A 125,454-nucleotide genomic window follows, 5' to 3' on the forward strand; every position below is an offset into this window, starting at 1 on the left:
TCAGTACTCTTTAGGATTGATGCATCGAATAGTCACGACTCACATTCATTGAAGACTTCATTTTTGCATGTATAATTCTCAATGGCATCAAAGCATGCCCTGAATCCAAGCGGCGTGCTCAACTGGGTGACAACCGCTGCACCGAAGTCTACTTTGATTGATTTATTACCCTCGTGTGCGAATAAAATGTCCAGAGCAGATGTTTTAAAAAGGAATAGTAATTCATTCCTATATCCATAAATTGGTTACACAGTAAAATATGACTTGTTTTATTGAATAGTTTATACAAGTTTCGATATTCTAGACCTACAACTTAGAGCCTCAGCACAGCGGAGGCCTTTGAAATAATCAACATTGATGGCTTGGAAGCAAACGCTCTAGTCATCGGTTAAGTCCGGTCAGCTTCTCGCTGATATTCCACAACCACTCGGCCATTGCATCATCCTTCGCATGGGGCTCCGGTTCTTTGAGTTTGCAATCGCTGTAATACTTCCCGGTGTCTCCTGCAATCGTTGGCTCCATTGCACAGTACAGCGTGGTCTGGGCGCCTGACTTGGCCGATTTGAAGAACACCCACAAGAGCGGTTTCGCTGCAATCCTGCAATATGAGTTAAGGTTTCATGAGTGATTTATGAGTTCGAAATCATGGGAATTTACATCATGCAGCGATTCTGGTATCTCGTCAGTTCTGTGTTGACCGTTCCTGGATGTAGGCAATACGTGTGAATTCCAGTTCCTCGCAACCGCTTGGCTAAATGCCGAGAGAAAAGAATGTTGCACAACTTGCTCTGCATGTAGGCTCCCCATTCGCGATAGTCCTTCTCGCTGTTGATGTCATCCTTATCGATTCGGCCCCACTTGTGACCCAAGCTGGACACCGTCACAATCCGACTGGGCGCTGTCCGCTTCAGTACATCCACCAATAAATTGGTCAGGTAGAAGTGCCCCAGATGGTTTACCCCAAAGTGCATTTCGAACCCATCTTTGGTGTACTCCTTCGGACAGGCCATCACACCGGCATTGTTGATCAGCACGTGCAACCGTCGCTCCATGCTCAGGAATCTACAATTCAAATGGAGACGCATTACTTAACACGCGCTTTTCCCTCTTTAGCAATCAACTTACGTTCGCACAAAGTTCCGGATCGAATCGAACGATGCCAGATCCAGCTCCAAGCCGAACACATTCTGGCTGCCGGATTTGTCCAGAATTTCCTGGCGGGCCTTTTCCATCCGATTTGCATCCCGGCAGCCCATGTATACGCGGGCTCCGCGTTTCGCACATTCCTGTGGATAACGAGGAAAAAGGTGAGTTTTACGACGGATGTAGATGTAACGGTGAAAACACTTACTATAGCAGTCTCTTTCCCTATGCCGGAGTTGGCTCCGGTTATGATGACGACTTTTGCGTCCAGTCGTATGTCTTTGTTTTTGAACTGTCCGCCTTGGAAGAATTTCCTGTAAATAGAAAAGGACGGAAAAAGTAAGTTAGATGATGATTGAAGTTAATTGTGTATTTCAATTTCTTATAAATTGGCGTTGATCCAGAAATAAAATGATTTTTTTTTTTTAAAATGACCTAGTATCTTGTACATTTTGATATAAGCAGATAAGCAGAAAAGTAACCTTCTGTCCTCATATTTCAACCTTAATTTTTTAATAATTTCGTCTAAGATATCCACTGAAAAGACTATAAGAATCTTCCCAGCAATATAAAAAAATACCTCATGTAAATGCAATATCTTATTCAAAGCTATATCATTTGATTCCAAGTAGAATTTGCATTCTTTGGAAGATACGTTTATTTCGACTGTAATGTCGTCTTCAGTGTCGTGTAGTAGACTTCACTGGAGATTGATTCAAGAGGTCGAAATACGCATATAGAAAATGATACAAAATCAAGTTAGAAATATATGATATAGAGCTTAATTCGATGTTCTTCTAATTCTATTTGCTTACAGGTATTTCATTAAAAAGATCTAATATTATTTCATGATAAATTCCCCAAGAAATTGTAACGAATTTCAAATAGTTAGAAAGTTTTGAAAGCTGACATAGAATCCTAAAGCATAACCATGAGATCCTAAATCGTTTCCAAGATATTATCTGGGTTTCGTAGTTTTCAAAGAGTCCAAGATAGTGTGATGGGTTCTCTAGCGATAATTAGAGGATGAACCCAAAGAGTTTCTCAGCAATACCTAAAATTTTTTAAGACATTTTTGAGTTTTCAGAGATACCCATCGATTTATTTGATTTTTGGAGCATACCCACATGATTTTAAAATATCCGAGATTTCCAGATAGTCGTTTTTTCACTGAGAGCTACTTATGAACTCTTTCAAACCACTACGGATTTTCAAAATCTGATCAGATACCCTGCGAATTATTTTGTCTACGGTTGGATAATCCTGTCACGAATATGTTCCATTTTCTTTTGAAAATATACAACTTTTAATGAATAAACAATAAATTACGCTTGTTGACCATAAGTACTACAATCAAATTTCCTTGAGTCGATATCTAAAGGGACCATCGACTCATGGATATATCGAATAATAAAACAGAAATGCTTTTGATAGTTGTTTGAGTGAATAATCAAAGTAACAATGAAATTTTGTTTTTTTTTCCATTGTTTTTGTATAAAAAACTTGTTTTATTGAACTTAAAGCATACATTACATCACAAACTTATACTATATCTATAATGGTCCAAACTTCGAATTTCTTCATTTGTTTCAAATTCATATTGTACATAATTTGAGATTTGTGTGCTTCTATTCTCTCTGTCCTATTGAGGAAAACTAATGAAGGATATTTCATGGTTTTTGTATAGAAATTTTTGTCTATTGATTCTTTTTTAACGTGTACTGCCATAATGGTCTGATTTTCGAATATTCAAAAAATGTGTGTACTAAAGTCTCATTTACAACATTACAAGCTAGACAATACGGAGATGAGACGTTTTTGCCGACAAAGTATTATGCGTTGCAAGAAAAGTTTTGATTCCTGGAAAATTCAGAGCTGTTGATCACCAAAATTTTCCACCAAAATGATCATAGTCACCGATGACTGTGAAGCTGTTTATGTTGTTTCTGCTGTCACCGTGAAATGTATGATTTCAATGGATTTCGTTGAATTCCTCGGTATTCACATGAACCTTTCCTAAAAAGCCATGGAGATCTCGCTAATTTAGAACTCTTAAATCAAATGCAGTACTGCTCGATTTGCTTAATGTAGCCAAGTCAAATATTTAGCTCGCATTTTTTGTCAGTATTCGATTAACAGTGTTTGAATCATAAATACAACTAGGGTAAGTGTTCCCTTAGTTGTGGGTGTTCCTATAGTTGCGGTAGAGCCGTTTTCACTGATTTTATTATATTAGCCACCGAACCGACACTGCCAATCGACGTATTGACTTGTTGATACGCGGAATAGTTGAAAAGAGCGTTCGAATCGCTTCAAAACTGATGAAATATCACTAAAATTGCTAAAACTTTTCTATTTTGTACCAATAGTTGCGGTGAAATGTTCCTATAGTTGAGGGTCCCATAAGAAAACAACGGATACTGCAACTATAGGAACACAAATTAAAAATTTACCACAACTAAAGGAACAGTGTACCAATAGTGGAGGTATTATTTTTCACTGACATGCCGTGGATTACTGTGATGAAATAATTTTTCTCATCAAGCCAATGGTTGTTACTTCCCGTTACAACATTAACATGTACATTAATTGTGCTTTTTGAATTAAGGCCGTTAAATGAAGTTCAATCGTGCTTAGTACCTCCACTATTGGTACATCTACCCTACATGTGTGGCGCTAATTGATACAGCGTATCTACATGGAAATCATGTACAATGTACATTGAACGTGGAGGGACCATTGGGAACTGTTCTGATAAAGTGAACACAATTACTCATGTAAAGTGCGGTTTTTAACTAAGTTGGTCTCGAACGTTGTTACCCATGGTTAAACCGTATACATATCGGACCGTAATCTATAGGATTCGAGCATGTACAAAGCATGGTTCTCATCCATCATAAGTTAATTTTGTAGAATCTCTTATTACGGTTGTTAAGAAAATTTTCCATTTTGCGGTAGCCGCAGAGTTATACCGCAGCTGTCAAAGTTCTACCGCAGGCTTCGAAATCATTCCATCATTGAAGCAAAAATTCAATCATAGTATGCTTGAAAGAGAAAACGCTATGAAAAAACAACCATCATCAAGACGGTATCCAAGGTATCATATAAGACTACTGATGATTTACCAGTGCAAATCAGTGATGTGACAGCTGCGGTAGCTTTTCGTTGAACCGCAATAAATATTGCTTCATTATCATTCCGTACTTCACATACCGTTTGGTGCAAATTGTCAATGAGTTGAATTTTGCTTAAAACCGCAATGCTTACTACGGTTCATTTACTCTATGCGGGGATTGCTCACTGCGCGTTATTTCCGCGAAGCAATCCAAATTTTCAAATTTCCCCGCAATAATTCTCTCGTAGCAATCTTTTCATGGACAAAAAGATACCAGACTGACTTTTGGCCAGAGCTTAGGTTTCTGTCACTGATATTCTTGGAAATATTTAACCAACATTGATTTGGATGCTCTCGAATTACTTTAGCTATTGGAAGAAAATCAAGCATTTTCTTATAAATTTCAGACGACATTAGTGAATTTCGATCGTTAGATCTTATTCTCCGAAGTTTTAAAATGGCCTTATTAAGATATGAAAAGATAGTAGGGATTTCATTCATTGGAGTGTCGTTGATGAAACTATTCAGTTCTGTTAAATTGCTGTCCCTGGTAAAATGTATTTTATTAATGAAAAGTGATCTGCATTTCAACTCAGGATGAAGAAGATTCATTCCACCGTTCGTTTTTGTTAGCGTTATTTCATTATAAGTAATAATTATTGGATGTCCTTGCCATATATACTGACGAATCAATTGTATTATTCTTTTGCAGGTATTTGCCTGCATTGGAATAATTGATCCAATATACCAAATTTTGGAACGAGCAAACATATTTAGGAATAATGTTTTGTGGAATAAATTCAATTGTCTAGTTCTATTCAGCCATAGAAATCGGGAAAATTTTGTTAAGACTATTTTCCAATTTCGTTCGATTATCATTTTAATTGAGTCATAAAAGAGCACTCCAAGCATTTTTAATTCTTCGAAAATATTTAACCATGTTGGAATAGCTTTGAGTCGTAATCGAGCCATGAAACATTGGCTCAGATCATGCGTTGGTTTGATAGGATAACGTGTACACGTACAAAGAATAACCCGTCCAGTGTTGTGAAAAACACAATCTCTCGTCGGACTACATGCGATTATATGTGTGTCATATCGGTGTTATCGGCTGTGCTTTTTTGTTGGTGATAGATTTTGATTACAAACAACAGCAGAACAACCAAGTTTGTTCTTAAACGAAAACATCGAAGCTGTAAGTAATATCATATGTTTATGTTTATACTAAGGTACCCAAGTCACACCGAAAACATAAATCCAAATTTAAAAACATGCAATTTGTTTTACACCAGCTAGAATGTTTCTGAAACATGTAATGTCTCAATTAAGTCGTCGTTTTGCACTGTTAAACATTTCAAAATTGAACTTGAATGAAGATGTTCTACTAAGGCTTGTAATTTGTTTTGCAATACAAATCAACCATTTTTCTGGAAATGTTCTAATAATTTTCTCGGGGATACGACTATGATGATTATGTTCTAGTATTACTAACTTTATTATTTGGGGCTCAATAATAAATGATTTTCCCACCAAGTGCTCAACTCGCATAAGTCAACTCATGTTCACGGTCCAACACAATTGGGTGATTGAGATTTGTAACATTTGAAAGTCCCTGCCCGGCTATGGCGCTCTTAAAGGATTTGAAATTCTCGCTCAGCCAATAGGTGGCTATAAACAATAAAGTAAACAAGCATAAGCATATTCATTCTCAGCATCACAATCTATTTGTGCTCAATAGGTCTTATATACTGTCCTACCTTATATATCAGGTACTACACCTGTGCCTTTCTCACATGCTGACGATGCTGCACCGATACTGTTGATGATGATGCACCTGCCGGGGCCCCGCATCGATGCGATGATGATGATATTCTTCTTCTCTCTTCTCAACTGCTTTTCAGAACGCGCTTTTCTCGAGCGCTCACTATTCGAGCAGATTCAACTGCACATGCACTCACACACTGCCACTAACTGCAAGCCGACCTCACTATGCGATGCATTCACCTGATACCACTTGCAACCGGGGATGCACGCCGACACACCAACGGTCCTGTCGGTCTTCACTACGCTGATCGCTCTCCGGCCACTTGTACGGTTCGACGCACACTCAAACGTTTTTCTCGCTATTCAACACCGATCACTCCCTTCACTTGCTTGTGATCACACTGATGTTCTAAACACAGTCACACCCTGTTGCTTCTCCCGCTCCCGTAGCTGTGTCGTTATCTTGCGGCTCGAGATTGCACGCTCGTTGAGAGCTTTGACATGGATGTTCGTGTGTGTGTGACTCGGTGACCGTCGTGCGATTCGATAGCGCTAATGGTGTTGGAGTGTGCTTCTTGCTCTCGCACACTCTTCGTAGCCGATGGCGATCACGCTTGAGGATTCCGAACAAAAGGCCCTGTTTGACAAAGCAGGAATTATAATCACATTCCAATTGGAATTTTTGGTTGAAATTACCTCCGTAGAGAGCCTTTCGATTTTCTCGTCTCCGTGATGCGCGGCCAGGTAATTTCCAACCGGTTTGCCGATCTGTCCAAGTTATTTCGGCAATTGTTTCTGCTGGCTGAATTTAAACGCTATAGTTAGAAGTCCTATATGAGGAAATATGCTGCCATTACCTTAGATGAACGTCGTTCGGTTGCAAATCGAAGTGTTGGCTAGCACTACAACGAGTGCGTGTGGACGGGTTCTGTTGGTGAAAGGACATTATCGTCTAGGTTTCTTTGTAATATGACGCCATTTTACCTTTTGGAATACTGGTGAGCGTCGTTTCACCGTTTTCCATGCGGGTTGAGCGTGTCTTTCCGATTGATGGTCGAATCGGAGTCGTTGGACACCTGCTAGCATAAATGGTGATTTTAGCACTACGTCCGATTCTGGACTACGTCGTGACGAATTACCTGATGATTTTTCTTTGAGCCGAGATTTGATTTTTCCACACTCAATCTGTGCACTAGCTTCGCTAGTCATGCACCTCCCGTACGTCCACTTTTTAAGCCAGCAGAAAACGAATGATCAGCAACGTACAAGTTCGTGAGCTTAGTTGTCGTAAATGTTCGATTCTCTTTTTCGAGAGCATGAGAGTGCGAGAGTTTTCGTGCAGTTTTGGCATGTGTAGAGTTGCTCTGACGGCAACAATCTTAATGATTTTCATGATGATGTGGCAGTGTTGCGTGCTGCAGTGATTTTATTATATTTCGTTTCAAACAATTTGTAACACTAGGTTATGGCTTTGAGTCTATTATGCTCAAAATCGAATTTTTCGTTTTCATGACTTTCTTTATTTCATTAATTTTACTTTGAATATTTACTAGAACCACGGTTTACTATATTAAGAAGGTGATATATTCCGAAAACTGACAGCTACTTGACGACGTCATTCCTATCCACCTCTAACAAATTTGCGAAAAAAATGATCTAGTTGTCTGGAAGATATATGGTACAATGGACCGATGCACGAGTTCACTAATTTGACGTTTGAGGGGTGCCAAATTCACTGGTTACCATGGCCACTTAAATAAAACGGCACCGCTCAAACGTCAAATAATGAACTCGTGCATTGGTCCATAGGAGTGACGTCACATATTTACAATCAAAGCGACCCACAGGCAAGTGACATACTGAATTTCTCACCGACAGAAGCTACCGCACTCCCTCTCTCTCCCACAACAGTCCCGCCGATCCGAAGAACATCAACCTCGTCATCTACTGATAGTCACTTCGGTGGTTGCTTCGCCCTCCAGTGGAATATCCGTGATCTTAGGGCTAACATTAGCGAGCTAAAGCTGTTCATCTCCGACCTCGAACCGTGCGTCGTTGCTTTGTAGTAGACCAAGGTGAACCAACCTGTTGATCCGCCAGACTTCGTTGGCAGAAACTACACGTTGCTACTACAGTCGAGGAACGTCAACTACTGGCAACACGGTATAGGCCTTGCCATCCGGGAAGGCATACCTTTCGAACGCATCCAAGTCGATACCTTTTTACATCTCGTTGCTGCTTCGCCGATCCGGGCAACCGTTGTGTCGATCTACGTTCCGCCGAGTTCAGCTCAGTGCCAGACCACACTGGATGAATTGTTCGACCAGTTGGAAGGTCCCATTTTGCTCCTAAAAGACTTCAACGCGCATCACATCGCATGGGGATCGCACCAATCAAGCGCGCTTGGGCGATTCATAGCTGAAACAACCCTGACGAAGCAAATGGTGATCCTGAATGATGGCTCAGCTACCCGCATAGACCCAACATCGGGCAACACTTCGGCGATCGATGTGTCCATCTGCTCAGAGAGTCTGGCTCGCAGGTTCACCTGGCGAACCTTATCAGACACGCACAACAGTGATGATCACTTCCCAATTGCGGTGTCCATCCAAACAACGCGACGAAAATGGCTGTACGATCGGGCTGATTGGGAGTTATACGAACGGCTTGCAGCAGAAACCATCCGCCCAGAGGTTGAGTGGAATGTAGGAAGCTTTACTAAAAAACTAATTGCAGCAGCGTCTAAGTCCATCTCGCGAACTAGTGGCCGAATCGGACGAAAGTGTCTTCGGTTGCTCCGACGTCTTACAGCAGGCAACTCAGATCAACCCGAAGCGTTGGCGGAATTCCAAGTAGCAAGAGCTGCGGCGCGAAGGCAATTAAAGAAGCGAAGGAGCAATCGTGGGAAAGCTTCGTTGGGAAGATCTCCCGGCAGAGCACGACGTCTGAACTGTGGCGCACGGTTAACACACTGCGTGGAAATCGGCAGAGACGCCCAGTTGTTCTCAAACGGCCAAGCGGATTCACGGATACTACAGCGAAAGATCGGCGACGACTAGCTACCCTCCATCGTTTCAGCTGGCGAAAATGGCAGCTGAGAGAGTGTCCATAGATGTTTCGCCTAATACCGGCGACGTGTATAACACTTCGACAGGTACCGATATGATAAAGTATCCGCTTCTTCAACGACTTCTTATATCCGTGAAAATGATTCTGCTAGAGCTCCTCACCAAAATCTGGCACAGTGGTGAATTTCCTTGCAGCTGGCGAAACGCTCTGATCATTCCTATCCCGAGTTCGGTTTGTCAAGATTCTGGGCCTGCTGCCTTTCGTCCAATCTCGCTTACTTGCTGCATGGCAAAGCTTCTGGAGCGAATCGTCAATCGTCGCCTCATAAGTGAACTAGAATCGAGTGGGCGCCTCGACAAGCGTCAACACGCTTTCCGTGCGGGGCATGGCACCGCACGCCGAAATAGAGAGATCACTACCAACAGTCGATGAGCACTGCTTGGTAGCATCCCTGGACCTATCGAAAGCGTACGATACAACCTGGCGATATGGTATCCTACGTACAATCAAGTCGTGGCGTATTCGAGGTCGCATGATGAACATGTTGCAGAGCTTCCTCTTGGATCGAACGTTTCAAGTCTCAGTAGGTGAACATATGTCTGATGAACACGAGCTGGAAAACGGAGTGCCACAAGGTTCTGTGCTCTCAGTGACTTTGTCCCTCGTTCCAATGCAGCCCATCTTCCGGGTATTGCCGAAAGGAGTCGATGTTCTCTTATACGCCTTATTGTGCGTGGAAAGAAAAATTTAAAACTAGACCGAAAATTACAGGGCGCCGTGAAGACTGTAGATAACTGGGCGAAGAGTGTCGGTTTTGCCATATCTGCGGTGAAATCGCACATCTTTAACTGCAGTCCAGATGTGCGCCGAGAGCCGGCACGCGATATCACACCCGTACCGAAAACCAACCGTCTAAGGATTCTTGGTATCACCCTAGATCGAACGTTGTCGTTCAAGCCTCTCTGACAATCAGTGAAAAAAGCATGTGAATCTCGGTTACGAATCCTCCAAATGATTGGATCTAAACGAGGGAGTGCAACCGATAAACCCTCCTACAAGTTGGGTCGGCCCTTGTCACCGCGAAATTGACCTATGGCATAGGACTGTTGAGTCGAAGAGGACCAGTAACTTTGCAGATCCTTGCCCCGGCGTATAACAAGATAGTCCGGTTTGCTTCCGGAGCGTTTGTGACCAGTCCGGTAAACGAGGTCATGACTGTATCTGGTACACTCCCTTTCGAACTATTGGCAGCACAATCTACAGCCCGAATGGCCATTCGTATAGCGTCGAAAAGCCGAAACAACAGCAATCTACCGCTAATCCAGCGAACATCAATTCGTATACTCGGCCTCACTGGAACAGCAGCTATTCCTGCCATTGATCAACTTCTGAGACAAAGCGATCGGGTGTGGTACGCACAAAAACCATCAATCGTATGGGAAGTGAAAAGAAACGTTATAGCCGAAGATCCACCGGAAAGAGTTCGGCCTGTTGTACAACAACTATTATCGACCCGTTTTGATCAATCAACCGTTGTACACACCGACGGCTCTAAGTTCAAAAACACAGTTGGTACTGCTTTTCACACCGCAGGTCTGACTGGCACCTAAGCCTACCTGAACAATGCAGTGTCTTTTCTGCGGAGGCGTACACTTTTAAAATAGCACTTTCAATCCCTAATATAGGCAGAGAAATGGTGATTCTAACGGATTCTGCGAGCTGTCTACAAGCCCTGGAGACAGGTAAATCTAGGCACCCGTGGATCCAAGAAATAGAAAGAGTAGCGAGTACCAAACCGGTCCGATTCTGCTGGATCCCTGGACATTCAGGCATCAGTGGAAATAGCGAAGCCGACCGCCTAGCGAACGACGCTAGAAGACAGCTGGCCATCGACATTCCTCTTCCAAGTGAGGACGCACTACGAGCCGTTAAGGCCTTTTGGTGCGTCATCACAAAATGGCTTCTTCCAAAATCATTAACGTATTGTTATGATAGTATTGGTATTTGCAGCATCGATGAAATATAACTGCTTATCACCTGATTTAATGGATAATTTATGCGAAGAAAAATGCTTCAGGTGGTATTTCAATATATAAACAACACTTTCAGATACAGCATTATCAATTTAGCGACAATATACATGAGATTTATATTCTCGAAAAAAATCTCCGATTTTATGCCGCATTTCATTGCCTCACACAACTACACTTGTAAATAGAAGGTGCTTACCTTTTCCATTGTAATTCTGCAGCAAACATTTGTATTTTGGATTTTATATTGCGTTCACTACACTTCCACTAAACAAATCTTTCATTCACTTTCCTTAAAGGAGCACATTTCAAACGGGAATCAAATATTTTTAAAGTTTTATCAACCGCAACACTCAAAACTATTATGGCGGTTGTTTTCACTTGCTGCGAATCGACGCCGCCACCGCACACTGAGGCATGCCTGTGTTTATAGTCTAAAATATCCAACTTTTTTCCTGTTGTATTAATTTTCAGTACGGAAAGGTTGGGCAAAGCATAGAAACTTGAAACTCATACGTTGTTTGTTTTTCGATTCTCTCAATTTACGAAAACCATCTCTACGAAGCATAAAATCATACCAAGTGTTTATCAATTTGGACCACCCAAAATAATAGAAATGCTCCACAGTGCGATGCGTCGGAATGCGTCGGGACGCGTCTATCGTGTGTGCACAATCATCGCGATCGTTGAGCGCAGTGATGTCAGAGTTGCTATCTGTAAAATCATAGCATTTAATGTGAATTGATCACAAAAATCATTGAAATTTTATTAAATCAGTGATCTTGTGATGGAAAACTATTTGCAAAATGATAAGTTTTTATAATATGCGTCAAATGTTCCGAAAACAAGCATATAACAATTGCTAGAAAAATCTGTCACCAATCACCTGGCAACACCGTCATCCCTTGCAAACATAAGCCGTACCGATGCATAACAAAAATATGCGATAAATTCAATTAAAAACAGAGAAATTCCGTTGTCCTTCATTAAATTGTAATGTTTTCTTTTGATATGTACGATTGAAGAGTTGATTTTGATTTCCAATACTCGGCAATCTACTAAATTTACCATGTGTTTACATAAAAATATGCTAAGCACAAATGTTATATTTTTTGTTTGTTTGTTTTGAAAATATACATGGAAGGGCGACACTACTACTATTACATCAATGATGATTCTAATGATTCTTTGAGTTACACGCCGCTTCACCTTAAACAGACAAATTGACAACTGAGGTTGTCAATCACAGAAAACTGAAGAAAACATCAGCAGCTTCGTAGTCGCGAATCAAAGGATGATGTTTTTGTGTCAAGTCAAAAGTGAATTGATTTGAAAAGGGTCTATTCTAATTTTCTCATGCACTGAGAATAATATGACCGCAAATAAATTTCACTGGCGAAGTTTGGATTTAGATCCGAATAAGCCGATTACACAATATTCGGAGAGTGCTTATCATAAACCAACAAAAAATCGTGAAACATCGCAATCGGGGGTGAAATTTGGCCAAAAATGTGTAAGTCCTCATTTATTTTTAAATAACTTTCCCAATTTGCATGATATGTTCAGCTAAATATGAGAATACTTTGCAAATGCTAAACAAATGATTGAAAATTGATTATTTTCCTTTAAATAGGAAACGTATGAAAATTGGCCCAAACTCACCCCTTTGAGGGGGTGACATTAGGCCAAACAAACTACACTCAGGAAAGTGAACTATCGATTAACATAGGAATTCCTTATGAAAATTCGCCAAAAGAAATCGGATTCAAATTCATAAATTTGCGTTACAAACCGAAATTTGAAAACAAAAATAGTTTTCGCGGCATCCTAGAATTGAACCAAGAATCTTGCGATCGATAGGCTCGTGTGCACTCCCCTTGTCTATCGACGCCTTAATGTGGGGTGATGCCAGAACAATACATACAGCTTTCGTACTGCAATACTCGTTCCATCATTCTTAAGGCAAAATGTATGGATTTCTATAGTCCAGTTCGCTAAGTGTAGAATTGATACGCAATAAGAACAAATCAAGAGAATCGTATTCCTTTCACTATTCTAGAGCTTCCCAATATGATGGATGACATGATGGACAGGAATGTTAGATTTCAAAATAGTATTCGTCCACCCAAAAGCGAGATTATCTGTGAAATCTCAAAAATGACAATTCAAAAAGGCCTTTTTCAAGCTTTTTTCAATGGTTTATTAAAAATAATGTACTAGTTCCATGAATCTAATATTTTGATGGTACAGTCAACTTTCGTTCTTTGCGCTAAACCTGTAGCCCACTTAGTGCAAGACTTTGACTGAGGCTGAGTTTCGAGCTGTCAAAAATATTAAACAAAACAAAAACGAAGCTACCAACATTGATAAATTGTGTCTTTTGTCAGAAAATGAAGTTTGCCAATTAAAACGTAACCCACTTAAAGATAGTGCAACGAACGAAATTTGAATGTAGTTGTGGATAATTTCAAGGATTACCACGGTTACTATATTGAGAAGGTGATATATTCCCAAAACTGACTGCTACTTGATGATGTCATTCATATCCATCTCGAACAAATTTGTGAAAAAAATGATCTAGTGGTCCTGATGATATTAGTGTGTTCGTTTGAAATGCAAATATCAAATGCGGGAACACCAAACGCGGTAAGATTTTTACAAGGAAGGCGAAGTCAAAGATACCTTTTCTTTGCTAGGGTGGCGGTGATATGGATCACAGTTGCTAGGTGTCCTTTGATTAGTTTGTGTTACCGCATTTGGAACGCATTTGAACAAGATTTGCTCATCAAACGCAAACAGCAATATATAGTACGATAGAAGTGACGTAACATGTCTACAATCAAATTCGAATTTAAACCAGTAAAGAGCCTGCCTTGTTAATTATTATGCCGTGAGGAATACTTTTTTTTTATTTTCCCTATGCTGGCTGAGATATTTTAGATTATAATTTGGCCTAATGTCACCCTCGACGACAGTAGCTGTAAACTTTGACAGGCACTGGCACCGTTGTTTTCAGTTCTTTCAAAGGAGAGGAAACCAGTGTGTAACAAGTGGTGAGTTACAGCCGTCGGCAGTAACCAGAGGACGGTGTGTCCATCTTTTACTTTTTTGTGATTTCTTCCTTTCGTGACGACAAAAGTCATGCGTGTTGTTTAAATGCGGATGGATGGTGTGGATCAGGAGCGAATAAAAATGATAACAATGTGGCGCTCATTTTAAATCAACATTCAGCGGTGACAGTAACGCAATATTATGTGCAATTCAAACGTAATTCTGAAATTCAAATACAGTCATCTCTCCCTTACTCGATATTTCGTATCTCGATATCGAGTTAGAGAACCATAGTAAAAGTTGGTTTTCATGGCTACCTCGATGGTCCCTTGGATCGCAGTTGCATTGATTTTGTGTTCTGTAACTCGATACCTCCCTAACTCGATGGTCCCTTCAATATCGAGTAAGGGAGAGATGACTGTAATTCGATAATCGCTTTTCGTGGATTTTTCTCGCAGAGTGCAATATTATGAACCAATTGACAATGAGGTCACGCTGCAACTTCTTGGTTGGTTGGTTGATTCTTGGTTATAATCGCACCTGCTGCAAGTTTATAACCATGGCATGTCAATTTTCACAGCCGAAATGCTGCCACAGTGCACTATGGTCCAGGAATCAGTTTTACGCGGAAAGATGCATTTTGAGCTTTAGAATGAAACATTAGACAAAAACGGTCTTCTACAAAGTTGTTTGTATTAGTAAGGTCCTTTGTTTGGTGTTATTGAACATTAGGGTGGACCACATTTTCATAGAAATTGTGTAACTAACTTTCTTATTTGTAGAAATTATACTATACATGCTTCGGCAAAGTTGTAGACCATTAAATTTCAAGCAACTTTGCCAAAAAAAGTTTTTTTATATCTCTTAAATTGACCGATTTAGAGCTATTTTACTACAGTGACATAGGGTGGTCCGAACAAAATTGGTTTTCTGGCTCTAGAGTTTTCAATTCAAATTTCTCATCAAAGTAGTCTATGAAACACTTTTAGAGCTTTGAAAAATGCGTAGTTTGGTGAGTGAAGAAACTCGCTATCTCTTTCCGATTGGGAGTTATTATTGTTTTTCTCTCAAAAACATGCCTACTTCGATTGTGAATATTTCTGATTGGGGCAAACATAAAAAATATCTTTTGACGGCATTCAAAAGACAAAATAAAATTGTATATTATATCAAAAAATTACAAATGTGTTATTTTTGTAACTCTAATAAAATGCCCTTAAAAACAAATGCTTTTAAGCAGAAAAACTTTAATAACTTTTGAACTAAAAAAGATATCATCAATCTTTTTGCATGAAAATTTGCGTTTTGTTAAGTTCTAAAAGTCGTTCATAGACGACTTTGACGAGAAACTAATATTAAAAACACTAGAATTGAAAAACTGATTTTTGTTGGACCACCCTTTGATGATTAGGAAAAAATGCTCTAGATTGGTCAAATTTTGAGCTACAGAAAAACTTTTTTTTGGCAAAGTTGGTCAAAATTCCAAGTTCTACCGCTTTGCCTAAGAGTATATACCAGTATTTTTGCAAATAAAAAAGTTGATTATATGACTTGTGTGAAATTGTGGACCACCCTAGTTTTGAATGACTCAGTATGAAAGCCTACATTTTTATAAACAATTTTGTAGAAGATCATTTTTGTCTAAAATTTTATTTTCATGCTCAAAATGCAAAATAATAAAGAAATACATACTATGAAAATCTTCAAAATAGTTTTAAAGCCCTATCTTTCTTATTTCAGATTTCTCGTCAAAGCGGTCTATGAACGACTTTTAGAACTTAACAAAACGCAAATTTTCATGCAAAAAGATTGATGATATCTTTTTTAGTTCAAAAGTTATTGAAGTTTTTCTGCTTAAAATCATTTGTTTTTAAGGGCCTTTTATTAGAGTTACAAAAATAACACATTTGTAATTTTTTGATATAATATACAATTTTATTTTGTCTTTTGAATGCCGTCAAAAGATATTTTTTATGTTTGCCCCAATCAAAAATATTTACGATCAAAGTAGGCATGTTTTTGAGAGAAAAACAACAATAACTCCCAAACGGAAAGAGATAACGAGTTTCTTCACTCACCAAACTACGCATTTTTCAAAGTTCTAAAAGTGTTTCATAGACTACTTTGATGAGAAATTTGAATTGAAAACTCTAGAGTCAGAAAACCAATTTTGTTCGGACCACCCTATGTCACCGTAGGAAAATAGCTCTAAATCGGTCAATTTAAGAGATATAAAAAAACTTTTTTTGGCAAAGTTGCTTAAAATTTAATGGTCTACAACTTTGCTGAAGCATGTATAGTATAATTTCTACAAATAAGAAAGTTAGTTACACAATTTCTATGAAAATGTGGTCCACCCTAATGTTCAATAACACCAAACTAAGGACCTTACTAATACAAACAACTTTGTAGAAGACCGTTTTTGTCTAATGTTTCATTCTAAAGCTCAAAATTCATCTTTCCGCGTAAAACTGATTCCTGGACCACTGTGCAGTGAGACTTAATACAAAACATATTCAATGGAATAAATGAAAACGAAATTGGGTCCTAAAATGTTTGATGAAATCTTGTTTTTTTTTAGCATGTTATTGCAACTATTTTAGCAATTTTTCCCGCTCATATAACGGCTACATCATATTTAAACTTCAATTTAAAAATTGGGTGCATAAATGCACCTTGACACTTTTGATCATGTTTGACGTTCGCTTAATCGACAAAACCACCACAGGGCTTTTAGTTTTAACACTGGGGTTGTTCCTATCTGACATCTCGGAAGGGACACGGAAAGCAAAATACACCCAAAATTTGTGTTTAAGCCAAGGAGTGTGACAAAATCTAAAAAAAAATGTTTTTTGAAAAACATTAAAAAATTAAGTAAACATGTGTTTTTGGCATAAACTTAAGCGTTTGGCACTAAAATTGGGGCAGGCCTTGAGGACCCTATTAGGCAGCGTTCACACTGACGTAACGCTAAACTGTACAATTTTCGACCCCCTCCCCCTCCGTAACGATCTTTGTATGAAAAATATAAGTGTATGAGTCCCCGAGGAGGAAAGAATAACTCGCAATAACTTATGCATACCATATTTTGGTATCATACCACAATTAGGTATTGTTTAGTTATCAATACCTCATTTTGGTATTCAAATGATAATTGAAAAAAAGTTTAAAACAATTCAAAATACTTCATTTTGGTATTCGATAGCTATTGAGGACTGCTGGAGGTTTTGAACTACTATTGAAAAATTTCACTTTTATATGGAAATCCATCAAACATTATTTAGTTATTACAATACCTGATCTAGTTATCAGCTTGGTATTTGTAGAATATGCAGAAGGTGTTAGTTGAGGTATTTTACCTCTTATGCAGGGCTCATTCATACCTTATTCAAGTTGTAAGTATTGGAAATTATCTGGTACGGAATACCTCAATTTGGTATTCAGTAGTTATTTTCTTCTGCTCGGGTTGCAACATTTGAGCTTACTTCCCATCCTCTTAGAGCGTTACGTGTGGACGGCACCTTAGTCTGCACAAATGAAGTGGCGTTGTGCATTCAATTTGATTCTCTGTTACTGTATGTAACGCTGTTTTCAGTGTAGTCTGTATTTTTCTACATTTGCCCTTTCAATGAGTAGAACATAATGAGTGACGTTTAATTTCAGTCATCGTCAACACATGCGAAAAGTAACCAATACATAAGCTAGTATTTGCACAGTTTTGGATTGCCGAAAAGAACATTTTAGTTGCCGATAAAAGAACAAGTGCCTCGTGACTTTGGCAAAGATAAACAGATGTTTTAGAGAACGAAATAGTGTTTTGTGTATAATAACCAATAAATAAAGAGTGCTCAAGTGTATTTCAGGTGTCTCCTGCTAATTCTTTTGCTTAATTGTTGTGTATAATTGCCTTTTTAAAAGTCCAGGTGCTTAGATTGCCGAGAATACGTAAGTTCCCCTACTTCGAATTTTAAATTTCAACTTGATAGATCGCCAAAATAAATTAATCCTCAATATTATTTGCATGTGAAGCATGATTTGGTGATCCCTTATCGTATGTTCCGAAAAGTGCTATATGAATATTCAATGAATATTATTCATGCATGCTGTGTCAAAGAATTATAATTTATATTTTTATAACAAGCACTGGCATTTCAGCTATCGATTGCGGTTGATAGATTGCCAAATGATTAATTTTGAATGGATATAAAATTTTTCATATTATCAAAAGTCGGTTTTCTGTTTTGAGGTTACTTTGATAATGGAGTATAAATTGATCAAAATTTAATGAACTAACAACGTAACATTTATAGGGCGTTAAATACCTCTAGACGTTTAACGTTATATGGATGTTTCTGACTTATATTACTAAAATGGTTCCAGTTTGAGACCATATGCAAGTTCTGTTATAACTACGCTGTCAAATATAAGTGACGAACTATTCAAAACTACATCAAAGAGTGATTGTAGAACAGATTGTTCGTAAACGTTTCGAAATAGCTAAAGTTGCATCAATATTTAATATTCGTATGTTAAGTCTCAAATGCTCTCGATTCAAATGAAAAAATTTCTGACATGAATTGTCATACTAATATTTTTTACTTTTGCATCTGTTTTGCCTGACTGATTTACAAATACATCTTATTTTTTTATTTGTTTTTTACATGTAAATATTAAAATCGTGTAAGTCTCTAATGAATTTCATCTTGTATTACGAAACGGAGTGTTTTCAACCACGACAATGAAAACGAACAACTCAAGTGAAATCTACATTTATAACATTGAACGCAAATTTACAGATAGGGGGATTAGGGGCATAATGAACACCCGGGCGAAATGGACAGCCCGTCAATCTCTGAGAAAATGCATACTTCATCAAAAGTTATGTGGGCTTCGTAGCCGTGCGGTTAGTGTAACCAGGCATTTAGCCGCATCGTGCTAGGGAGTGTGGGTTCGATTCCCACCTCAGGCTGGTAAACTTTTCGTGAGAAATGTTTCCCGACTGTGCCACGTTGCATGCTAGTCCGTTGTCTATAGTGTGGTGCTTCCTTCAAAGGGCATAAATGCCCACTGGAAGCATTAACGTATCAGTGTCAAAAAGTTCATACACTGCATGAAATCTGTATTGCATTTGAGATGTTTGACGGTAAAAAAAGTATATGTTTTGCTTCAATTGTCCTTTGAAATTTGACTTTTAGTTTTTCTCTGCTTCAAATTGGCATATAAGCAAGCCGGTGGGAGAATCTATTTTTGAGCAAAATATCGAACCCAGAAAGGTTCTTTTTAGCTCTTATGATAGAGATAGAGCCCTTTTACACATCGGAACGACTGATAGACATTAAATGTTTTGGAATCATTAAATTTCATGCAAGTGTTCATTTTGCCCGATATTTTTTTACTATCCTCGTTTTGGACCTAATTTACTGTCTCACTTTTCTGGCATATGATATGACTTTTATTACCACGGATGAATGTAGCACGTCGTACTGATATCAAACTTGAAAACTGGCCGGGAGTAATTTGAAAAAATGTAATTGTATGGTCATAAAACAAGAAGTTGCTTGATGTGCCCAGTATGCCCTGGATTCCCTTATATGAAAACAAATAAGTCTCATGAGATGATTTAAAATGTTTGACCGTTAGTGTATATTACTCTCTATTGTTCAAAATTTCTATAGGTTTGTTGGCTGATAAATGCTATTGAGGTGATTATAAAACTCAGCCTTTGAATGTTCAGGTGCACAAGAATGGAGAATCTGACAACAGTTCGCGTTGGAAATCAATCAAATTACTTGCTTGCTGGTGGTGACCGATGGGATAAATTTTCAACGCGGAGCGCTGTTTGGTTCTCAAGTCTTGTGCTCTTGAAAATTTGTGGTGTGGTTTCGTTCTATAATCACCTTAAGCTATATGTAACGATAATAAGAATAAGTGAATATCCAAAATGTTGTGACTCAGACTCCAGTATCCAAAACTGTGACTTGAGTTCTGCTTCACTCATTTCTGACTGTCGTCTAAATTTAGACTCAATTTGCGTTTCGATACGACAGGCAGTCACGTTTTCATATTATTACGAAGCTACATCATCATCATGTCGAAACAACTAAAAAGTCATGTTCACATTCTCCTCCCGTTCCGTTCTCAATCATCTGTGCACTGTCAAAATTATTATCACGCGATTGTTTGACTTGTACTCATTTGAGGTAAAGTTAGCAGTAATTTCCATTTTATGAGTGTTATGTTCCCCTCAGTTTTCAATAATTTCGACAATCATTTTGATCCTCTACTGGTGGGATTTTAACACATGACTCTCACCAAACTATTGTTATAATATGTCAATCTAAAGTAGGAATATTTAATCTACCTTAAACGAAATTTTAGAGTGCAGAAAGTAAACACATCATTCACTATAGCACAACACACCAAACAATCACGATCGTAACGCATCACTTATTCGTCATCTGCTGCAACCCTTCGAAACCACATTCAGTCGTCATCCTCATCGTCATCATCATTATAATAGTCACCGTCATCATCGAATCCAAACCGCAACCATCATGTTAGCTTTCAATGGAAAACAATAGGTTCAAACTCTGTTAGTTGCCACCTGTTCAAACGCACGACAATTGCGGCTTTGGCTATACGGAGTGTTGCGGGGGTGATGCACAGTATCGGACATGGAGAATGCGCAAAAGTCGTTTTCCTAAACAAAATTGTTGAATTCAGAGAACTATATTCCCGCGATTCTGCTAAATTTTCTGTGACGAATTCAATATTATATAAACTATTGATAACTATTGAAGAAAAATATTGCAGATAGATTGAATTTTGACAAAATATTTATGTAGAAAAACAATCCATTGAATCATCTAGGTCAGCGCTGTTAAATGTCATGAATGTCACCGGACTTTCACAATTGAAAATTGAATTGAAAATGTTTTCTTTTGTGACCATTTCTGAATGATTATCAGTTAGAAATATTTTCTTCTTAAATTATTTCTTATCGAAGTGTACCACAAACATTTGAATTCAACCAAAATATTGACATTTAAAAATACTGATCTACAGGTCTTCAGTGCATTTATAATTTATTACTCGTTGATCGAACTTGCTTGAGACGCCCAGATGATTTGACATTGAGATGCATTTTTTTTTGTCAAAATTCAACCTGTCTGTAATGTTTGAAACTTTAGTTTAACACATAACTTTTTCAATAGTTATGAACTATTGAGGTAGGCCTTTCGAAAACGCTATATTGAGTTTCAATTAGACGTTCAAGCACAGAGATATGGATCAAGCACTTTTGTATATTTATGAAGGGGTGAACTCATACTTTTACACTTTTGTAGCTCGCTGTCCCTTTTGTATGGGAAAACAGCTTTGGTGTATTTTTTATGTCCAATACTGTATGCAGTTCAATTATAACAACACAGAATCTCCGTCCAAAGCACGACAAGCGATGATTGTATATTTATTTAGTTGAGATCAACAGCCGGAACGTGCTTCAGTTCAGAATGACCGACAAAAGCTGACCGTACACAAACTAGGCAGCGAGAAATTTATGTGGGTAAAAAGCTCGCCGAACGACTGAAAGTGAATCCGTATTAACACGCTCGTCGGACAAATGATTCGAATTTTTCATGGAAAATTCATGAATTTTCTCGGCAGCTACGCAGCATGAGAATTCCGCCGGCAGCACGCGATCAAACGATCGTCATCGAGATGGGCCCCGATAATTTGACACACCGTAAAATGTGATAACTTTGCTAGTGTGAATAGCTAACTCACCAAACTCGGTGTAATAACTACAATTTCCTGCTTGTCGAAGAAGCCAAAAGAATACATGGAAGAATGGAATTAATTTGATGTTTGATATTTTGCTCCACACCATTCATTCGATTTTAGAACAAAATATGATTGTCCTCCCAAAATTTGAGCTCATTTGGATGAAAACTGAGACTGTACAAGCCGTACAAAGTGTGTATGGGAATTACTATGGGAAATGCAATCAATTCATTCAATCGGTAATAGTGTTCGTCCATGTACTCTTGATGGTGAGAGCTACACTGAAACTGTTAGGTAAATTTGTCAGCTACAACTTTGTCGAAGATCGTACTGGTCTATCGACTGGTTGTTTCGAAATATAATATGTAAAACTTTGTAGGTAATGGGAATAGAAAAACTAATGTTTTCCACTGAAAAACTAACAAAGTTAGCACGTTTTACGGTACTCGATCAAACAAGCGTGTGCAAGTGCACACAAGCAACACAATGCTTTCTAGAGTTTAAACACTATCTACCGATCTATCTAGCTCTATGTCGAATCCCTCCCGAGAACTTGTGTTTTTATTTCCATTCGGCATGCCTCGTCAATTTATATGCAAACGCTCACTGGACTTATTTAGCTTCGAAAGCCATCGTTTATATGCCCGCTTTAATTGTCAATCGCTTCTGGAAGGAATAATTAGTGCCGATTTGGAGGAAGTTGATTGCCAGCCAAATGGTAAACCAAACCATATCAAGGCGTGACATCCCAAGGGGATATAACTGCCAGTCACCGAGGTTGGTGCACGATCGTGATCGATGGAATCGAACGCATCGACAACCTTGGCGCTTCCTGTGACAACGATCGATCGGCGCGAGTCGGCCTGCATTGCAATTCACTTGCTGTTCCACTTACATGGTGAGTTTAATCGCTTCTACTTTGTTTGTAAGCCAAGAAATAATTTATTTTCGTCTAAATTTAGTATCCAGCTTTAAAGATTCCAACAACTGAATCAACACTGCGCTCTTTATATCTCGCGTATGGTTCACACGACACTGACGCGAGGTGGTACCTATTTTCGTGAGATAAATTTGGTACTGTTCAAAACGGTCTTATCTAATCACAACATGATTGTGGAGTAGGGAGATGATGTGCGAAAATGTATTAAAATTGACTGTTAACTTCTTCTTTCTGGCGTTATATCGGTATTGTAGCATTGTCAGCCATTTTACCTGTGACTTCCTGTATAAATTCTTGATCCTAAAAATTTTCCACTCCTTGATCCCCATTTATTCAATTATTCAGAATACAGGTATTAGTTCATGATATGTTATAATTACGGCACCGATACTGCTACCAGTTTGATAATGATTTCCATACAACCTGGAGGTTAGCCTAATCAAACAGGTGAGGTACTGCTACCGTAGCCACATAACGCCACATTAGCGACAGAGATTGAAACGATCAATGAAATGGTCGATCACGGTGATAGTTCACCGGTGTGTAACGATAATTATACCGCTTGTGCGGCTTCCTGCTTTGATTGCCTCGCTGATCGACTTTCTACAATGATCAGAACAATGTTGTCACATTGCACGGTGCCAGATTTTATCGTGCGATCAACCGTGAACTTGGGTGGTGCAAAAACTTCGCCGTACTGAGACGCATTAGCTCGACAAATCGAATAGGTTGTTCTCCTTTCTACGGAATCAAGTTCATGAGTTCGCGCGTGCTATCGCAGAACCAAATCAAACACGTAAGGATTGCAAATGACTAGATATACTAGGTATACTGGAACTTCAATTTACTAATAAGAGCCGGAGTTAGTTCGTAGAATAAGGGAGTTCGGTTTTTATAACGAGGTTTTTGAGTCTACTTGTAAGAAATTCAACTTTCATCAAGATCCCCGTTTTTGTTAGTGAGTAGAAAAGGTATTCTATTTCATCAAAAACTTCCTTGAATAAATACCTTCAATCTACTTAACTGCCCATAAAGGCATAACTGTTCTATATGGAATTATTAGGCATTGAGAAAACAGCGCTCAAAGTTTGAAGTTTGCATGTTCATACAAATGTACTTATATAATTTTCTAGTAAATTTTCGAATGCAATATTCATTTAGCTCCACCCCATAGAATACTCATTTTGCTAATATTGATCAGTAAAAAATATTAAGTTGAACATAATTCCAGTTTTGCAGTTGCTATTGGGGTTCAATGTCCATATAGAGACTGTTATGCCTTTATTTTTCAATATGGGACTGCACCAACTTCATATTTTTCCACAACACAAATTTTCATATGCCTAGTGAAGTGCATATTAAAACATGAATGTTGCGATTGAAAAATGTGTTGGTTCGAAAATCAAAATGGGACAGTTATGCTTTTATGGCGCTTTTGCTTTTATTACGGAAACGGAGTATTTCATTGATTTGTACGGATGTTCTTGGTCCTCTAAGGACTCCATTGAATATATAGGAGGATATCCCCCAGTACCGGACAGCAGCCAATACCGGACAAAGTCGAAAAATTGAGAAATCATGATCCAATCAAGAGGTTGTATTAAAAGAAAAGAAAGCTATTAAGGAGAGTAATGTTTGCGTAGAATAACACATCCTTGAAATATGCACGCCTTTTTAAGAAAGTTGAGATATTTAAAAATTGTTGAAACGTTGTCGTATCGTCCTAAATTTCAACGTAATAAGTAATTATTTTGCATACGGTAGAATAGTTTGGATCACGCATGCATAATCGAATATAATTAAAATTTGGATGAATGAATGTATTTTGTACCATATTTTAACTAAACGAGATTTAACTACCATTTTGGGCAAGCACTCCTTGTCCCCCAGATTCAAACAGCTTGATTTTTTTTATAATATCCTTGTAATTTTTTCACCGATGTCTCAAAAAAAAAAAAATATATTTCATGGATTCCGTCGGTCATGGTATCAAACATGCAATAAAAATAAGAATAAAGAGCATTCAACACTATTTTCGTCATTTGTGAACGAGGTTTTGTATGGGCATCTGGCAAACTAAGTAAAACTGTTGCAAATGCACTAAATTGACTATGAAATACATTCTTGGAGTAATAACATTAAATGATGTACAAATTATCAGAAATCGAGCCATTTCCAGATTGTGTCCGGTATTGGGAGTCACCTCAATTTGGTACTAGAATACATCGTCAAAATGTAATATCAAAATTCATATTTATATTTTAAAATTTGTTTTTGGATCACATAAAACCATTTTTTTTATTATGATTTAAAGTCCAATACTGGGGGATCTCTCCCTACTTTAGGATCTACAAGCATAACCAGTGGTCCAATGATAGTTTTCAGTGTTGATGCAAAACTCTATGGAATGTTTATCGTACAAACTACAAGCGAAAGCAGTTGTATATAAATCGGCTTTTAATTATTATACAGATTTTTAAACCTTTTTATATGTAAAATTAGTATTACTTCAAAGAACTTCGTACTCCAAGTTATAATTAGTGATTTATTGATAGTTTCTAGTTATGGTACAGCTCTTACCCATTCATACAAGTAAAATGAAATATTAAGTTGGGTTTCACTGATATTCTTAATAGAAGAACTCCATGAAATCTAAGGCATAGACAAGCATAATAAATTCTCGCGTTCAGTATCATAAGGGCGTAACTGCAGTGATCGATTTTCTATTTAGGTAATTACTTGACCGGGCGACTGTATTCGAATGCTATTTTTCACTTAGTAGAAAGTAAAGACAAATTTTTCTAATTTTTTTCATTTTCCTTTTTTATATTTTTTTAAATACGAACTTAAAGTTGAGCGAAGATAGAAATTAAATTTAAAATACATCATGAGAGCGATTACTTTTATATTTTTATTGAACTTTATTTGCTATTTCTACCAAATTCAGTAGTTGCGGAAAACAATTCCATCCCATTCCCCCCCGGTTTTCCGCCATGCATAACAATGATAACAGAACATATTCAAAAATTCGTCAATTATTGGAAGTTTACTTACTCACACACCAGCAAATATGTTGCCAAAGTGTGACCGTGTTGTTGGAATTGCAAAATATTGACATTTGAAAATTATTCTGAACAATTTGTTTGAACTATCGGTTTTTTAGGTCCCAGTTGTCCCAGGGTACCTTATGACATCGTCTATAAATCCTTTATATAGTACTTTTTTTTGATATGTACGGGAGTTCTATATCGATCAAAGATCAAACAATCAACTGAAAGAACATAAACTTTGTAGTTGCTACTCCGTGATCAATCAGAATTAGTGATGTTGCACGGTGAACCTGGGTATTAGCTTGGGTGAGCTTGGGTATTAGCTGTTTACCATCTTCAATGTACAATCATACTACCCTTAATATTTCTAGATTGATAACGGCACCAGCCACTGTAAGGACTGTGTACTAGACACGACACTGAAGACGGCCTTACAGTTGAGGTCGAAATACGCGTATCTGTCAAAGGATACAAACTCTAGTGGAATTAAATGGTATAGTACTACATTCGGTTTTTTAATCTACTTGTTCGAAGTTTGATTTTTGACCAACTTCGCCATGTCGCAACTCGATTCTCAATAGTGCGCATAATGCATACGACGGAGGGCATGGATGCGCACTATAGCGAAGCGACTCGCGACGAAGTTGGTCAAAAATCGAAAGTTGGTTCACCCATTTGTAGTCGTGAAGTATACAGTATACTAGGAAACAGGAGAATCCCCTGCATTTGCCACAGCTACCTTGGAAGTAGGAGTGTTTTGTCAGTGATGGATGAGATATTCGACCGTATGAATACAACTGGTTAGATGTTAAGTCGATTTATTCAATTCTAGCGATAGATAGAACTGATGTTGTTTGCGTCATAATGACGCAGAGATATAGAGAAAGATTGCTGTTAAGAAGAATGTTACTTATCTGAGAAAGGGACGGGCCTGAGATTGAACCCACGACCACTTGCTCGAGAAGCAGAAACGATAGCCATTAGACTACCAACCTTGTACGGGTATTTTTCTTCCTCCAAGAACTTCATCGAATGATTCTCAGGCGTAACCAGTGATATAGTGATAGTTTCAATACATTACTAAAGCCCTTAATTATTTACAGTTCGTGACAAAAGTTAGTAATTACATGTTGTTTTCTCATACAAAATGCCCAAATGAGCCACTCCATCCCTCAGCTTCTGGTAAAATTGGCAGAATTTTGAATGACAAACTACATATAACATGAAGTTTGACTGTACAGTACATTGCAGTCATTTTTCAAAAAAAAAACTTTAATTAAGTGCTCAGAAACAAAAGTATGTAGAGTAAAGTGGGGCAAAAGTTCGAGTGGGGCAAGAGTTTCTTTTTAAGATTTCTAGCTCAATTCAAAACAAAACTTAGAAATGCCATGGTGGTTCGAATGCTATTCAAGTAAGAGACTTGTATTCCAAATATCATAAAAATCGATTGAGATTTGGAAAAGTTATGGCTATTTGTTGTTTTTCGACGAGAATATTGAAATATTTGGTCAAACTTTCTATGAATGGAACCAAATGAAGATTATATATTTTTCAATATTTTTTGTAAGGGCGTTCCTAGGTCTATCACAAGGATGCTTTGACGTGTATTAGTTTTTGCATAAATTCTTGGAAACAATTTTTGGCCCATAGCGGGGCAAAAGTTCAAATCTTAGGGGTAAAAGTTCGACCTATGTATAAACACACAAAAAAAAATTAAATTGCCTGAAATCCACAAATTATCTTCAAATCTAGCAAAATTTGCCTGATCATGCGAAAAATGTCACAAAAAATTTACATTTTCACCAAGTTTTGTGAAAAATTGCTATTTTTGGGCATTTTTTTAATGAAAATTTAGTGTGTATTTTTCGGCAAACATAAGTTTACGGCTGGTATAAAGTATGCCTGTCATAAAAGTATTGATATTTTGTGTTTTAGCCAACGAACTTTTGCCCCACACTAATTTCGAACTCTTGCAAAAGTTCGTTAAAAACAATCAATTTTAAAACTGTTATAACTAAAAATGAGTAAATATTTTGACACAAGTTTGTTCAGAAAAAACTATAGCCATTATGTTGAAGGCTCACTGTATGGTATTTGTTTTGTTTCATCTGCTATTGTTTTCCTGGAAACTTAGATTATACCACTAAGGTCGAACTTTTGCCCCACCTTATTCTAACCGCAATATTTCTTTTTATTCTATTCAAAAAAAGGGCAGTTGTTGGAGTTTAGTTTGTTTGGCATAGTTGTTTGTTTCAAAAAGCTACGTTAACCGCCAAATCTGGCTATCATTAGCTACGATATAGAGCCTCAAATTTGGAAACTTTATATTACAGGAAAACCGCATTTGATCACTCACTTTCGTCACTAACTGTATTTAAGTAAACAGAGGATTGCACTTATTTGTACCGTCGATCTTGATCATACAAGAACTCCATTGAATATAAGCCATAGGGGAGGGTCCGTGGAGGAGAATACTCTTGATATTGGAAGATTACTTTACGTCGTATCATTTCTAAAGTTCACTAAATAATTTCCAAAAGCGATCTCGCCGAAAACCAATCAAAATTTTATAGGCCTTGTTCTTGGGAAGATTCCAACATCAGATCTTGTCAAACATTTATCAGACATCTCCGGGACTTTGTTGTCAGTCGCCTCAGAAATGTCCGCAAAAGGTCTTCGAAAGACTTAAAATATTGTAATAGTTCCTCAGGATTTCTACTAAAGATATTATTAGAAAACTACAAAACCCTCGTTAGACATTCTATAAATATTTTGACTGAAGTATATAAGGTATTTTCTCTAAAATGAGCTATAATCGCATTAAGGAATAAGAATGAAATTATTAGAAGCTAGTAAAAGGTCTTAGGAAGGAACCGTTGAAACATTCTACTGGAATTTTACGCGGACTTTGTGGAAATATCGTCCAAAATTATCTTGAAAATATAACCAGAATCACTGCTACAGATATGGAAAGCTTGGTTAAGAAAATCTGCAAAGAACCTATGAAATGGCTTCTGTTGATAACTTTAAAAAAATCCGCCATGCCAGTAGAATCAGTCAAGAATTTAGAAAATAAATTATCTAGAGTTCCACTAATGGTAAGGGAATGATCCTCCCTAGATTTTTTTTTTCAATTATTGAACCAAAAACTATGTTAGGGAAATTCAGTGGATACCTTCAGAAACGATCTTAGCAATTACTTTTAATTGAGAATCACAATAATAATCTCAACAAAGACCTTCGACAGACCATGATAATTCATGAAAGTTTGCGAGGGCAGGCTATGGTCATCGAAAATCCGCTTATGTTCTCATAATCTATGAATAGTTGTTGTTGAATCTCAGCGGAGATCTGTGACCCCGAAATCAATTTCCTCGAATGTACCATTACCCTGAATTCCATAAACCCGAGTGAAACAATAAACCTCTATGAGATGACTCCAGTTTAGTAGAATTCGGGGTAGAATTATGTGAAGAATAACGAAGGTTCACGATAGTCCGCGAAGGACCCTATAAGTGTGGGTTTCGTGTCCGTGCGGTTATTGTCGTCAGGCAGTTAAAGCACCATATAGGTTGGATTCGGCTCTACCCCATTTGGCAAAGAGCCATTTGGCCTAATAGCCAGAAATAGTTATTTATGCAACAAGGTGCAAAATAATGGTTTTTTCAGCACGAGTTGTACATTTATCCAACGAGACTTGCAACATGTTTTGCAACTACGAAAAATGCCGTTACGATTGGATTAATTCATGAGCATCAATGCGTAGTAACAACAAAATATTCTTCTATGTGAAATGACTGTCACAATTTTTTACATTTCCGTTGCTGACTCTAGTTTCAAGCTGATCAGGTAAGACGCTGCATATAATTTTCGAATAATATGAAAGCTATTCTTCATGTGCTGGATTGCCTACACGAAGCGCCGCATAAATCTCCCGACTTTCTTGAGAATGAACCAACAAGCTCTACTGCCGCCTCTATTTCCGCAAGACGATCGTGCTCCAACAAGGAATACCACCCAGTCAACTGGCTTTCGATTCCGTTTCACTATCCAAACCCGGCTCAATTCGGATCGTCGGAGAATCAGGACCTAGTTGACTAAGTTATTGATAATTCCAGAGCAATTCGATAAAAGACATATAGAGGCAGATGATAATTTGTGTACTCCAAAACCAGTGCTGAAAAGTGCTACTTTTCGATGCCATTATCAGTGCTGGAAGGTAGCACTTTTCAGCACTGTTTTTCTTGGTAGGAAAAGTTGGCCGTTATGTTGTCCATTCTCTTTATAAAAAGTGGCTTAGTATGGAACGGAAACACAAAAATATTTTTTACAATTCTATCTATAACATTTCAAAACGTTTAGCCATTGAAATTTTAGTGCCTGAAATTAGAATAATGTTTGTTTAATATTCTCAAAATATTTTAGGATAAAACAGGCAAAGCTCTAAGAGAGACACTATTTTTTTTTCTGAGGTATATTACGGAACACATTTTAGGTTGAGAATATCGCTGGAGACTTGCTATTTATGTCTTTCGACGATTTACAATACTATTAATACAGCTGTGCTTTCATGCCCTCAACTAATTTCAAAACAGCATCATAAGCAAGTTTTCCGGTATAAGTGTGGGTAAACACAAACACCAAGCCGAATCGTTGTGCACTATTTGACTAAAAGAAAGAATAGGCTAAAATCCTACGTCTTTTGAGACAAACGTATACGTTAAGGTTGTGCTACTTTTCCTCGAATGAAGATTCCCTGAATGTCGTTTTTCCGAACGCCAGTTCCCCGAAACCCCCGTTCCCCAGAATACAGTCGACTCTCCACATCTCGATGTTCTACATCTCGATATCTCTCCCTATGTCGATGATTGCTTCGGTCCCTTCATTCTGCATACGATTTCTCTCTCCATATCTCGATATCCTCCTTATTTCGATATCTCCATATCTCGATGTGTTCCTGTTGATTTCATGTTCCCAATTTTCTCTCCATATGGCGATATGAACATAATCAAAGGTTACTAGACCAGATTTAAGAGGTTCAGAATAATTTGAAAACTTGTTTGTTTGTTTATTATTTTCCTAGTAACGGAATGATTTTCAATCTAGTGTTCATTAAATTAATCTTCTTTGTCTCGATCTCTCCCTATATTGATGGTCCCTTCGATATCGAGATGTGGAGAGGCGACTGTAGTACATTTTCCCGAAATGTTGTTGGTATTCATAATTGTCATAACTTCATCCATTTCTAGGTGGTGAACGAACCGGTTATGTGATACCGGTTATCAATTTCTTTAATTGATTGGCGGTTCTTTTGAGTTGTACAGTGCTTGCCATTTTTGGTAATGTGTGTTTAGTGGAGAATGACCGAATATCTCCTTTATTTGATTTCTATTTCGATTCTATTTTTCACCACCCCTCCACTAAAGAGTATTCTGACACCTTGTTGATCTGCATCACTTTTCGGGGAAATGGGTGATTCGGGGAATTGGCATTCGAAGAGAAGGGTCATTCGATGAACAAGCGTGCGGGGAATTGACATTCGGGTCAAAGTAGCATGATTGTGTTACTACGTTATACATCTATTAAAGAAGTTGACGTTTCAGAAGTATGTCTCCTATCTTTGTTCAAAAGAAGGTAGAATTTCTAATATTGAATTGCTCACCGTGCATCAACTGATTTTTGTAGGGGAAGGGGTGGTAAAATGAACACCTTATGGATATCATCTTGTTTCTAATGGTAAAACGAAGAATTTATATAGTTCTATCTAGCGTTGGGCGATTTTGAATCGATGTTCTGAAAATCGATGTTTACTTTCCGATTAATCGATTTTTTTGAATCGATGTTTGGAGCACCTAAAATCGGATGAATCGATACTCTTCATTCGATTTTTTGATTCGATTCAATTTGTTGAAATCGTTAAATATTTCTTAATGAGTTTGTGGAAAAGAAACCATATTTTGAACTTATCTTGAAGTAGTAAATCTGTTCGATTGATTTTTGAAACTGTTTTGATTGAAAGATGTCGAAATTGAATGCTAATGCATTTGGTCTCATTCCAAGCTTCATAAATGTCAATTTTCATCCGATTCGAATCGATTCAAAAACATCGATTCAAATGATTCGATTTAATCGGTGAATCGATTCGGAAGTTCAAATGTGAATCGAATCAGTAACATCGATGTTCTGGACAAATTTGCCCAACGCTAGTTCTATCGCATAACATCAAAGGTAGGGATGTTATCTAAGGCAGCGACACGAATTCAGACTAAAATTTCTAAATTTTCACACATTTTTAACGTTAGCAAAAAATGATGCAAATGTTCATTTTACTTGCACTATGTGGGTAAAATGAACAGCAGTTGGTAATAAAATGAACATCAAACAAAAAACGTGAGCAAAACAAATATGTTTGAAAATTTTAATTGCATTTCCGAAAATATAGCCATTAAGGATTGTAACCCATTCATACAGAAATTAAAATATATCAGAAATTACATCATATCATAACGATATTCAACTCACTGAAAAACCTCAAGAACTTCAAATTACGTCAGTTCCAAATTTCAAACGTGATTTTTTATTTTTTTATTTTTTCATAATATTTTCACTTCAATTGACCTCCGTATCAACCCGAACCAACCGATTTATGCTCTATATTCTCCGGGCATGATAGAAATTTAGTGAAATTTGATTTTTCTCGGAAAAAGGCACGATGTCCACTTCCCCTACCACCTTTCTTTGAATGTCCCTTCCTTCGAAAATTGATTGATTTCTGCTAGTTTAAGAATTAGGAAAAAAAACTTACATTTTAAGTGAATATTGCAGCTAGGCTAAATGATTTTCTAAAATTGTGTTTGCTACATGATGAAAATATCGTTGCACCCAAGCCATGGCCAATAATCGAGCTTATGCATGATCACAAATACAGACAGACTTGCAGAGAGCAACATAACATTGCTTTGAGTGAGCTCTATCAAATTTTATACTCCTCATTTTACTCTTTTTAATGAAGCAATACGAATGAGTACAAACAGGTACATGCGTAACTTGAATAGCGCCGGTTGAGACTAGGTAATGATTCAATTCTACTGTCCATAGTCGAATATGACATACACCTGATTGAGGCAAATCATTAACAAGTTCAAAGAAGAAAAAAATAATATATGAAATGTTTTCTTAAAATCATGTTAAATATCCGTTATGCCAAACGAGCATTAAGGTACACCGGGGCAAGTTGAAACAGCTGGGGTAAGATGAAATGGCAAGGTATCGTAGTTAAATTTCATGATATTCTTCTTCTTCTTCTTCTTGGCATTAACATCCTCATTGGGGACAGAGACTGCTTCTCAGACTAGTGTTCCAAGGCCCCAATTTCATAATATTAAGAAATTAAATTACAGATACATTAAAATAATAGATGGATCAAACTTGTAGGGGAAAATATCTGCTCACATTAATTGGTATCCTGCTGGAAACTTTGCATTTTATATCGCCCCACCCGTTCCAACTTTCCCCGGTGTACCTTATACCAAAAGGCGGTATGCCAAAAGGCATTATGCCAAATAGCATTATGCCAAAATGGGGTAGATCCGTTCGATTCCCGCTGCATTCATTAAAACTTTTCGTCAGGAATGTTTCTCGGCTTGGAATGTTACAGTTTGTGCAGATAAATAACTGAAGACAGTATACGTGTCTTCATCAAAGTTCAAGAAGAACATTTTTCCATCAATTTATATCAAAGTTTGTTTAAGTAAATTGATTTACTGTGAATGCATGAATAACGTATGAAAAATATATCAATATGTCACTTATTGCATATGTAGATTTTATGGCCAATGCACAGTGGTCCAGGAATCAGTTTTACGCGGAAAGATGCATTTTGAGCTTTAGAATGAAACATTAGACAAAAACGGTCTTCTACAAAGTTGTTTGTATTAGTTAAGCCCTTTGTTTGGTGTTATTGAAAATTAGGGTGGACCACATTTTCATAGAAATTGTGTAACTAACTTTCTTATTTGTAGAAATTATATTATACATGCTTCAGCAAAGTTATAGACCATTCAATTTCAAGCAAGTTTGCCAAAAAAAGTATTTTTGTATCTCTTAAATTGACCGATTAAGAGCTTTTTTCCAGCAGTGACATAGGGTGGTCCGAACAAAACTGGTTTTCTGGCTCTAGAGTTTTCAATTCAAATTTCTCATCAAAGTAGTCTATGAAACACTTTAGAGCTTTGAAAAGTGCGTAATTTGGTGAGTGAAGAAACTCGCTATCTCCTTCCGTTTAGGAGTTATTGTTGTGTTTCTCTCAAAAACAAGCCTACTTTGATTGTGAATATCCCTGATTGGGGCAAATATAAAAAATATCTTTTGACGGCATTCAAAAGACAAAATAAAATTATATATTATATCAAAAAATTACAGATGTGTTATTTTTGTAACTCTGATAAAATGCCTTGAAAAACAAAGGATTTTAAGCAGAAAAACTTTAATAACTTTTGAACTAAAATAGATATCAAAGTCGTTTATGAACGACTTTTAGAACTTAACAAAACGCAAATTTTCATGCAAAAAGATTGTTGATATCTATTTTTGTTCAAAAGTTATTAAAGTTTTTGTGATAAAAAATATTTGATTTTCAAGACGTTTTATTAGAGTTACAAAAATAACACATCTCTAAATTTTTGATATAATATACAATTTTATTTTGTCTTTTGAATGCCGTCAAAAGATATTTTTTATATTTGCCCCAATCAGAGAAATTCACAATCAAAGTAGGCATGTTTTTGAGAGAAACACAACAATAACTCCTAAACGGAAGGAGATAGCGAGTTTCTTCACTCACCAAATTACGCACTTTTCAAAGCTCTAAAAGTGTTTCATAGACTACTTTGATGAGAAATTTGAATTGAAAACTCTAGAGCCAGAAAACCAGTTTTGTTCGGACCACCCTATGTCACTGCTGGAAAAAAGCTCTTAATCGGTCAATTTAAGAGATACAAAAAAACTTTTTTTGGCAAAGTTGCTTGAAATTGAATGGTCTACAACTTTGCTGAAGCGTGTATAATATAATTTCTACAAATAAGAAAGTTAGTTACCGTAAAACGGGGTAACTTTGATAGTTTTTTCGAAGAAAACTTGAATATTTCTGCATGCTGTTTCAAAGAATTACAATATATATTTTTAAAACAAGTACTGACATCCTAACTATCGATTGCACTTGATAGATTGCCAAAAGATTTATTCTGAATGGATATATAATTTTTCACATAATCGAAAGTCGGTTTTCTGTTTTGGGGTAACTTTGATAATGGAGTATAAATCGAACAAGATTTAAGGTGAAGCGGCGTGTAACTCAAAGAATCATTAGAATCATCATTGATGTAACAGTAGTAGTGTCGCCTTTCCATGTATATTTTCAAAACAAACAAACAAAAAATATAACATTTGTGTTAAGCATATTTTTATGTAAACACATGGGAAATTTAGTAAATTGACGAGTATTGGAAATCAAAATCAACTGTTCAGTCGTACATATCAAAAGAAAACATTACAATTTAATGAAGGGCAACGGAATTTATCTGTTTTTTATTGGATTTATCGCATATTTTTGTTATGCATCGGTACGGTTTATGTTTGCAAGAGATGACGGTGTTGCCAGGTGATTGGTGACAGATTTTTCTAGCAATTGTTATATGCTTGTTTTCGGAACAGTTGCTGCACATTATAAAAATTTATCATTTTGCAAATAGTTTTCCATCATAAGATCACTGATTTAATAAAATTTTAATGATTTTTGTGATCAATCCACATTAAATGCTATGATTTTACAGATAGCAACTCTGACATCACTGCGCTCAACGATCGCGATGATTGTGCACACACGATAGACGCGTCCCGACGCATCCCGACGCATCGCACTGTGGAGCTTTTCAATTATTTTGGGTGGTCCAAATTGATAAACACTTGGTAAGATTTTATGCTTCGTAGAGATGGTTTCTGTAATTTGAGAGAATCGAAAAACAAACAACGTATGAGTTTCAAGTTTCTATGCTTTGCCCAACCTTTCCGCACTGAAAATTAATACAACAGAAAAAAGTTGGATATTTTAGACTATGAACACAGGCATGTCTCAGTGTGCGGTGGCGGCGCCGATTCGCAACAAGTGAAAACCATCGCCATAATAGTTTTGAGTGATGCAGTTGATAAAACTTTATAAATATTGAAATCCCGGTGAAAATGTGTTCCTTTAAGGAAAGTGAATAAAAGATTCGTTTAGTGGAAGTGTAGTGAACGCAATATGGGATCCAAAACACAAATTCTTGCCGCTGAATTACAATCGAAAAGGTAAGCACCTTCTATTTACAAGTGTAGTTGTGTGAGGCAATGAAATGCGGCATGAAATCGGAGATTTTTTTTTGAGAATATAAATCTCATGTATATTGTCGCTAAATTGATAATGCTGTATCTGAAAGTGTTGATTAAATATTGAAATACCACCTGAAGCATTTTTCTTCGCATAAATTATCCATTAAATCAGGTGATAAGCAGTTATATTTCATCGATGTTTCAGATACCAATACTATCATAACAATATGTTAATGATTTTGAAAGAAGCCATTTTGTGATGACGCACCAAAAGGCCTTAATGAATTACGGAACATTTATAGGGCGTTGCATACTTATAGGCGTTTAACGCTTTATGGAAATTTCTGAATTAGAATACAAAAATGGTCCCAGTTTGTAAAAATGGTTTTCGCTAAGAGATTTGAGACCGACTTCATGTTCTACTATAACAAGGCTGTCATGGGTAAGTGACGAACTCATTATGACTTCATCAAATAGTGGTCGTAGAACAGATTGTTTGTAAGCGTTGCAAAGATGCTAAAATCTTGTAAATTTTTAATATTCGTATAAAAATCGTCAAATGCACTTGATTCCAACGAAATCAGCTTTGACATGAAGTGTCATACTAATACTCTTTAGTTTTGCATTCGTTTTTCTTAACTGATTGACAGAAACTTCGTTATTTCGTTTAATATGTTGGGGGTGCCGCACTATCAAAGTTACCCGCATTATCAAAGTTACCCCGTTTTACGGTACACAATTTCTAGGAAAATGTGGTCCACCCTAATTTTCAATAAAACCAAACAAAGGGCTCAACTAATACAAACAACTTTGTAGAAGATCGTTTTTGTCTAATGTTTCATTCTAAAGCTCAAAATGCATTTTTCCGCGTAAAACTGATTCCTGGACCATAGTGCAATGTTCTAGGAAGATGCTGAAAAAATTAAAATGCCTTTTAAACTTAGAAATTTGAAAAACCTAAGTAACGAGACGTATGCCGCTATCAAATGTATAACACAATAAGATATCAGGTTAATAAATTATAAATCTTATTTATCCGTAAATTCATGGCATTACCAATATTAACCATGCGATGAGAAAAAATAGTTCCAAAAAATACACAATCTGGTCTATCAGAATAAAGAAATTTCATTAGAATATGAGAAATCTTTTCCAAGACCTTTTTCCATCTTTTGTATGGAAAGGAATCATTGTGCTACGTATCTTAAGCTCTATATTCAGGAAGTTCTTTGGTGGCTCAAAACTCTCTTAAATACAATACAACAATTCTGCAACCAAATCAAAGTAAGATATTGTTCTGAACTTTCGAAAGCTTCTGTATCTTGTAGATCTGGAATCTACACTCCCGTGCAATCCTCAAAAACATACAAAAGTGTTTTGTCAGCCCTCCTTTGCGCATTCGGAAGACAATACGTTAAACATACTTCGTAGGTATTTTGATTAAATTTTTTTTTTTATTTTGTTTACAAAATTTTTACTTAAAATCATGACATTTTTCGAAAAACAGCATTGGATTCTCATCCGTATATTCCTTGGTACATTCCAAAGTATTTTGAAGTTTGTAACAGGTAATACGATAATATGTAAAAGTATTTCCTATTAAACACATATATTTTCCGCGAAACTAATCTTTTCAACACGTTATTCCAATTGAATTGCCTTAATTCAATTTATAAATTTCGTTAAAAAAAGGTTACGTAAATAAAATTTACGTAAAAGCGACTTCTCAAAACGACATTTCAGTGCACATCTGGCTCACCTTACGAAGTAGACGAACGCAAAGATGAGTATCCCCGAGGCCAGACAGATGCTGGAAATCATGAACGAATCGTCCGTTTTCTGGGCCATGTCGATTCCTCCGGTGCTCCTCAGCGAAGCTCCATCCATACAGGGACACTCGGTGGTGGCAGATGTTCGATTAGCGTTTGGCACAATTTTTACACAACGATTATCGAACCGGCACTGTGCAATGTGTAACTATCGATCATAATTTGGCAACCAGCCGCTTGCCAACTATGGCTTCTTAGGGTTGTTTCTTTGCCTTATATTTCTCAATTGTAATCACGCACGTGTGTCTTTGAGCTGCTCATTCGCAAAATATAATAACGTTCACCCTGTTTTTCGGCACTTTGTATCCACGGCGCGAGGTCGTCAACGGTTATGCTTGACTTTTCGAGTGCGAGGGTCAAGAACAGTCCTTCATCTACACTTCAAAACAGGAAGCATTCTTCCCAAAACAACACAAACAAGATACACTTGGTCGCTAATTGATTCCCGGGTTCGAATTACGCTTCTTATCTTGTGATTCGATCTTTTATCATGGGAAACTCACTAGCTTGACTAACTCATTGTTTTCCAGAGCTACAGTTGATCCACTTCATCACTGCATGATCAAGAGCGGTTTGTTGCATTAAACTATACGAATCACACAATTCCACCCTCTTCAAAATAACAGAACACTTGTCACATTTTTGTTCCGCACTATGGCAGCTAATTGACCACGACTAATCACTTTTCCACCGGAAGCTGACCCGAGTAACACCTTCTAAAAAGCTTCAAACAATAACCACCGAATCAGCGAATCGATCCAAACGTGGCGAGCGCGATCATACGAATGAACCTGGTTGCCCAACGGCGATATTCATTAGCTCGCTTGGCGCGTGTGGCACCAGCGTGGGACCCGTCAACGATCGAGCGGCTTCGAACAAAGTAGGCATTGCAATGCATTGGCTGTATTGTTGATTTGGGGGGCCGGTTAATGATCGTGTGCGCGTGCTTTGGCATGCTGAGAAATGATTGAAGTGGAGCAAAATGCAATGCAACACAATCGGTGTCCACGGCGATGATTGGATGCGATGTTGCATGGGGTTACGCGGGAAGTGTTGTGTTTGGAATTGTTGCTTCCTTGGAAATTGAAGGAGTTTCCATTGAGTTTTCGAATCGGAGCTTACCATAAATAACGCAGAATTAAAATATTATTTCTTATCTTCCCCAGCTTTTAAAAAAAAATGCAAGTAGGCGAGAAATCTCAAGTGACACTACCCCAACTTCAGCGTTATTATGATTTTATTATGCATGCTGCACGAGTTCATTATTTGACGTTTAAGCGGTGCCGCGCTATTTAAGTGGCCATGGTAACGAGTGAATTTGGCACCGCTGAAACGTCAAATTAGTGAACTCGTGCATCGGTCCATATTCAACCCTTTCGTGCTTCAAATCGATGAAATATTATCGTCGCACACTGCGCGTTTCAGGTGTTTGCTTGAACGATGTAATAAGTGTGGCAATTGAAAACACAGGTGGAAATCGCAAAACGGAAAGTAATCAACACAGATATTTTCATTAGCATTTTGTTCTATTTCTTCTTCCTATAGGCATTACGTTCCTACTGGAACATAGCTTGCTTATCAGCTTTTTATGTTCTAATGAGCTCTTCCAAAGTTTTTAACTGAGAACTTTCTTCGTCAAAGTCACGATGATACTTTATGCTCAGGCAAGCCAAGGAAATTTCCTTTACAAAAAGATTCTGGATCAACCGGGAATCAAATTTAACCAATAGGTTAAAGGAGGCCTGTTCTATTTATGATATGTAATATTATGGAACAGTATTCATGAATTCGTAAACAAAACCAACATGATAAATATAATGCGACTTTAAGTTGTCTTGAGAACTTGTGGAAGGTTTATTGAAGTGTTGAGAACTGACATGAAATACTGGAAAGAATACAGTAATAAAGTTTTTTTTTTGTATAAAATGCTCAAGTTTGGAAATCTTATTTCAGCTTCTAGTTATCCGATTGATCAGAAATATTTAGGGGAACATGGGGCAGTATGGACACCCTAAGGAATTTGCCTATTTTGACTGTGAGGACATGAATATTATACTGTTTTTTATGTGCAGTATGCTTTTTAGAGTTCTTAAGCATTTGTTAAACATGGTTGCATAATTGGGAAAAAAATATTTTGTTTTCAAAAATAGGTTTAAAAAAAGCTTATATTTGGCAGTCGCCATCAAGCTAGCGGGGCAAAGTGGACACCCCCATGGGGCAGTATGGACACCCTAATGTTTATAGGAAAATTGTCCCGCGATCGTTCTCAAAACCTCGAAAAATGAAGTTCATATTCAGGAAACCATAGTGACAGGTCACTGTCACTGGAAACATGATTAAAACCAATTTACGACATTTTTCGTAGAGATGCTTTCAATATTGCCTCCAGGTTAGTTTTAATCAAGAAATGACGATTTTCAACTGATTTGTGGTTCCGCTTCATAATCATTGCATTGAATGCTAAATATTTTTGGATAATTTTGTATTTGAAGTTATATTTTTTTTCTCTTTGAAGTGTTAGCTCTACTTTGTCACCCGGTGTCCATATTGCCCCAACAGTATAAGAAATTTTTATATAAGGTTTTCAATGTCTTAAAGTACCAGAAAAAAATCTACTATATTTTTGAATATAGCATGAATAATTGAAGATTCAATCAAGAGCTACATTATCGGTCAACTTGCAGTCATTTGCCTCTGAAACCTTATTTGGTGAGGTGTGAATGTTATAATTTTCGAACCAAATAAAAACATGCTCAATTTTTCTATTTAAAATCAATGTTATGAACATTTTTTCTGAAATTTTAGTGGATAATTTACTCCTCCGACAGGCAGCTGAAATATTGTTTGCATTTAAAGTGTAAAAGTATTCGCTTATGCAAAGATACAGGGGGTGTCCATTCTGCCCCGGGTGTCCATACTGCCCCGGTACCCCTACAACAGTTTAAATATAACATTATTTTCACTCAACTAAAAAAACAATGTTTGGATCACCGGCTTTTGGATTCTCGAATATCTCTAATACAGTGAAATATGGCATAATTTTTTATGGAAATAAATGGCGAACACGAAATTATTGCGACACATTCAACAGGGCATAACTTTTCTACCATTGGGTAAAAATCAACCAAATTTTGCACACTTTCTCATTGATGTGTATTGTTTACATGCTGTCAAACTCGAAGTCGTGGTTTTCGAATCAACGAAAATGGAGATGAACCAACGCGAGTCGAGAGAACAAATTCTTTCCAAACACCTGGAATTTCCTGACCTGTCGCACCGGTAGTTGGGAAAAATGTTCAACATTCACCATTCAACCGTCTCCAGACTGTTGAAGCGATTCCAGGAGCGGTTGACGTTGGACCACGGCAAAGGAGCTGGAAGAAAACCGGGACCGGAGAACAAAAAGACGGAGGGAAAGGTGAAGCGGATGATTAAAGCAAATCCCAACGTCTCAAGCCGTGATTTGGCTAAAAAGATCGGCATGTCGCAGAGCTACGTCCAGAATGCAAAGAAGAGAGCTGGACTACATACATACAAGGTACAGAACTTCCCATACCGCGATGGGCACGGAAGCTCTACGAGAAGATGCTGACAAAATATGGCTGCTATATGATGGACTACGAAACGTATATAAAAGCCGATTTTAAGAAATTCCAGGGTTGGAGTTGTTCACCGGCAAGAGCAAGTTCGATGTTGGATGACAAATTTAAGAAGAAGAATATGTCGAAGTTCGCCTCCAAATATCTCATTTGGCAGGCCATCTGCTCTTGCGGACTGAGGAGTGAGACTTTCGTGACGAAGGGCACATTTAATGGCAAGATCTACAAATCTACAAATACATTGTGGGCTTCGTAGCCGTGCGGTTAGTGTCACCAGGAGTGTGGGTTCGATTCCCGCCTCAGGCCGGTAAAATTTTCGTGAGGAATGTTTTCCGACTGTGCCACTGGGCGTTGCATGCTAGTCCGTTGTCTAGTGTGGTGCTTCCTTCAAAGGGCATAAATGCCCACTGGAAGCATTAACGTGAAAAAAAAAAAAATCTAAGTGCCTCGAGAAGCGTCTTTGGCAGTTCTTGCAGCAGCACGACTAAGCTCCGCTATTTTGGCCAGATTTGGCATCATGCCACTATTCTAAAAGTGTCCTGGAGTGGTATGAGGCCAATTCTGTCCATTTTGTTCCAAAGGACATGAATCCGCCAAACTGTCCGGAGCTGCGCCCGATGGAGCAGTACTGGGCAATAATGAAGCATGAACTTCGGAAGAGCAAGAAGGCAGTCAAAGACGAGAAGGACATGTTAACAAAATGGAAAAAAAACTGGTACCGGATGACACTGTGAAGACTTTGATGGAGGGCATCAAGCGAGAATGCCTTCAATTTTACACTCAAGGCTCCATCGATTAACTTTTCTTTTGATTTTTAAAGTAAATATATGTATAAAACTACCCTAAAATTTTGGTTTGGTTCTAAACATTATAACAAAATTGGCATGACATTTTCGGTGTCGCAATTATTTCGTGTTCGCCCTTTATTTTGATAACAAACTTGTGTGTCTCATCAAATTACACAGTTTATCACAAGGGAAAATTGCTCTTAAAATTTTAAATTTATCACGAACCAAGAAGGTAATGTTAGTTAATTAAAGGTTTTTTTTATCATATTTTACACTTTCATTGCATCGTGATAAATAAACTCAACATCAATACAAAACAACCTATCTTGAGAATGTTACAAGCAATCACGTCAATACAGGTATGTTCCGTTTTTATCAACACGATCGACAATTTTCAGTTGACAAAAACGGAATATTTTTTTTTTGACAAAATATTTTACAAATTTGAAAATAAAATTGCAGTTTCGTCAGGATAGTACACATTTTGATCATATAAATGCACAGTATTGATGTTTAGGATCTGTGAGGAGTATTTAGATTGTTCATTCTTATAGGTTCGAAATGAAAGTTGATTGCAGACTCCTATCAATCAATTTGATTTTGAAATAAATCATTAATACTTTTAGTTTTCTTGGTTAGGATTAACAATAAATGTAATATAGAATAATAAAACGATACTCACATAAATGTCCTTTGCATCATGAGGTAGGTCATATTTGTAAAAATTACTACAAGGAAATGGGTCAAGCTGATCCTCGTTTTATTTTAAGAAATAATCAATAAGAAATAACTTCTTTTTTTACTATTCATCCTAATCCTTTTGCTTGTTTTTCTTTATGAAATTACATCCCAATTGAGAAAGAGCCTCCTTCTCCGCTTAGTGATCTTATAAACAATTTCGCAGTTATCAACTGAGAGCTTTTTTGCCAGGGTACATTTTTTTGCATTTTTGGTCACACCAGATTGGCGATTAAAAGTGGAGTTTTGTTGTGAAAGTTTTGCAAACTGAAATAAATATTTACGGTTTCCTGTGTTTCGAATTGCCAAAACCTTATCAGTAAAATGATTGTGGTAATCTTGCTTCTAAAGTTATTACTACCAACTTTGACAGGGATACACTTATCGCCAATCTGGAACAGCGCTATACAATCTCCCATACAAAACGATAGATTAGTTTTCAGTTGTTTTTCTAGTACAGATACCATTCCATTTATATTTATATAGAAGTTCATCAAAAACATAAGAGTGTACAAAATCTAGAACAAGCATCACCAAATTAAAACTTTTTGGTAAGAAATTCCTGTGTAGAGATTAATGAATAAGCGTTGGTGTAATTGAAATTTGTACTGGGCATCGATGATTGTGGCTTATTCGTCTCACGATTGCGAATTGAATAAAAACACTCGGTTTTGTACTGACATAGCTGAAAAGTATCAGCATACTCTCTGCATGTTAGCGCAAGTAGCGATACTTGCATGAATCAATATAACTTAAGATGACAGAGTTTCATCACTCTGAAATTGCAAGCTGCAAAATCAACATGGCTGCCAAAACAAATGACGGGCTACTTAGCCATAAGACTCATAATTAACCTTTCAGTCTCCATGTGGGGAAGTGGATCGTGTCTGCTCAAAGATCAAGATCCCAAATCAGCCATATCAGACCTTTACCCTCTTCCTCAATGCAAACTTATTATATGGAGATTCCTAAATTTTCTATAGATTGCTTAGTTTTGCTGAACCTCTTCCCCTACCCCTTGGAACAGAATCTAATCAATGGCTGATTGCTTTAATTTGTGCAATGCTTTCAACTGCGAATGAATAGGTGAAAACGTTTAACATTGTCATAAAAATATACGCTAGTCAATATGGAAATAGAAAAATGAATATGATTGGATATACTAGGATTTTTATGTGAATGTCAATCACCTTGAAAAGAATGTATGTAGGTATCAAGAAAAAAATCTATCTGATCTGATCTGATCTGTGGATAATGTCTTAATAATTTGAAAGGGAAGAAATTTGTAAGTTATGGTACCATGCCCACACAGTTACGGTTCACCCACAGTGACGGATCACTTTGGCGTTCAACATCGGATAACTCGCTCAAAACATAAAAGTTGACGTAAAACATATTTTTCCCATGTTATACTATTTGTCTTCTACCATTTGTAGTGTTAAGCACAACGTTCAACCGCTAAATAGCGGTGTATTTTGCAAATGTTTAGGTGGTACCACACAGCTATCATTATATGTTCGTTTTCTGTAAGAAGTGCCGTCAGCATTCATAAGCTCCCACAGCTGTGCACAGGTGGTAAAATTCAAATTTTATAGCATAAAACATACTCATTCGTTTTGATTGGGTATGAATTCATCTTTGGAAAACATTTTTCTCGATTGTTGATTCTAAATATCGAATATTAGCACTTCTAACTAGTGATCCATAATATGGATCAGGAAATGATTGTTTACCACGGTTATGGATCACTTTCAAAGAATCTATATTTCTGCCATTTTAAGCATTGGATTCGACATTTTCAGACAATAGCACTAAGGATAAAACTAATAAAACAATAAGGTTTGTAAATTTCATTTTTTAGCAGACAAAAATGGGTGGAAAACTTGGTGTGGAGCGAAAACAGTTCATGTCTCAGTTATTACAATGCAGTATCACAAACAAAAGGCATTTTACCCTTGTTTTCAGCACGAACACTGTTATTTTTTGCAGTAATATATGACGCATTGTTAACTTTCGTCAAAACATGCAATACATATGCATTGAGTTGAAAATCTCTTGATTTTGCACACTGATCCGTAATATGTCACAATTTGATCCATAATATGAACGTTGATCCATAATATGGTTTTCAGAAACCGATACAATTTTTAATTTTTATGCAATCCTATGTAAATATTATGCTCAAAATAGTTTACTAACCGAAGTTCCAATTTGAAACGATTCGATTCGTGCTTTTTAATTACCATTTTACGTTTTCCATGTTGTTTTAATGAATTTTATAGGTTTGACTCTACACTATTTGATCCATAACTGTGGGGTCATGGTATGTTTTAAATAAAATATTACGAAAAACTAACCCTCATTTCTTCTACAATTATATACATAAATGTTCAATGGTTCATCCACTTATATAAAATACCGAAACAACCACAAGTCAACACATCTATTCATACAAATTACATCACTCCCACACTACATGGTGCATGAAATCGTCTGATGAATGAGTTTTCTCGCATAAAACGATACTTTTAGAGTTCATATGTACATTTCTTTTCGTCCCGCATGCTTGTACAAAGTAAGTCGAATCAATCCGTTGCAGCTGTCAAATATACATTTGTTATCATATATAAAGTCGCATAAGATTACAGAATCAGTGAATCAAATTGTCATCAAAAAAGACGAAAAACAAACAACAAAGCAGGCTCGCTCACAACCGTTTGTTGCAACTGTTGCGGATAAGGACACAATCAAATGCAAAATTGTCATGACAATCTCAGAGCGCAACATTGTTGCAACCTTTTCAACTCGCAATCAATCAGTTATTTTAAACCAAAATCAAATTTGTTTTATGGAAACTGTTTGATAATGTACCAATGTTTACCAACACGGAGAAAGTTCTCGAAAATTGCAACGCGACGCCCAGAAAATCGATGCGCACGTGGTGATCGATCTTTGTCATATTCTGTTTAAGTGATGATAAACTGATGTTGCGGAACAAAATTGTTGCAACAAGAATAGGAGGTGACAATGCCTTTGTTGCTGCCTGTTGGGTGACAATTGATTCACTGTACAGAATATTTCGCAAGAAAATTATTACGCTCGTATTGTATGCCATTTTTCACCATATAAAATATGCACACATATCGCTTCCATTTTTGTACGCATAATACCTTATCGCGACATCTAATATGTGAAATTTTGCACATGACGATGCTTAGCTTAACGCAAAAGTCGATTCCGTTATAAGTACATTTAGGTTGTCTGGGTATAGGTCTAGTGTAGTATTATATTTTTCTAGGCCTACTCACTAGAAATATAGAAATATAGTTTTACCCATGCTTTTTTACAGTTAGCTACCAAAATTCCATTATATTTTTCTATAGAAAATTATGAAGATGTCTTTCTAGATGTGATGTGGTAAATCTTAATGTAAACTACACTTTTTTTTTAAATTTATGGAAGGATAATTAGAGTACGTTTAAGAAAAATAAAACTTCTAATTGAACTTCAACAGTTCACTTTTGCAAAAGAAAAAATAAAATATTAAACATCACTACCCAAGTAACAATTTTAGTTTTACGAATACTTCCAGGGTGCTATAAATAAACGCCCATAAAACCGCGGTCAAGGCACTATTACCTTCATTGCATCCCCCAAAACCTGACTAGTTGGCCCACTCTGAAAGAAGCTATGAAGTGCATACCGTGCTGCATCAATACCCGGACGCTTAAGAAGAGGCAAATGTTCAACCACTCTTTGAAACAAGTTAGGCTGATACAAATATTAATTTTCTTTTATGTCACCCCCCCTCCCTTCAAAAATCCGAAAATTTTGAAGGGGAGGAAATAAAAAGATTCATAATTTTTTTGACATCAGTTAGGTTTTTTTTTTTTAATTTTTAGTATAAAAACCAGGTAATATAATGATCCAGATGACGATTGGAAAAAGTTTAACATCTTTCGTTAAAAATAAAAATTAAAAAAAAACAACATTTTTTTCATTTTTAATTATTTGTTCCTTATTTATTTTTATCCCCCCCCCCTCGTACCATCCAAGTGGTCTCGGACATAAAAGGAAATTAATATTTGTATCAGCCTTATTTGCAGTTTAGAATGCAATTCAATTTGGAAACACACAGTTGGGGATTTTTTTTAATTTCCGTACGGGTTTGGGCCGAAAGGTCTCAGATTTTCATAAAACTTTTTCCACAGGCAGGGCTCATCAATATATGAATAAAAAAAAATTGAGAAAAATTCAGGGTCGCCTATTTTCTCGGAAAACTCAGTTGGATTTTTTTTTTTGTTTTCCCCTGACACTACTTACTTTGAAACTTCAAAACTCAAGAACAAAGCATCGTAGAAACAAAGCTTTTTAATGGAAATGAAAGCATTTCTCAGAATTTTCTCAGGAATGAAAAAAAAATTAACAGGAAAAAGTTTTCCACCGTTGAAAAAATTCGTAAAGAACAGCCGGAAACATTATACTCCAACTCGTGAAAAATTTTCACAACAATATTTTTGAGAAGATAATTTCATAAGCTTTAATCGCTGAAATTTTTGAAATGTACTTTTTTTCGTTTTTGAGTTATGGACAATGACCATTTAAGCCTTTTCTTTGAAAACCCATATATCAATCGAAGCATCGGAAAAACAAAGATCAAAGCAATTGCAAATTTTCTAAAACATCTGAGAAAAAGATATGGGATTGGTTTTAATGAAGTATAAGTCGCAATGGGTGATATTTTTCATGAAAAATTACACCGCCAAGAAAAACTGAAAAAAACTGCCTCAATTTTTCATTACACTGAAAAGAAATTCTTTCTTTTCTATGGTAAAAAATTTGCTTTCATTTTCATAAAAAAAAAACTTTGTTTCTAAGATGCTTCTTTCTTGAGTTATGATTTTTCAAAGAAAAGGCTCAAAATGGTACATTTGCACTTTTTTTTACAAAATTGGCCATAACTCAGAAACGAAAAAGAGTACATTTCAAAAATTTCAGCGATTAAAGCTTAATTATCTTCTCAAAAATATTGTTTTGAAAATTTTCCACGAGTTGGAGCATAGTTTTTCCTGCTTTTCTTTACGAATTTTCTCAACGGTGGAAAATTTTGTGAATAATCTTATAATATTCATAGAAATTTCACATCAAGAATCAGGGTACTAGGATTTCAGAAACTCTCTTAGGAAGCTCAGTACTACTATGAAAATCTGGGAATTCAAATTTTCACCGAAGTTACAAAGAAATATTTATCGTAATGCCAGAACTCCCATCTTTATTTTCTATATGGAAATCCGGAACTCTCTTCGGAATGAGTAATCCTAGGTCTAGTTGAAAGGTGCGCACTACGCAGAAACGAAGCAAATCAATGCCGATGCTATCTGGGCTCGTTTTCTGGCTGACCCAGGATCTTTTCGTAATTTTAATTTTTTTGAACGACGAAACCGAAGTAATTGAACAATTTTGTTTTAGATTTCTCTGTAACACAGGCATTTGAAGGCAAGTGAACGAACTTGTGCATTCAAAGAGTTTAGGGAATAATTTCGATCGATAATACAGCTCAAATCGTGGCTGCAGCGGTTCCAGACCCTCTTATTACACAATTTCTGGTGTGAACTGTGAAGGAAATAAATCAATTTTTACCCTTTACCATAATGTGTTCTGTTTTCTACATCCAACATATGGACTATCCTTCACAAATTCTGGACCTGTGATTAAAATAAGCTAATTCCTTGGCCCTCCCGTCAATCAGGAATGTTTTAAGTAATAACAGATCATCATGAAGATCAATATTTGGTTTTAATTCACTTTTCTGCACGAAAGTTTTACGGAAGATAGGTATCAAAAATCTAACGGGCGGGCCCGCCAGGGTTACGCTATGTTTGTCAGAATATTTCACCCACAAAATGCTATGGACCTATGCACGGGTTCATTATTTGACGTTTGAGCGGTGCCGTGTTATTTATGTGACCATGGAAACCAATGAATTCGGTACCGCTCAAACGTCAAATTAGTAAACTCGTGCACTGGTCCATTCTTTAAAAAATCTTCATCTCTCTTTGATTGGCTTGGGAATGCTTTCCGTTGTGTTTAATTGTGGTTCACTAATACTTAAAAAAAAGGAATGAAGTTATATGAAAATTGGGACAGATAAGCAGTATAAAAAAACCGCAGCTGCAAAACAAATCCAATGAAAATTATTGATATTTCAATCAACAATCTTAAATCATTGCATACTAAGACTAAACTATAAAATTGGCAGGCAAGAAATGCCAAAGTCAAATCACCCCCCTTTGTTTAAAGCTAGCGTAAAAAGCTGGATTCCCTGGACATGAAGTAGCATTGGAACTGAAAAATTACAAATATATCCAAGTTTGAAGTTCGATTTGGATTGTTTCGAATGAGTTGAAAAACTTTTTGCGGTTCAATCTGGTCTATCTCTACACTTCTAAAATTCAGCTAAGCAATTACTCAAGAATGTCGTAAGTTGTTGAACATTTTCACTCAATTTGGCAAAGATCAGGCATCGAAATTTTTAAATAATTTATAGATTTGCAAACAGATTAATACATTTCTTGAAATTTTCAGTTTACGTGATTGACGAACCCCTCGTTCAAACAACCCAATGCATTTTTGACATTGCGTCTCTACATCACGTTTGCCTTGTTTGCTTGTTTCTGATTGTTCTGCACATGATTCTGTTTACAAACATACTCACGAGTATTTTTCTCTCCCTCTCTCTCTCTCTTCACCGAACAGCCAATAAGCCATTTTATGAGACGTTTCGAATCATATGGTTTCAATTTGTTTACCAGATTTGAAAGTTTCTGGCGGGCCGATTTATTTACGTTTCTTCTAGCGCTACATTTGAAAGGAGCATATTCATCAATGGCGCTGGTGGCAATGAAACAAAGTTTTTGATTTTCGCATGTAAAATTTAAATCAGTGGGCAGGGAAGATATTTTTCATCTACGTTACCTGTAATTCATGTAAACCGGGTAGAAACATGCGCTGAAACAGACGGGGACGTCATCGCCAACAAAAATGTGACCAGCGCCATTCAGATATCATGCTAGTTTTTTGGACAACAACAATGAGCGGCCCGCCAGAAAACGTCACTAGAACGTCTCGTAAAATGGCTTATCGTCGTTTTATCAAACGTGCGGTGCCTCTGTTATGCCATCAACCAGTTTCATTCACAATCTCAAGCAAAATGTTGCCTAGACTTACATCAATTTTTAGAATTAACAAACGTTTTACACATAATTTAACCTTTGCAGAGCGGTAAGAATAATCAGATAGGTGCACTCAAATAAGATATTCAAAAAGAACATTCGTATTCAAGGTATTGCAGCACAACCAGCAATAATCAAACACCGTTCTATGATGTAGTCGTCGTAGGAGGTGGTCATGCCGGTACGGAAGCATGTTCGGCGGCAGCTCGTATGGGAGCTCGCACGCTGCTGATCACGCACAAACGCTCCACGATCGGGGAGATGTCCTGCAATCCGTCCTTCGGCGGCATCGGAAAAGGGCACTTGATGAGGGAAGTGGACGCACTGGATGGAGTCTGTGCACGGAGTTGTGACAACAGTGGTGTGCAGTACAAAGTGTTGAACAAACGGCGAGGACCTGCCGTATGGGGACCGAGAGCGCAGATCGATAGGAAGTTGTACAAGGCGGAGGTGCAGAAAGAGTTGAGCGAAACGGCGAATCTTGAAATCGTGGAAGCTTCCGTTGAAGACATTATTCTGGAGAGGGAGGAAGGTCAATCGCTGAATAGGATCAAAGGTATAAGTTTGAAGAATGGCGATGTTGTGTGGACAAAATCTCTCGTTATCACGACGGGGACGTTTCTGAGAGGTCAGATCAATATAGGATTGAAGACGATGCCGGCTGGGAGAATTGGAGATGAACCGGCGATCGGATTGGCAAAGAGCCTTGAGGATTTGGGATTTCGGATGTCTAGGTTAAAAACGGGAACACCTCCACGAATCAAGGCATCGTCGATCAACTTTGATATCCTGGAGCGCCATCCAGGTGATAATCCACCGGTTCCGTTTTCATTCATGAATGATCGCGTGTGGTTAAACAATGAGGATCAGCTGGACTGTTTCCTAACGCATACGAGCGCGGATGTGAATGATATTGTTAAGCGAAATCTTCACTGCAACCGTCATGTGACAGAAGAGCTTACTGGGCCACGGTATTGTCCTTCGATTGAGTCCAAAGTGCTTCGATTTGGCGGAAAAACTCATCAAATATGGTTGGAACCAGAAGGGTTCGATAGCGAATTAATCTATCCGAATGGACTATCGTGTACGCTTCCAGAAGAGGAGCAGATCAAGTTGGTTCGGTGCCTGCGTGGATTGGAGGAAGCGGAACTTGCAAGACCGGGATACGGCGTGGAGTATGACTTTGTCGATCCACGGGAGTTGTATCAAACGTTGGAGACCAAGCGAGCGGACGGGTTATTCTTTGCAGGACAAATCAATGGCACAACCGGTTACGAGGAAGCGGGAGCGCAAGGAATTCTGGCTGGAGCCAATGCAGCTGCGAAGACTCTTAAGCGGAAGCCATTGACCATCAGTCGAACGGAAGGGTATCTTGGAGTGTTGGTCGATGATTTGACAACTTTGGGGACGAACGAGCCTTACCGGATGTTCACTAGTAGAGCCGAGTTTAGACTGAGCTTGAGACCTGACAATGCCGATTTACGCTTGACTGAGAAGGGTTACCAGATTGGATTGGTATCGGAAGAGCGTTACCAGAGGATGGTTTCAATAAGGGAGAAACTGAAGATGGGGATTGAGTTGTTGAGCGACATCAAGAAAGGCAGCAACACTTGGAAAGAGCAGCTGGGTCTGCCCTTGGGGAAGGCGAGCATACACAAGAGTGCTTTTGAGATGTTGGCTATTACGGTGGAGGATATCAAGACGGAGGATTTGTGTGACTTGGCTCCAGAGGTGCTTGGTTGGATTAAAGATGACAGAGTATTGTGTGAGAGATTAAAGGTATGCGATAATTAGACTTCACCCATTAAATGACTGCAAACATGATTTACTTTTTTTTGTAGATTGAGGCTTTGTACAGTTTATCTATTCAAGAACAAGCTAAAGAAGTCGAAGAAGTCCAAAGGCATGAACAACTTCGGATACCAAGGTCGATTGATTATCTATCGTAAGTTGATATACCCTTCTGTACATTGTGAAAACTATGAATAATATTGTTTTTTTTTTTAACGAATGTTTAGGAGATCTCTCAACCTTTCATACGAAGAACAGGAAAAACTTGTAAATATACAACCACAAACTGTGCGTAACCTTTTTAATAGCTACAATTCTAGAACATTATAGCAACTCCATGTTTCAGATCGCCGCTGCCAGTCGCATCCAAGGCATCACCCCGTCCACCATTGTTCGACTGGTGAGATATGTCAAACAGCAAGAAATGACAGCCTCTGCCTAATGGTTCTCGCGCTGTTGGTCGAATTAAAAGTAAATTACGCTTCGCCAAGGTGTTAAACACAGAGGAAAATACATTTTATTCGAAAAAATATTCTATAAATATCATTAGTAAGGTATTTAATATAAATAAATAGTCCTTTATATACACACTTCACACATTCACTAAAATCTAAACATTTTGAAAACACGATCCATTCGGTCAACAAGAGTTGCGTCACTTACTTCCTTAGACTATAATAAAGAGCGATAACAAATGGGATTCTTCTGTTCGTTCCTAACCAATCGAGGAGGTATCTTTGTGTCAGCTATGGTTTATGTCGCTGTGAGTATAATGTTCCCAAATAAAAATCATTGCCCCATGTCGGTGCCTCTCGTTTCGTACGGCAGCAGCATGCAGGCAACACTGGCGCAAACCGCGAAGAATCCATACACCGAAACGGCACTCCAAATGGACGATTGGAATAGAACCTGTGCCACGTATGGCGTCGCCATGGCACCGAGCCGAGCGAGAGCCGAACAACCGCCTACTCCGACTGAACGCAGCGCCGTAGGGTAGACTTCCGGAGTGTACACGTAGGCGGCCTGGAAGAGACCCGCAATGACGCCACGTGCCATGAACAGGATGATCGTGAGAAAAACGCGACTGGAATGGAAGAAAACAGTCAATCATTATGCTTAACAGTATGATAAAGGTCATGCTTACACATCGGTAACGGTGATCATAAGCACGCATCCCGCGTAGAAAAGGAACTGTAAGGCCATTGTCTTCTTGCGACCGAATCGCTCAATCACGTAAATCGTAGCGAAGATACCCGGAAACTCGGCCAAAGTCGTCCACAACAGATCCATATAATCCGTAGTTGCCAACGGGTGGCAATCGTTTTCCGTTTCCGGTAGAACAGTTTTGTTCTTTCCTCCGAAGAGCTCCGTAGACATCAGAACCAAACCGTAATAGCAGAAGGCGCACGACATCCAGATGAACCACAGCAGAAGCGTGGTTCTTCTCAGAGAGCTTCCCAGCAAGGCTTTTACACTGCCACGGGATCCACTGGGTCCTTCGACGACCAACCGGCCCAACAGCATCGGTCGCTTGTTATCTTTGGCGATCTGCTCCAGGGTGGTCAAAGCTTTGTCGCTCTGACCGCTGGCCACGTGATAACGGGCCGATTCCGGTAACCACTAGAACATTGAACGTAATATTAGCATTTTAATAAGGGATTTTATTGATGCAGTGGTAGTAAACTTACCGGAGTAATAACGGCGAAAGCAAACAGTGGAGCTGCGGAAAGTCCCAGAAGCCAGCGCCAGCCAAGATTAGGTCCAACGGCTAAGGCGAGAGCCACTTCGAAGCACGCTCCCAAAGCCCAGAAACACTAAGATAAGATGTCATAAATAGTTTTAATCATATCTAAGTAAACTTTCTATAGCCCAATACTCACGTCTAGCAGAACGACACATTTTGCCCGTTGCTTTGTTGGGAGGAACTCGGCATATAGTGTTACACTGAAATAAGAAATAAGTTATTTTATATCTTATATGACTTATATAATTTGCCAAGTATGTGTCTCAAAAACTCTTGTCTTTTACTATCCAAATTTCTGCTTGCAACCCAAATATATTGAATGTTTTTTCGCCAAACGTGCGCCAATAACCGTTACTTTAATCTAGCTACTGCCATGGGTAGCACAAACGTAGGCAAATATTTTGTGCATAGTGAAGCTGTGCAACAGAATTTTCTTCACGAATTTTCCTAGGGATTTTTTTAAAGAATTTTATGTAGGATTCTACAAGTATCTCAAGGAGGACCACAGAAATGGAATTTCTCCACCTGAACTGCCGTGAGTCGCAAGTCAGTCCCATCTGCATTTTCGTCAAAGTTTAGTTGAGTTCAATTTTCAACATATTTTCCAATGCTCTTCCAGCTGCCCTAATGAGATAATTAGATTTGTTCGGAAAAAGTAGGAAAAAAAAGTAAGTCAAATTGTCCCATAATGAAAAGTAATCGCATATCAGTCCCACTACAGATTTCCGCACCGTGTGACACAAACATGAACCGTGTTTTGATTATCTTTATATTTTTCTCGAAAAAATATCGTAGGGAAAAGCAAATTGTGAAAGTTTCATTAAGAATTGAACATGTTCCAATCCTCTGGATTTTTTTGAATATTCGTATGGAAAACGAGCTTAGAAACTTCAAATTCCATTTTCTCAATGCCTACTTTTCCAAATGGGACTGACTTGCGATTCACGGCAGTGAATTCCTCCAAAAATTCTTTGATTTTTTTCTCAAGAAAGTCTTAGCTCCTCCCAGATTTTATCCGGTGATTCATCCGTCGATTTTCCTGGGGCATCCTCCAAGATTCCCGGTCGAAACGTCTTCTAAAATTCAGTCAATACCGTCTCCAGAAATTTCAAGGGATTTCCTTTAAAATAGATCTCAAGGTTTATACAAGATTTCAACTAGTGATTTCTTCTAACATTTTTACAAAAATTCCTCCAATTTTTCAAGATTTTCTCAAGTAAGTTTTGAATTTTTTATCAGGATTTTTTCCATGGATGTCTCCAAGGAAATGCCAATGAAGTATTTTCTGAAAAATAAATTCGTGAGGTATTTCTAAAAAAAAAAATTCCTAGAGTAACCTCTGACAAAACTAGTGTAAGTTTTAAAGACACTCTTATTGAACAAGGATCTCTGAAATAACACCTGGACTCTTGAGGAAGTTTTACAAGATTTCCTAGATAATTTGCCAAGATAATCGAACAAAAAAAATCGAATCTCGGGATACTATGACGCAGGATTTTCTGAAGAAACTTCTCGAATGCCTGTAGAGAATCTGTAGAGAAATTTATGTAGGGATTATCGGAGGAATGATTTGAAAACTTGCTGTGGTAAAACTGGTCTAAAAACTTTAATAAATGTTTGAAGATTGCATGTAATTTTTTGGAAAAGTTTTCAAAAAATGTTCAATAGAACTGCAACAGTAATGCTTGAATGAAATACTAAGAAAATGCTAGATAATAAATAAATTTATTTTTAGAACCTGTCAATGAATTTTGGATTTTTGGGAAACGATGATGAGTTTTTGAAGGAATCCACATGAACATAGGAATGAATTCTTGCAGGGTTTGTTAAGCTTTTCAAGCACTCTGAATTTCAGCCTGAAATAACAAAATCTGTAGAAATCTTAGGAAGATAGTTTTGAAAAACAAAATTAAAATAATACTTGAGGAAATTACTGGAGGTAGTAGCTTTGGAGTTTTCAAAAATTTTCTGGATTCTGGAGAAATTCGTCTAAGCATCCTTTGAAAATCCACTAGGAGAATTTCTGGGAGTATTGGTAGAGAAATCTGTAGAAGAATTTCTGGAAAGATACCTGTAGAAAACCCTGAAATCATTCTGAAAAAGATCACTATGAAAATCCCTGAAGCTCGGGAATCTGAGACGAAATTCTTGAAGAGCCTTGTAACGGACCACCCTAACAGATGGAGCTGAGTTTGATCAGCAGAGTGGAAAGAGAGGCAGTTTACTCCTTATTGGGTAAGTGATCGGAAGCTTTGCTTACGGCGGGTTATAATTCGATAGTTAGTTATCAGTAGTTCTCTTAATTAATCGATCGAGTTCTAGGGGTGGGAGTGCCATCCAATAGAATTTCTCACAGAATTCGATCGCTTCTGTTACCACCAAGGATTAGTTGAACTAGAAAAGCTTCCTGTAGTGTAATCTTGTCTAATCGGAGAAGCTAAGGTTTGGGCACGAGGATTTGAGTACTTGTTCCGAGATTACACCACGTTCGTACACCATTTCAAAGAAAATTTTTGGGGACAAACGGCGCAGCGTCAGGTTTCCGAGGAAATTACCCGAGGAAATTATGTACAAAGGAATGGATCGCGAATGGCAGAATACTTTTTGGGAATTGTGGCTAAGGCTCAATATTTAACACCGCCACCTACAGAAAGGGAACTTATCCAACATTTATCACGACACTTTCCGCGAAATGTTCAGCATTTGTTGGGATCATGTATGGATATTGGGTCTGGCTACAACATTCTGCAATCAGAGGATCGATTCATCAATGGATCGTTACGATACAACATTGGGCTTGCGAGAGAAAATTTTAATCAACCAAACTGGCGAAATCGAGAAGCTCCCTCCGTAAGAAGCTCGAGAGGAGCGCCTAATCTGAATGTAGGTGGGATCGCTGGTACCAACAACGTAAGAATGGCTATGGTGGAAGAGGAGGAGTCTGTCGAAGGAATAGACCCTACAGTATTAACAGTGTTTGTCGGTTGTGAAGAACTTCTAGAATCAGAAAGTGACACAAAAGTCAAAGAAAACAGGAAGTTCAAACGATCCTCCTACATTACTGTAGACCTGGAGGGTATGCAATTTAATGCACTCGTTGACAGCGGATGCGAGTTATCTTGCATCTCGATCGATCTATACGATCAATTGAAGAAGGCTAATATTACTATGCCAGAGTTGCCAATGAAAACTATCTCTTTACGCGGAGCATTTGGGAAGAAAAGCAAAAACGTCAATTTGCAAGTCTTGTTGGAAATAAGTATTGGCCAACGTACGTTTGACGTTCCTTTTGTCGTCGTTCGAGAGCTGATCAACTCCATGATCCTAGGAGAGGATTTTCAAGATAACTATGCTGTTTGGATACACCAAGATGAAAAGAAGATTCGGTTATTACATAATAACGTCGAGCTGTGGGTGGACTTCAGTGTAGGTGGTAAGAGATCGCGCTGTATTGAACATGTTGTATTATGTGAAACCATGATAAACTTTGATGGTGAGGAGGATAGACAATTGGAGCAAGATGCCGCTCAGATCAGCTCCTTGGTACTCACTGAAGAAGAAAGGCAGGTCTGGAAAGAGCTACAGAAGGAGTTTGAGGATATACTTTCAGATCAGAAACCTGGTCTGACCAGCGAGTACTGCCACGAAATTTTGGTGGAAGATGACACGCCTTTCAACCAGAAACAGTATCCTATTCCTTTCTCCCGGGTCAGCAAGGTCGATGAGAAATTGCATCTAATGGAGCAGTGGGGTGTGATTTTCCGTAGCGCAACGGCCTATGTGAATCCTCTTGTTACCACCGTTAAGAAAAACGGAGATGTCAGAGTGTGCCTAGATGCGCAGACTTAACAAGGTGCTAGTCAAAGACCATGAAAAGCCACCCAATATACAGGAGATTTTGCAAAAATTCCATGGCTCTAAGTACTTTTCCACAATCGATTTGACCGCCTCTTACTGGCAAATTCCTATAAAACATGAGCATCGGAAATATACTGGATTCATGCATAATTCAAAAACATACGTTTTCAACGTCTTACCATTTGGGTTGAACACGGCAGTCGCCAGCTTTTCTAGAGCGATGGACCTCATCCTTGGTCCTGAGATATTGGAGTTCGTAGAAAAGTACATAGATGATTTGATGGTACATTCGGCTACTTTTTCGGAGCACATAACTCATCTACGCCGTCTCTTTTTGCGACTTAGAGATGCTGGCCTCAAAGTTAGCATATCTAAATCCACTTTTTTTCCAAGAGCAAGTGGATTTTTTGGGGCATATAATAGGACAGAATGGTATTTCTATTGATCCCGCTAAAACAGCAGCGATACGAAATTTCCCAACTCCAACATCTGTACAAGATCTTCGCAGCTTCATGGGACTAGCCAGTTACGTTGCACGTTTTGTTCCCAATTTCGCTATGAAAGCCAGACCCCTTTACGACCTGCTCCAAAATCATCGAACATGGAGTTGGGGTATAAGCCAAGCCCGAGCATTCCTGGAGTTGAAAGATTTGTTCCTCGAACATACCATGTTGAACCATCCGAACTTCAATCAACAGTTTGTTGTACAAACAGACAGTTCTATTAGAGGCATAGGAGCTGTTTTGTTGCAGAAGGATGAGTTTGATAATAATCGAATTATTTCTTATGCCAGTCGGGCCCTCAAACCCGCTGAAGCAAATTACACCGTTACGGAATTGGAAGCGCTGGCTATTATTTGGGCGCTAGATAAATGGCGACAATATCTTTTAGGGCGGCCAATTGAAATAATGACTGATCATAAGGCGCTTATTTTTCTAAAACAATGTAAGTTACTCAACGGACGTTTGACTCGCTGGATACTATTTTTGCAACAATACGACTTTGAGATCGAGCATGTCAAGGGTTCAACCAACACCATCGCAGACGTGCTTTCACGGTATCCTCCGGGTACGCGAAGCCAGGAAGTAAAAGATGACGAATCATTATTCACGATAGCCCGATTGTCAGCATCCGAACGAGAGTTGCGTGCCTCCATGAAAGATCTGGAAGAGCTTCAAGATCAGGATCTACAGATTAAGAAAATCAAGCAAAGCTTTTCCAATACCGACGTGGTAACGAAAGAAAAGAACCGGTACAAAATGGGGGATAAAATACTATTCATGCGCACCATTAAAGATGGAGATTGGCGAATCTGGTTACCAAAAGCATTGATTCCGAACTTGCTCAAAGTCTACCATGAGGAGAAGGGTCATTTCGGCGTCTATAAAACCACAAATTCCATCAAACGATCAGTTTATTGGAGAGGAATGCGTAAGGATATTAAAAACTTCATCAAGCAATGTTTGGTTTGCCAGCTTGCCAAAAACCAGAATTTCAAACTGGTAGGCAAATGTCGGAGTATCCTTCCACGAGAAAAGAACCAAATCATTTCAGTGGATCTATATGGTCCACTTCCCATCGGCACCGCAGGCGTGAGACACATCTTTGTTATTTTGGATGTTTTCACCAAGTTTGTAACGCTTTGTAGCATCAGAAAACCCACAGCCCCTGTACTGTGGCGGCGTATTGAGAAATATATCAAAGACCATGGGAAACCAGAAGCGCTACTTTGTGATCAGGGCACCCAGTTTACGTCGAAAGTTTGGGCAGCAAACTGTGAACTTCAAGGAATAAGACTGATTCACACTTGCGTACGTCACCCACAAGCCAACCAGGTCGAAAGAGTTATGCGAGAGATTTCACGCTTGTGCCGCACTTACTGCCAGGAAAACCACAAAACATGGGCCAACAAGATAGGAAATTTTGCCGAATTGCTGAACGCGGTATGCCACGAATCAACAAATTGTTCGCCGTATGAGCTGCAGTTTGGAGTGAAGCCTACAGATACTCTTCGAAACCAGATTAAATACCCATCCGGAGATGCTGCGTGCGTAAATTTGGAAGCCGTAAGAGCAACTATGAGAAGAAAAGCCAATGCTCGAAATAGTAAGGCCCCACCCCGAACAAAGGTGTTTCGCGTTGGTGAACTGGTACTTCTTCGAGCCAATCCGATGTCTTCTGAATCGGAAGGAGAGATTAAAAAGTTTTTCATGATCTACGAGGGACCATATAAAGTTGAAAAGATTTGCCAGGATGACGTATATATCTTAACCCATCCACACCATGGAAAGGAAAGAGGACGGTTTCATGTTAGCTCACTGAAGCCGTACTTCGGCCCAAATGGGCCACCTCAGTAAAGAAAAATTTATCAGACTAGGAGTGGCAAAAAAAAAAATGAAACCGCGAAACTGCAGAATGTGCCATTCCTAGTGATCGCTGGAGGGGGGTGTTGTAACGGACCACCCTAACAGATGGAGCTGAGTTTGATCAGCAGAGTGGAAAGAGAGGCAGTTTACTCTTTATTGGGTAAGTGATCGGAAGCTTTGCTTACGGCGGGTTATAATTCGATAGTTAGTTATCAGTAGTTCTCTTAATTAATCGATCGAGTTCTAGTGGTGGGAGTGCTAAAACCGAAGCGGTTATAAAGTATAATCGCTTCAGCCTTTTGAATCCGTTATAGTCTCTGAGGGTTTCTTTGGAACTTGTACAATTTTGCATCAGGATTCAATGCAAGCAGAATAAGAAAAATAAGAGACTTGAGATACTATTTTGGTTAAAATAGATACTTTAGAGACCATCTATTTATAATAGAGACTTTTTAGAGACTAACGTTGAAATAGAGACCAAGTCTCTAAAAAGAAGCCTACTATCAGTCCTGTCTTCAGGATCTTTTGGAACTTTTGTTATCATTTATATTAAAAAAAACATGAATATCCCTTATATTTATATCCTTTTTGAATCAATTAACCCATCTACCGACAGCTTCATTTTTTACCACAAAAAATATTCAAACTGCGATATTCCTTGGGGGACTGACATTCTCCACATAAAATTACTATGACTGCCATTTTGTTTTGAGTCAATTTATCAAAAAACTAAAATGTGGGCTATACAATGTCAGATTCTAAGGAGTTCCTCTGAAAAAATCATTCAAATTGGTTGAGTTGATAAAATCTGTAGACTGAGATATTTACGTTAATTATGGCATTTCTGAATATCTCTGGAATCCGACGCCCAATGATCAACATTGACACTGGTTCTTAAAATAGAAGAGTTTTTTAATGGCTTGTGAAAAAATGGTACAAAAATATCGAAAAACAAAATAAGTTATTGTAGATTGAATATTTCTTTGTGGTTTAAAAATGAAGCTACCGGTAAAGGGGTTAAACATGTTTGACAAAAATAGACCAAACTGCTTGCCTTTACAACCAGTGAGTTGTTCAATTTCCTAATTTATTTCTAGGTTTTTCTGGACAAACAGTTAAAATTTTGTGTAATTTTTTCTTTTGGCGAAAGATTTTAGGAGATCCTGAAGATGCTTGAAAAATGGTTCGTCCCGCAGAAACTCTATCATATATTTCGCTGTAATTTCTTCAAGAATTTCGCAAAAAATATCTATCAAAAAATCGTCATAATCTGCTCTAAATACTTTTATGAATGATGCCACAAAATATCAGTAGAAATTTGATCAAATCAGTTTTTGATAATTAACTAAGAATAAGGTACGCTCAGAAATTTCAACGGCAATAATCAATTACCAAAGAACTTTTAGAGAGTGTGTTGTGTTGTGGGCGTTTAATTGGAATTATTCTGGAAATTGTCGAGAGATTTAGCCATGCTTTGATAGATTATATCAAGAGTGATCGCACGTTCAAACGGTTCTTCAAGAATCAAGAATCTTCCCCAAGAAACATTTGCCTATTTTATAATCATTTATTAGGCAATTTTTCACAACTACATACTGAATAGTTGCTTTATTATATTACTTTGCAGCTGCTACACACACATTGTTCAAGCAAATCTGGCGAAATTATTAAGTTTCTTATCATTTAGTGACTGTAATCATATATTGTAATGATGTTTATTCAGGTTTCACTTTGCTTAACAAGGATTGATGATTTAACAACGCTAGTTTAACAAACTACATTATTGCAGTTTAATTCAGCATCATGTTTAACAACATTTTAATTATTTCCAAGTGAAGCCTCTGTTCAGGCGTTGTTCACACAAATTTGGAGAAGTTATAAAGCGTGTCGTTGTATATTGACTTTATTCTACAACTTCAAAATCGCTTTATAAGCATTCATCTCAGCTTTTATTCAACTGCCACAAAATTGATTGAAAACAAATAAATGACTAAAAATAGCTAACACTGTATACATCAAATGCAGTGTATACCTTTACCATGAATTAATAACCACACTTTTAATAATTACCTGAATACTGGAATCAAACTCGAGACCTTCCCATCGTCAGCGGTATACCTTGCCATCTGTGCCATCCTTGAATTCATATATCAGCCTTCCAGTACCCAATATAAACCTCTTGTAGCTGATTATTGATCATGCTTGAGCTTCTATTCAACAATACCAAATCAACACGTGCTATGCTGATCAACAACTGAATAAGCGCATTACTGCTGCTGCTGTTCAGTACTGATGCGAGCTGAACTCAGTCGGCTATTTATAGCGCACAGTGAGAAAATTTATTTCAATGCTGGTCAAAAATAAAGTTTATTCACAAAGTAAAAACAGTCTGAAATGATTAATCGAATTTCATAATAAGTTTTAACTTGTTAAAACTTTAATTGAATTGTTCATCTAACTATACTAAAATTCATTTTTTAAATGTATAATATTCCTACTAGGTTAATATTTTAATTATTTGTCGTACTTTTTCCATCTATTAAACATTATACAAATATAAAATATATTTCAATCAATAATCCTATGTCAGAAGACTGATTCAAAATATTTTGTAAACATAATTGAATATTGTATTGAGAAAGCATCAGTTATTATTGTATCCAACAGGATTTTATGTATTCAAATAAAGATAAATAATAATAATATTAGTAAGTTGAACATTGCAACACATTAGGAATACAACGCAATTTTTAGATATTTTGTCCATTTTTCAAAAATTTGGCTATAGTGTGGCCTCTTTTGTAAGGCTTCTTTGTGGCTGAACAATGTGTTTAGTAATCGTTATTTTGGACTTCTTTGGATGACCTGCTCGGATGATATATCTATGTTGTATTTTTTTTTTTCATGCAACTAGGAGTTTAAAAATCTTCATAGACTGGCCTGTATATGTTCATGCTCATGCCAATGTAATTTTTGGCGCGGTGTGGGTTACACAAAGTGCCTTCCCCACTAAAAACACTCTCCTAGGTTTAGTACCATAACCCTCCGGAACCACCTTCCAGTATTACTTCGGAGGGGAGGCTAACGTGCTGCGCGCACCTCTTCAATTTGTTACTCTACATGCTGAGCCCTTCGGCCCCTGAGCCCTTTGGCTCCTGAGCCCTTCGGCTCCTGTTAGCAGTTTTAAAACCGTTCAACGTTGTGCCTCATGCTGAGCCCTTCGACTCCTCACGTTAGTAATTTATTAGTACCTATTTTCGCCCATTGGCGACCCGTCAATTTGTTAGTACCTACATGCAACATTCTGAGCCCTTCGGCTCCAGTTTGTACACTACTCTGCACTCATTCAGAGCGCGTACTCACACTGTTACGACGACCTTCTCCTTTTCTTTGTTCAGCTGGTAGGATGCCGAGGTCGGTCCAACGATTCCGGTTGAGCATAACTTCCGGTTCGTAGGCGCCTCGACTACCCATTACCAGCGTCCCGACGTACTCTACTCGACTAGTCCCCGACGGTGGACCTAGTCTACACCGACGAAGAATTCCCCGGCGGTGAAAATTCTCCCGAGACCGATTCTTCTTTTTCTACGTTTCGAGCCGACCGGAAGGGTGCCGAAGTCAGTCCAGCGATTCCGGTGGAGCCTAGCTTCCGGTTCACTGGTGCCCCGACGACCCTAAAACCGGCGCTATGACACGTCTACTCAACTAGTCCCCGGCGGTGGACCTAGCCTACACCGACGAAGAATTCCCCGGCGATGGAAGTTCTCCCGAGACCGATTCTCCTGCAGCTGCTGCTGCTGCTGCTACTGCTGATCTTAACTTTTTTTTACGGGACGACCGGTAGGGTGCCGAGGTCAGTCCAGCGATTCCGGTGAAGCCTATCGTCCGGTACACTGGTGCTCCTACGACCCGGGACCGGAGCAACGCCGCGTCTACTCAGCTAGTCCCAGACGGTGGATCTAGCCTACTCCGTCAAGAGAGTTCCCCGGCAAAGGAATATCTCCCGAAACCGAGCAGCCGTTCTTCCTTTTCGTGCGTTCACTCTTGCTAGCAGATCGTTGGTCGCTACGCCACTTCCTCTGAAGCTCGGACATTATTCTCGATACCGTGCTATCGACAGCGTTCCAAATGCTTTCTTCTCGGCACATCTCTTCGACAACGTTATCGACAGTGACTCCTCGCATGTCCCTCTTCACTTCTTCGAATCCGCAATCGCAATCCGGGCAACAAGGTGAAGAAGCATGTCCGAACCGATGCAGATACTTCCGGAAACAGCCGTGTCCGGACAGAAACTGCGTCAGATGGAAGTTCACTTCTCCATGCTTCCTATTAACCCACAGTGACACATTTGGAATTAGACGGTAAGTCCACCTTCCCTTCTCCGCGTTGTTCCACTCTTGCTGCCACTTAGCCAACGAGTCCGTTCTGACGATCCTTCTCACATTTCTGGTGCCTCTTCGCTCATAACACTCCACGTCCTCGGCCAGGGTGATGCAGATGGGCATCATACCAGCGATAACGCATACTGCCTCCGATGAAATCGTCCTATAGGCGCTCGCTACTCGTATGGCCATGAGTCGGAATGTGCTGTTCAACATCCTCCGATTACGCTTGGTCTTTACCGCTGCGGCCCAGACTGGGACTCCATACCTGAGAATAGAGACCGCTACACTCGCTAGGAGACGTCTTTTACTACTTCTCGGTCCACCGACGTTCGGCATGATCCTCGCTATCGTGTTGACCGCCTTCGACGCCTTTTCGCAGGCGTAGTCCACGTGAGCGTTGAAGTTTAGACGGTCATCTACCATCACCCCCAGATGCTTCAAAGCACGTTTTGATGAAATATCTTGTCTACCGATGTTGATTTCAACCCTCTGAACAGCTTTGAGGTTGTTAACCAGCACTAGCTCCGTCTTATGATGAGCCAGCTGCAGTTTTGCTCCAGTCATCCACGCTTCAACCGTGTCAATCGCTTCCGTCGTCAGCATTTTGACCTCTTCTAACGTCTCGCCAGTCACCGTTAGAACGACATCATCTGCGAATCCAACGATTTCCACTCCGTTAGGTAGCTCCAGCATTAATACTCCATCGTACATCGCGTTCCAAAGCGTTGGACCAAGGATTGAGCCTTGTGGCACTCCTGCCGTGATCCTGATCGACTTTTGACCCAACTCCGTTTCATATACCAGGACTCTGTTTTGGAAATAGCTTTTTAGCATACTGCACAAGTAGTAAGGAACTCGCATTCTATGCAGTGCTAAGGCTATAGCCTCCCAGCTGGCGCTGTTGAAAGCATTTTTGACGTCAATCGTCACTACGGCGCAGAACCGATTGCCTCTCCTCTTCTGTTTGGATGCCTTCTCCGCATTCTGCACAACTGTCCGGATTGCATCCACCGTCGAGACCCCTCTTCCGGAATCCGAATTGTCTCTTCGATAAGCCACTCTCGCTCTCTGTGCATTGTGTCAGCCTGTTAAGGATGATCCTTTCCAGGAGCTTACCAAGTGTGTCCAGCAAACATATAGGTCTATACGATGCTGGGTCCCCTGGTGGCTTCCCTGGTTTTGGCACCAACACCAGCTTCTGAACCTTCCAACTGTCTGGGAAACAGCCTTCATCTAAGAGTTTCTGCAGCGTCGTCCTGAACAAATCCGGGAACGCCAATATCGCGGTTTTTAGTGCTACATTGGGGATTCCATCCGGACCGGGAGCTTTCTTCACCTTCAGACCCTTCGCCATTGCTAGTAGCTCTTCATTAGAGATTCGCACACCTCCGGGTTCTTCTTCCTCGTCTTCGTATGGCGTAGGCGGCCACCCTGTTGGGTCATGATGCGGAAACAGACCTGCCACGATAATCCTCAACTTGTCTGGACATGTTTCGACTGGTGTCGCCGGACCCTTAAACTTCGCCATCACAATACGGTAGGCGTTGCCCCAAGGGTTTTCTTCGGCTTCTCGACATAGCTCCTTGTAACAGCTGGACTTGCTCCGCTTAATCTCTTGTTTGAAAGCAGCTCTAGCTTCACGGAAAGCGATTCTCCGTTCCTCTCTCTCTACTTCGGTTCTTGCTCTCTGGACGCGTCTTCTGGCTCGGAAGCATGCAGCACGGAGGGTACTAAGCGTCTCATTCCACCAGTACGCTGGGCGCCTTCGGTTCCTAGGCTCCAACTTTCTCGGCATCGATGCATCACAAGCCGTTGCTACCACTTCTGTCAACTCTTCTGCGTCAAGGTTCGCCCTGCTGTATGTTCGAAGCGCCTCAATAAATACCTCCTTGTCGAAGTCCTTTGTCTTCCACTTCCGCTCGTATGTCCTCATTCTCATCGGCGCTGGGGAGATTCGCCGGCCGATGCTGTAGAGAATCGCCTGATGATCACTGTGGGAATATTCCTCGCTCACCCTACAATTCATGTCATCCAACAACAATGGGCTACAGAACGTAACATCGATGATGGACTCCCGACCGTCTATCTATGTTGTATGAGGATTTTATAAAATACCTATTCAGCTCTTAATCATGTTCATGTTAAACATGGAAACAGTCGAAGTGCGAAGCAACCAATACGTTAGTTCGTCTCCTGTACATCTGTTTACACAATTATATTTGTTTGGTGGAATATTGGCTCTTTAATAAAAAAAAAAAAAATGACTTGCTCAACTCATTAGTAACACAATCTTGACAAGTCGGCAGAGTTTCTTTGGAGAAGTTTAACCCTCTAATACCCAACCCCGCCTTTAGACGGGGTACACTTTGGAATTTTGTGTATTTTTTCGTAGCTCGGAAATCAAAATGATTTTATTTTTGGCTTATACCTTGACTCATAACACGCATATAAGAAAAGTTTTTTATGACTTTTGAAACTTTTTTGTATTTTTAGAAATTGTTTGAAAAATTGCTCTCTTATATAACCTACAAATGCCTGGGCTTCATTTAACGTGTAATATAAAAAATCGTACCTTTTATATTTTTCTACGATTAACCTATCACAAACGAAGACCCTGGTGGTATTAAAATCATTTCAAACCTGTTTTTCCGTTAGTTACACGGAAAATAAAATACGCTCCGAAAAAAAAATAAAAATTTAATATTTTTCAAAATACCGTAACAATTAAAATTAAAAGCTAGGGATGTTCAAAAATAAAAATTATAAAAATCAAAAACCAAAATTTAAAAATTTGCGAATATTAATAAATAAATGCCCAAAACGTGTTTAGAACGATTTTAGATAACGAAAAATAATACTTAAATCGAAAACAAAAATTTGGGTATTAGAGAATTAATAAGTGTTGACTCTACTATTATTCATTCCAATGAAAAATGTTGAGCATTGACTTAAATTTGGATCTAAATACCATCTTCTCAGCTCTTTGTAGGGCATTTTTTCAGCTGTCACCATTATTCAGCAATAATTAACTCTGTATATGTTTATTTGTGACACTGAACTGTAAGTTGGGTAACCACTTTCATGTAATTATTGTTAAATTATTATTTTTACTTCGATTATCATTTAAAATGTTATGATTAGTAACTTTTTCCGATATCAATAACGTCAGATGATGATCACTACATTTGGAAAATTTAAATTTTGATATTTTTAATCCAATGTGATTCGAACTTTACCCTCGTTGATCCATTACGTCGCCATTACGTCCATTACGTTAATCCATCCATCGCATACACGTCTTGGATTTGTTTTGAAAAAACATTTGAAAGATTTGAAAATAACATAAAAAGACATAATCTGTTTTGCTTGAATAAGAGCATACTCATATACTGTTATTCACATTGTTTATAAGTTTTACTAATCATGCTGGTCAACATTTTAAATATAAGACACTGAAACTTTTGTACGATTTGTTGTTAATCAAATGTTCAATGTTCTACTAAAATGATGGCTACAACCTATAGAAGCTTTTAATCAGTCAATTGTTAAACTTCTTATGTGTTGTAGAACAAAAGCTACTATATTTGCATTTTCGGAGGTTTATTCAGCTCTTATTCAAAACACAAACTGCAAGCGGAATAACAGCTATTTTATAAGCGGAAATTAATTTTATTCAATTAATGATTCAACTGAAAATTTGTTCAGCAATGGTTGCTGCTATGCAGCTTGTATTAAGCACGTAAGTATCTTAAAAGCTACCAATTGTTCCTTGGGTCACTATGTATGTTCCAGAACCTTTTCGAAAACTACTTTCGGAAATGCCAACTTATCCCAGAATAAAAACAGGGTTGGTCGTAAATTCAGAAATGCCAAAGAGGAATGCTCCATTAGTTTTTTAACGGTTAGAGATGTTTCTTGTAACAATTCTTACAGTTAGTTTCAAAGGATTTTCACTATAAATATTCTAAATCGTTCTTTCTTGTGTTTTTTGTTTATGTTGAATCATGGGTAGGACAATCCTTTGACTTTCCTACCCAGGTGTTTTTGTGGGTACACAGAAAACAATATTTAATTTTCAATGTAATGTTAACTGTCTACTGTAAAAATAAATCTAATGCGTATGTTGTTTTAGCATCATGAAAACTTAAATGAATAAACATTCATTTTTCAACTAAAATGGTTGAATATTATATGATCGTTTAAACTTAAAGTGAATTTGATTGAAGAATAATGGACTGGTCGTTGAAATTTAGGTTTATTTTGATGCTCCAAATGTGTGCATGAAAATAAACTTAAATTTACAACATTTTTTAGCTGTGTAGTACATATCCTACCTGTCCTATCCACTTCCCGCGCCACTGGTTTTCAAGATATGCGCTTATTCAAGCAGTCACATGACAATGGCTTCTCCATTTGGCAATTGAAGGCCGTATTAGTTTTACATTACCAACTGACGAAAAGGTGAACGACAAACCACCAACGCTTAATCGTGATATAGTAGCATCTTTTGAATTACGGGCTCATTATCACATATAAGTGGGGAACAAAAGCCTGGAATGCAGAAGTGCAAAACATGAAGCATCCAAACCACAGCAGACTCTGTAATTATATGAAAACTCGATCTTTCCTGAACACTAACTGCTATAAAAGGACCGCATCATCCCTCAGACGACCCTTGAACTAAACCTTTCCCAGGTTTTGCCTGAAGTGTCGTCGAAATGAAAAATCGTGTCGTTTTGTATCTCACCGCTTTAGAGCATAGCCTCCATGTTATTTAGTGCACATTTTGAAAATCACAGACGCTCAAGCGTAAATACTTAGCCGGCCGTTTAGCCTGAAGCATACAAAGACGATGATGAAGAACGGTGATCTTGATACTTTTCCCTGATTAGTCGAATTCTTCCAAAAATTATATCAATAATTGCACCAAAACTGCAAAAACTTTTTTAAAATACAAATAGGTTGTTCCTCTGATTTCCATTAAGCATATTTTAAAATTTCATTATGACAGTGTCGCATGTGTTTTCCAATAAACTTTTAGAAAATTTCAATTTTTAATGGAACTTCAACAACATCAAAATTTCTGATGAAACTTTTGGATAATAAAACTCTGTAATCATTGACCGAATTGTAAATTTCCGTGAGGATCGCTGAATATTATAATACGCAAAGTTTGAAGTATCTACTAAAATTGAACAGTTCAGTTCTCTGGGTGAAACCACTGGTGTTTTTTACTTGATTCTTTGGATTTTCAATCTAAGCCATGGTGTTTTTGTGACGGTGTTCACATTCATGCTGTTGAAGAATATGGTTTCCATAAAATGCCCGCGTCTTCTCCCTCACAAAATATAACATTGCTGCCCGAAACATGTTCAAATTGGATGTATATGGTACTTTTCCATGACCATGCAAACCACACAGATTGATTTTGTAACTTCTCAGATCAACTCACACCCTTTTTTAATTTTAGACATACATTTTAGGGGCCCTGATAGCCGTAGCGGTAAACGCGCAGCTATTCAGTATGACCATGCTGAGGGTCGTGGGTTCGAATCCCGCTGGTCGAGGATCTTTTCGTAAAGGAAATTTTCTCGATTCCCAGGGCATAGAGTATCTTCGTACCTGCCACACGATATACATATGCAAAAATGGTCAATCGGCAAAGAGAGCTCTCAGTTAATAACTGTGGAAGTGCTCATAAGAACACTAATCTGAGAAGCAGGCTTTGTCCCAGTTGGGATGTAACGCCAGAAAGAAGAAGAACATACATTTTAGCCTTTCAAATTATAATTCAGTCAGCCCTGTCCAACATTCGTCCCGTTTGCTCCCCTTTTGCTGAGAATAAGCAGATCAACGAAGAGCGGCGTAGAGTTTAAATTTGCTCTATGTCTTAGGTTCAACTTGATAATTATCTCAATGGATCTGTCTACAAGCGCAAATAGTTCCACGTACCTGAAATGGATTAAAATCAATTAAATTAGCTAAGAATGGACGATAAATCATCAACAATTGAGTTCCCAATTGAAAAATTGTTAAATGCAAAACAAATAGTGAAAATTTTTGACAGACCATTCAACAATTTTAGATTAGCGCTTACTTAGTTTATACCATAAAATCAGTTGGCAAGAAACGTCAAATTGAATCACCCCCTTCAGTTTTATAGCTAGCGTAAAAAGTTGGATAAGCAGGTGAAATCAATTCACCCGCTAGTTCATGAGACTATGCTGAAAGAAATTTATTTGAAAATATACAAAAAATCGTCTTGAACTTCCATATAAGAATTTCTAGACGAAAGCTTGGAGCAACAATGAAAAATTCCTAAAATTTATCAAAAAACATTTTTAAGAAGTTCATATAAAATTGTTTATATGGAAATTGTATCCACGAGCTCTTTAGTTAGACCAAAGACAAATTAAAGACCTCCATGTCCCTTGCAGTTCCCCAAAATTTTATGGCTCATAAGGTAATCTAGAATGCCGTGAAAAGAGTACTGCGATCTGTCAAACTTGGGTACTTTTAGCACTACCGAGGGACCGAATGCAGTACTAGAAGTGGTACCCAATCTGAGCCCGAATGGGACGGACCTGGTTAGACGGCATCCACAAATTAACCCACTAACACTCAACTCCGGATTTTGACTTTGAAAATTTCATTTTGGATTTTTTTTTTGATTTTTCGATGCTTGGAAATAAAAATGATTTTATTTTTTGTTTAAACCTTGGACCATAACATGCATATCTGGACAGTTGTTTATGAATTTTGAAGTTTTGTATTTATTATTTTTTTTAAATAATTTATTTTAAAACATACTGGGACTCATTTTATGTTCGAAACAAAAATATGTACATTTTTTTAATTTTCTACAACCAACCTGCCACAGAATAAGACCACGGTGGTATCAAAATATCATCAAACCTGTTTTTTCCATAAGTTACACGGAAAATAAAATATGTTCCAGAAAAAAATATACATTCATATTTTCAAAAGAACTGTTAGATCTCAATTTTATTAGTGTCCATCGATAACCAGAAGAGACTTCAAGAAACAATGTAAAAGGATTTTACAAACATCAAAACCAAGAAAATTATAAAAATCAAAAACCAAAATTCATAAATTTGCGAATGAAAATAAATCATTATCCAAACGTATCTTAAGAAAAACATTCGAACGAATATCCACAAAAATCTTAAGAGAGTCCTTAATGAGATCAACGCTATTGCAATTGCCACCCACTTTCCTCCCACCACAATTTCTTAGCGGTTTTCAATGAAATAAAGCTGATTTTTCGTTGATTGTTGAGACACATTATGGACTCTATGCCTGCCGAATTTCACCTAAAACTAATGGACGACAGCAATGGGAGTGAAGTTGGTGGCAGCGTCTAGTAGAAGACCTGACTGTATAGCTATTCCTTGTAGGATGTTACCTTTCATTTGCCTCCCATCGCAGTATCTTAGCTATTTTCCATTCAAATGGTTATTTTTTGCTTCCCATTCTTAAACGGGTTTTGATATTTATTTCCTCAAAATTTGAAGTGATTTGGAAGAGATTTGGTTGTGCACACGCCATTTGGAGTTTATATGAAAATTACTATGGAAAAGGGAAGCGTTTTGTGCTCAGTCCTCTAATTGCTCGTCATAATAATCTATGTAAAAGTGATCAAACTCTTTTCATGTGAAATCTTGCCAGCTACAACTTTTCATTTTGATGGGACGTAAGGACAATTTGTTATTACTGATAACAAAGTTTTATCATGCTTAGATGACCATTCAATTACTAACACTGCCTTTTTGCCGTAGAACATAGTAGCCTGAATTACTTTGATCTATTCTTCCCTTCAGGAGCAGCACTGTTGCCTGCCGAACCGTTGGTAAAGCATTCTACATGCAAACCCACCTCATGAGGATAAATAAGAATTTATCCTGATGTCCAATCAAAATGTGGTCTAAGAACAAAGTTGTAGCTAAAAGGACTTCACGTAAGAAGAGTTTGTTCACTCTTCCATAAATTATTACGATATTCTTGAGTAATAAACTCGGAATGCTAATGGTGTTAGTACATTTTAAGAGCACAAATACTGATTAAGATGTATAAATAAGGTAAGTATGGTCTGGAGTCTAGTGGAAGTCAATTGGTTTAAAATGCAGCTTTTATGACACCTATTATATCAATTTTTATTGTAATGGTAACAAATAAGTGGTGTTGATCAGCTAAACACAGTTTAAATAAGGTGTTTTGTCATAATGTTGGCTCTATGTTCTATATCTAAATAGCTTGAAAAACGGCTAAAAGCCGAACATTATCATTTAGCGACGTTAAATGTTGCATCTAACTGTTCTAGCATTCACGTAACCGTCATTAACCATTAATATATCCATAAAGTGGATAGATCGCTGTACAGTGAACCAGTCAATTGTGAGACAACAACACTCCTTTGCACGCCTTGACGACGCTCATCAGCCGATGCAATAACTGAGGGAACGTAGATCCACGAAGAAATAGAAATTTACTTACGATTGTGGTACGCATCCAATGGCGAATCCCACCAAGCCCCTGAGCAGCAACAACCATCCAAAGCTTGGCGCCACTGAGCTCAACAGTCCGTACAGGATAAGTAACACACCACACAGTGTCAGTGCCTGAAAGAAGGTATGTTAATTATCATGCCCTAATCACTCGCCACGTTTTCCCGCAAATCAATCTTACCGGCTTCCTTCCGTACCGATCGCTCAAATGCCCCCAAAACGTCGAGCTCAGCATCATCCCCAGAAACACCACCGTCGTCACTAGCGCCTGCTGGTACCTCGTAATGCCCCAGTCACAGTGCAACGCCGGTCCCAAAACACTCAAAATCGTCATCTCCATCGAATCGGCCATCCAGCACAGACCCACACACAGCGACAACTTCACCTGGAACCACCCGAACCCGAGCGCATTGACGGCCTGCGTTACCGTAAACGTATCATCCGGCACGACGCTAACCGAAGCCAACTCGAACTCCGGCGGAGCTCCTCCGTTTCCGTTGATGGGACTCGTCGCATCGGTACTGCTTCCGGTGCTTCCGATAGACGACGCTCCCGTGGCTCCGTTCCGAGTGACCCCCGTCCCATACCCTGGCACGTTGGAACCATCCATCTCCTCGTAGCCCCGAGAGGCCCCCGCACGCCGCGGCTTCATCATTTGCCGCCCGTTGCTTCCACTCTCACACTTTCTTCTTGTACCGTGGTGAATCAAAATCCGGACGGTACCGATATCCGGACACACTGAATATATGATTGAATTAGAGTTAAAATTAGGGTTTAAAATGTTTGGTATTTATAAGCATTTTTTATTGTTAACATTGCTAATTATTCTACATTTATTTTTAATCTAGTAGCCACTGACAAATAATTAATAAAAATAAAAACAAATAATTTGTTCGTGTTGGACGTCATTTCGTCGTGATTCAACTCCAATCAAAGTTCAACGGTCAATGAACGCGTGAACAATGTTTGGTTAAAATAATAGTTTGTGGAATATATTTTTATCGAAAGTTTTACCCATTAGTGCTTGAAAAGAGATGTTTTGAACGTATTGAGACTCCACTGCAGTTAAATATGTTGGAAACATATATTTATCCGTGTTTGAAGAGACTGTCCGGCATTATGAGCCAGTGTTTCAAGATCCGGACATCATTTAAAAGACCCACGTATAACCAGTGTAAGTGAATTTTAAAGAAGAAAAAATAAAAGGAATTTGAAAAACAACTATGAGAAGCTTAGTGAGTTAACAGAAATCAATTGAGTGTTAAATAAACAGTTTATATCTTCCATAATAACTGTTCGAGCCGTATCGACTGCAGTTCAAGCCATGTCCCCTTCAGCTCAGGTAATCAAGCCACTAAAAACACAAATGTACTATTATTTTTGACAATGTTGTTAAGACGCGGACAAGTTCTATAAAGATTGATAATTAATTATGTGGTGAAATGGGTTTCATTCGAATTAAACGAATATTACATGCCAAAATACAGTTGTCCGGATTTCGATCCAAAAGTGTCCGGATTTAAAGACATAGTTTGCATCAGGTGTCCGGATTTATAGACAAGACATGCTTTAATATTTTAATGATTTTTATGCTAAAATCATTATTCTTACCACAAATTTTATATGTTTCGTAATGATCTGGCTTGAAACAATCTTTAAAGCAATATTACATTAGGAATTTTCTAAAATAACGCACTCTTTTTACAATTTGAACATTTGTTTCGACTTAAGTGTCCGGGTATTGATGCACCACGGTATCACTTTATCTTTCCGTTGCGACTTCAATACTGCACTGCACTGTGCACTGCTAATTGCTCTGTGAAAGAAAGACGAAAGAAAAACGGGGTTACTGTCTTGAACCACTGTTGAGCTTCTTTTGTTCGGTCGTCGGTGAGAGAGAGAGAAAGGTCACTCGGATTTCATCGATTTGTTGCTCGGAAAAGATTTTCCAAATTAATAATCGTGCGTTTTGTTCGGTTTTCGGTAATCATCGGCCGATGGTGGTCCGATGATTCGGAACCATTTATCGCCCTAGTTAATCGGAACTGGATTAGAGTGGACTTGCGCGAAACAGTACTTACAAGTAATAACGAAGATAATTAGGTATTGTACTGGGCCAGGAGGGAATGCAATTAACAATGCTACTTTTTAATCTATTCGTTTCATTTTTTCACGCAGCGAATTTGTTTCGCTTGCCATTTTTGCCTTTTGCTAAGGTTCATGTGAAATTTATTGTACATTTCATTGGGTCGATGTACCGATCAGCCGATCAGCTAAGAACAAATATCATAATAAAATCGGATAATCCCAGCAGTCATATATTTTTAGCTTAGGAAAAATATATTAAGTTTGTTAAAAATATATTAAAACTACAAAAAATCATACTATTGTATTCAATATCGTATGAGGCACTATAGGCACATGTGCCACATAGCACTATTTCAAATTTCTGTTCCTATAGTCGCAGTAGATTTACGGAACAGACGAAAATGAAATCAAAATCACAGTTTTACAATACTTTAACATTTTTCTTCTGAAGAATAGATCAATAGCTTTCAATTGATGTAAAAATCATAATTCTTCCCTTATTTAGTTTGATAAATAAACAGCTTTTCTTAGTAGTGCTATTAAAAGTGTAAAAATGGTACTATACGTGCAAAAAAGCCTAAATTTTAATCAAAACTATTTATGTTGATCATTTTTGAACAAAATCAAGATTTGAATCAATGGGTAATAGATAAATAGCTCATGACCTGCATGGCAAAACAATATATATCAAAGATTTATGGTAAAACAGTCTTGAGAAACCGCTAGTGGGAATATATCAGAGTGTCTGTGTGTCGCACCCTATCTGTATGGAAAATGATTTGTCATTTTCGACAGAGAAGATTTTTTCAACTGCAAAATGTTGTGTGAAAATTTCTAATATCAAGGTTTGAGAGATACAAATTGTTTAGAAGACACTTATCGATTTTACCAATAATTTACTGTGATAAAAATAAATTATATTACCTTATCTGGTTTTGTAGACCGCCGAATTTTATTTGGGTCAATAATTTTGCATGTTTTGAATTTTTTGGAAAAAAAAATTTGCATTAGAAAGTGGATTATGAATGTTGTGGTTAGAGAAATGAGATTGAAGCTTATTGAGCATGAATCTGCGCTGAATTGAGACTTTCCTTAGCTGTTAAAGTCCGAAGCTGATTGCCTGATGGTCCAGGACTTTTGGTTATAGAAATTCCATTTTAGCGGCAATCGTGTAAAGCCATTCGTAGTGGATGTTTCAATGATATATCATTGAAACATTTTGATTCATATTACGGACACTTAAGGAGTGCATGTGTATATTTGAACTGAATTTTCTCAATTTACAAAAATTACGTTCTCACAGGTTTTGCAGCAAAAGTTGCCTAATGTATGGCCTTCCAAATGCCATTTAAATAAAAATTTTATAGAACCAACTCCATGAGTTATGGGCATCTGAAGATTTCATAGTTTTTCACTTAAATTTGCTTATAACTTCAAAATCACAAGAAATACAAAGTTTTAATGTTCAGCAAAAATGTGTATCATTACTTCCTCTGCAACTCTTTTGAAGACCACAATCACGTAAAACTGAAAATAAAAAAGTTAGTTTTGAGTCCATCTTAGGTTAAAACTTACAAAATCAATTTACTTAACTCAAATGAAAAGTTAGATCAAAAGTGTCTTCGACAAAGTTGTTCAAAATAACATTTTCTAAAAGTTTGCAAAAGAGCGCAGCAACAAATTTTATCAAACAAAAAAGTTTGAGTCAACATTATAACTTAAATATGAGCCACCCTGATCAACTTGTTTTCTTATGAGATGCAAAACTCAATTACGAATAACTTCTCTGAAGACATCGAACGCCTAAAATTGACGAGAACAGAGAAAACATTTTTTTCCGGCTAAATTGTCGATTAGGTCTATTATGCAGTGAAGTATAGCTCATCAGAAAGCATATAAATTAAATCATTCTGTATTATTCCTCCGCGTTATCAAGCCTCCAAAACAAGACGCTTTCGAATGGTGAGTAAAGATTTTGATTCCACAACATGAATAATTTTAAATCAATATAAATGTGTGGACTTTTCGTTATTCTTATTCCGGACACTCCCTTACCACTCTAAACCACTAAAGAGACGTCAAATGCAGTTGAGCATTATAAATTAGCATATATATATATATATATATATATATATATATATATATATATATATATATATATATATATATATATATATATATATATATATATATATATATATATATATATATATATATATATATATATATATTTATATATATATATATATATATATATATATATATATATATATATATATATATATATATATATATATATATATATATATATATATATATATATATATATATATATATATATATATATATATATATATATATATATATATATATATATATATATATATATATATATATATATATGCTAATTTATAATGCTCAACTGCATTTGACGTCTCTTTAGTGGTTTAGAGTGGTAAGGGAGTGTCCGGAATAAGAATAACGAAAAGTCCACACATTTATATTGATTTAAAATTATTCATGTTGTGGAATCAAAATCTTTACTCACCATTCGAAAGCGTCTTGTTTTGGAGTTGTTATATATATATATATATATATATATATATATATATATATATATATATATATATATATATATATATATATATATATTTATATATATATATATATATAAAGTTTTTTGAAACGAGCCTCGAAGGTGAGAACTTTTAAACGGCAAAAATTTAAACATTGAATCAAAACGGTGCATCCATTTGAACAAAAGTGGTCCTCAGTTATTCCACCAGAGATATTTTCTTCAATAAAGCTAAGTGCAAATCGATGAAGAATTAGCTTGACCATGTTTTTGCTCATCATCCAGAACAGTGGATTACAACAAAATTGAATGACAATTATATAAAAAAATATTACAAATAACAAATTTTGTACTATTTATTTCAGAAAAAAAATGTCTTCATTATCCAACTGAATTTAACTTTCACACAAAACGTTGCTATTGCAAAAGGTACACAAAAATCATAATTCACCCGAAATATGCATTTTTATCTAGGGGTAATACTAAATAATATGTATTTTGTATTTCTAGTGCAAGTTCATATAATAATTAAAATGTGGGTTTAGGCTTTAGGCTTTAGTTTTTAGCCTATGTCTTTATGAATCGATAGTAAAAATCAAAGAAAATCTTTTTTTAAATTTATTACTCCAAAAATCACTTAAGTAAGAATTCTTGCAGGAAATATTCATGAAATTTTGGGATAAATATCTTAAAATGTTCCGGTGAAGATATCTCTGAAAGAAATTATGGAACATCTGAAAAAAAAAATCATTCAAGAGCATCTTGAAAAAGTGAGAAATTTATGGAGGAATTAATCTGAAGAAAATGCTTGAAAATTATTATATTTTTCAATACTACTAACAGTAATACCTTGGAGACTACCTAAATTTTAACATGAGATATGTTAAGATTTTAAAAAATAAATGGACGAAAAACCGAATTGAGTAAATTAGTATCCTTTGACAGATACGCGTATTTTAGGCTCACTGTAAGTTTTCAATTCACTTCAGGCATTTGAAAGGTCATAAAAACTTCGAAGAATATGAGAGATGTTTAAAGATGATTTAAGATATGGATTCACTCTTAGCTAAATGTTAGCAACTGACAATTATCTGGCTAAAATTCAAAAGAACTTGACTGCCCATAAACGCATGTCAGTCCCATGTTTGCTGGATTTCCTAATCACATGGGACAATTATGCGTTTATGGGCAGTTGATTGGTTTTTCCTTCCTAGGCTCATAAAATCGGGTAAAGTTGAAGAAAAATGTAATATATAACTAATACTTGTTATACTAGATGTTAAAAAAATACTAGATATTTTTTTTTACTTGTTAAGTGTTTTGGTATTTTATTTATTCTCTTTCCCTTAGAATATTTTTCTATTATACCAAATAAAGCTTCAATTTGGAGAAAAAATATTGTTTTTCAATTCAATATAGTGGTTCCCATCAAATGTTACGTTCATTTTGGGAATCCCGGGTTCCAGGGACATCAAAAACTTATAACCCGGGAAACGGGAAATTTCAACATATGTCGAATCCCGAGGTGTCCTGTGTCGGACACCATTATCATAAATAATGTTCCAAACCTGCCCGTTGCTTAGCTTAAACAATGACTTTTCTTATTTCATCAAATTGGAATAATGACATTGAAGTTTTTTCAGTGGATTTCCAAATAACATTTTTTCTCAAATTTCGTTGAAGGATACTTCCTAGATTTTCCACCAATTCATAAAAAAATCTCCTTCTATTATTTCTCTACGTATTTTGTCTAGAATAATTTTTCTTTTAATTTATGCACGAATTTCTTTTGAGATTCTTACATAAATACATCCAAGAATGCATATGCATTTATGCAAGAATTAGAAAAGATTCCTTTTGCTTAAAAATGCTCTGTCTTTGTCGGTGCTTGGTCATTAGGCCAAAGTATTTTAGGCTGAAAAACGTTAGGTCGAATGGATCATTAGGCCGAAAGGGTCATTTGGTCGAATGAATACAAATGAGTGAATAATAGTATAATGCCACATTTTGCGAAGACTTTTAAATTATCCCCACCAGTGAATTACAACAAAATTCTATTACAAATACAGTAATGACCCGATTTTGTCAGCCCCTTTTTGCGGAGAGGTTTTTGCTCTCACGGTTTGAATTTCAAATTTTCTCCAAATCTTGTTCAACCCAGTCAAAGCTATTATAAATATGCATAAAATAGTGAAGAATGAATTATGATAACTTGTTTTATTTTTGAAGGAGAGCTGAAAAACGTTTTGAAAAAGGGGCTGACAAAATCGGGTCATTACTGTATATCAAAATTTGTAACAAATAACAAATTTTGCTTTATTTTTGTAAGAAGCACTTTGGGCTGATGGAGATTATTTCAACATAAATAAAACAAAATCAGTCATAATAACAAAGGCTTTTTCAATTTTTTAAAATTGAAAACAAAATTTGTTATAAATGAACTGAGAGTAATCCCGACCATGTGGAAGGAAGTTGATTATAACAAAATATGTTCCCCAAATATGATTTTTAAATATTACCTGTTGTTATAAAACATGTACCGTTAGAAGGCAAAATAACAAAAAAAAATATCGAAATTTGCACCACATGAAACAAAAATATAACAAATCCTGTTATATTTATAACAAAATAATTGTAGAATGTGTTTCCAGGATGTAACAAAACAAAAATATCATTGCAAATATTGTAATGGTTTGCTTACAGCAAACGTACAAAGGAAAGTCAAAAATATAACAAATGTTGTTATAAACGTGTAACAAAAAATGTTACAAGTTAAGAAAAAAGACCCCTCGTTAACAAAATTATATCAACTGCTGTTATGTTTCACTGCTGTTGAAATGAATGTGTTATAATGTTGTTATATGATTCTGGTCGGGACTGCTTAAACATGTGCGCTTTTATTCATGCAAAAAAAACAGCATGATTTATATTTTGTTTGATTTGAAACATATTGAGGTTCATTTACAGACATAATAATTCCAAATGAATAATATGAGAAGTGCTTAAAACCAGTGTTGAAAGTACAGTATTTATTTGAAAGATGACGAAAAATTTGAGTAACTGATTGACTGCGAATTTGATGCTAAAAATTATTTGCTGAGGCAATATAATTCGGAAGAACAATCAATGTTTGTAAGAGAATAAATCTTTCATCGTAAGAAGCCATTACTTGACTAATACTAATGAATGTTACAGTATCCAAAACTTCTATGAAGGACTATGACAGCAGAAATCAAAAGAATAAACTAATTAAAGAAACAAATAATACCGGGTCGAATGGAAATCCTTCAATCCCGAATTCCAATGGGAAATCTCCGATGAAAATATTAACGTTGAGCTCCCAACCCGACCAGTGAATTACAACAACAGTGTTTTTTACTCAGAAATCACGTATTTTCCAACAAAATATGTTGAAATTTTGGCTAATTCGTAGTTGAAATAATTAAATTTTCTTTACAATAAACAAAATATAAATTTTCTTTACAATAAACAAAATATAGAATTTAAACAAAAATATAGCCCTATACGGATTTCATTTAAACGAAAATATAACTCATTGCGTTATTTTTAATAGTTGAATTATACCAAAAGTTGATATTTTCATAACACTCAGTAAAATTGATCATGTATAAAGCAGCGTCAATTTATTACGTAACTCCAAAAATGGCAACTTTTCTCACCTTATTTCTTACGGAGACGAATCAGTCACGGGCTTAAAGTCTCCCAAATAAAGTTAATAATAATAATAAGAATAATAATAATAAAAATGGTAACTTCGAATGCCCTTCCCCCGCCCATAACGCTATTTTGTATGAAAAACTTCATATTTTTGTATAAGCCGTATCGATTGTTTGGTGTCCGGCTATTTGGTCGAATGCTGTTTGGCCGAATGACGAACAAAAAAAACACTAATTGCTACAGCACTGATGAGTACGATTCAGAGGAGCGGCCCAATGGGGTGGGACGCCATGTGTGTTGATCGACTTTTTTATTGAGGACGAAGTTGTGCACTCCAAACATCGCTTCAAGTCTCTAAGTTGATGATTGGTTCGTCTCTGGGTTACCAACGGGTGCTGAAGTTTAATATGTTCATGAGTCTAATTTAAAACAGCACATTCATTATTGAGATTGCAAGGTGTGAACTGAACTCTGCACCGTTGTTTGAGTGAAACAGTTAACCGAACGACTCTGTGTACACTAATGTAAAAGAAGCTCACTGTTTCTCCGTTGTGCTGACACTGACACTGAAAAGCAAATTATTTGCATATCAATGATGATTTATTTATCTTTAAGAATGAGCTGTTCTTTGAAAGTCAACTTTGAAATTCATTACAAATGCATGCTAACATTTTCGGCCAAACGACATTCGGCCCAATGGCGTTCAGCCAAATGATCCGGAACCCGCCTGAGCTTACTTCTCCCTCCTCCTAGTCCATAACGTAATCCATGGACAACGCCTAAGCATTTGCTTTCAGATTCTTCATAACAAATTTTATCTTTGTTATGGATTAGAACTTTCAATTAAATTTATAACAAAAATAGTACAAAATTTGTTATTTGTAATATTTTTTTATATAATTGTCATTCAATTTTGTTGTAATCCACTGTTCTGGATGATGAGCAAAAACATGGTCAAGCTAATTCTTCATCGATTTGCACTTAGCTTTATTGAAGAAAATATCTCTGGTGGAATAACTGAGGACCACTTTTGTTCAAATGGATGCACCGTTTTGATTCAATGTTTAAATTTTTGCCGTTTAAAAGTTCTCACCTTCGAGGCTCGTTTCAAAAAACTTTATATATATATATATAAATATATATATATATATATATATATATATATATATATATATATATATATATATATATATATATATATATATATATATATATATATATATATATATATATATATATATATATATATATATTATATATATATATATATATATATATATATATATATATATATATATTTATATATATATATATAAAGTTTTTTGAAACGAGCCTCGAAGGTGAGAACTTTTAAACGGCAAAAATTTAAACATTGAATCAAAACGGTGCATCCATTTGAACAAAAGTGGTCCTCAGTTATTCCACCAGAGATATTTTCTTCAATAAAGCTAAGTGCAAATCGATGAAGAATTAGCTTGACCATGTTTTTGCTCATCATCCAGAACAGTGGATTACAACAAAATTGAATGACAATTATATAAAAAAATATTACAAATAACAAATTTTGTACTATTTTTGTTATAAATTTAATTGAAAGTTCTAATCCATAACAAAGATAAAATTTGTTATGAAGAATCTGAAAGCAAATGCTTAGGCGTTGTCCATGGATTACGTTATGGACTAGGAGGAGGGAGAAGTAAGCTCAGGCGGGTTCCGGATCATTTGGCTGAACGCCATTGGGCCGAATGTCGTTTGGCCGAAAATGTTAGCATGCATTTGTAATGAATTTCAAAGAACAGCTCATTCTTAAAGATAAATAAATCATCATTGATATGCAAATAATTTGCTTTTCAGTGTCAGTGTCAGCACAACGGAGAAACAGTGAGCTTCTTTTACATTAGTGTACACAGAGTCGTTCGGTTAACTGTTTCACTCAAACAACGGTGCAGAGTTCAGTTCACACCTTGCAATCTCAATAATGAATGTGCTGTTTTAAATTAGACTCATGAACATATTAAACTTCAGCACCCGTTGGTAACCCAGAGACGAACCAATCATCAACTTAGAGACTTGAAGCGATGTTTGGAGTGCACAACTTCGTCCTCAATAAAAAAGTCGATCAACACACATGGCGTCCCACCCCATTGGGCCGCTCCTCTGAATCGTACTCATCAGTGCTGTAGCAATTAGTGTTTTTTTTGTTCGTCATTCGGCCAAACAGCATTCGACCAAATAGCCGGACACCAAACAATCGATACGGCTTATACAAAAATATGAAGTTTTTCATACAAAATAGCGTTATGGGCGGGGGAAGGGCATTCGAAGTTACCATTTTTATTATTATTATTCTTATTATTATTATTAACTTTATTTGGGAGACTTTAAGCCCGTGACTGATTCGTCTCCGTAAGAAATAAGGTGAGAAAAGTTGCCATTTTTGGAGTTACGTAATAAATTGACGCTGCTTTATACATGATCAATTTTACTGAGTGTTATGAAAATATCAACTTTTGGTATAATTCAACTATTAAAAATAACGCAATGAGTTATATTTTCGTTTAAATGAAATCCGTATAGGGCTATATTTTTGTTTAAATTCTATATTTTGTTTATTGTAAAGAAAATTTAATTATTTCAACTACGAATTAGCCAAAATTTCAACATATTTTGTTGGAAAATACGTGATTTCTGAGTAAAAAACACTGTTGTTGTAATTCACTGGTCGGGTTGGGAGCTCAACGTTAATATTTTCATCGGAGATTTCCCATTGGAATTCGGGATTGAAGGATTTCCATTCGACCCGGTATTATTTGTTTCTTTAATTAGTTTATTCTTTTGATTTCTGCTGTCATAGTCCTTCATAGAAGTTTTGGATACTGTAACATTCATTAGTATTAGTCAAGTAATGGCTTCTTACGATGAAAGATTTATTCTCTTACAAACATTGATTGTTCTTCCGAATTATATTGCCTCAGCAAATAATTTTTAGCATCAAATTCGCAGTCAATCAGTTACTCAAATTTTTCGTCATCTTTCAAATAAATACTGTACTTTCAACACTGGTTTTAAGCACTTCTCATATTATTCATTTGGAATTATTATGTCTGTAAATGAACCTCAATATGTTTCAAATCAAACAAAATATAAATCATGCTGTTTTTTTTGCATGAATAAAAGCGCACATGTTTAAGCAGTCCCGACCAGAATCATATAACAACATTATAACACATTCATTTCAACAGCAGTGAAACATAACAGCAGTTGATATAATTTTGTTAACGAGGGGTCTTTTTTCTTAACTTGTAACATTTTTTGTTACACGTTTATAACAACATTTGTTATATTTTTGACTTTCCTTTGTACGTTTGCTGTAAGCAAACCATTACAATATTTGCAATGATATTTTTGTTTTGTTACATCCTGGAAACACATTCTACAATTATTTTGTTATAAATATAACAGGATTTGTTATATTTTTGTTTCATGTGGTGCAAATTTCGATATTTTTTTTTGTTATTTTGCCTTCTAACGGTACATGTTTTATAACAACAGGTAATATTTAAAAATCATATTTGGGGAACATATTTTGTTATAATCAACTTCCTTCCACATGGTCGGGATTACTCTCAGTTCATTTATAACAAATTTTGTTTTCAATTTTAAAAAATTGAAAAAGCCTTTGTTATTATGACTGATTTTGTTTTATTTATGTTGAAATAATCTCCATCAGCCCAAAGTGCTTCTTACAAAAATAAAGCAAAATTTGTTATTTGTTACAAATTTTGATATACAGTAATGACCCGATTTTGTCAGCCCCTTTTTCAAAACGTTTTTCAGCTCTCCTTCAAAAATAAAACAAGTTATCATAATTCATTCTTCACTATTTTATGCATATTTATAATAGCTTTGACTGGGTTGAACAAGATTTGGAGAAAATTTGAAATTCAAACCGTGAGAGCAAAAACCTCTCCGCAAAAAGGGGCTGACAAAATCGGGTCATTACTGTATTTGTAATAGAATTTTGTTGTAATTCACTGGTGGGGATAATTTAAAAGTCTTCGCAAAATGTGGCATTATACTATTATTCACTCATTTGTATTCATTCGACCAAATGACCCTTTCGGCCTAATGATCCATTCGACCTAACGTTTTTCAGCCTAAAATACTTTGGCCTAATGACCAAGCACCGACAAAGACAGAGCATTTTTAAGCAAAAGGAATCTTTTCTAATTCTTGCATAAATGCATATGCATTCTTGGATGTATTTATGTAAGAATCTCAAAAGAAATTCGTGCATAAATTAAAAGAAAAATTATTCTAGACAAAATACGTAGAGAAATAATAGAAGGAGATTTTTTTATGAATTGGTGGAAAATCTAGGAAGTATCCTTCAACGAAATTTGAGAAAAAATGTTATTTGGAAATCCACTGAAAAAACTTCAATGTCATTATTCCAATTTGATGAAATAAGAAAAGTCATTGTTTAAGCTAAGCAACGGGCAGGTTTGGAACATTATTTATGATAATGGTGTCCGACACAGGACACCTCGGGATTCGACATATGTTGAAATTTCCCGTTTCCCGGGTTATAAGTTTTTGATGTCCCTGGAACCCGGGATTCCCAAAATGAACGTAACATTTGATGGGAACCACTATATTGAATTGAAAAACAATATTTTTTCTCCAAATTGAAGCTTTATTTGGTATAATAGAAAAATATTCTAAGGGAAAGAGAATAAATAAAATACCAAAACACTTAACAAGTAAAAAAAAATATCTAGTATTTTTTTAACATCTAGTATAACAAGTATTAGTTATATATTACATTTTTCTTCAACTTTACCCGATTTTATGAGCCTAGGAAGGAAAAACCAATCAACTGCCCATAAACGCATAATTGTCCCATGTGATTAGGAAATCCAGCAAACATGGGACTGACATGCGTTTATGGGCAGTCAAGTTCTTTTGAATTTTAGCCAGATAATTGTCAGTTGCTAACATTTAGCTAAGAGTGAATCCATATCTTAAATCATCTTTAAACATCTCTCATATTCTTCGAAGTTTTTATGACCTTTCAAATGCCTGAAGTGAATTGAAAACTTACAGTGAGCCTAAAATACGCGTATCTGTCAAAGGATACTAATTTACTCAATTCGGTTTTTCGTCCATTTATTTTTTAAAATCTTAACATATCTCATGTTAAAATTTAGGTAGTCTCCAAGGTATTACTGTTAGTAGTATTGAAAAATATAATAATTTTCAAGCATTTTCTTCAGATTAATTCCTCCATAAATTTCTCACTTTTTCAAGATGCTCTTGAATGATTTTTTTTTTCAGATGTTCCATAATTTCTTTCAGAGATATCTTCACCGGAACATTTTAAGATATTTATCCCAAAATTTCATGAATATTTCCTGCAAGAATTCTTACTTAAGTGATTTTTGGAGTAATAAATTTAAAAAAAGATTTTCTTTGATTTTTACTATCGATTCATAAAGACATAGGCTAAAAACTAAAGCCTAAAGCCTAAACCCACATTTTAATTATTATATGAACTTGCACTAGAAATACAAAATACATATTATTTAGTATTACCCCTAGATAAAAATGCATATTTCGGGTGAATTATGATTTTTGTGTACCTTTTGCAATAGCAACGTTTTGTGTGAAAGTTAAATTCAGTTGGATAATGAAGACATTTTTTTTCTGAAATGTCATCATGAATAAGCCAACAGCAATAAATAAATGGTTAAAAAAATTTCCTCCCGCAAGAATCCTCCAGAAAAATCCAATGGAGTATTATTTGAAAATTTTGTAAGATGTCTCCAGAGATAAATCATTGTCAGTATTTTGTTGTTTTAGGTATAGCGGGATTCTGTTTTTAGTAACAAGGTCGAAATTTTCAGTTTCCAAAAACGTAACCGTGTCAAAATTGGAGAACAGAGATGCTTAACCTACGACCAGTGAGCTGGATAAAGAATACATGTTTCACAAATGTAGCCAGTTGTTTCATAGAATACATAAATAAGTTTTAGAAATTCAGCTTCAAGCACATCATAGGAAACTTAAGAAAAAACGGAGGTTCCCGCTATGATATCTCAAGAGCCTGAAAGAAATCTTCTAATGCTCGTTATAAATCCACAGGAATGTGTTATACAAACGAACAGTTCCAAATCTGCAGAACAGGGTTTTTTATGTCTATCACCAACCGGCAGATTCAAGTGGGTTGGTCACACAGTAAGATATCAATACTATATTTACTTATACTTATGTATAGATTTAGGACTTATACACAACCATTCGGAAGTGAAAAGGCGTGTGCGGGAGCCTTATTAATTAGTAAAATTTGGGAGAATATCGATGAATGTTAAGTTCTGGAATGCGATAGGTATGAAGCTGGCCTGCTGTTTCAATGAATATAGCAAAATACACAATGATATTTACATAAGTTTACATTTTTTCATGCTATTCCATTTTGCTGCCAAAATCTGGGGGTGCCTAAAACGGAGCATGATAAAAATGAAATCCCACTGTAATTGATACTATGCATGTAGTACCGGGTACCCCCGTTGGTTTGACCACATTTAATCTGAACACTTTTTAATCTGTACCCCGCTAATTTGCACATCGTTCAGATTGAAAATGGTTAAAACGTCATTTAGCTCATGGAACGGAGTAAAGTAAGATGGAACGCTGTGGAACGGAACGCAGAATCAAAACAAAACAGTGAAAGAGGTAACCAGAAAAACCTTTCTATCGTGACTAGATGTTCAAATTAAGAATGAACCCCGATGGTTTGCATGAGGTACCGTTCAAATTAGCGGGGGTGCAGAATCTCTGGAAAAATACTTGGGAGAAACTCAAAAGGAATACTTTGAGTAAGAGAACACTTGGAAAGCCTTTAAAAAGCTTTCCATAGGTTTATTATTGAATAATAAATATTTTTTAACACTTTTTAAAAACTGTTGAGAGATCAATGACGTATTTAAGTGCCAATTTTAGGACTTTCATACAAAAGAGGCCAAAATCGTATGAATGTATCGAAAATTGATGCTTTTTCCTATTCAACATCAAAATACTAGATACTCTGTACTAGGGCGATTCAAAATTTCAAAATGTTTGAAAATCCACACTCCCATATGTTCCTTACCATCCTTACCATAAAAATAGTATTCTGTAAAATTACCAGCTTTTTCGGTAGGGATTTGAAGGTGGTTCAAAGCCAGTGTAGGTTTATGTGGAAATTACTATGGAGAAATTTTGGAAAATGTTCAAAACACGTACAGTACACAGTGAGAACGCATTCTTCAAACCTTAATGATGGATGCTGTTGTTGAAACAAGTTTCTTCTGAGCTTTTTGTTTTTGTTTGGGATTTTTGGAGATGTTTACATGGCTATAATCCCATATGAATCTAAATAATAGCAAACAAACTCATGCGTATCTCTTCTCCTATCCATCGGATTGAATTTCTCTCTTCAGCAAATTTCTTTATTATGGTTTGAAGAATAAGTTTGTACTCTCATTCCAGTACTAACGTGTTTAGAACATTTTTTTAAATTCGTCCATTGTAATTTCCATGTAAATCTACAGTCTTTGGGCCACCTTTAAATCATCACTTAGAAAGCTGAAATTTTCAAAGAACACTATGTGTATGGTTAGGATGGTAGAGAAGATATGGGAGATTGAATTTTCAAATTTTGAATCGCCCTTGTGTACAGTGATTTTTACATATTTATTCCATATTCATAGGAGTGGAGGCTTAGGCTTTATTCCTGAGCTGACAAATCAATTTAAATAAATTAGTGCACGAGCGGTGGACGATTTAGGATAGACAACCCAAGCAGTCATCATCATTGTTTTCGTTTTTAAGGCAAACAAGACGCCTTCCTCAATGTTTCCAGCCACCGCCCGTCAACCATCACGCACGGCTTTTGTCGCTTCCTTTCGCGTTGCATTTTTCAATCTCACCGCGCCGCCGCGCCGTCGCTTCAATTTGTGATGAATATGAATATGAAATGTGACTTTCGCACTCATTTGAATCGCATCGAATGCAATGCACCTCTCACCGGCACCTTCGTGCCTCCATCGTGCCGCCGCCGTTTTCGTTGCTTCTTGTATACTCCCTCGCACTGCACTGGTGGTGCAATCACCGATACACAATTTGATATGCGGTTCGAAAACTTTTTTTCCGCTGACGTCGCTTTGCCGTAGTCGTTTCGATGTGAAAATACCATCCCGACCAGTGGAACAGAACAGAATTGTATCAGTGTTTGAGTTTGAGTTTGAGCTATCAGTTCGATGCTACAAAATTCAACAAAAATCAAACCGAAGCAAGCTCTAGCCCAGGCTCTTTGAAACAAGTGAGGGAACAACGGGTGCCGCCAATCGTGATCAGTTGCTTCGAATTCGGAGATTTTTTTTTTTTTTTTTGAATGAGGGAAAGCCTGTAGGAGTGAAAAAAATCTCTTCTCCTATAGGCATAAAACCCTCAAACCTATCTTTATTTAGGCCCTTACCATAAAGTATTAGGGGCCGATTCAATAATGTTATATACAATGTTTGTATTAATTTTGTTTAGCTTCTACATCTTGTCATACTTTCACGACAAGTTAGAAGTTCTAAACTCGGGGCTTGGGATGCATCGTAGGACGATTCTCCTGTCACTCCATCTTCTCAATGGATTTGTGAAGTTGCTCAGATGAGATGGTGATGATCAGCTCAATGGTATTATTGGAGGCGTCGTGCAGTTCAAAATGGTGGCTTGAGGAAAATTTGAGGAAACGGAATCGGTTTGATATATGGCTTAAGACATCCGTCAATCACTCAAGTCGCAGGTAATAGTAATTCACTGTTAAAGACAAAAATTAGATAGGAAAGTCAATAGCTTTTAGAAATTTATATATAGGATTTAGGAAATTGGGATTGCGAGAAAACAGAGCATCACGGACTGTTGCGTTGGGTGGTTTCCAATAAACAGGAAGGGAATCAATCAATTCTTGTCTTTTTACTTCATATTTAGAACAAACCCAAACGACGTGTTCTATATCTTCAAATCCTTCACCACAGTCACAATGATCAGTATCACTTAAACCAATACGCTTAAGGTGAGCCTTAGATCTATAATGATTCGACATTAGTCTAGAAATAACCTTAATAAAGTCCCTAGTCAGATTATAATCTTTAAACCATGCTTTTTTTGATATTTTTGGTGCAAGACCGTATAAGTAACGTCCCATAGATCCTTCATCCCAAGATCTTTGCCATTCAGCAATTGCTTTCCGACGACATGTTTGAAAAAACTCCCTAAAATCAATTTTTCTTTCAAAAATTTCACCTACTATGGCACCTTTTTTGGCTAAAATATCTGCCTTTTCATTACCATTGATGAGGCAATGCGATGGTATCCATATGAAAGTGATGCTGAAAGAGCGCATTGTTAATGTATTCAATAGTTTTCTTATTTCAATAATAAAATATGTTGCATTTTGTGGTATTATTGATTTTAAAGCTTCAATGGAGCTAAGACTGTCGGAAAATATGTAATAGCTGCCAACCGATAAATTCAGGATGATAATTAAAGCATTATATATCGCTGCCAACTCCGCAACAAATACTGAACATGGATTCTTAAGCTGATGATATGTAGAAACGTTTTCATTGAAAACACCGTAACCTACACTATTATCTATGCTAGAGCCATCAGTGTAAAAACATTTGTCAGAAGAAAGTCTTCCATATTTCGATGAAAATATGGAAGGTATTATTTTAGATCTCAAGTAATCTGGAATATTATTTATTTCTTGTTTCATAGAAATGTCATATGTAACTTTATCGTTGTTTAACTGAAGGAAATTTATATTGAGCTCTTCTGAATCTATTATAGCAGGTGAAATATCTTCAGATATGTGCCAATAATAAAGTGGCATTCGTCTGGACTGTACCATTAATTGCAGAAGTTTTTCAAAATTTGCAATGATAATAGGATTCATGATTTCACTGCGAATTAGAAACCGACTCCCAAACTCATAGAACCTAATCATTAAAGGAGGAACACCCGCTAGGACTTCCAAACTTTTAGTATGAGTAGAATTCATAGATCCCAATGCTAAACGAAGACATCGATACTGAATCCTTTCTAGAACAAGGATATGTGTACGTGCAGCTGGATAAAAGCAAAAACTTCCATACTCTATCACAGATCGTACCGTTGTCTTGTACAACCTAATTAAGTCTTTTGGATGAGCTCCCCACCAACTTCCAGTAATGGACCTGATAAAATTTATTCTTTGCTCACACTTAGATTTTATATATTGAACATTTTTTCCATGTACACTTGGAATCTAACCAAATACCCAAGTGTTTGTAGGATAAGGATTGATTAATTTTTTTCCCTGATAGCTGTAGTTCAAATTTTGCTGGATGATGTTTTTTAGAAAAAACAACCATTTCAGTCTTTTCTGGTGAAAATTCGATTCCTAAATCAGTTGCCCATGAAGACAAACTATCTAATGTAGTTTGAAGCGGAGCTTGCATATCTTCTCTATCTTTACCTATTACAGAAATAACACAATCATCAGCTAATTGTCTGAGAGTACATCCTTCAGCCAAGCAATTATCAATCTCACTCACATATATGTTATACAGAAGTGGACTCAGGCAAGAGCCCTGAGGCAAACCCATATAACTTACTCGGTATTCTGAGATTGAGCCACTAGAAAAATACATGTGCTTTTCCCTTAATAAATTATTCACAAAATTATTGAGTTTTGGAGAAAGTCCTTTCCTATGCAATTTTTGAGTAAGAATGCCAAGGGAAACTGAATCAAAGGCCCCTTTTATATCTAGAAAGACAGAGGTCATTTGTTGTTTACTACCAAACGCTATATCAATTTCAGTTGTCAACAAACCAAGACAATCGGTAGTCCCTTTTCCTTTACGAAAACCAAATTGTGTTTCTGAAATCAACTTATTTGATTCAGCCCAATTGTCTAAACGGTTCAGAATCATTTTTTCCATTAATTTACGTATACATGACAACATAGAAATGGGACGATAAGAGTTATGATCAGAAGGTGACTTACCCGGCTTTTGGACCGCAATTACCCTGACTTTTCTCCAATCAATTGAAATAACATTATGGTCTATGAACCAATTAAATAAATTCAATAATCTTTTTTGATCTACATCTGGAAGATGTTTTAATAGATCAAATTTTATACCATCTTTCCCTGGAGAATTGTTCCTTCCTGATAGAAGAGCTAATGAATACTCAATCATTGTGAACATTGGTACTAGAGTTTTCATTCCCGGGAACATTTCCCGGGAATTGAGATTTCCCGGGATTCCCGTTTCCCGGGAAATGATTTTCTGTTTCCCGGGATTCCCGTATTTCCCGGGATTTTCATATTTCCCGGGAAGCTTTATAAAAAAATAAATAACTATCTATCTTCAAACAAAAACCATCGCACCATTTACTTATCATATAATTCTAATCAATGAACTCACTACATCACTTGTAATGAAATAGTTGTTCATAAAATAGATATCGGTTTGGACGATATCTATTTCATGAATTTTGCTATATAAAATAAAGGAATTTTCAAGGGATCTTCTCTATGAATTCAGTAGGCTTATAAAGTTTTCGTGGATGTAACAGTCACAATTTTTAATATAAAGACTCTAGTTGGATCAAGAATAAACTACACGAGGACTTTTACTAAATGCAATAAACTTCGTTGTTCTGAAGCCTAGCATTTAAAATGAAGCTAGGTATCATTTCTTTAGAATAACATGCATAAATTACTTACAAAGAAGAGAAATAACCAACAAATATACTGGTATAAAATACATATAGGATCGATGAAGTCGTATGACTAAGAACAAATATTCGAATAAAAGCGAAAAATAAAGCCAGGCCTTGTTTTTACGTCTGAAAGCTTTTTATCATGGTTTTTTAAAATAAAACACAAAAAATACGAAAATATTTTTTTTTTGTGTTTATTGTCGCTTGTGCTCCTATAGCCTATAATACAAAGCAAATTACAAATCAAAACCGTGTTTTTGATTTTTGCTTTAAAAAGTGGATCAAAAGCTTTTGATTGATATAAAAAAGTTCTGATTTAATTATTATTTCGTTTTATTAAAAAAAGTTTTTCTTAGTAGTGCTACTATAGAAACAATAGGTTTCCTATAGATGCAAGGGAGCTTAAATTATAAGAAAAACTATATTTCGATTATTTTTTTAACAAAATCGAGTTGTGTATCAATGGTACTTAGGTAAATGGTTCCTGAGCTTTATGCAAAACGCCCTAAAAAGCTACTAGTGCGACTATATGGGACTGTCTACTAAGGGAACACCGACCCTACACGAAATACGAATAACTTAAAAAATAAAATTCCACCAATTTTGCTTTATTTTCACGTTTTTCAGAACTTCCCGGGATCCCGGGATTTCCCGGGAAATGGTAATTTTATTTCCCGTTTCCCGGGAAATCAAATCCCGGGAAATTTGAAAACTCTAATTGGTACACTATCCTCAGAAGTATCAAAACAAATTTGGTTTTCTGAAACCATAACCGGGCAAATTTTTTTAGCAAACTTTTTGATCCATTCATGTGAACACTCTTTATCCTCATTAACTAGTATTCACATGAATGGATCAAAAAGTTTGCTAAAAAAATTTGCCCGGTTATGGTTTCAGAAAACCAAATTTGTTTTGATACTTCTGAGGATAGTGTACCAATGTTCACAATGATTGAGTTTTCATTAGCTCTTCTATCAGGAAGGAACAATTCTCCAGGGAATTTTGGCAAGAGATTTTGAACATCATTAGTGGAATCAAGGTTTCCTTCCAAATCGCAAAGGAAGGTGACTGTCGCATTTTGCCGGAAACTCTTAAAGATCATGAGTCCGGGATATCACAAAATTCATATGCTCAAATTGCGGAGGCCCTCAAAAGTCAAACTTTTGGGCTTGCCCTTCGCGTAGGCGAGTAGTCGAGGTTCATGTCAGACAGATGAACGGTAATGTCTGTTACGATAACGGTCGTTTCCGGAATTCCCTTGCTAGAGTATCGAACAATGCTCATTTTTCAGTTAACAATCGCTTGATTATGACTCATACCCATCAGGAAGATATTAAACATGCTCATTCACAAATTAATTTCAATCCGTCGGGTAGCCGTTCGAATCTTTTATTTTCGAATGGATCCACCCAAGGAATATCCTTTGACCTTTTCACACTATGAGTACACTTTCTAATTGTTTCAAATCAAATGGACTCCGCGTCTACCGAAAATTCTAACGGAAAATCTGGCTCGGATTTTAATTTTGTAACTGAACAATTGAGTCTAATGATTGATGCAATGTTAAAAGCCAGCACTATGGCTGAAGCAGTCCAAGTCGGTTTAAAATTTACTAATCAAATTGTTATTTGATTACATTTTTCTAATGGATCAAATAAATAATAATTTAAATATTTTAAATTGGGATGCTCGTTCTTTGAATGGTAAAGAGGACGAGCTGTTTAATTTTCTTACAGCTAATAACGTGCATATTGCAGTTATTACTGAAACGTATTTGAAACCTGGATCTAAACTCAAAAGAGATCCTAACTTTTTTTGTTTATCGTAATGATCGACTTGATGGGGCATGTGGGGGAGTTGCAATTATCATTCATAGGCGTATAAAACATCAACTGATTTCGTCATATGAAACTAAAGTTTTTGAAACTTTAGGTGTTTCTGTTGAAACACAGTTTGGTAAGTATACTTTCATAGCTGCCTATTTGCCTTTTCAATGCTCTGGACAGCAAGTTAATTTGCTCCAAACTGACTTGCCAAAATTGACTCGCAATAAGTAAAATTTGTTTGTTATTGGTGACTTTAATGCCATACATCGGTCATGGAATAATTCTCAAAGTAATTCCAACGGCAGAATTTCATTTAATGAGTGCTCTTCAGGATATTTCTCAATTCAATACCCTGACAGCCCTACGTGTTTTTCCTCTTCTAGAAATCTATCCACGATTGACTTGGTCTTGACTCATGCTGATTTTGATTCTGATCCTGTTATTTTTCAAATATCTCATGGAGCGATTTTCAATCCTCCATCAGCTCCACTGGAATATATATGAAATACATAATCTTGATCTTCTCTACAAACAAAACTTGATTTTGACAATGCTCTTGAAACTTTAACAAATTTTTGTTGAAGCCAGGAGCATTGCAATTCCAAAATGTGAAGAAAAAGAACCCGTGATTATAGACGATGATCATAAAATCATGATCCGTCTTAAAAACGTGAGAAAAAGGAACGCACTTGCGATCCTGCTATGAAAATTACATGGTAGGATTAGAAGAAAGAAATCAAGAACCGTTTTTCACAAATAAGAAACAAAAATATTGAAAATAAATTATCACGATTGGACTATAGCTATAAGCCCTTTTGAAATTATCTGAAATATTAAGAAAACCTTAGAAGCCAATTCTGACATTGAAAAGGAAAACAAATTATTACTGACTAATTGCAAAAAAAGCTCAAAAACTCTCTATGCAGTTAGAAAGCGAGCACAATTTTAATTTTGGACTTACTAGTCCAATTGAAAATCAAGTTAATTAGGATTTGGAAAACATTATCAATCAAGAAAACGTTTTCGAAAATTTCTGAAAGACTGGTTTGGAACATTCTCATCAAAAAACTTCCAGAAGGTACCTTATTATTCATAGTTGATATAACTAACAAATGTTTTCAGTTGGCATATTTTCCTGACAAACATTTTTGCGTTTTGTCCCAATTTTAGAACCAGACAAAAATCCTGCAGAAACTTCTAGCTATCGTCCAATCAGTTTGCATTCCTCCATCAGTAAACTTTTTGATAGGGTTATGTTGAACAGAATGATGGCCCACATCAACGAAAATTCAAATTTTGCCAATGAACAGTTCGGATTCCGCCATGGACATTCGACCACTCATCAACTTTTACGTGTAACAAATTTTAGCCATTCCAACAAATCTGAAGGCTATTGTACTGGTCTTCCAGATATAAAAAAAAGCATTTGACAGTGTTTGACGTAAAGGCTTGATTGTAAAATTAATAAAACTTTAATTTCCCAACATACATTGTTAGAATAATCCAAAGTTATCTGTCAATATTACACTTCAGGATAATTATCAAAACTCCAGTTCTGAAAAACTTCCTGTAAGAGCTGATGTTCCTCAAGGCAGCATTTTGGGACCAATATTATACAAAATTTTCACATCTGACTTACCTGAGTTACCTCAGGGATGTCAAAAATCCTTGTTTGCGGATGACACAGGTCTCTCCGCCAAAGGACGAAGCCTGTGTGTCATCTGTAGTCGATTGCAAAAAAGTTTGGATATTTTTTCTTCATACTTGCAAAAATGAAAGATTTCTCCTAATGCTCCCAAAGTTCAACTAATAATATTGCCACATAAACCAAAAGCTCTTTATTCGAAACCTTCAAGTAGACATGTTGTCACGATGAGAGGGGTTCCAATAAACTGGTCAGATGAAGTTAAGTATCTAGGGCTCATGCAAGATAAGAATTTAATTTTCAAAAATCACATTGAGGGCATTCAAGCCAAATGTAATAAATATATAAAATTATTAACAGAAAATCAGAATTTTGTCTTAAGAACAAGCTTTCGATCTTCAAACAAAGTTTCAGGCTAGCCATGTTGTATGCTGTACCAATATGGACTACCTGTTGTTATACTAAGAAGAAAGCTTTGCAGAGGATTCAAATTAAAATTTGGAAAATGATTTCGAAGCTCCCTTCCTGGTATAATAGTAATGACATACATAGAATATCCAATGTTGAAACATTGATAAAAATGTCAAATAAAATAATTAATAATTTGAGACAAACATCTTTGCAAACTTCTATTGCCACCATTATTGCGTTATATATTTCGGTTAAGTTAGGTTAAGTAAATTAAAAGCATTTTTTTTGTCTTTTAAGCTGGTGAAACCAACTCATCTGCAAAAATTCCTAACTGCTACGGCAAATGAAATGTAATATGATTCTAACAAAATGTAAATAAAAGCCTAATTTTGTTTTACCATATTAGAATGATAGTGTTATCTAACACAGAACACCTAGATAAAGAAATTAATGTAATGTTTGGAATGATTATATTAAAAAAATACAAGTTCTTTTGCAAAATAAAAAAAAATTGTTTGAACCAAACTCTGATATAACTGTGATACAATTTTGTTGCAATCCACTAGTCGGGTTACTTTTCTAATAATGCTTTCGCGTATTGTGTCGCACATTCTTTTCTTCGCGAACGCTGACTTCTGACCATCAATTAACACCGAAATGTTACATTACAGTTTTTTTTTCTGTTCACGTTCCCCAAATAAATCCCCAGGCCAATACCGATCTTTTACAGTTATAGAAAGTTTGGTCCAAGATGTCTACCACCCTCTCTAATCCATGCTCGCTGTTTTCACGATCTCAAATGCCCGATTCCTCATTGCTTCCGACGCGACAAACATTACCCTAGTCACGCCGTCTCTTGAATCCTGCCCTAATTACTCGCTCCCTCGCAAGCATTAGTCAAAAATCGGAAAGTGAGGATCGATTTCAAAACCAATCACCGAATCGATCCCCATTTGGGCGCTACCTGTTGATGTTGTTGACGACGATCGCGCTGCTGCTGCTGCTGGTAGTGGTGGTGGAGTGTCACTCGGGGAGAGATCCGCATCTCCTTGCCTGTTGTGGAGTGGGAAGAAACACGCGCGCGAGTTCTGCGATATACCGAATACCGAACGACCCGCTGGCGATGTCCGCGCAAGACTAACTCGGAATCGGCGATCGGGGAGAAACATGTGCGGCTTGGTGGTGTTGGTGAACGATAACAAACGATCGGTTGCATGGAGAAACGTCAAGACGGTATGATGAATGTCTTGAGAAGGTGGAGTACGCGATCGGAAACATCGCACAGGTAAGACAGGTAAGCACAGGGTGACTTGGAAGGTGATCGAGGGACACCACAAGGCAGGTCGTGTGAGACACTGAGACAGAGCTGTGCTTCAATTTTCGGAGAAATTCGTAGCAGGATGACTTGGACGACAATGTCATTCAAACTTCAACATTCTGGCATAAAAACTACTCTGAAAACAGAATGTTATATTTCTTCTAATATTAATTTCATAAATTCGTATGTATCATGCCAATTTTATCTATCTATGTAAATAAAAATGGAATGTTTTTTTTATGTCACGTAATGGCTTGAGAACGAGCTATCGAATATTGAAAATTATCTTTTAGTTATGTTCCAAAACGAAATGAGAAAATGCTTCGTAAAGCTCGATACGAAATTTTAAAATGCGCGGATCAGGACGAACGATCGAAACAATACAATGGTTTTTGCACCGCGGAATGACTTTTTTGCATTTTTCCTAAGAAGCTTGAGAAAATATTTAGTGCTTCCTGCATTGAATGGTATGCGAAATTGATTAAGTTTCCTTTTCAGTATTGCATGGATCAAAATAGAAACACCCTCTACGAATCTTGTCTTGTCTTGAGTGCATGCAGGCCTCAATTGGTGTTAGGATTTTCGTCATATCCTCGTAGGCTACGGTGATGTTGTCAGGTTGCCTGTGGAGATACCTTTTCGTCATCTCTACAGCCACTTTCCATAGCCCTCCGAAGAAAGGGGCTTTCGGTGATCTTCATTGGCGTAGCTAAGATTTTTTTCTGGAGGGGGCCTAGGGGGGGCCTAGCAAATACTTGTTTTACATAAGTTATGTCGGTCGCAATAATCACGATTTTCACAAATTTGGTAGTTTTTACAATTACATAATTTTGTCTCATTTCGTGGCATATCAGTGATATTTGTAAATTTCACTTATCGCTACGAAAAAGATTCATTCTTGTTGTAACCAGTCAAAAATCTTTAAAGAATTCTAGCAAAAAGCTCACAAGGATTGTCTTTTGTGTTTCTCCTTTGATTATTTCAGAAATTAACTCATGTGCTTTGAAGAGTTTCCTCTGAGAATTCCTACGGGAATTTCTTCATGAATTATGTTCGCACTTTTCAGTGCTTTTTTGCAAGAACTCCTTTACTAGTTTTCATTTAGTTCGTCCTGGGATTCCCCAAGAGAATCATTCTCAGACTTTTTGATCTTATCAGAAAATTTCTCGAAGAATCTCTATCCCACTGCTTAAAAAATCGTTTGTAGAATTCCGCATTACAAATTCTTTTAATACTTTCTCCTCGAAGGTTCTCTAGGTACACATTACATATAAATTCCAATTGTTAGTTTAAAGAACCCTCCTGTGTTCATAAATAATTTGTTTAGGATTTCTAAGGATTTCTCCAAAATATAGAACAAAAATATATAGGATTCTCACCAAAAATGACTTCACAATCAAAAAGCAAGGATTCATTCCACGTATTCTTCAGAGAGTTCGCCAGCAGTTTTTCCAACTTTGCTTTTGAATTTCTTTCTAAGGTTTCTCTATAGAATTGTTTGAAGAAATCGTAGCAAAATTATCCAGACATCCTGCAAAAAATTGTTTTTTCTTTCTTTATTATTGAGACTTTCAGCCCTAGGCTGGTTCATCTCATCGCAAAAATATTAATTGACTCTTCCAGGTGTTACTTTAAATATTGCTAGCAATATTCCACAAAAATTTCCTGAGCAATTTAAAAGAATTCAATTGGGAAATTGTATTCATGATTGCTCAGAGAAGCTCTCTGCAATAAATCTGTATTTTGATTTTTATTTTTTAGGGATTGCTTTATAAATTCCTCTATGAATCACTCCATATCAGATTTTTAAAGTAACGAAAGGTTTGAAATAACCTTGTTGATAAGTTATTGAATAATTGCAGCTTAAACATAATTCGGAAAATATCACTGAATTCCTGTCGTAAAATTAAAGAATTTCTGAAACATGTTAACAATGTACCTAACAGAACAGCTTAAGTGGTTCTTGTAGGATTTACTACATAAAATCGTGTTCTTTTTCGACGTCTTTTATAATAGAAAATGATCCATGTTAAAACGTATGAAATCTTTACTGAAAGTATTTGTAATCAGAATCTTATATAATACCGTGATGAATCAATATCCGGACGGTACCAATATCCGGACGCTTAATCGGTTTTTATTAATTCAACAATGATATTTAAAACTATTGGGTAATATTTTCTAGCATCCTCAAAAATAAACTTATTTCATCATTTTATTTTAATTTGCCATCTAGTAACCTTTGCCAAAATAATATTAAAAATAAAAACAAATTTGTAGCTGCAGTTTGACATTTTTCCTGCGTCGCGCAAGTTTTCGTTGCAATAATTTGGACTGGTTTCCCAGCATTGGTTCATTCGTAATAATGTGGCGAAACGTTTGCTTTATTCAAAATGGACCAATGCACGAGTTCACTAATTTGACGTTTGAGCAGTGCCGAATTCACTCGTTACCATGGTCACGTAAATAACACGGCACCGCTCAAACGTCAACAAGTGAACTCGTGCATTGGTCCATAGTGGATGTGGTGATAGATTATAAACATAAATGGATGAAGGTGGTGCTTGTGAGTGCAAATTACTTAAAAAACTAATGAATTTAAACGCAGAAAATGCTGTCCGGTTTTGCGAGCCACTGTTTCTAAAGCCGGACATAGGGTGATATCGTTACAAATTGCCAGTGTAAATGACTATTTAAGAGGTGTATTTGTAAAAAACTGAACAAAATGAATATTATGAGTGATACAAAAATAGTTATTAAAGGAAAATCTGTTTCAGAACAATGATAACAGTGGCATTACCACAAAATTTCCGGTACTGAACTACAAGCAAGGAATGGAGGTAACAAAGGTTTGAATTTAATGGAAAGTTATGTGTTTCATAGTATTATATAGTAAGTGCATATAGCACGGTTTCGATAATAAGGATCTGTTCTAGTTTAATAAGATTTTCCGGAGACGATATGTGTGTATGACCAATCTAAAGAAAGCTGTCCAGATTTTGATTCAGAAGCGTCCGGCTTATCGATTCATGTGTCCGGATTTAAGGACGAGATATGATTTTTTGAAGGTTTGATTACTATTATCGACTATTTTGTAGTACTGTAGAAGTTTAACGCGAAAATGTAAGATTCTTATTTAACCCTTTCTTTCCCACAGCTTTGTTTGACAATTTAACTATCAAAAAGGCGTTTCAAAAAATAGTGCTTGAACAAAAGTTTTTACAAATAAGCTATATTATTATAAAATGTTTTGATTGTTTTTCAATAGTTAGTTGATTGTTTTCCAAAAGTTTGACCCTAAGGTTATTCTGATGTTTGATAAGACAAATGAGCGAATAAATTTATTCCAATCATTATTGAGCTACTCGTACCAATTCGGTTTAGTTTTACCGTTCGTTGAAAATCGGTGGCACCTGTGCTACCATGGGAAAGAGAGGGTTAAATCTTAGTGGAAACTTCTGCGTTACTTTGAAATTTTGTTGAGGAATTCCTGATGGATTTTCAGGAATAAGAAACCATACGCATCAGAATTTCACAATTTGTATAATTAGATTTAGATTCTTTAAAACGTTGCTTTTTGGAGTATGGAAAGATTTGAACGAGTTTCCTCAAAGCGGTTTGTGAAGGAAGGAGAAACATTAAAATGTTGAAGCAAGTCGAACAATACGTGGGCAATGGTACAATGAAAGATAATTTATAATATCTTCTCTACAGGTAAATTACAGGATAGTAAAATATTCTCTAATGAATTAACAAATAAAACAAATTTCTCAAGGTCCATCAGAATCTTCTTTATCCTTAAAAGCTATCCTTCCTTGATTTCTGGTTTTCCAGAATTCTGCCAGAAAGCCTCTAGAAATTACGCTTTCGTATCGCACAAAAATTCAAACCAAGAACCAATTTCTAACGAAGTGTTTTAAGGAAAATCAATAAAAATTTCTGTATGAATATCTTAATAAATTTTCCCCTTCCCAGTTATTTTGCTACGCCTCTACCGCTATGCTTATTTCGAAAGCAAAATTTTCCTGGGGGGTTTCAACAAATTTCCTCTAAAGATTCGATGGTAAGAGACATTTTGAAAACATTTTTTTTTTTACAATTCTTGAATGATCCGGGGATTTGAACCAAAATTTCCTAAAAAGAAAACATAGAAAACTTTTTGACGCAATTTGTGAAATATTTTTTAAGGACTTTTGATGAAATTTGCGGATGAATTTGTAATAATTTTTTTGGGAAAACTATTTAAAGCAATTCAAAGAAGAATTTCTAATAGAACTTTCAGTGAAATACCTCTGAATTAGATTTAACAGAATTAATGATTTTTTGGAGAATTGCGAGCATTTTTAAGGTAAATACGGGAACATTTTCCGAAACTAATTTGATAATAAAATGTTGACATAGGAGTGGATGTCCACCAGGATGAATTCGCTTTGAAAGTATGAACAAGTCCCACAATATTATTTGACTAATTTCGAAAAAAATTGCAAAAGTTCTGAAGTCCCCCTTAAATATTCCTTGAGGTATTTGATTAAACTAAAATTTTATGATGCATATCGAAAAGCTTTTTGAAAAATTGTGCTACAAATTTGTTGAATATTAATCAAATAATTTTGGAAATAATAATCTTTCTTGAAAAAATATTGTTCAAGCAATAAATTTATTTATGCAAAACTACTTAAAAAATTGAATCAAAATCAAAGAGAGCTAAGGTCACTATGGTCGATTTTGTCACATTTTTTTCACGCCATGTTCAATTTCTACTATTCATTTGAAGAAAACTTGGCCATGCCGAAATTCTTTGAAAGTTAAGCCTTATTTTTCGACAAGAATTCCCGCTATGTATTGTCTGAGAAATTCCTATAGTAACTTTGTCTAATTTTTCAATTATTTTTTTCGGACATTATACGAGTTGAAGTGAAATGGATTTCTTTAGTGGATTTAGGGTAATCATCATCACTACACACCTCGAGCAAGGTGTTATAACAAATTAGAGGTTCATGCAACTCACCTTTAACCTCAGGGGCTGCCTACTCTACCACTCGTGAGCTAGCTTACGTTGCGCCCGCGCCGCCGCTCCGCTCGCAGTGATGACACCGCCGCCAAAGGGGTAACGGGCGTCGGATATGAGCACCGGGACGCTGCCTCAGCGTCCCCCTTACAATTAGGGCACTCGCGTCGGGGAATTCTTGACGCGAACTATCGCCTTGCGGAATACGAGTCACTCGCGTCCATGTAATAAGGAGGTGGCTGTTCCGGATAACGCACGTGGGTTATCCCCCCCAAACTACAGCTTCACAGATGTTTTCGGAATCTGCCTAGAGATTCACAATCCGCCACCTTTGACCGTTTCACTTTTCCGGCCTCACAGGGGATTAAAGCACAATCGCTAATCACGCGATATTTGCCGGTTCGAACATGCACACTTATTAGTTTTGCCTTTCGCAACGCTTCTCTCGATCAGCCCAGTTTAACGCGATCTTCACACTTTGCTGGCCGAAACTTAAATGGCACCGCCATCGAGCTCGAGCTCCAACGAACCCCCAGCTATGGGCGTTTACTCTCCCACTCTCTCCCATTTCCTGCTAACCACGTATACCATCCATATCGTGGTTGTGGTAGCTGGTAGCGGACGGCGTGTCGATGGGCGGATGTATTCTAAATAACTTTATACAATACAAAAAAGCTAACTCCTAAACATGCAAAACTAATACAATTATTTACAATTCTTATTAATTTACTTTAATGGGACATTGACAAATGTTACAGTATCTTCCAAAAACATGAGAAATCAGAATGCAGGGCTGCTCTATGGTGAAACAGAATTAATTGGATTGTTCAGAAAAAAAAATCGAATTTTTGGGATCAAACTTCCACTTTTTTATACCACAATATTTTTGGTAATGGATATGTCAGAAAAGTTGTGCTTACCGCATACAACATGAGGCTAGTTCTAACAGTAACCAATCGATCGACAGCCGGACGGATAAGCTTTCGGTTGTCGCGTGATTCACCAAAGTCAGAACCATCACGCTGATGCTGTATAAGACAAGCGAGGTTTTCTCGCTATAGTGTTCTACAACTGCAAGTTAAATTGTTTGTTTGTTTTTTAATTTTATTATCATCAAAAATTCTGGGGGGGGCCTGGATGGTTCTGGAGGGGGCCAGGCCCCCCTGGCCCCCCCTGTTCCTACGCCAATGGTGATCTTATATGCCACTGGATTCCATCAGTCGTGCAGATTGTGGCAATATCTCCCGAAGATCTCTCGCTGGATACTCGTTTGCGTGGTGACTTTATGTACAGAAGACCAACGTAGTCGACGCCAGTGCCGGTGAATAGTCTGCTTGGTGTTGTTCTTCGCTGTGGTAGTTAGGGTGACCATCTCCTGTAGACTCAAAATCAGGACATTTCCATCATCAGACACTTCTGATTCACATGTATGAGTTTACGTACAAATTCTTATATATAACTAGGAAGACTTTTTCTAAGACAATAAGAATCCTTTAGAAATCGGGCCTTCCTTAGCCGAGTGGTTAGAGTCCGCGGCTACAAAGCAAAGCCATGCTGAAGGTGTCTGGGTTCGAATCCCGGTCGGTCCAGGATCTTTTCGTAAGGAAAATTTCCTTGACTTCCCTGGGCATTGAGTATAATCGTACCTGCCACACGATATACGAATGCAAAAAAAATTACAACTTTGGCAAAGAAAGCTCTCAGTTAATAACTGTGGAAGTGCTCATAAGAACACTACGCTGAGAAGCAGGCTCTGTCCCAGTGAGGACGTAATGCCAAGAAGAAGAAGGAATCTGCCAAGGATTTTAGAATATAAATTAAGATATCCCACGAAATCCTGCAGAGTATTGCAGCAATTTAGCGATGATTTAAAAAAAAGAAATGTTTTGTTTCTGATCAAAATTTTGCTAGGTAATAACTAAGGATGTCGAAAACAGCCAAGTATATTTCATTAGAGCCTAATAAAAATTGAAATGAAATCCACCTTAAAACCTTTTGGGAGATTTATAAAACATAATGATGCCAGGAAATAACGGTACCATTCCTCGAATCGTGGTTATACAGAGGATATGGTAAGAATCTGTTTAAGAATTTCATGAACAAAAACTTCCGTTAAGTAGATGAAAAAAACGAATTTGGTACTATACCATTTAATAAGTCGAGTCTAGTACACGACACTGAAGACGGCCTTACAGTTGAGGTCGAAATACGCGTATCTGTCAAAGGATACAAACTGTAGTGGAATTAAATGGTATAGTACTAAATTCAGTTTTTTCATTTTCTTATAGGTATTCTACTAAACAGCTCGAAGATTTATTATCATCATGGCTTCCGTTAAGTTTCCATAAAGGTCTCGTAAGAATTCGCTTAGAGATCATGAAGAGCCCTACAAAAAATCAATCAAAGTTTTTGGGAGAAATCCGTCAAAGATTTTCTTCGGAAACCAATAGTTTTTTTTAACACAAATCTCTGAAACATTCGTTAAGGGTCTCTCTAGAAACTTTGATTAGACATGGTGTGCTGCACGAGTTGTTAGATGGAGGAAATCCCTCTTTACGATGCATCAAAATATTGAAACGAAGATAGGAAATCCCGTGGTTGCTACTATCTATGCTAAAAGAGCAGGACAAATCCTAAAATATGAAAGATAAATCAGGACGCCTCAAAAGAAACTCAAAATCAGGACATGTCCTGCTAAATCAGGACGGATGGTAACCCTAGCGGTAGTTGACCCGTTTGTTGTGTTGTAGGAGATGCGTGAATGAAACCATTGTAGAATCACACGTACCGTGTGCCTGGTTCAAACAGGCCTTGTATTATTAATCTTCTGGAACACTCTGGAATCCTCTTTGGAAGGATGGCGGGTGCTTGATCAATTAGGATGGTGGAATTTCAATTGAGACGGCTTTCCACTATGGCGGTTGCCGTCACTCGGATCACGGACACAATGGCGAATAGGAAACCGGAATCCTGGTTACAACACCAATATGTTGGGGCAGGTTCGCGATTTCCGTTGGAATTGGAACTGTGGTTAAAACGGACACTTCCTGTAGCGTAGTCACTATACTGGGCGGGAGCGGCGCTACCGGCTAAAGCACTGGCACAAAGCTCACGAAGGTGCTGCTAACAGCCACTTAGCTTCTTCTTTCTCTTCACTTATGGAATGGCTAATAATTTAAACTTTAATTTATTGAGCAAATAACTTTGGGGATTATAACTTCTGGACTTCCTACTTATTTAAGAGCTCGATTTGGAATGATTTTATTTCTGGGATTTTAACTTTAAGAAGCTTAACTAGATACTACAACTGATAATTTAAATTCTATGCTATTCATTTCATTACGCTACTACCATCGCCTAGCACTCAAATGTAGTACTAGATCAGGGGGTTCAGCGCAAATCTATAGAAGTTGGGAACTGATCGAGAACAAACAAACCAATTTTATTGTACTCCAAACAAACTTTTTCAAAGGGACTTATTTTGATTATTGTAGTTGAACAGTAGAAGTTAAACGTGAATATTTTGACGGTTTATTTCAAGAGCATCCTCATAGATGTCTTATGGTCAAATTCGTAATGTGAGATTTTGCTGAATTTAATTATTGTATTAAACGTTGGAATATTCCTGACGAGCTTTCAGAAATCAGAAACCATATAAAAATTCTGCAATAAGGAATACCGAAGAATTCTGCATTTTTTTAAATATCATAGAATTTATCTGTTGCCTTTAGATGTGTTACTTTTTGGAGTACCGTTCGGTCTCAAATTTATGACTTGTATTCCGACAGTGGCAATTTCGAAGGTAAATTTAAACATTTACAAAACTTTTTAAAATAATGGACATGTAATGTGAAACAAGTGATCATTTTATGAAGAAATTTCAGTGATTCACTTGAAAATCAACTGAATGTCCAGTGTTTGGAAAAAGAGCCTTGATCGGAATGTAAGACAAAATGGTATGCAAAGATTTTCGTACGAAGTTTTTCAATAAGGCATCATGTGAAGGGAGGAGAAACAAAATGTTGAAACAGGCTGTTCTTTGAATAACAGAATAACGAAATGTTAGATATTGTTTAACCTCATGAAGTTCTTTCCTAGACATATGAATTCCCCAGAATTCCGCCAGAAATCCTATAAGAATTCCGCCAAGGAATTGCACAGAATTTCAAAAGAAAAAAAATCGTTTCAAATTTCTTTATTAATATCTTAATAAATCCCTACCCACATACCGCTATGATTTGAAGATTAGAAGGCAAGAGACATTTCAAACGCACTTTTCATAGATAATTCTTAAATAATCCGGGGATTTGGAGCAGATTTTTTTTTAAATAGACCATAGAAGAATTTCTGGCGCCATTTGTGATGTATTTTGTGAATATTTCTGATGGATTTTTAAGGACTTTTGATGAGTTTCGCGAAAAAAATTGTATTTTTGGAAACAACACGATGGAATTCACAGAGGAATTTGTAGTAGAACTTTCAGCGAAATATCTCAGCATAGGATATGACAGAATCAATGCATTTTTGTAGGAATTACTACGAAAACTTTGAACTTTTCAAAAGTTAAGTAATTTTATTAGTTGAATCCGTGAAAATATTCCGTACATAAAAGAAATAGTTGTCCTCCAGGAGAAATTCACGATGGAAGTATGAACAAACATCATAATATTATTTGACTAATTTCTAAGAAATTTATGGCAAAAGTTGTGAGGTCGCCCTTTACTATTCCTTGAGGAATTTGAATAAGTAATATTGGGTAACTTCAAACATGTTGCTACAAATTTCTTGGAAAAACGGAAGTCAAATATTCTTTTAGAATTTAAAACATTTTCTAGTAACATTTTTATTGCTGCAGAATATTTTTTTGCTGTAGAAATGTCGAAAAATCGGTTCGGGGACTAGCTTAACTCCCTAATCATCCAGCCACGGTGCTGTCCTGACCGTTATTATCAGAAAAAAAAATATCTCCATCAAATCTATGCCTACCAGCCTTTTCTTTTTTTTTAGCTAAGCTGCATGTCTTGGCAAAATTAAAAAAAAACCGTATCTCCCGTTTTTAATTTACGCCCTTTTGGTTATGTAAGTTCAAAAATTCAAGGGAATGTGTTTTCATTGGCCGTGATTATCAGAAGAAATATACCATTCAAATTTGACTCAAAGTTGGTTTGTTAAGCTATTTGTAAGTTCTAGGCGAAGTTTTACTTATTCAGAACGTCGAAATTTTGAGATACGTCCTTTTTGAAGTGTAAACATTGAAAACACTAATCTGAATTAGATTAATTAGGCATTCTTATACCGTTGAGAATGTTCAAATTATTGCACTTACATGCCTCCAAAGTCTGTGAAACACTTTAGGCTAGGCTTAAAAAATATAAGGCATTACGGAGCCAATTTTGTATTCTTATTACTAATATTTATAAAATATTGTTATAGCCAAACTAATTGCCCCCCGGCTGTTCCGGATAACTTTGTTCTGCCTTAGAACGGAAACTTGAATTGCTGAGTTATGCACTATTGGCTATTAGAGCTACCACTATTAATGCTTTTGTGATCATACATTACTACATTTAGATTTTTCACTAATATATAATTTTATCTGTGGGTTTCCCGTTCTTTAAGATCTCACAAACATGTAAGAGTCCTGGATATAAACAATAGTGAAAGAATTATGTAATCCAATCAATCCATTCTCAAGCCAATTTAGCCGTGATAATGGAATTCTATTCCATTCTAGAAACTGGAACTCGAGGTGATGGTCTTCAGGTTTATGTTATTCGGGGTAATGTAATTAAAAAAAAATAACGGATGTTCTACACTTTACATTATTTTTTCTCCATTTTGTATCGCTGCTTTCTACGTCGTTAATTTCATTTCATTCCAAACACTACTACCCATAACCGAAAACTCAAGTTCGAAAGTGTTATTTGGCGTCTACTTGCGTTCCGATGTTCAATATCCGTTGTTTGTAAAATAAACTGAATTGTCAGCACATGGGTTCACCAAACTGTCCAGAATATTGTTCTACTAAAACTAGTTTGTTCACATTATAAAATTGGCCCCGTACTGCCTTATAGTACTTGAGCCTATCAAAAATCAGTGAATTGTGAAAGACTTTGGAACATGTAAGAACATTTTGTCATTGAAAACATTTGAACATGCATTAGAATGCCCAATAAATCTGTTTAAAATAAGTGTTTTTAATGGTTGAAGGTGTAACGAAAAGTGTAAGGACGTAAATCAAAATTTTATTGACGTTTTCATTCATAACTCCGACTATAAGTTAAAAAACCCTAAATAAACCAACTTTGAATTAAATTTTAATGGTATATTTCTTCTGATAATCACGGCAAATGAAAACACATTCAAATATCTCAGATTTATTTTGGATTTATGAACTTACACAACCAGAAAAGCGTAACTTCAAAACGGTCCCAGCGATATTTTTAAATTTTGCCCAGACATGCAGCTTGGCTATAGAAAGCGACTGGTCAGCATAGATTTGATGGATATTTTTTTCTAATAATAACGGTCGGGGGAACACCGTGGCTGGATGATTATGTGAGTTCAGCTAGTCCCCCTGCCTCTTTGCTCCTATGACAATGCACACGTCTTGCTTTTGGGATGAGCTCGAAAACTTTCTAGAATGTGCGCTTAGAATACATGTAGTAGTTTTATGTTCATAATTTTGTGGTCACATGAAAATAATAGTACTCACTTAGGTTATAGTACCAGTACGTCACTTAGGTTACATACTTAATTTTAATTCATTTTTAGAAAGCTAAGGAAAAAATACAATTTTGGTTTCTACAATGTGTGTTTCTGAGTGGACTGCTATGATGAACCATTTGAAGCTTTAATTCAAGCTACCGTCGATGGGGGTGACAATGGGTCTAGGGGGTGAGATTGGGTCAAAACGGAAAAATATGTTTTGTGAAATATTTCAGCTAATAACGCTGATATTACTTAAATTAATAATTCATATGTTAGGGAACATATTATTACACATAATTCATAAAAAAAATGCATTTTTAGAAATAGTATTTTTTGTTTACTACATCAATAAACTTGCATGTTGAAACTAGATAAAATTTACAACATTAAGTTTCTGCTGTACAAAGTATCACGCATGTACTTTAGCCTCTATCGTTGTATTAGTAGAATGTTGAAAGTCTTTCCATTACACATCACAGGTATTTTCCGGAATCTGTTTGATTTTCCTACAAAAAAAAAAATATTTTTTTCGGTACGATGTCTAAAACATTGAAAATGGGGGTGAGATTGGGTCAAGCAAGAACGATAGTAAATGAAATTCCAAGTCAACTTTTTTGACATTTTACGGTGCCGGGTGTTCTCTTTTTTCATTAAGATGTGTTTATTCTTTATAAATTCAGCATCTCTGAAACATCAAACAAGTGTACTTGAGTATTCCGTGCATTGAATAACAATACAACGCATTTTAACAACTTCTCAAACCAGCAACTGTGTTTCGTGCGCAGCAACATCGTAAATTTTTATCAAAAGGGTGTTTTTTTTCTAAATTTGATTATTTATCAGTGTTTTCATATTATAGAAACATCTCACGGAAGTACAAATGAGTTGGATCGCTGAAATACTGGGATTATGACGTCAACTTCTGCCTGAAATTTATTGATCGTGGAATGTCGCACCGAAATTTAACTATTTGCGAAGGTTTAAAATAATCACTGTTTCAGTAAACCTTTGGGGAAACTGAATGGGCTTTATAGCAATGGGAATGAGACTTTGAAGACAATTTGAGAGAAACACCAAGAAAATTTATGTAAACTTTTATCGGTTGGGTTTACATATTTTTTCTCATAGCTCTTCAATTTTCAGTATAATCTTTCTTTTAAGTGGGTTTATCATACTTGTGAAACATCTTAGATATCTTTTTGTCTTGTTTGCATCGTTTTTTATCAATATTTTTCAGTTGTGAATGGTTTTGAAATCATATTCTCAAAAACAAGTTATTTCACCCCTTTATGGGGTGAGATTGGGTCATTTTTCATTCACTTGTGGTGCCGCTGTGAATAAATATTTGTCTTTAATTTTTTGAACAGTTGTTAATGTACCATCAAAGTACATACACACTAAATTTGAAGTTTCTTGGAGTTAAATTGCGATAGTTATTCAAAAAATAAATAGCACATATCCCTTTTTGACCCATTGTCACCCCCAACGACGGTACTGTACATTAGACCTATTCATATTTTCAAGAATGTCAGGAAATCAACCAGTCAACCAATATTTAGATTTTTCATGTTAAATTGAACTTCTGGTCAAAATTTCAATCAATTTGGAGAAAAATTAGGTGTGCTTCAAATCAATTATGTATTTTTAGGATAATTTCAAGCTATAAAAAATCATAACTACCAAACGAAACACCAAAAATTATTGGAAATACCTCTATACAGTAGTTGATTCAATTCTACGAACTTTTGTCGAACATGATTTTACGATTGGAGCATGTTTTAACATAGTTTGGTTGAGGTTTGTGCTTCGAAGTTCTTGAAAATGTCTCTCTTAAAAACATACCTGTATGAAAATTTAGGATTTTTATCTTCCAGAACATGATGACTACACATATCTATAACTCAATCCCGTTGAAAGTTACAAGTTATCTTACGAAAATAAATTGTAAAAAATAGTAACTTAGGAAAGAGCACCATCGTGAGCTTTGTGGAATGTAAAAAATGAACACGTTAGCACTGCTTTTTCTCAGTCGATGATGATGATTGGTTTCAAATCGTTCTGAATCGTCAATGAAATGCGATCAAAACAATCATCAATCGAAAAGAAAAAGCAATGCTAACTTGTTCAATTCATTCATTCGTCGGTACATGTGTCATGCGTGATTTAACTATCATCAGGTTGCGATGCAGTGCTCGATCTTTGGGCATTTTTTGTAATTTATTGCCTCAGGTTACATATAAGCTGTTAATGGTTAATGAATTCATAGCTTTACAATGTTCTATTCCCGTTGACTATGGTCTGAAAAAATAATGTCAATGTGTGTTTTTTGTACCATATATATATTCAAAAAACTGTGATTTCAGGGTACTGCGGAAAACAAATCTCGATCAAACAATGTTAAAACTCAATTTGATCTTATTCGCGTGTTCGACAAACTTTAACAGAATAGAATTAGCTTTCAAGTAGTAGTAATAGCAAGTGGTTTTGATTTTCCAAATGCTAGTTATGATTTTTCAAACCTTGATATAAGCTCAAAAACACATTTTCAACTTGAAGCATATTGAAATCTTTATCAAATGAGCTGAAAATTTGACCACACATTGTTCTTAGCATGATAATTCGGAATACTGCTTGGCCGGTAGATTTCCAGACATTTTTTCAAATATGAACAGGTCTACTGTACATGTTTCTTCCAGTAAGCTCATATAAACTTCCTCCGGAATCTTTATTCATAAATTCTGCGAATAATCCAGAGTAAATAATAGACAGATTCACAGCATTTGGTGTTTATATAAGAAAATTAAAGAATAATATAATAAATATTATATCGCTAATGAAGCTGATCTTACCAATGATCTTAAATCTTAAATATCGTTAATATTTCTGATATTGAAATGAAAGTACACAATTTCATATCGATATCTACAGCTCTTTTTTCCGCTCAACTCATCTCACTTAGCCATATCAAAAGTAAAGGCAAGAATTCAGCTAAAATAGTTATAGAGCCATGTTTTACAAGAGTGCGCATAACAAGACATCATTGAACAAAAGTTATGATTTATTTGAAGTTGAAATTTTGGATTTATGGGGGAACCACTGTGCATTGAGCCGACACCAGAGACTCGTAACTAAATGAAAAGATATATGATTTATCCTTAGATGCTTTGTCCACACAACCAAAGAAGTGTGTATTGAATATTTGAATGACAACCTGGGAACTCCAGTCTACGAACTGATTATCGGCATGATACGTATGTAACAAGTCTAGAACACAAACCGAAAGAAATCAACATTCCTCCGCTTCAAATTCATGTGATATTAGATTCAATAGCAAATGCATCCGAGCATATGTACAATGTACATCCACAGCAATAGAAACTTGATTACCGTTTCCATCAGTGGCCTTCAAACCACCATCAACCAAAAGGCGCCAAAGACAATTAAAAAAAAGACAATTTACACCGTCTTCAGCCATAGGCTGCACAGACTGAACGATCACTAACATTAGGCAACGGACAACACGGAACACCCAGTAGCCCAGTGATGAATTTTCCGTTTGACGAAAAGTTTCCATCGACTGGAGCGGGAATCGAACCCACACCTCGTGGCACAATACGCCTGAACGACTGACGCCGCTAACCGCACGGCCACGAAGCCCACAAAAACTAGCTTTGATGGATGGCTATTATGTTGCAACATACGCCCAGTGCCACAAGTGTTTTTTCATTGACGAAAAATCAGCACAAGAGGCATCACAAGTAGATATGTAGGTAGTTCTCAGTGCAGCAGTATAGCCCCCAAGAATCCAACATAGTTTGTTCAAGGTCCAGCCTCCGAGCAATGAGAAGCCAATGACTCTCACTTTCAAGAGTGCACTCAACATTTAAGCCCTTTGGCTATGCACGTGAGCAGCGTGATTGATGATGGTAACGATGATGATGAGCGTACGCACCAAATCGGCTTTTCAAGGTTGACAACACTTCAAGAGGGACGATTGACCCTTTGAGCCCTTGATGGCAGGGAGGGGACCACTACCAAATGGCACTCACCTCTCTGAGAGCATGCACAAAACATGCCATCTGCTGACAACGAAAGATCATAGAGATATAACTACTTAGTGGCACAGTAGTGGCTTGAGGTCGCGCGACAATGCCCATGGCAAAAGCACAGGTTTCCGGCTTTCGATCTACACACAAGAGAGTGTACGTAATCACCGAACTCAAAGTCCGAAGCGGTGCACAGTGGGCAAAAACGGAAACAAAATTTCAACTTCTGGAAGCCGCTTGTTTAAACCATTGTAATAGACTTATTCCCACGTAAAAATCACGAAGAATCGATTATTTTTCTTGCATTTAGAAGTGTCTTGTTTTTCCCTATACGATTTTCCATAAATAGTTGAATCAATTAAACATATTTAGCAACCATATTGAAACTACAATAATGCCTCAATTTAGCCGATATAACTTGGAATTCATAAACAAAAATTCCACAATTATGCTTGATTTTGTTAATATCTATGTGATTCCCAACTATTTTTAGATAAAGTGGTTGTAAAAGACGTTTGCAAATTTTTGAATCGAATTATTTTTCCTATGGTTCAAAATCAAGGAAAATTATACCGTTTTAACTCATATTCCGAACATTTAAGGCCAGCAGTGACTTCAAATACACCTGATAGGCATAAATTACTCGATATTAGGGAAAATATGAATTTCCTCGCAAAGTCTAACTGTGTTCATTCTGTCTCATATTCCGAACACCTTGATTCAAATTCCGAACAGCACGAATAAATCGTATTCAAATAAATAATTTCGCAAATAAATTTATCTCAGCTAGTTTAACTGGTCTTGAACTAGAGAATCATCACTACTGCCGAGGTATAAAATAGATTGGGAGATGTTGAAATTTAATTGCGATTGATGCCATTTCCTGGTTATTCGATGACATAAGGTACCCCGGGGCAAGTGAGAATCCGGGGTAAGTGGGGCGTTTCGTCATAGCTCAACTAGGAAAAGTTTTTCGTAGGAGTATTCTTCTAGAAAGTTGAAGATACAATGACAAGGAATGTATTTAGTGCAAAACATATTGTTATTTTTATTACCATGTGGTTCATGTAACAGTTGTCATTTCAGCGCCGTTTTCAACTTGCATGACAAATTGTGACACGTTTCACGTCTTGCATTGACTCGCAAAAAATAAATGTGTTTTAAATCGAATTTCCACCAGTAAGCTATAATTTTTAGTATTATTACAAGCTGCTAACGATAAACCAGTATTTTGTTTTCATTTCATATGAAATTTTTGATGGTCTATCTTACCCCAAAATATATTTGTACCTGAGGTAAGTGGGAGCTATCAAAACAAAAACCAGAATCAAAACTTTTCGTACACGTTTCATACATTTTGCTAGAAAGTAGCACTAAAACATTCAAACAAATGATTTTTATCAAAAAAGATCAACCTCAAATTACTTAATTGCAAAAGAGGGAGAAGAAAAGTGCTATTATTCTTTATTTTTTAATTATTTTTTTATTTTTGAAATACGACTTCAAAATTGAACAAACACACAGCTGAAATTTGAAATGCATCATGAGAACGATTACTTTTCTATGATATTTGAACTTTATTTGTTACTTCTACCAAATTAAGTAGTGATGGAAAACAATTCCATCCCATAAGGTGGTTTTCTGCCATGCATATAAATAATAACAAAACATATTTATAATTTCGTTAATTATTGAATGTTTATGTGCTACATTTTAATTAACAACTAATAAATTATATATTTTGACATGTTTAATTCTTCTTTACGCTTTTATTGAGGAATTTTCAGTTTATATTAAATGTGAGGTGACATACTATTAAATAAAGGGTTTCTTCCTTAAACGTAACGTATTTTATGGTTGATCCCTTATGTACATCAAATTTATACTTAAAATTAAAAATCTATGACTTATCAATCCTATTACTGTAATGGTTGACTTACTGATGTGGATTGACGCATGAAACTGGATGTGTCCAACTTGCCCCGCTTAGCGAGGCAACTGCGTCCATTGGCTCATTCTAAAACTTTCTTCCAAGATTTTCACAATTTCGAAATTATTCGATTAGTTTCATGCACACACCAGCAAATATGTTGCCAAAACGTGATTGTGTTCTTGGATTTGAAAAATATTGACATTTGAAAATTTTATTGAACAATTTGTTTGAACTATCGTTTTTTGTTCGTTTTGTTAATGTTCGCGCGCGATCTCTTCTCGATTAGGGGTTGATTAATTGCCACCGTTGGCCACAGCCGAAGATATAATTTCGGATTCGAGATAGAGATTGGGATATTGCGCGGAGAACGGACGGAAGAAAAGAAATGCTACCGATCGATAGGGATGTCTATTTTGTACTGGTTTTGTGATGCTGGGTGTGTTATGAGTTATGTTCTTCTTCATCAGGTGAATGGGTGTTGTATAGTGTGTGAAATATTTGATTTACAGTTGCTCATTCAATTATGGTGACGGTTTGTATACTAATTCAATAGATCTGCTCTGAGGTGGAGTTCATGGATACTTAAATTTAAGACTATTTACTATGTTATCTATTTACAATATATACACATTGATCAAGATATTGATCTCTCAAATTATTGCAAAGTATAAAATAAAAAATGCGACGCATTAAAAAAGGAGTACGGCAAACCTATCCGGACTACACGAACCTTAGCAGTGGATTTTATAAATTGTCAATGGCGAAGAAAACTCTCAATTAATAACTCAGTTAAGTCGTAAACTTAGAAAGATTGAGAAGAATAAAATGAAGAAAAAAATCAATTGCGAACCTTTGCCTCATAGTGTGGCAAAAGTTCGCAATGAATTAGACAAGATAATGGGGTGCAAATAGTTTATAAAGGCTCTTTTTACGCCTATCTACTCTTCTTGGCCACGGAACATCCCCAAGTAGCACTGGTAACAAATGCAATGTTTTAGAAAAATAAAACAGATTACATTGCCGTTGCATTTCAGATAACTTGTAGCATATCTTATTGATGATTTTCAATTTTGGTTACTAAACTATTACATTGTAACTTACGCTTTGTTTACATTACATAGGTGTTGCATTTTTACTTGCATGTAACTTAACCTAGAGCTGTCAAAATGAATAAGTTACATTGAAATTGAATCTGTGGTTGCAAAGAAACAAATAACACACTAGGTTACATACAGATTGCTAAGTCACATGTGTGTAACAGCATGAAGTTTGTTTACCATTTGTCATAGGGAAGGGGTGAAAAAATGAACAGGATGGTAAAATGAACACCGATCTTGTTACACATGAACAACAAATTTCAATAATTTTTATTACGCACGGATGATTTAGAGCATAAATAAGAGTGTTTTTGTTGATACGGAGAAACATTAAAGTCAGAACCACGTTCAGTAATTGAAACTGATGTAATTTTAGGCACGGATGAGGTTTTTCAATGAGGTGAATATCGAAATGATATGATGTCGAAGCAGAAACCTTTAGAACTGTTTTCGAAGGGATTGTAATCATTCATAGATGTTTTTTTAGGACTGTGATAAAAAAAATAAAAAATGGTTGTTTTGCTCGTGTGTTTTACCACCAACATGAAATGAATATTTCCATAATATTTAAACGACGATGAAAGTATGTGAAACTTTAGCTGTCTTAGTCTTAATAGGCCAGGAGAAGTGGATGAACTTGTCATTCATTTTCCTGTCAAATTAAAAAAAAATCTACTTTTTCTCTGGGTTTTCACTCTTTTCACATTCACTCTGGGTGAACCACTTCCCCTGGCCTATTCGTGTCGCTGCGTTAATTAAAATCTTCATTTTTGATGTTGTGCGATAGAACTAGTTATAATTAATAAACAAATTACTATTTGAGGGACAATTACTGCGAGTAGACATATCACATAACATCGAGTTACATTTGTAATGTTCTCTTTACTACTTTTGTGGGGAACGCCAATCTTTGAGCCGATGACACGGAATGACGAGAATTCGTTTAAGGGGGCAGGATCCGTCATCAACTCAATAATTTTCAAAAGCAGTTTTTTCGTTCAAAATCATGAATACATTCAGGGACAGTGCGTCGAGAAAGTCCGAGAAGTCGTCAGTTTTTTCCCTCTCGGGTGACGCGTTCTTTTCTGCCGGGCAGTGCGTCGAGAAAATCCGAACAGTGCATCGAGAACGCCCGAGCAGTCGTCAGTTTTTTCCCTCTCGGGTGACGCGTTCTTTTCTGCCGGACAGTGCGTCGAGAAAGTCCGAGAAGTCGTCAGTTTTTTCCCTCTCGGGTGACGCGTTCTTTTCTGCCGGACAGTGCGTCGAGAAAGTCCGAGAAGTCGTCAGTTTTTTCCCTCTCGGGTGACGCGTTCTTTTCTGCCGGGCAGTGCGTCGAGAAAGCCCGAGAAATCGTCATTATTTTTCCCTCTCGGGTGACGCGTTCTTTTCTGCCGGGCAGTGCGTCGAGAAAGTCCGAGAAGTCGTCAGTTTTTTTTCCTCTCAGGTGACGCGTTCTTTTCTGAGTGCTTTTATATGGCCGAGCACACGAGTGAAGCTGGAAGTGGATTGTGGCTGCTCAATCAAGGATGAAGGATCAATCGGTGAGCTCGTTTCATGCTTTTTTCAAGTCTATAAAATATGTATGATCGCACATTTAATCGTTACATAAATATGATTTTTCAACAAACTATGAATGGTTCGTCACTGTAAGTGTCGGCATAAACTCTTATTCATAACTTTATTGTTTTATATTTTTTATATAAAATCACTGACCTTTATTTTTATACATAAAAAAATGCTTTGAATGGTTTGGTCTGTGCTAGAAGTGTAGACTTGCAAAACGTTCATTTTATTCAAAAAACTTTGAATGGTTCGCCACTGTAAGTGTCGGCATAAGAATATTATGTGGTGGTCTAGCCAATCGATATTTTTTTTTCAATTTGAGTAAAATATCCTGTAGGAATGTTGCTTTTAGCTATTTGTTCAACAAACTTTGAATGGTTCGTCACTTCAAGTAACGGCATTATTTTCTCATACTTGAAAATTTTTCATGTCAATCGAAAATATTATATTTCTAAGTATGTTTATATCTCACAAATAATCGTTTATCATGGTCTAATCGCTTATCAAAGTGAATCCTGTGACCCAACGATCCTCCCCATTAACAAACATCCCTCCCAGTAACCTTTGTGGAGATGCAGAGGCAAACACGGTCTCCAAATAGCAAAGGTTACACACTAACATTCCTTCCCCCAATCCCACCTGACTGCAAGGACGTGGCCGGCGCCGTTATTGACCCTGTATAAATAGAGGCACTGAATTATGCACACTGAAGAAGATTATGGCCAATCCCAGCCGAACTTCTAGTTGATTCTTTGTGCATTTTCACTGACTTCGGTCAATCACGGAATAGCAACCATTGATATGTGTAGTCAGTCTAAGCTAAGCTAAGCTAAGCTAGCTCAAAATCATGAATACATTCATGTGTTCACTGTATTTTATTCTCCAACCGAAACACAGTGAACACATTTTCGAATGTCAGCTTTGAACAGAAAAATGGCTGATGAAGTTTGCATAATTACGATGACGGATTCTTGAACGTTAAAGTGCTTGGGTCCTCTAGACAATTTGTAATCAAACGTCAACATTCCACCGGAAAATCGCTTGTGTTTGGAGGTGATGTTTACTTCAAAATTTCTAAGTCAACATCTCCAACTTAGTTCTAATACCCTCCGTCCACGAATTATTGTGGCGCGTCGATCGTCGCCAGTTTCTCGTTACACAGTCAATCCCGTAAATGATTGTGTTTTGTTAAGCTTAATTACTTTAAGACGAAAGCAGTCAGTGGCTGTCTTCTTTGTTGAAATTTGTTCTGGGATTCCAACTCCCACAGGGTCCACTTATGCACTGTCATAGTTTGTATTACGTGCAATAAATATGTTAAATTTGTCCTTGAAAAACTTATCGAAGGACCTAAACTTTAATCAACTCGTGGGGGCAAAACCCCACCCCCCTATTTCGTAACACCAAAACAGCTGTTGAATTCAAATTCTACCAAACGTAATGCTACGCGGAAGTAACGCGAAAATTAGAAACTTACAAATGTAAATCTTTCGTATCAGCATGTATCTATTATTGAACAATAACATCAGAACAAACGCCTGTAGGTATGCATCATATATGCAGAATCGATGAAGAGAAATCACTCATGTTAGTTAGGCCCTATTGAAGTGACAACACAGAAATGCACAAGGGGCTACCATTAGCAACGCGGTTATTTTTTCCCAATTTTAGACCCACCTTACCCCTAGTAGTCATTCGTCCATACACAAAATTTACAATTTGTATGGACCATGGTCATTGGGAAGAATCTCTCCCTTCCCCCAATGAACGACTACGTGGTTTATGGATGACCCATAAGCACGCATTTTTTTAATTGATTTATTAACCCTAGAAATACTCAAATGGATGGATGTTGTTTCTACTATTTGATAGAGAACATATTTGTACATCCGATTAAAATAAAAAAGCATGTTTTTCACATCTAAATTGCTATTTTCCTTATCATGGCCATATTACCCTCAGTCCCTAATATTGGCACGAATTGATAAATTCCTAAATTCAATTTGTTGTTTCACCTCAGGACGCAAGATTGCATTATTTCCTAGCGTCTTTTAGTGAAAAAATGTTAACAAACCCGCATCTTGTCACCATTATTCACAGAAGAGAGGATCGATGAAGAGAAATCGATCATGCGACTTGCGCCCTTATTATAGCACCTGCTTGAATTTGCTTTCTTTCGAGCTATTTGAGCCATTTGAGCACGTCACAAACCATGTGCTTTCTTGAACGGAGCATTTAATTTTCATACTTTTGTAAGGTTCCTGTCAATTGGCTTAGGGGATTTTTGCACATTATTTGATGATTTATCGCAAATTCATCGTTTTTCCCATTAAAAGCAAGACGATATCGTTTAGGTGTTCATTTTAATACCCCTTCCCCTATTGACAGCAGTGTAATTTATTGGCAGTTTCAGTATAGTTACACATCAGTTTCAAAATAACATAAGATTTCTGGGCGACTAATGTGTAACAAACGAGTAACTTGCTGACAGTGGTTAACACTACATGTCAAAAGTTGTCATACGTATTGTTAATTTTGATATAAGAACTTTACTATTTTATGAATAGTTATTGTTTTCATAGATATTTTTCCAGTGATTAATTAAAATTGTTGGATTTACAATTTGCAGCCTCTCTAACAGCTTTTTAATAGATGTCATTATATTAGATTGGTTGTCCTAAAACAGTTATTCGGAAGTGTATCTGCTGCAAGATGAAATTAAATGGCGATTTATGATAGGCAACCCAGAAAATCCAACTGCGGGACACGAAACAACGTGATTTTGGAATCACAATCTTTACAAACAATTAAATTATAATCAAAAACACTGCTGATTTGAGTGACAGTGTCAATTTCCATTTTTTTGCGTCACTTCTAATGGAATAATATCTCAACAATCCAGGTATCATGTGTTATTCAATATAATATTATTATCTATTTTATGAGCGCGTCAATTTTGAGCAAGTAAAATGATTGATTTCACCACAAATTCAATTCGGCATGTTAAATCTAATATGTACTTGTGCATAATTACGCGTTTGAAAATCATACGTATTACTTTTATTAACATTCAATTCTAAAGTGGTTGTTCGTTTCCAAAACTGTCAGAAAGTAACAACAAATTCAACGCTGTTTCATTCATTTTGTCGCAGGAAAACCCATGCATAATCAACAAATTACATAGCAGTCGCTTGTAAACTTCTTATGTAACGAACAAACATAAGGCTCGACTTTTTGCGCTTTTTCGGTTACATAGCAGTATTTTTCCATGTTGCAAATGTATCATATTGTAACTATTGAAAATGTTAAGTAGCCGTTGCTGTAAGCTACTTGTAACAATATGTGCTGCTTGGGTCAAGAAGATCCCAAGTAGTACGCGAAGCATCTTCCAATGAAATGCTTTTCAAAAATGGTTTTAATCGCGTATCAACAAAGGTATCTGTAATTTACCTGGTTCTAATTTGGTTGCATATCAATATTAAGGCTCATAAAGTTTCATTGCTGTTCCAATGAACATTTCACTCTTTGTTTGACGTTCAACATTTTTGAAACGACAAGATTTGCTGCAAATGTCCCTTGCAAATAGCAATAAAGTCAAATTTATCAAGATGTTTTCAGCGACATTTCAAACAAACTCTTGAAACTTCTCCCAAAATACCGGTTTTAATGTTATGTTTCCAATTACTTTCATTTAAATCATCCGCATCTTGCATTCAATTTTCGTTTCAATACCCACAACTCAAGAAGATTCATCCCAGTTGCGAGAAAGTTGCACTAAACTTCGTGTATGACAACTAAAAGTTTGTTTGTTCCAATCCAGTTGCAATATGGTTGAGTTGCACCTTACGTATCATCGAACAACGAAACCATGGTCTAGCAACAGCTTGTTTGTTTCAATGGTGTTTCTCATGTGTTGCGCGGAACTATTGCGAAAAGTTTAGATTATTTCAGGCGTGGTTTAATTTCTTCATTAATGAACTTGTGTTCCGAAGGGTATTGTAAAGTTATAAGCAACAAGCTTTGATTAATGGGCCATGTGGTCGCTTTTATAGTGCATTGGCCAAGCAATTGTTCGAAGAGCTGGTGGAGTAGTGAGTAGAGGAGGAGATTGGTGATCTTGAGGTCGGAAGATCGATTCTCGTTCATGTTTTTGCTTTCATTTTTTTCCTTTTTAGTATTTTGCAACAAATAAGCAATTTTGATATAACTTTAATATGTTGCAAACAGACTCCGCCTCTTGCGCTTTTAACGTTGCTGTTCTGTGCAATTGTAAGTCATATTTTCACCAATTGACAACTCTGATTAGTTTCAAGAGTTAACTTTATTCTTGAGTTGCAACAAACTGTGCTGGTTGGGATATTTCTGTCGTTACGTACACTGCCTGTTTTTTATTGATCTATAAACAAGTCCACAGTTACTCATGGAGTACCGTCTTTGACAAAGTCAGAAGATATCATAGAGGACGTTAGCCAAAAAGAAGGACGTTTCAAGTTACAATGTTTCACATGATAAGTCTTCTAAAAAGACAAAAAGATCGTTTGATGGCTCTCCACGGTATTAGCTCGGAATTGTCAAAAATGTCGAATGTTACAAATATGCAAATACAAACTGAATCCTCCACTAATGTCAAATTGGAGTTTCAAGCTCTTCGTCAGGCGCTTGCTAACAACGATTCGGAACTCCACAATATAACACTGAGAAAGGAGCCTTCCTCAGCCGAGTGGTTAGAGTTCGCGGCTACAAAGCAAAGCCATGCTGAAGGTGTCTGCGTTCGATTCCCGGTCGATCCAAGATCTTTTCGTAATGGAAATTTCATTGACTTCTCTGGGCATAGAGTGTAATCGTACCTGCCACACGATATACGAATGCGAAAATGGCAACTTTGGCAAAGGCAATTAATAACTGTAGAAGTGCTCATTGAACACTGCTCTGTCCCATTGAGGACGTAATGCCAAGAAGAAGAAGAAGAAGAAGAAGAAAAAGACTAAGAAAGTTACAAAAGTTCTCAAGTTTTTTTTTTTTATTTTGGCATACAAAACTCTTATTAAAGAACCGTCTATATACAGAAAAATGGAATGGTGTATGTGTGTCACGAAATCAACAGATTCGCACAATTCTTCAACCAGTGTTTGGATTTTGATCCAAATAAGCCGATCGAACCATATTCGGAGAGTACCGTTTTGATTCATATTACGGACAGCTTCAAATTCCGGACACTCTCGTTTGTATGGGAAACATTTCACACGAAATGTTTCAATTTTCGCCGTCCAAAAGTTCTCATTTTCGAGGCTCATTTTATTAGGTTTTTTCCATAAATATCATTGCAAATGTATAACGCCCAACTACCTTAGACGTCTCTTAAGTGGTTGGACTATTTTAATTGATGATTTGACTGTTTCATTAATGATTATCATGAGCTGTCCGTAATTCGAATCAAAGCGTCCGGAATATGAGGCAAAAGTGAGGGAGCGTCCGGAATAAGAATCATGAAAAGGCCACACGTTTTGATTTATTTAAAATTATTCAAGTTGCGGACACGTATTCTTTACCGACCATCCGAAAGTTAAGGGCTTCCGACGCTTGATAACGCTAAAAAATCATACAGAATGATTTATTTTGTATGGTCCAAGCTGGGTTATACTTCACTGAAGCCTTAAGTGTCCGTAATATGAATCAAAACGGTACAACAGTTCGCGAAACATAACAGTTCGTGGCACATTGCATTCGGAGAGCCCTACGAATCATTTACTCTCCGAGAGCGGCAACTCTCACAGGCTACAACAGTATCAAAAGATTCGGGTGATTTATGTTTTGCATAAAATTGGTAGAAGCTTTCATATTTTCTTAAACAACTTAATTGTAATCTATTGGATCATCGAACACCCGAACACATCGAACACATGGTTGCAAACATAGCACAGAAAAGAGCGGTTCCACGCCAAATCGGTAATCGATGAAACTCGACTACCTTGGATTCAAATGGAATGCACATAGTTTCGATATAATAGAATAAGTTTTTTTCCACTGGTGGAGAGACCATTTAAAATCAAGAGTAACTTCTGATAAGGGCGTAAGTATTTTTAGCATCACCATTTAAAAAAAATGTACCTCGGAAACCGTTTGTTGTAGAGAAAAAGTGTCTGAGGAGGGATGGTAGACAATCAAATAGGCTTTGTAAAAAAAATATACACTGAAAAAAAAAATACTTTTATTTTCATGAAAAAATCGAAATTATACCTTAAAACATAAATTGCAAAAAATAGGTATCTTCGATTTTTTTCATTTTTTTTCTGTAAAATTTCAATGTAAAACCAGATGTTTTAAGCACAGTTTCAACATGGTGCAATCTAAAATAAAAAAGTTTTTCTAAGAGCAACTTTTGGTGCATTTCTGAAAATTCAATTTCTGGCCTTAGAAAAGACGTTTTGATGCTGTAATTTGATTCTTCACCCAAAAACAATTCAAAATGCTTATAACAATGATCTTCCTAAAACTAGCCATTTTCAAGATATTTAGGATTCAATTATATTAATATCATAAAACTTAAGAAAATACGCCCGTTTCATAAGTTACTCCAGATGCTCCA

The 125,454-nt window shown here is 36.5% G+C and overlaps 3 protein-coding genes across 6 annotated transcripts; 1 reads left to right on the top strand and 2 right to left on the bottom strand.

Moving 5' to 3' along the window:
• Positions 1–241: 241 nt before the first annotated feature.
• Positions 242–38,931, bottom strand: LOC5578055 (retinol dehydrogenase 11). Of its 2 annotated transcripts, none has more exons than XM_001663627.2 (5): positions 38,069–38,931; positions 1,352–1,457; positions 1,126–1,286; positions 658–1,062; positions 242–598 (listed from the first exon to the last, which is right to left on the bottom strand). In XM_001663627.2, exons 1-5 carry the CDS (start codon positions 38,194–38,196, stop codon positions 382–384), a joined length of 1,017 nt encoding a protein of 338 aa, XP_001663677.1. In that variant the 5' UTR covers positions 38,197–38,931; the 3' UTR covers positions 242–381. The 2 variants fall into 2 exon arrangements, with proteins under 2 accessions (XP_001663677.1, XP_021695961.1); XM_021840269.1 differs by lacking the exon at positions 38,069–38,931 and adding an exon at positions 22,850–22,996.
• Positions 38,932–50,403: 11,472 nt separating this feature from the next.
• On the top strand, positions 50,404–52,972 carry LOC5578056 (protein MTO1 homolog, mitochondrial). Its single transcript, XM_021840270.1, has 5 exons — positions 50,404–50,544; positions 50,606–52,274; positions 52,337–52,440; positions 52,514–52,574; positions 52,633–52,972. Exons 1-5 carry the CDS (start codon positions 50,474–50,476, stop codon positions 52,726–52,728), a joined length of 2,001 nt encoding a protein of 666 aa, XP_021695962.1. The 5' UTR covers positions 50,404–50,473; the 3' UTR covers positions 52,729–52,972.
• LOC5578057 (synaptic vesicle 2-related protein) lies at positions 52,781–98,396 on the bottom strand. Of its 3 annotated transcripts, none has more exons than XM_021840272.1 (8): positions 98,157–98,285; positions 74,922–74,980; positions 73,346–73,859; positions 73,154–73,278; positions 54,167–54,230; positions 53,975–54,100; positions 53,431–53,906; positions 52,781–53,370 (listed from the first exon to the last, which is right to left on the bottom strand). In XM_021840272.1, the coding sequence occupies exons 3-8, from the start codon at positions 73,817–73,819 to the stop codon at positions 53,076–53,078; spliced, it is 1,560 nt and encodes a 519-aa protein (XP_021695964.1). In that variant the 5' UTR covers positions 73,820–73,859; positions 74,922–74,980; positions 98,157–98,285; the 3' UTR covers positions 52,781–53,075. The 3 variants fall into 3 exon arrangements, with proteins under 3 accessions (XP_021695964.1, XP_021695963.1, XP_021695967.1); XM_021840271.1 differs by having other exon boundaries at positions 73,346–73,902; positions 74,861–74,980; XM_021840275.1 differs by lacking the exon at positions 74,922–74,980 and having other exon boundaries at positions 73,346–73,902; positions 98,157–98,396.
• Between the last annotated feature and the right edge of the window lie 27,058 nt (positions 98,397–125,454).

Source organism: Aedes aegypti, chromosome 2 (assembly GCF_002204515.2).
Source record: "Aedes aegypti strain LVP_AGWG chromosome 2, AaegL5.0 Primary Assembly, whole genome shotgun sequence".
Lineage (NCBI taxonomy): Eukaryota > Metazoa > Arthropoda > Insecta > Diptera > Culicidae > Aedes > Aedes aegypti.

What these genes read in the sequence shown, in the direction of transcription:
- LOC5578055 (XM_001663627.2), bottom strand. Translation starts at nt 38,196, where the DNA reads ATGGATGGAGCTTCGCTGAGGAGCACCGGAGGAATCGACATGGCCCAG. An exon ending in ATCCGGAACTTTGTGCGAAC is followed by an intron (nt 1,063 to 1,125) that starts GTAAGTTGATTG and finishes TTTGAATTGTAG; the next exon opens with ATTCCTGAGCATGGAGCGAC. An exon ending in TACCAGAATCGCTGCATGAT is followed by an intron (nt 599 to 657) that starts GTAAATTCCCAT and finishes CTCATATTGCAG; the next exon opens with GATTGCAGCGAAACCGCTCT.
- LOC5578057 (XM_021840275.1), bottom strand. Translation starts at nt 98,361, where the DNA reads ATGTTTCTCCCCGATCGCCGATTCCGAGTTAGTCTTGCGCGGACATCG. An exon ending in GTCGTCAACAACATCAACAG is followed by an intron (nt 73,903 to 98,156) that starts GTAGCGCCCAAA and finishes TCATATATTCAG; the next exon opens with TGTGTCCGGATATCGGTACC. An exon ending in ATCGGTACGGAAGGAAGCCG is followed by an intron (nt 73,279 to 73,345) that starts GTAAGATTGATT and finishes ACCTTCTTTCAG; the next exon opens with GCACTGACACTGTGTGGTGT.
- LOC5578056 (XM_021840270.1), top strand. Translation starts at nt 50,474, where the DNA reads ATGTTGCCTAGACTTACATCAATTTTTAGAATTAACAAACGTTTTACA. An exon ending in TATTGTGTGAGAGATTAAAG is followed by an intron (nt 52,275 to 52,336) that starts GTATGCGATAAT and finishes TTTTTTTTGTAG; the next exon opens with ATTGAGGCTTTGTACAGTTT. An exon ending in TAAATATACAACCACAAACT is followed by an intron (nt 52,575 to 52,632) that starts GTGCGTAACCTT and finishes TCCATGTTTCAG; the next exon opens with ATCGCCGCTGCCAGTCGCAT.